This window comes from Littorina saxatilis, linkage group LG3 (genome assembly GCF_037325665.1).
Source record: "Littorina saxatilis isolate snail1 linkage group LG3, US_GU_Lsax_2.0, whole genome shotgun sequence".
Lineage (NCBI taxonomy): Eukaryota > Metazoa > Mollusca > Gastropoda > Littorinimorpha > Littorinidae > Littorina > Littorina saxatilis.
This window is the reverse complement of record NC_090247.1, coordinates 65,906,498-66,050,676: the sequence shown is the minus strand read 5'-3', so window position 1 is coordinate 66,050,676 and position 144,179 is coordinate 65,906,498. Positions and strand designations below refer to the sequence as shown.

The following is a 144,179-nucleotide window of genomic DNA, read 5'->3' as shown; positions in this document are numbered from 1 at the left end:
GTGTGTGTGGTCTACAGTCTTACGTGACTATTCAAATTATGTTATTGTCAAAGTTTGTCAGTGATGGTAACAATACCAACAAAACTCACATAGTGTGCACCGATATGCTTGCAGTTAGAATCGCTGCACGCGGTTCTTTCTCGTGGTTGTTTTCGTTTTACTGCTGTCGTCTTCGTCGTTGTTGTTCGACATCGTTTTTGTACTTTGACATTTGTAGGTATTCAAACTGAACATGTTTTATTTCAAGGCTCGTATTTAGGGCGCATATGTGACCCTCCACCACGAAATGAGTCGCATGTCACCTTTGCATGATTTTCATATTTTTACATTTTTCTAAAGAATTTTTTATGCTCTATCCAGTGGTGAAAACCGTTTTAGAATAGAACAAAAACTGTTTGAGTTACAAGCCTGTGACTAAGGTGACCCTCACACTGTTACCAGACACTCCCCGGACTTATATTAAGCCTAGCGCAGAACCGCGCGAGGTGACATGCGACTCATTTCGTGGTGGAGGGTCACATATTGCATCTAGATATAATAACTGACACTGTACAACAGTAAAAGTAATGGACACAACGTTTTATTTTCTCTTGCAGGAATGGGGAGGAAGTCATTGGATGACTCACGTGCATTGAACGCGACAGTAATATTCCAAGCTTTCATCCTATCACGTGTCCAACATCGGATAGTATTATTTTGTTTGATTTTGTTCGAGCTGTTCTGTGATTGTTCATAGGTTCATTGTCAACATGATTATTTTTGTCTTGTTTTGGTCTGTTCTCGTGACCGTTTGTCAAAACAAATAAAACAATGCCAAAACAAACAAACAAAACAACAATCTTTTGTGCTTAGCGGTGGCTTTGTGTATGTGTGCTGATATTTTGCACTTATCTTTGTGTATGATTGAACAACATTCGTAACCAACTTTGGCCAACGCAACACAATAGCGACGCCCACAAAAAAAACATACTTTATTTTGTTCAAACAAGGTGTTTGCAAAAATACCTTAGAATGCTAAAAAAAAACCACAATATCATCACAAGAGTGAAACACTTCTAAGCGTGTTCTTACGGACACGAGAAATATTGGTACTAGTCTGGAATTCAAGCTGATCGAAAGTTGAGGAAGCAGTCCTCCCCACTCTCGTGAAGGGAGTGTATGATTACAGACATGTTTACAGTCTTGTTTACCCTTGCACAAACCTACCTTTCTTGTTGTTTTTTTCTGAATTTTGGAACTTTGGCAGTCTCTTTGTTTTTGGATTTGCTCATCTTGCCTGACTGCAACCCTCTTGTTTGTCTTGTTCTTCTGTGTGCGTATACATCATGCCATCTTCATCCATTTTATCAAGATAACTGTTGTGTGAATATTTTTATCCTGCATACGTGAGAGAGACACCCGTGAGATAATAATCGTTAAAATCACACGTGTGTATATCATGTAAATGAGGTCATGTCAAGCAAGTCTGGCAGGGACCTGTTTTTCCACTGCTTATGATGCCAAAGTCACCGAGACAAACGTCATTATAGAAACACAAATTGCGCTCGCTAATTACCCTCGATGAATCTTTAGAACTAACACGTCACGCCAAACTTTCAGAGTGACGTTCCTTTGCTTTGACGTAACAGATTGCACGAGGCTTTAGAAGAGATCGAGGTTCCAAAACAAGCGTCTTCAATTTAGCTGCCTCGAGTGCAGGACAGTTTCAGTAAAATACACGTAAGTACAGTATGTAGGATAAACAGAATACTACATGGCTGGCTGTGTCGTAGGAGATTTACACTCGTTGCTTTTTCAAACAGTGAACAGCTCGCTTTCGCTCGCAGTTCAATATTTAAAAAAAAAAAACTCGTGTAAATCTGGTACGACACGGCAAGCCATGTAGTATTCTCTATGTTTGTCTGTTCACTTAAAAGACCGTTGGGTCGAAATATCTGTGAATGTATTGTTTAGTCAATAACAAACGTTCCAACAACCTACCTTTCTTGTTTTTTTATTCTGAATTTTGGAACGTTGGCAGTCTCTTTGTTTTTGGACTTGCACACACGTTTAAGACATATTTGCTCGTACCGTGTGCAGAAAAAAGCACGGTTTCTAACCTATTGAATTAGTTTTGTGGTACGGGTTAGCATTCTTATCTCTTAAAGTGCATTAGCACTTTCTTTCAAGAAGGTGAGGTGACTACAAAAATCATTTGCCGATTTTTGGTGACTTCAGAGTCGCTTGGTATCTGCAATGACTACTCTTCTTACGACTGCTTGTGTGCTTTTGCTGTTCTCTTGGCATCTTGGGGCGGGGATATAGCTCAGTTGGTAGCGCGCTGGATTTGTATTCAGTTGGCCGCTGTCAGCGTGAGTTCGATCCCAGGTTCGGCGGAAATTTATTTCAGAGTCAAATTTGTGTGCAGACTCTCTTCGGTGTCCGAACTCCCCCCCGTGTACACTACATTGGGTGTGCACGTTAAAGATCCCACGATTGACAAAAGGGTCTTTCCTGGCAAAAATTGCTTAGGCACAGTTAATAATTGTCTACCTATACCCGTGTGACTTGGAATAATAGGCCGTGAAAGGTAAATATGCGCCGAAATGGCTGCAATTACTGGCCGTATAAAATTTCATCTCACACAGCATCACTGCAGAGCGCCTAGAACTGTACCCACGGAATATGCGCGATATAAGCCTCATTGATTGATTGATTGATTGATCTTGGTGAGTATGTGTGTGTCGTCCTCTGGAACATGTAACCACCTGTATGACATTAATGAATTTTTCATAGTCGTCTTTATGTTTTTAAATTTAATAAAACATCATGTTCAGAACAAGAATATGTCGAAAAACAGTATCTGCTATTTGTACTACAATGACTGTGTTTTAAACGTAACGATGACCTGACTATGCATGGCATGAACACACGCACAACACCTGGGAAGCATCTATCTATAAATGGTCGTCAGCCCGTCTACAAGCGTTGACAGAATACGACACGAAGGCTACCTTCCTCCTTTGACAAAAGAGCGGGTTATGTTCCCCCCCCCCCCCCCCAATGCATTGTCCTGATTTGTTAGCTTGACGCAGCATGCGTCAAAAATATGGTCCATTCTATTCTCAAGCGGCGTGCCGTGTAGCCGAATGTTTTATTTCTTTATTCGCGCAACACCATGCCTGAAAAAGACCCAGGCCATGTACTCGTCATAAGCCGACGCACAGATGCAGCGACGCGGCTATGACGCTTCGTGGGCGAAGCCCTTTATGGGCAGAATATACCCGCGCAGAATTAGCGGCACAGACGACGCACTGCCTATCATATATGCCGCAATAGGGATTATGGCGAGTACTTGGCCTTTTTTCCTTTCATGCAACGTGTAGCGGGATGGGATAATCTGCAGTGCGTCGTCGGTCCTGCTGAAGCTACATATGTGAGCGGAGCCCCTGAGGGGAAAATTACATCTGCGCAGAATCAGCGGCACAGACGACGCACTGCAGCTTATCCCAGCCCGCTACGGTGACGTTGCGTGAAAAGAAAAACAGGCCAAGTACTCGTCATAATCCCTATCGCAGCATCAATAATATGCAGTGCGTCGTCTGTGCCGCTGACTTCTGCGCAGATATATTCTGCCCCTTATGAGAAACATATGTCAGTTGCGAGCACTGGAAACAAGTTTAAATTGCAGAACTCAATCAAAGTTCTACTCGGAATTAAAATTGCAGTTACCAGTCTGGCGTGGCCAGTCAGTGAACCCGCCCCGCCTATAGAAAATAACTGGTGCTTTCCGCATAATCGATGTTGCGGTCTTTCTGATAATGTCGAACGAACCAGGCGTTACCATGCAGTAATCAGTTTTGTGACAAACTCGCTCAATAATTACTGAGTCCCTGTCAAAAACAACAACAACAAAAACAAAAAAACAACAAATCAAAACAGAAAGAAACAAGTCGCGTAAGGCGAAAATACAACATTTAGTCAAGTAGCTGTCGAACTCACAGAATGAAACTGAACGCAATGCAACGCAGCAAGACCGTATACTCGTAGTCCACCGCTCACGGCATAGGCAGTGAAATTGACAAGAAGAGCGGGGTAGTAGTTGCGCTGGGAAGGATAGCACGCTTTTCTGTACCTCTCTTCGTTTTAACTTTCTGAGCGTGTTTTTAATCCAAACATATCATATCTATATGTTTTTGGAATCAGGAACCGACAAGGAATAAGATGAAAGTGTTTTTAAATTGATTTGGAAAATTTAATTTTGATAATAATTTTTATATATTTAATTTTCAGAGCTTGTTTTTAATCCGAATATAACATATTTATATGTTTTTGGAATCAAAAAATGATGGAGAATAAGATAAACGTAAATTTGGATCGTTTTATAAAAAAATTTTTTTTTACAATTTTCAGATTTTTAATGACCAAAGTCATTAATTAATTTTTAAGCCACCACGCTGAAATGCAAAACCGAAGTCCGGGCTTCGTCGAACATTACCCGACCAAAATTTCAACCAGTTTGGTTGAAAAATGAGGGCGTGACAGTGCCGCCTCAACTTTCACGAAAAGCCGGATATGACGTCATCAAAGACATTTATCAAAAAAATGAAAAAAACGTCTGAGGATATCATACCCAGGAACTCTCATGTCAAATTTCATAAAGATCGGTCCAGTAGTTTAGTCTGAATCGCTCTACACACACACACAGACAGACAGACAGACACACACACACACGCACATACACCACGACCCTCGTCTCGATTCCCCCCTCTACGTTAAAACATTTAGTCAAAACTTGACTAAATGTAAAAACAACAATAAAGAAACACAAAAGAACAGGGAATGTCTCAGTACGTACAGGACAATATAACTAACTACATCTCTGTTTTGCTTCATGTTTTAGACTCTGCTGCTCTCCCTAGCGGGAAAATTACGTATTGTGAAAATTGTGTTTGTTCGGCATGATGTACCGTTGTGAGACCATTTCAACATTAAATATTCATTCATCGCGTCTAGCTCGTCTCACAGAAGAAATAACAAAGTAAATGGGATTACAATCAGATAGGACCAGCAACAAAAGATGCCAATATCTCCGTCCCACTAACAAACGAGAGGCATAGGCTACCCTAAAAAACGAAATTCTTAATAATTACTGAAAACGGCCGTGTTTCAAGTGGGGATCACAGAGTGTATTTCTTATTGGACGCCTTGTTGCACTGCAGGTGTTTCTAAATTACAATACAGCGCATGTCCCTTGAACTTTTTAAACTCAAAGCGTCAGAAAACTGTCCAAAATGGAGCCTAAGGTTTCACAGACCATGCATACTCACCATGTTTGCCAAGCAAATCCTACAATGGGATTGTCATCGTCTACCTCAGCCTGATCATTTGTCTGAGAGTCGACCTCACTCGTATCCTAGCTGTAGCCATTCATTGGCCTGGCATGATGAATAATTAACGTTAAAATGGTCCACGTGCTAAATCAAGCTGAACAAACACCTGTGTTGCAACATTTTGGTATCAAAAGAAGCGAAATGAAAAGAGAGCGTGATATTATTTATAAACAAGTCGCGTAAGGCGAAAATACAACATTTAGTCAAGCTGTCAAACTCACAGAATGAAACTGAACGCACTGCAATTTTTCAGCAAGACCGTATACTCGTAGCATCGTCAGTCCACCGCTTGTGGCAAAGGCAGTGAAATTGACAAGAAGAGCGGGGTAGTAGTAGCGCTGAGAAGGATAGCAAGCTTTTCTGTGCCTCTCTTCGTTTTAACTTTCTGAGCCTGTTTTTAATCCAAACATATCATATCTATATGTTTTTGGAATCAGGAACCGACAAGGAATAAGATGAAAGTGTTTTTAAATTGATTTCAAAAATTTAATTTTGATCATAATTTTTATATTTTTAATTTTCAGAGCTTGTTTTTAATCCAAATATAACATATTTATATGTTTTTGGAATCAGAAAATGATGAAGAATAAGATCAACGTAAATTTGGATCGTTTTATAAAAAACATTTTTTTTACAATTTTCAGATTTTTAATGACCAAAGTCATTAATTAATTTTTAAGCCACCAAGCTGAAATGCAATACCGAAGTCCGGCCTTCGTCGAAGATTGCTTGGCCAAAATTTCAATCAATTTGATTGAAAAATGAGGGTGTGACAGTGCCGCCTCAACTTTTACAAAAAGCCGGATATGACGTCATCAAAGGTATTTATCGAAAAAAAGAAAAAAACGTCCGGGGATATCATTCCCAGGAACTCTCATGTCAAATTTCATAAAGATCGGTCCAGTAGTTTGGTCTGAATCGCTCTACACACACACACGCACAGACAGACACACACACACACACATACACCACGACCCTCGTCTCGATTCCCCCTCTATGTTAAAACATTTAGTCAAAACTTGAATAAATGTAAAAACGTTGGTCCATTGCAAGCTACGCAGTTCCCCTGGATTGTTCTTTTTGTGTAGCTCAGTTAAAGGGTTCGTTCGACAGTATTAGCAAGAATGTAGTACCGTTAAAGGCTTACTAACTTACTCCCGTGTTTACAAAGTATAGTTTGCTCACAATCGATGTCAAACGCACCATAAGACCATATAATGACGATATGTCGTCATGCGCGGACCATATACGTGCATTTCAGCTTGTTCTAGCCTCTGAAAAAGTGAGGATGTCAACAACGACACGGAGTTCTCTCCCTTGCGTCAACAGCGCATGTGTTGCCAAATCTATAAATAGGACGATCCAGATCAAAATTAAAATTAACATATCTCAACATTGAAGGGGTCCTAGACCACAATATTTTGCAGGGAACTTAATTTAGCATGTCTCCAGCTGTTGGTAAAGCAATTAGCGTGTATAGTCATCGAGTACATATGGCTTTAAGGCGCGGCGAAATATTTATTTTCTACGGTCGGACCACATCTTTCAACCAGCCTGCATGGTAACTACCATAACTTCCAAACACTTCGTTTTGATTGCACAGTTGAAATTTATTTCTAGAGCTCTGAACAGCCAAATTAGTGTCCACACTGTCCATTCGATTTCTGCGGAGTTTTTAGGTTTCAGTAAGCCACATGACAATATACTGACGTAGAACTGTTCTTGTGCTTTCTCTATACAATAATCCCACATCATAAAATCAATATCTGTCTGACGTCTTCACATTTCATCTTATCAGGTGCTTTGTGCTGGTGATTAAGAAACAACACAATGATAGGAAGTAGTAAAGAACCTTCTTCCTTCAATCTTGCGCTGATTTTGCCCACATTTTTCATGGTGTTTGGAGCGAACTCGTCGATGATCAATGTTGGGAAATTTGACCGTGTGTCAACGGAGAGTGGAAATATGATGACATCAGTACGTCAATCACGTTCTGTTTTCCAGTGTGCATTGACGTGTCTGTCAGAACGGTGTTTTCCGGTGCAGCCATGTTGCTCTGCCTTTTGCCAGAGCGTGACGTCATCGGTTTGCTATCTGAATATGACGTCAGAATCTCTTGAGCAGCCCCTGTCTGACACCTCTCATGGCTACAAGTGCTTTGTGCGAGGTAAGCCCTAGAACTGTCCACTCTTAAATGTACTTCTTTCAATGTTTGCCAAATAGCTGATTACTTACCTGTCTGTTCTAAAACGGCGAAGTGTTAAATGAATAGATAAATATATACAGAGAATGTATCACGTACTTGTCAGTATATTCTCATAGTGCAATATCATATTTGATTGTATCCCTTTTATGTTTTATGTTTTATGTGTGTCGTGGCAGGTTTCACAGTATTGTGTTCAGCAATTTACTATTTACACACTCAAATTCTACAAAATAAATGTTGGCACACAATTCAAAGGACATGTTTTTCCAACAAAGTGAGTTTGTTACAACTAAAAACAGTAATTTTTTTTATAGTCCTGGTCCTTATTTATATCTAAAAACCATGCGCAAAGCGGCATACCCTGAAAACCCTGGGGCGGGGATATAGCTCAGTTGGTAGCGCGCTGGATTTGTATTCAGTTGGCCGCTGTCAGCGTGAGTTCGATCCCAGGTTCGGCGGAAATTTATTTCACAGAGTCAACTTTGTGTGCAGACTCTCTTCGGTGTCCGAACCTCCCCCCGTGTACACTACATTGGGTGTGCACGTTAAAGATCCCACGATTGACAAAAGGGTCTTTCCTGGCAAAATTGCTTAGGCACAGTTAATAATTGTCTACCTATACCCGTGTGACTTGGAATAATAGGCCGTGAAAGGTAAATATGCGCCGAAATGGCTGCAATCTACTGGCCGTATAAAATTTCATCTCACACGGCATCACTGCAGAGCGCCTAGAACTGTACCCACGGAATATGCGCGATATAAGACTCATTGATTGATTGAAAACGCTAAAAAAGCAATACGGTCATCCTATGCATGCATATAGCTCATATAGCCAAAACCGTTGAAGATAGAAAGACATTTATTGAACAACAAATATGCAACACATCATTCTTACCAAGTTTTGTTCTTGTATGTGTATCAAAATATTGATCCTCAAATGAATGGTTTGAAAAAATACGACTTCCGGCAGACCTAGACCGTTTTGAAGGAAAAAACCGTCTTTTTTTTTCAAACCATTCCATGGCCATCAATATTTTCATATACATGTAAGAACAAAACGTGTTAAGACTGGTGTCGTGCATCTAGTTTGTTCAATAAATGTCTTTCTATCTTCAATGGTTTTGGCTAGATGAGGTAACAAGAGAAGGATATGGGCATTGGAATTACGTCAACATTTCGAGCATTGTCACAGATGAAACATTTACTGCAGGGTGCTCCTGATTAACAAACCGAGCAAAACTGAAAATTATTGAAGAGAAGACATGTCTGAACAGTTTATAAAGAGACAAGTTTGCAATCATTTGTAAACACCATTATTGTATGGAGGAGTAACTGTTCCCCTACCCCCTAAGAAGGTATTTCTGTCCGTCAACCACGTGAGCGATCGCCACAAATCGAGGCATCACTCGCATTTCAGTTTGGACACACCGGCTGATTGCAAATGCACAGTACGTGTTTCGACACTGAAACGTGACGATTGAGCGTCAAAATAGTTTCTTAAAACAGTCGAAAATGGAGTTAAATGTGACTTCAACACTCAGTGGCGATCGCTAGAGTGGCGATTGTTACTAGACGGACACTAGAAAACCTCAGAAAATGTAATTACTTTGCGATTTTTTTAACTGAAAAACTGTTGCGGTCTTTTTCTGTCGAGCGCGAGCGTCAACGTAAAACAACGTGAGGTCACTTCCTCCCCAAACGGTTAGTTTTTGAATGAAAAGAAAATGGTGGCGATCGCTACATTGTTTAGACGGACTGGATCGCAACTTTGAAACTCGGGTCACCGTGCGTCGATCAAGGGCAAATTGACCTCGGCAACATTATAACTCACTTCAAGGGTGCACAAACTTGTATTTACAGTATACAAAATTAGGTAAACTTGTGTTTTTGTCCTGTGAAATCACAATTAGTTTCGATGCTCTTGATATCGCTATGCGGACGGACAGATCCGAATCCCCATACATTTTTTTTGCGGAGCTAGTATAAGTTAGAATTTGTGTTATGGATATCGATTGTTGTTGAAAAACAATCATTTCAATGTGTTCTGGCACTCTCAACCACCACAGCATTGATACTTGTGCATGTGTGTGTTGGAATTTAGTTCTTTGTTTAGTGATGCTGTGGCAAAAGTAAATTCATCCGTCCGTATTTTGACGATCGCCACCATTCACACGCACATAAATAAACACATTATCAAAAATGTCAACTTTTATTTTCAAAAAAGTATTTAAACAACAACTAGTTTGCATGTTAATACAACAAATACAGCAGATTCTCACAGATATGGATTTAAAAGACTAAGCAAATCTGAGACTATCAAAATGGCCTAATACCATGAAACCTGCCTCGTCCTATACAATTGTTGTTATAATCGTTTACAGGCAGACAGGGTGTGCCGAAGAAAAATTTCCATTTTTATGTAATATTTTAATGGACAATAAAGTGCTGTTATTGTTATTGTTATTGTTATTGTTCCGTCGATGTGCCCGGGGAATGCGGAATATGATGCTGTGCCAGAACGCGGTCAGAGAAAAATTAAACCATCTCGGTTTGATCAACGTTGTCTGTGTCCGTCTCAATGTCTGACAATGAAAAATTGGCTTTGCATAAAAAAAGCAACTCAGAGATATAATGAATACAGTTATTCTGTATGAAGTAACTTCTGTGCGCAAATAAACAGAAAAAAATGACAAGCTTGTCGGCTTGAAGTGGTGTGTGTGGAAGTTGGACACTTTGGACGGCCCGGGAAATTCTTCGAGTTACCTGGGTTTTTGTTTGGTATTGTATGTTCTTGTCAGGGGAGGTTTACTCTGCAAACCTATCCTAAACTAAATACACAATTTTACATTGTTTTCGCGCAAATGGTTTGGAAATCGATGTAGTTCGAACGGTACACACGTTGTCTAATGTCTCCAATGTTCCCGTTAAACGGAAAGTTCGTCCGCTACCCCAAGGGGGGCTCTGGTTAACATTGATGTGAATGGGAGCTACGAACTGCCTTCTTTGAACTTTATTTAGGCCAACAAAAAAAATTTGTCTGTTTAGGGTAACCCGACCGACCCTATCGATTTGGCGCCGACCCAAAAACTTTTTTTTGATTTCAAAAAAAAAAAAAAAAAAAAAAGGTAAAAATGCTAAAAAGAGACATTTGGCGTTTCTTTCTCTCCCTTTCTCTCTGTTTTATTTATACGTTAGTTTTGAAACATGTATTCATCAAATATAAGAAGTGAATGTTCAGCCAACATAGCATTTACACCACAAAAAAAAAAAAAAAAAAAAAAAACTTTACCTACCTACCGACCCTACTTTTTTTGGTCATGTTACCCTAAACAGACAATTTTTTTTTTGGCCTTAACAATATTCAAGCTTAAACCCGTGTTTTAATCCGTGTTTTTTGTCAAAGCAAGTTGGCTACATTTGTTTTGTTAAACGGTAACGTTAGAACTTTTCTCAATGGATGCAAAGCCTTTGCGTTCTATTTTTTGTCCATTTGTCAATAACGCTGCTTTCAGTTATCTTTTTAAAATCTGAAACACATGCAGAACACCCTACCATTTCAAACTGCAACATTAAGGAACAACTATATTAAGTTTTATTTTTCCCCTACCCTTTCAAACTGGGTTTAACTGCAACATTAATGAACAACTATATTAAGTTTAAATTTTTTTCCCCTACCCTTTCAAACTGGGTTTAACTGCAACATTAAGGAACAACTATATTAAGTTTTATTTTTTCTTAAGTGTACCATTTGTGACCCTCCACCACGAAATGAGTCGCATGTCAGTCACCTCACGCGGTTCCGCGCTAGGCATAATATAAGTCCGCGGGGTGTCTAGTAACAGTGTGAGGGTCACCATAGTCACTGGCTTATAACTCAAAAAGTTTTCACTCTTTTCTAAAACGGTTTTCACCACTGGATAGAGAATAAAAAACTCTTTAAGAAAATGTAAAAATATGAAAATCATGAAAAGGTGACATGCGACTCATTCCGTGGTGGAGGGTCACATTTTTCAGAGGCAGGTTCTGGCACAGTATCATATGCAATGTGTCTTTATTTGTATCACTCTCCCTTCCGTCCCTTCTCCTTTCCCTCTTTCAATTTCATTCCCTTATTCAGCCAGCAACCTCGCGGAAATTGATGTACGAAGCATTAGCATGACAATTATTCAAATGGTACAAGGGAAGATTAAGGTGAGCGAGGAGAGAAAAATACGAAATAGTACAGTTTCAACAACAACGACAACAACAGTTTCAACAACAACAACAACAACAACACCAATAATAAAAACAAGGATATGTTAAGGCTAAAACCATACTGCAGTTGAAGCACATTACAACAGCTGAATAAACGACAACAGACAGAGGCCAGAAGTTGGTAACACGTCTGTGCCACGTTCACAATGCAGGCAGTAAGAGGGACTCATTCATTTCTAAACATACAACTCTGTCTTGCCAGAAAAGCTGTGTTTTCAAAGAATACCTGTGGTTTTCTGTCTGTTAAAGAAAAACCTGCCTGTCCTGTTGACTTGGGTTACCTGCTGGCCAGAGGTCAGTGTGTGAAAATGTACCAGGAGCTGAAGATACATGGAGAGGCGCGGTCACAATGCGAAGAGGACGGCGGTCATCTGTACTACTACAAGAACTTGACCACAGATGAACCGGTCATCAATGAGCTGCGAGATGTCATGAGTTGGTCATTTTAGTGAAGTCTCAATTCTTAGAAAAAGAGATTAGTTTTAGTGGGTGTTTTTTTAGGGCAATTCTTAATTCTTATTTAATGTGATGTAGTTTATATCTGTAAGGGTCTCCGCTCACATATGTAACTTCAGCAGGACCGACGACGCACTGCAGATTATCACAGCCCGCTACACGTTGCATGAGAGGAAAACAGGCCAAGTACTCGTCATAATCCCTATCGCGGCATAAATAATAGGCAGTGCGTCGTCTGTGCCGCTGAAACTGCGCAGGTATATTCTGCCCATAAGGGGCTCCGCTCACATATATATATGTAACTTCAGCAGGACCGACGACGCACTGCAGATTATCCCAGCCCGCTACACGTTGCATGAAAGGAAAACAGGCCAAGTACTCGACATAATCCCTATCGCGGCATAAATAATAGGCAGTGCGTCGTCTGTGCCGCTGAAACTGCGCAGGTATATTCTGCCCATAACCGCCCGACACTGCATACGGCAATTGTCCTTGTTTTTGTAAGGACAGTAAAATGCGGAGTTTTTGAGTCTTAACAAAATAGTGGTCAAAGAAGAAAAAGAAAAAACAAATAGAAGAAGCATGGATGATTGATGTAATAATAATAATTAAGTAGATGTGCAACGCCAAGGCACTGCATACCCCAGCGAAAGACAAACTTCTCTCTTACTCTCTCTCTTTCTCACTCACACGCACTCATTCACTCTCTCACACACACTTCATACACACAAAACACACCCCGGCCATACGCACATATAGACAGACGGACATAAACACCTTTACAAACAAACACACATACACACACACATACACTTACGCACACGCACATACACACACCCACCCACTCTCTCTCTCTCTTTCTCTCTTATACAAACAGACACACACCCACACACACACACACTGTACATACGCACGCACACACACACACACATTGACTCACACAAATCTCATACACACAAAACACACACTCATACGCACATAGACCGGCACGGTTGGCCTAGTGGTAAGGCGTCCGCCCCGTGATCGGGAGGTTGTGGGTTCAAACCCCGGCCGGGTCATACCTAAGACTTTAAAATTGGCAATCTAGTGGCTGCTCCGCCTGGCGTCTGGCATTATGGGGTTAGTGCTAGGACTGGTTGGTCCGGTGTCAGAATAATGTGACTGGGTGAGACATGAAGCCTGTGCTGCGACTTCTGTCTTGTGTGTGGCGCACGTTATATTTCAAAGCAGCACCGCCCTGATATGGCCCTTCGTGGTCGGCTGGGCGTTAAGCAAACAAACAAACAAATATGCACATAGATAGTCGGACACACACACCTTTACAAACAAACACATATACACACTCATACACACACAAACATACACACAAACTCATGCACACACACATTCACACACACACACACTCTCTCTCTCTCTCTCAAACACACACACACCCACGCACACACACACACACACACACACACACACCCAAGTCACACACACACACACATACACACACTCACTCACACGCACTCACTCACTCTCTCACAAAAAACTTCATACACACAAAACACACACCCATACGCACATATGGACAGACGGACATACCCACCTTTACAAACAAACACACACACATTGACTCACACAAATCTCATACACACAAAACACACACTCATACGCACATAGACCGGCACGGTTGGCCTAGTGGTAAGGCGTCCGCCCCGTGATCGGGAGGTTGTGGGTTCAAACCCAGGCCGGGTCATACCTAAGACTTTAAAATTGGCAATCTAGTGGCTGCTCCGCCTGGCGTCTGGCATTATGGGGTTAGTGCTGGGACTGGTTGGTCCGGTGTCAGAATAATGTGACTGGGTGAGACATGAAGCCTGTGCTGCGACTTCTGTCTTGTGTGTGGCGCACGTTATATTTCAAAGCAGCACCGCCCTGATATGGCCCTTCGTGGTGCACCTTTACAAACAAACACACATACACACACACACATATACGGCCTTGGGTGGCGTTTGCTGAAAAAATGGGGGCGACTATTGCACCCACCGTATTTTTGTTAGTATGGTCCCAATTTTTGGTGAACTTCCATCTCCAACTGTAGCACGTAGCCGGGCACAAAGAATCCTTCTTTATTCATGTATTATTCGGTATGCACATTTCTCAAATCGATTCAGCTTCGCTGGGATAAACGAGAATATATAACGCGCACATATCTCACCTCAAGGCGACCACAAGGCGACCACACCCTGATGTAGCTATAGATGTTTTGGTGAAGCGGTTATTTGCTGAAATATTATTCAGACACTACTGAAAGGGACTTACGCGTCATGCTGCTTTTCCAAATCAACCCTCAAAATTACTTTGTCCGGTTTTTGAGTTTGGATTACATGCTGTTTACCTAACATTTACGGAAACAATACTTTAACTGTGGAACAGTTAGTCCTAAAAAAGGTTTCCATTACTCCAGGGGCCCGGTAGCTCAGTTGGTAGAGCATTGGACTTGTGACCCATCATCGACATCGGAAGGTCGCAGGTTCGAATCCGGGCCGGGACGGACACGGGTCAACTTTATGTGCAGACCCAGAGACGGAAGCCATGTCCCACCCCCGTGTCACAATGGCACGTAAAAGACCTTGGTCATTCTGCCATAAGTCAGTGCAGGTGGCTGAATACACCTAAACACGCAGACACCTGGGTAGCGCGACTCCGTTGCTGCTAGCTTTCCACTGGGAGGAAGCGACCCGAATTTCCCAGCGATGGGACAAAAAAAGTAATGAACAAGTCGCGTAAGGCGAAAATACAATATTTAGTCAAGTAGCTGCCATTTTTCAGCAAGACCGTATACTCGTAGCATCGTCAGTCCACCGCTCATGGCAGCCAAAGGCAGTGAAATTGACAAGAAGAGCGGGGTAGTAGTTGCGCTAAGAAGGATAGCACGCTTTTCTGTACCTCTCTTTGTTTTAACTTTCTGAGCGTGTTTTTAATCCAAACATATCATATCTATATGTTTTTGGAATCAGGAACCGACAAGGAATAAGATGAAAGTGTTTTTAAATTGATTTGGACAATTTAATTTTGATAATAATTTTTATATATTTAATTTTCAGAGCTTGTTTTTAATCCAAATATAACATATTTATATGTTTTTGGAATCAGAAAATGATGGAGAATAAGATAAACGTAAATTTGGATCGTTTTATAAATTTTTATTTTTTTTTACAATTTTCAGATTTTTAATGACCAAAGTCATTAATTAATTTTTAAGCCACCAAGCTGAAATGCAATACCGAAGTCCGGGCTTCGTCGAAGATTACTTGACCAAAATTTCAACCAATTTGGTTGAAAAATGAGGGCGTGACAGTGCCGCCTCAACTTTCACGAAAAGCCGGATATGACGTCATCAAAGACATTTATCAAAAAAATGAAAAAAAAGTTCGGGGATTTCATACCCAGGAACTCTCATGTCAAATTTCATAAAGATCGGTCCAGTAGTTTAGTCTGAATCGCTCTACACACACACACACACACACACACACACACGCACAGACAGACAGACACACATACACCACGACCCTCGTTTCGATTCCCCCTCGATGTTAAAATATTTAGTCAAAACTTGACTAAATATAAAAACAAGTCGCGTAAGGCGAAAATACAATATTAATCAAGTAGCTGTCGAACTCACAGAATGAAACTGAACGCAATGCCATTTTTCAGCAAGACCGTATAATACTCGTAGCATCGTCAGTCCACCGCTCATGGCAAAGGCAGTGAAATTGACAAGAAGAGCGGGGTAGTAGTTGCGCTAAGAAGGATAGCACGCTTTTCTGTACCTCTCTTTGTTTTAACTTTCTGAGCGTGTTTTTAATCCAAACATATCATATCTATATGTTTTTGGAATCAGGAACCGACAAGGAATAAGATGAAAGTGTTTTTAAATTGATTTCGACAATTTAATTTTGATAATAATTTTTATATATTTAATTTTCAGAGCTTGTTTTTAATCCGAATATAACATATTTATATGTTTTTGGAATCAGCAAATGATGGAAAATAAGATAAACGTAAATTTGGATCGTTTTATAAATTTTTATTTTTTTTTTAAATTTTCAGATTTTTAATGACCAAAGTCATTAATTAATTTTTAAGCCACCAAGCTGAAATGCAATACCGAAGTCCGGGCTTCGTCGAAGATTACTTGACCAAAATTTCAACCAATTTGGTTGAAAAATGAGGGCGTGACAGTGCCGCCTCAACTTTCACGAAAAGCCGGATATGACGTCATCAAAGACATTTATCAAAAAAATGAAAAATATATTCGGGGATTTCATACCCAGGAACTCTCATGTCAAATTTCATAAAGATCGGTCCAGTAGTTTAGTCTGAATCGCTCTACACAAACACACAGACACAGACACGCACACACGCACATACACCACGACCCTCGTTTCGATTCCCCCTCGATGTTAAAATATTTAGTCAAAACTTGACTAAATATAAAAACACAAGTCGCGTAAGGCGAAAATACAATATTTAGTCAAGTAGCTGTCGAACTCACAGAATGAAACTGAACGCAATGCCATTTTTCAGCAAGACCGTATACTCGTAGCATCGTCAGTCCACCGCTCATGGCAAAGGCAGTGAAATTGACAAGAAGAACGGGGTAGTAGTTGCGCTAAGAAGGATAGCACGCTTTTCTGTACCTCTCTTTGTTTTAACTTTCTGAGCGTGTTTTTAATCCAAACATATCATATCTATATGTTTTTGGAATCAGGAACCGACAAGAAATAAGATGAAAGTATTTTTAAATTGATTTGGACAATTTAATATTGATAATAATTTTTATATATTTAATTTTCAGAGCTTGTTTTTAATCCGAATATAACATATTTATATGTTTTTGGAATCAGCAAATAATGGAGAATAAGATAAACGTAAATTTGGATCGTTTTATAAATTTTTATTTTTTTTTACAATTTTCAGATTTTTAATGACCAAAGTCATTAATTAATTTTTAAGCCACCAAGCTGAAATGCAATACCGAAGTCCGGGCTTCGTCGAAAATTACTTGACCAAAATTTCAACCAATTTGGTTGAAAAATGAGGGCGTGACAGTGCCGCCTCAACTTTCACGAAAAGCCGGATATGACGTCATCAAAGACATTTATCAAAAAAATGAAAAAAACGTTCGGGGATTTCATACCCAGGAACTCTCATGTCAAATTTCATAAAGATCGGTCCAGTAGTTTAGTCTGAATCGCTCTACACACACACACACACACACACACACACACACACACACACACACACACGCACATACACCACGACCCTCGTTTCGATTCCCCCTCGATGTTAAAATATTTAGTCAAAACTTGACTAAATATAATGAAATGAAAATGAAAATGAAAAATGAAATGATAAATAGCTACGTCGCTAAAACCTACATGACACTCCTCGATGCACGTCTTCGCCTTCCTCAGACAAAATGTCACCTCGTTTGCACTAGCTGATTCCGGATTCGATTTCCTAAAATCCTTCGGCACGGGTCCATCTATAGAGAGATATGTATAATTTTATGGTCAACAGAATTGACCCCTAAAAACTGGAACACGTCGATCCCAACCTACGCAATATGGAACAGAGCGCCTGGTTCCTTTATTCAGGAAAAGTATTTCGTTAAATGTCTATTTTTACATATAGTCAAGTTTTGACTAAATATTTTAACATCGAGGGGGAATCGAAACGAGGGTCGTGGTGTATGTGCGTGTGTGTGTCTGTGTGTGTGTGTGTGTAGAGCGATTCAGACTAAACTACTGGACCGATCTTTATGAAATTTGACATGAGAGTTCCTGGGTATGAAATCCCCGAACGTTTTTTTCATTTTTTTGATGACGTCATATCCGGCTTTTCGTGAAAGTTGAGGCGGCACTGTCACGCCCTCATTTTTCAACCAAATTGGTTGAAATTTTGGTCAAGTAATCTTCGACGAAGCCCGGGGTTCGGTATTGCATTTCAGCTTGGTGGCTTAAAAATTAATTAATGACTTTGGTCATTAAAAATCTGAAAATTGTAAAAAAAATAAAAATTTATAAAACGATCCAAATTTACGTTTATCTTATTCTCCATCATTTGCTGATTCCAAAAACATATAAATATGTTATATTCGGATTAAAAACAAGCTCTGAAAATTAAATATATAAAAATTATTATCAAAAATGTTTTTTCGAAATCAATTCAAAAACACTTTCATCTTATTCCTTGTCGGTTCCTGATTCCAAAAATATATAGATATGATATGTTTGGATTAAAAACACGCTCAGAAAGTTAAAACGAAGAGAGGTACAGAAAAGCGTGCTATCCTTCTTAGCGCAACGAATACCCCGCTCTTCTTGTCAATTCCACGTGCACTGCCTTTGCCACGGGCGGTGGAGTGACGATGCTACGAGTATACGGTCTTGCTGCGTTGCGTTGCGTTCAGTTTCATTCTGTGAGTTCGACAGCTACTTGACTAAATATTGTATTTTCGCCTTACGCGACTTGTTTTCTTTTTCTTTCTTTTTATATTTAGTCAAGTTTTGACTAAATATTTTAACATCGAGGGGGAATCGAAACGAGGGTCGTGGTGTATGTGCGTGTGTCTGTGTCTGTGTGTCTGTGTGTGTGTGTTTGTGTGTGTGTGTGTAGAGCGATTCAGACTAAACTACTGGACCGATCTTTATGAAATTTGACATGAGAGTTCCTGGGTATGATATCCCCATACGTTTTTTTTCATTTTTTTGATAAATGTCTTTGATGACGTCATATCCGGCTTTTCGTGAAAGTTGAGGCGGCACTGTCACGCCCTCATTTTTAAACCAAATTGGTTGAAATTTTGGTCAAGTAATCTTCGACGAAGCCCGGACTTCGGTATTGCATTTCAGCTTGGTGGCTTAAAAATTAATTAATGACTTTGGTCATTAAAAATCTGAAAATTGTAAAAAAAAAAATTAAAATTTATAAAACGATCCAAATTTACGTTTATCTTATTCTCCATCATTTGCTGATTCCAAAAACATATAAATATGTTATATTCGGATTAAAAACAAGCTCTGAAAATTAAATATATAAAAATTATTATCAAAATTAAATTGTCGAAATCAATTTAAAAACACTTTCATCTTATTCCTTGTCGGTTCCTGATTCCAAAAACATATAGATATGATATGTTTGAATTAAAAACACGCTCAGAAAGTTAAAACAAAGAGAGGTACAGAAAAGCGTGCTATCCTTCTTAGCGCAACTACTACCCCGCTCTTCTTGTCAATGTCACTGCCTTTGCCATGAGCGGTGGACTGACGATGCTACGAGTATACGGTCTTGCTGAAAAATGGCATTGCGTTCAGTTTCATTCTGTGAGTTCGACAGCTACTTGACTAAATATTGTATTTTCGCCTTACGCGACTTGTTCTCTTTTTTTAAGCACAGAACGTGAAACATTCATCATTTGAATGATTTGTACTTTTGTGTGGTCTCTTTCTCATTCTTTTTAATTGAAACTCGGTGGGCGAAGTGGCGCAGAGGTAAGACGTCGGCCTCCTAATCGGGAGGTTGTGAGTACGAATCCCGGTCGCTGCCGCCTGGTGGGTTAAGGGTGGAGATTTTTCCGATCTCCCAGGTCAACTTATGTGCAGACCTGCTAGTGACTTAAGCCCCTTCGTGTGTACACGCAAGCACAAGACCAAGTGCGCACGGAAAAGAGCCTGTAATCCATGTCGGAGTTCGGTGGGTTATGGAAACACGAAAATACCCAGCATGCCTCCCCAGAAATTGGCGTATGCTGCCTGAATGGCGGGGAAATACGGTCATACACGTAAAAATCCACTCGTGCTAAAAACGTGAGTGAACGTTGGAGTCTAAGCCCATGAACGAAGAAGAAGAAGAAGAAGAATGATTTGTACTCTGTGGTCTCTTTCTTATTCTTTTTTAATTACATTTAGTCAAGTTATGACTAAATGTTTTAACATCGAGGGGGGAATCGAGACGAGGGTCGTGGTGTATGTGTGTGTGTATGTGTGTGTGTGTGCACATGTGTGTGTGTGTGTGTGTGTGTGTGTGTGCGTGCGTGTAGAGCGATTCAGACCAAACTACTGGACCGATCTTTATGAAATTTGACATGAAAGTTCCTGGGTATGATATCCCCATACGTTTTTTTCATTTTTTTGATAAATGTCTTTGATGACGTCATATCCGGCTTTTCGTGAAAGTTGAGGCGGCACTGTCACGTCCTCATTTTTCAACCAAATTGGTTGAAATTTTCGTCAAGTAGTCTTCGACGAAGCCCGGACTTCGGTATTGCATTTTAGCGTGGTGGCTTAAAAATTAATTGATGACTTTGGTCATTAAAAATCTGAAAATTGTAAAAAAAAATATTTCTTTAATAAAACGATCCAAATTTACGTTCATCTTATTCTCCATCATTTGCTGATTCCAAAAACATATAAATATGTTATATTTGGATTAAAAACAAGCTCTGAAAATTAAATATATAAAAATTATTATCAAAATAAAATTGTCGAAATCAATTTAAAAATATATTCCTTGTCGGTTCCTGATTCCAAAAACATATAGATATGATATGTTTGGATTAAAAACACGCTCAGAAAGTTAAAACGAAGAGAGGTACAGATAAGCGTGCTATCGTTCTCAGCGCAACTACTACCCCGCTCTTTTTGTCAATTTCACTGCCTTTGCCGTGAGCGGTGGACTGACGATGTTACGAGTATACGGTCTTGCTGCGTTGCATTGCGTTTAGTTTCATTCTGTGAGTTCGACAGCTACTTGACTAAATGTTGTATTTTCGCCTTACGCGACTTGTTGAAACTCCGTTGGCTTACTGGCCTTTCTACATCAATTTAACGTAACTTTCTTTAATTTTCAACACATCTTAATTAATATTGTCGCTGTAATTCACAATCCTCGTATCTCAATTTATGCTGTTTTGATAAAAACGAAAAAAAAAACCGTTTTGAAAAATCACCACTTCAAATATATCTTTAATTCGTGGTTTAGTTTTTTTTAAACAGTGTAATACCATTCTTAATGTGTGTTTAATGTCAGTCATTAATGATATTCCATACAAGTGAGAGCATATTGAGATATAGGAGCTTTTTATATCCAATCGAGTCATCCAGAATTGGAATACGAGTTTTGTTACTATTGTTTTAGTTCCCAAACTTCAAAAATTGAGATGCGAGATTTGTGAATTACAGTGACGATATGCAAAATGCATTCATGTTTATTTCCCGGACCATTTCAACTTTGTTAATTTGGCGTACACGTACTTCATCGTTCGTTCATTATAACCAACGTTTTAAATCACCTGAGATCAAACGCTCTTGTGACTAATAACCTACTTCTTCTGCACAGAGGCCAGTTCCCTCTTTTTATGGGTGGGAGCGGACAGAATGACTACCAGTGACTTCCAGTGGCACGACGGGTGTCCTCTGCCGGACAGCGATCCTCTTTGGAATCCCGGCCAACCAAACGGTCACGACGAGAGATGCGTCTTAATTTATACTAGCGATATGCGTCTGCACGATTTTACCTGCAGCGATATGTACTATTTTGTTTGTCAAATCGACGTTTAAGAGAGACTGGAAAAGTTTAATTTAACCTGGATTTCGAGTCAAACCTGGCCGTACTGTGGCCTACATGGCGTTCTCCATGCATACTTTCACTTTGTGTTTCTTCTTTACCTTCCTGTTACTAAAGTGCAACTGTTGTGTTTTTGTTTTGTTTTTGTTTTGACCTCGGTTCCATGCAGGCTGCTTCAACCCTGACTTTTTTGCCCTTTTTAAATCTGATATATTTTCATTGGTCCTTTTACATAATCAACTCTGGGTTTGCTATTTGATCCAACAGGTCTTTTTCTACTACGTGGCGATGATCGTACGCTGATTTATGATTGCTTTGTTCTGCCGCTAGCACACATGTTTTAGGTTTTTCTGTTACACGAAAACCGTGTTGTATACCGCCTGACAAAAAAATCTGTCACAATCGCTCTCGAGCACTGAGTGCCAAATTTGAGATTTTGCACTAATGGACACATAATTTCCTAAAATCTCACAGTTATTAGGATCTAATTGAGGGAACGGGCTGGAATAGGTGCGGTCTACCGTTTTGTTGTCAGTTTGCTGCGCTGTATCCTAGGCACTGTTGTTTGCTGTTGCCTGCTGGTCTTTGCCGAGGGGCTCTTTGCCTCACGTGTCACACACGTGTTCGAACCTGCAGCGGGACCCGTAAAGGCACGTGCCTTTGTTTGTGTACTGCAGGCACACCTCCTTCCCACTGGGTCCCACAGGTCGTCGATTACCGCCGCTTCCCATCGTGGCCTTGCCGCTTTTGTTGCCGAGAACTTGTTGGGTTCGATCACGGAGGATCACTGTGGGTCCCCCATGCAAACCCGCTGGTAGCATGGCGCTTCCTGTATTCGTCATCGTACAGGAGCACCGATTGCCAGGAGTATCTTGCGCCGAGCTCCCCCACCATCTCCGTATATCCGAGGTAGGCTTCGTGGTCGAAGTCCGGTGTATCCATTAACTTTGCCATAATTCTTGAATTTGCCACGATCCAGTGGCAGGGGGAGACTTTGTCCAGCTTGGTTGTGTTGGCCAGCTTCAGAGTGACACCTCCCCCGAGTGTCACCTCTTCCTCAGTCCACCGCCAGAGAAACCGGCACTTCAAACTGTATTAAATTTAAAGGTAAATTGAAGCTTTCATTTTTCTAAATGCATGTTAATTTTAATTTTGTTCTGTTCAATCGGACAGGGTACATCTTTATTTTTAAAACTCTTTCTGGTATGTCGCATAACAGCAGAACTAATATCTCACATGACTTTGAGATTTCGTGTGTAGTTTACGACATGTGTTGGCACAAATCTCCGAAAGTGTGAAGGCAATGCGTTTGCGAGTTACTCAAATGCTAAAACGGCTTCAAAAACTGCCTTTTATGCCTGCTGAGAGGATTGACACCTACACCGCTCAGCATGCCATAGCGTCCATGTTAGACAAGATATGTGAACAAAACTGACTGATTTGGATGCAGATTTGATTGTTCTGTCTAAGGACATGCTCAGTTAACATGTTTCGATTGAGTTCAGATTTTTTGTGGACGGCGCCAAGTATAGTTCTAGTTGCATCAATTTAAAGGTGCAACTTTTCCAGTTCAGCTGCCAACATTGCAATACAAATATCTCAAATAACCTCTGAACTAATCAACATGAGGAAGAATAAAAGACTAATACATAATTTTTAATGCCTTGCGGCTGAATCAGTATTTGTACGAACGCCAACATGCAACTAAAACTACGCACTTTAACAACAATAAAGGTCGTTAAGCTTTTCATTCATTTCACGGAGCTTGCTGCACGAAGCTTTGGTACTGAGTTTCCGGTAAAAAGATTTCGGGAAGTCTCCATGAAGTCCACGTTGAGGTTCTTGTGAACGTGCTTTGTCCTGAATTAAACGTTCCAAAAATGTAACCTTTTTTTTTCCTGCTTCTTCTTCTTCTTGCGTTCGCCGTCACACCATCAGTTTAGTCTGCGAGACGAATGACGTCGTGGCTTCCAGGTCTTGTCTGCTCCCATAGAGTTTGGTGCGGAGAGGGACTGATGCTGGCCACACTTTGTCTCTGATTGGTTTGAGTTGGGGGCATGTCATTAAGACATGTTCTGGAGTCTGGTCTTCCAGACCACAGGGACAGGTTGGTGATGGGGTCAGCTCTGCAGCTTCCTGAACATGTGGGCGTTGAGGCGACAGTGACCAGTTCGTAGTCGCATGATCACTACTTGCTGCCATCGTTCTAGGAGATGATATGCGTCTCTCGTGGATTGTGGTCGCATTGCTGCCTTCACGAGGGTTTTCTTTTCAGCGAAGCTGACCGGGTTGTCTGGTTGTTCCTCCCTGGCTCCGAGTTTGGCGAGCTCATCAGCTGTTTCATTGCCTGGAATTCCGCAGTGTGCTGGAACCCATTGCAGGACTACTCGTCGAGTCTTGGCAAGCTCCTGGAGTTTCTCCATCAGACGAGGAAGTTTGTTTCCTGCAAGGGCTTCCAATGCAGACAGTGCATCAGAGAGGAAAACAACTTGGGAGCATTCGCTTTCCGAGTCATGAATCATGGAGGCTGCTTTCATGATGGTCTTCTTCTTGATTTAGAACGTTTGCAGTGTAACTGTTTCAGAATTCGTCTTCTCTCGTGATCTAGTTAAACATAACATGGCTTACTCAGACATATATTTTAAATACATCACTTATGGCTGATTTTGACGATTGTTTCCCCTACAGTTAGAGGTTTAAATATCAAGAAGCCCACACACACAAATTGTGTCGGAACTGTTTCCCAAAATATGAGATTATATGATAAGATAAAAGGTACCTTATAATCTCATATTTTCAGAAAAAGTTCCGAAACAATTGTTGTATACAATGTATGGATATATATTTAAATATATTTTGTACATAATTATATTAAACAGCATAATTGTTGTAGGCTTACCGTCTTATATTTTACCCAGGCGCATGTGGATTTTTATTGGCCGTAACTCGTGCAAGCTGTGTCCCCTGAATGCCGTAGAAAAGTATCTTTCCTTGTAAAGTCTGCAAAATCGAGTATTTTATTTCATTATTTTGATGAGTGTCAAAAATTTGGGGGTAAAAATAGAGTCGGTCGGGGAATGAGTGACACCGATTTTTTTAGGCCTGACTGAAAGTCTCGAAAGGACTGTCAAGAAACTGAATCGAAACTTTCTGTCTGGGATCTTGAAAAGTATATTTTCAGGTCATGTTCAAGCTGAAATCCAGATTTTATAACAAGGTATTTGAATATTTTAACGGTGAAGAATGTCTCTTTAAACATGAAAATTGTAAGCAGTGTTCGTCGGGTGCAGAGCCAAATCAATTATATAGGACTACAAAAGATATTGTGCATCGCCGGCAGCCCTGTATCTAGTCGCATTGAAGTAGAACATCGTGTAACAATGAATACAAATGTGGTTCAATAATGATCTTGATCTTGATCTTGATGAATACGCTGCTGGGTACCAGAAGACTGGCATAAATGCAGCGGGGGAGAGTGCGGCAGCCTAATGGTGGTGGGCGGCTGCTAGCTTGGCTTTAAAGATGCGATGCTTTTGGAGGTTACAATATTGTCCTCAAGTAGATTCCAGTCTTGTGCCGTCTTCACAAAAAATGAATAGATGCTACGGTGAATTCTCATTCATTGTGTGTCTGTGTGTATCTGTGTGTGTGTGTCTGTGTGTGTGTGTGTGTGTGTCTGTGTGTGTGTGTGTGTGTGTGTCTGTGTGTGTGTGTGTCTGTGGATAGGGGGGAGGCGGGACTGGGATGGCATATGGAGATACTCGGTTGGTTGCCATGCCGTTTGTTGCGGTCTTTGGTTTGTTGCATTTAAAATAAGTCGCGTGAAGCGATATAAATACATTTAGTCAGTCGTTACTGATCTAACAGTCATCGCCGAAACTACCTTCAGATAGTTACGATGCATTCCTCACTATTGAACATGAAGGCGCGTGCTCAGTTACTTGGAGATTTTAATGCAAGAACAGGATTACTTATAGATTATACTGAAGATTTATTTGATGTTGATTTTGATATGTCCTGTGAAACACAAGATATTTACAGAGAAATTGACAAAGGTGACAACAATTTTCATATCCCGAAGAGACATTCACAAGTTGTGTTTCGGGCATGATTTAGTGGATTTTTGTAAAATATCAGATATGGTTATTGTAAATGGTCGGGTTGGATCAGACAGAGGCACCGGGAAATTTACATGTAAAAATGTTAGTGTTGTTGATTATGTTTTGAATTCAGCCAACCTGTTTCATACCATCAAAGAATTTGTTGTATTGATTTTTGCGAAACCCCTTGTGAAATAGCATTGACAAGTTTTGATTGGTTTTTTTTCTTTCAAGCATAGCTAGTATCTCTCTCTCTCTCTCTCTGTTTGTTAGACAGTGAATAATAAAAAGCAGTAAAAACCATTCCAATGTATACGATTTCTCTCCCCATAGTATTTATCTCTCTCATTATTGTGCGTGCTGTGTGTGTGTGTGTGTGTGTGTGTGTGTGTGTGTGTGTGTGTGTGTTATGCATAAAAGCAACCGTACGGCAGCTTAACCGCACGGGTAAATGTAAGCTTCGAACTCGGCGCTACACTGATTTGCTTGTTTTCTTGAGTTTGTGTTTTTTTCCATTTGTTTACGATTAAGCAAAATTCTTTCGTTCTATCGGTCTCATTCATATATGACCCTCTGGGTTCTCGAGACAGGAAACTACACAACTAACCAACCTCTACTACTACTTCTAGTACCACATGTAGGCTTACATTTCCCGTCGCGATATAACCTTGAATGGTTGAAAACGACGTTAAACACCAAATAAAGAAAGGCTTACATTTCATCAATTATTATTGTCAGACAGTTATCAGGCATGGGAGTTGTCCGCCGAAAGGCAAATTTCCGCCGAATTTTTATTTTGTTCCGCCGTAAAAGCTAAATTGTCCGCCGAAAAAATAAATGGTGGAGGCAAAAATGGTTCTGAAAACTGAATTTAATGGCAAACTTGGAGCTCAGATGACACCAAATCGCACAATTTGGGTTCTATGGAGAACATTTTTACCGTGGGAGTATGCCCCCGGATCCCCTAGTAAGGCTAGGCGCTTTGTGCCGTCGACTTTTAGCTTACTTACAAATGTTCAGCCTTTTTTACTTTTTTCCATTCCCATGCCTGAGTTATGATCGACACATTATTTCTTAATCTGTTTCAAGTGTATCGATGTACTAGACATGTGTAACAATTAAACATTACAGTGCAGAAGCCCAGAACGTATCCCCGGACAATATTAATAACTTTTTAAAAAGGGTCACAATTTTGACCATGTTATAAATTACAAGAATCTGTGTTCTAAGGAACCTTCTATTTTCACTGTGATACGTTTAAATGCGAATATTGGAGTAGGTTGATACGAAACGGAGAACACGATCAATATTTAATCGGTATCTGATGATCCCTTATAGGTTCTCAAAAAAAACTAGAAACGCGTTGTCAGCAAAACTAAAGGGCATTTAATGTGTGTGTGTGTGTGTGTATTTGTTTATGTGTGTGTGTGTATTTGTGTGTGTGTGTGTATTGTGTGTGTGTGTGTATTTGTGTGTGTGTGTGTGTATTTGTGTGTGTTTTGTGTGTGTGTGCATGCATGCGTGCGTTCGGGTGCAAGTGAGGATGGAGGTGAATCCACTTCACTGCAAATCATACACAAACAGAACTAGGCACACATAAATTGACAGATTAAAACATGGACACACAACTAGTGTGAGAATTTTCATTTTTAATGATCTATCCAGATAATTTGCAGGATTTTAACACACTTTATATGAAGATGCATTATTAGCCTGCAACGAAAGTGCCGATACAAGCTTCTACCTTGTGTTCATCGTGGGTGCATTTAGTCCGGCTGAGGGGCCAGAATAAGAATTCTTGATATTAAACGTCTTTACCAACTCTTACTCTCAGAAAAAGTACCTTTTATTTTGTTTTAAAATCGTAAAAACAAAACAAAAACTGGCTCCTCAGTCAGACCAAACACAGTGCATCGTATGGTCAAAAACTTCATACTTCAACCTTCACCGTGTTTCCTGGGTCGTGGATGACCCAGAGCCTCACAAACGTGTCTGTATTTCTAAAACTATGGGTGTTTTGATTGACACTTCATGTAATCCTCAAACACCGTAAACATTTCTTAGCAAACGCTTTTTGGATTATCTTTGTAAACAAACAAATAAATGATGTCGTCATTTGAACTACACAGTCCGGATGTTGTTGGTCGTTGACGACCCATATATAGCATTAAAAAAGGTTTTACGGTAATAATTCCTATTCGGATGGTGTGGGTCGTGTACGACCCATACTCTGCAATGCAGTGGGATAAAGTGTATCCCTATTTGGATGGCACGACCCGTCATGTACAACCAATACTTTTTGATTTCTTCTTTAAAAAGTATGGGTCATACATGACCCACATTATCCGGACTGTGTAGTCCAAAGTGTGATCCGGTGAAGGTCAAATAGTTTGTGCCTTGTACTAATTTAAGCAATACCTATACGCTCAATCTGATAATCATCGGTCCACGCTATCGCTCATGTCTCTTTGACAGGATGAATAATTAATACGCGGATTAAAAGGAAAGAAGCGGAGCTGAAAGCCAAAATCTATCAAAACAAAAATACAAAGTTATCGCCCATATGTTTTTCGCTAAAGTTTCTGAGAAAAGACAAAAGTGAATGGCCGACTTCGGCAGTGATCTCCGTTCTGTTCTTCACAGTTAGGATAACGACATCGTTCTAAGGTCAAAACAAGTCAAAATTTTGAGACTGCTGTGGGAAGGAGACCGTGATATTGTTGCATCACTCCCAACTGGTTACGAAAAGTATCGTCCGCTCCGTAGCCATTTTGTTATGATCACGTGACAAAGTTGATTATCACGTGACACTTTTGACATATTTAGAGTTGTTTGCACAGTAAATACATCCGCGAAAGATAGCTCGCTTGAAACTGTCGTACATAACAATTCCTTTGTAATTTAAAAATTACACAACACTATGAAAAATCATTATCGATGATCGCGAATCTGCTTGTAGATCAATATGAAAAGCTCTAAATATGTAAAAAAAAAAAAAAAAAAATCGATTTCCTCTCCAGAGAAGGAAAACAAAGCCATCCTGTCAGGGATAAATGAGACCCGAAGGGAAGTAACTCATTTTGACCCGAGTTCAGGATGCTATATTCTTTCTTGATTTGGTGTTTTGCGTCGTTTTCAACCACGAAGGTTATATCGCGACGGGGGAAGGGGGGAGATGGGATAGAGCCACTTGTCAATCAATGTTTCTTATTCACAAAAGCACTAATCAAAAATTTGCTCTAGGGGCTTGCAACGTAGTACAATGTATTACCTTACTCGGAGAATGCAAGTTTCCAGTACAAAACATTTCTTACATACTGCTTGACTAAAATCTGTTCAAAAATTGACTATATTCTATACAAGAAACACTTAACAAGGGTAAAAGGAGAAACAGAATCCGTTAGTCGCCTCTTACCACATGCTGGGGAGAATCGGGTAAATTCTTTCTCGTCCCAACCAATATGGGACTCCCCCTAACCTGCGGGGGGTGGATGCTATATGCTACCGTGAGTTAGCAATATAGATAAAAACATCAAAACCTACGAAGCTGTAGCCCATCCTAGTTCTATTAAAATGATTTACATTGACTGTATATAACCACTATGGTTCCACATACAGACATGGTGATCTTTGTTAAATTAATCACAGTCCCATAATTGTTTACATACTGAACACTATTGCAACGACAACAAAAGTTTATAACATTGTATGGGTGTGCGACAAAAGGTCGAGTTTTACAATGTCGAGTCACAAAAGGTCGAGGACATTTGGTCAAGATTCAAAAGGTCGAGGGCGACAAGAGGTGGAAGGTGACAAAAGGTCAACAGCAAAACGTCTAAGGGACAAAAGGTCGAGGATTGAAAAAGGCCGAGGATTAAAAAAAAGTCGAGGATTAAAAAACTGTCGACATCATTTTCTGTTTACGTGTGTGTTAAATTCATTATTTTGTATTGCTTGGAGAAAACGCTGCTTTGTGTGCATTTATAAATGTTTTGTTATTTGTTTAGTTATTCAAAACAGTGTTCGTATAAAGAGTGCCTTGAGTGACGGGTGTTTGTGTTCACGGACCCACAAATGAAGCGTAGTGTGGTCAACGGTGAACACAGCTCGACACTCAATAGATTATTGTTGGTGAACCATGTCACTAATACGCCAAAAGCTTGAGTTTTTGTTCCTTCTTTTTTCTCTGCCATATTTAAACTTTAAAAGCATTTGCAAACGAAGAGAGAGGTACATTCGGACAGACACAGAATTGAGCTCGTCAAATCACAGAAAGGAAACGACAAACAAGGCAGTACACAAAGGTTACTGCTGTCATTTTGTCTTACATCCAAAATTGTGAAAACATATCACTAAGAATGGGTCTGTGCGTGTGCGCGCGTTCGAGCGTTAGTGTGTGTGTGTGTGTGTGCGTGTGTTTGTGTGTGTGTGTGTGTGTGTGTGTGTGTGTGTGTGTGTGTGTGTGTGTGTGTGTGTGTGTGTGTGTGTGTGTGTGTGTGTGTGTGTGTGTGATCATAATCACAAATCACCCCTGTGATACGCACAATACTGAGCGAACAGACACAGAAAATTAAATTGAAATTTGTAATCCTCGACCTTTTTTTTTTAATCTTTGACCTTTTTAAATCCTCGACCTTTTGTCCCTGGACGATTTGCTGTTGTCCTTTTGTCACCCTCGACCTTTTGTCGCACTCGACCTTTTGACTCTTGACCAAATGTCCTCAACCTTTTGTCCTCAACCTTTTGTGCCTCGACCTTTAGGCTCTCACCCACATCTTCCAGGAAAAAACCGTTCTAAAATAATGCATTTGAGGTCCATATTAAAACAAAACCCATCCCAGTAAGTGACTGTATAAGCAATAAAAAAAACTGCCTTTCAACAGATTTTGTGTTAAATGACAAGAATCTTATCAAAAGCAAATATGTCCTGTTCTGCTTAAATATGCATTTAAATGCTCACAAGAATACATAAAAGGAAAAAGTGTCTATGATATCAAAAAACCAATTCTCAACATGAAGTGAGAAAAGGAATCCACTTGTATAAAAAAGCTATGATTAATAAAATGATGAAAATAACAATAACAGCAAACCGCTAAAACAGAATGCATACATTAATGAGCAATCACAGACCGTCAAAACACATTGCCAAACAACAACAACAACAACACTGCAAAAACAACAACAACAACAACAACAAAAGCTTGATCAATCAAGGCAAAACCTTGGTCATCACTAAACCACACAAATAGAAAACACTACATCATAAACGCAAAATAAAACACGTGTAGGTCAGAATGAACGTTTCTCATCAGCAGTTGGATTTAAACAAATATGTGTGAACACTTAAACATGGATAAATATAAATTTAAAGGCTGCAAAACACTAGTAGCCAAAGTTGAAATAATATCTTGAAAGCTTATAACCGTTTCACAGTGAGCGTTAGTTGATGATTATAGATTCTTCATATCCCAGCCGACCTCACCTCAATTCTTGTGTCAATCAAACAAAATCATATGTGCATAAAACGTTAAATACAAATAGTATATGCATTAAAATGCATTTTACACATAGTAAATCAAACCAAAATCAAGCTATACAAACACGAAAAAAATGTATCAAAGTATCTGTTAAAAGAAGCAAGCAATCTAAACAAAACAAGGCTAAGGACAGAACCAAAAGATACACATCAACTAAAGAGTATGAGAAGGATATACAAACAGCAAACCCACAATGTCCAAAAGAAACTTCAAGAGTGATCAAACTGTGAATTGAAAACAGTATTTTGTCATCCCAATACAAAGACGTGAGTACGCAAATAACAGCACCTGCTTCTGAAAAGTAAGCAATCAAAATGAAAACAAAGAAAAAGAGAATTGAACAATAAGAAAATGAAAATAAAAATAATTCCAAAGAATCTTCATGCAAGTAACAAAACATCCAAAACAAAATAAAATCAAACAAGTAAAAGCAAAGAAGACGAACAGATACAACATGTTTTGTGTGTTTGTGTTTTTGTAAAATCAAGCAAGATCTGCATACACCTGGTATAAGATAACAAAACAACAACAGCAATATCACAAGCATGTGCAAATTTTGTATTTTAACAACACTGTAACAATAAAAATAAGAATAAGAATAATAACACTTTATTATCCATTAAGATGAATACATTTAAATGAAAAATTGTCTTCGAAATGTCTAGCATGGTTACCAAAAAATACCTTCTAAAGAGAACAACAAGACCAAATGAAAACAAAAATCAAGAGCGCTAAGCAACAATAAAGCTATCACTGCATCACCAGAATGAACACTCCCTTAACAGGCAAGTCCCAAAACCTTGCAGCAAAACGCTGGCCAATCGGAAGCCAGCTCCATAGTGCAACATGCAAGGGGATGTCTAGCATCAAACTCCCTGCACCATTTCATCGCGCTGTCAATGGGGTCGTGAAATTCCAACGGCAAGCCTGAGCTCTCAAGCAGCGCCAGGTTCTCCTTTCTGTTTAGAAGCTTGCGCAGGAGCTGAGTAGCCTCCCTGACATGTTCTTCATCTGAGCTCCAAGAATACTTGGCATTGCTCGTAAGCACAACGGACAGAACCACCAGCAGGGTTGCCACCAACTTTTCAAGTTCTTTAGTAGCAGTAAGGCCTGGAAAAAGTGAACAAACAAAAAACTAGCATGGCCAGGAACTAAGAAGAAGATGAAGGCTGAAGGCATTTTAAAATCAGGCCAACCCGTACACGAAAAAAGCCGTCAAAAGCGGTCACTTGGTTAAATGGCAACCAATTATGCAGTAACAATAGCAGTACATTTTATCTGACACAAAATACTATCCGATGAAGTTAAAACTAACAGAACTGATTGGTTGACAATGTTTTTCAATGTAGCAAAGTTACATAACAACCACTTAATGTGCAAGATTTTTTCAGTTAACAGAAATTTAGTTAAATTATGCACATTATCGCTTCTAACAAACAATCTTACCTAGTACCTAGGAATCCAAAATCAGATGGACTGCTAACTTTCTGAAGCAAGTTTCATCGACAATGTTGAGATAAGTTCATTATTTGTTCTTTCTTTCTTTATTTGGTGTTTAACGTCGTTTTTAACCATTCAAGGTTATATCGCGACGGGGAAAGGGGGGCGATGGGATAGGGGAAAGGGGGGAGATGGGATAGAGCCACTTGTTAATTGTCTCTTGTTCACAAAAGCACTAATAAAAAAATTGCTCCAGGGGCTTGCAACGTAGTACAATATATGACCTTACTGGGAGAATGCAAGTTTCCAGTACAAAGGACTTAACATTTCTTACATACTGCTTGACTAAAATCTTTACAAACATTGACTATATTCTATACAAGAAACACTTAACAAGGGTAAAAGGAGAAACAAAACCGTTAGTCGCCTCTTACGACATGCTGGGTAGCATCGGGTAAATTCTTTCTCGTCCCAACCAATATGGGACTCCCCCTAACACGCGGGGGTTTCATTATTTGTACCATGCGTGTTTGTCTGCATGCCTACTTCAAAGACCGGCACGGTGGCCTAGTGGTAAGGCGTCTGCCCCGTGATCGGGAGGTCGTGGGTTCGAACCCAGGCCAGGTCATACCTAAGACTTTAAAATTGGCAATCTAGTGGCTGCTCCGCCTGGCGTCTGGCATTATGGGGTTAGTGCTAGGACTGGTTGGTCCGGTGTCAGAATAATGTGACTGGGTGAGACATGAAGCCTGTGCTGCGACTTCTGTCTTGTGTGTGGCGCACGTTAAATGTCAAAGCAGCACCGCCCTGATATGGCCCTTCGTGGTCGGCTGGGCGTTAAGCAAACAAACAAAACAAAAACAAAACAAAACAAAAACTACTTCAAAGACCACCGTGTCGACGTACTGTAAATGTAACGTTTTGTTTTCTCAAACGTTCCAATAACCTAGAATTCCTGTTTTGATTATAAAACAATCTTACCTAAAGATTTGAGGCCTCCGGCGATCATCATTTGCTTGCACTTGTCCACGTCAAACCATAGGAGTTCTTGTAGGTTATCATTTAGTTGGCAGCAGGAGTTGAGGAACGTAACCTTTTTCGTCCATAAAGATCAGAAATAGTTTTTTTTATACACAGAAACTCATAGGAGTAACGCTCACGAAAGTTCGTTAGATACGGGACAAAACGGGCTGATAGTTAAAATGCTGAGGGTGACCAAAATTAAAGGGTACAGTGTACTATAAGGTCATAAGGGTTAAAACAATCAAGCACTGTGGTTTCAAAACACAGACAGACAGACAGACAGACAGACAGGACAAACAGACATACACACCGACAGACATACACACCGACAGACAGACACACCGACAGACAGACAGACAAACCAACAGACAGACAGACAGACAAACCAACAGACAAACAGACAAACAGACAGACACACAGACAGTCAAACAGACACACACAGAGACACACACATCCACACTCACACACACACACACACACACACACGTGTGAATGCACGCATACCATGGAGTGTAAGTTTCTAGGGACAGTTAAGACGGCCTTAATTCTTGACAATGTAGAAAGAAGGTTAAAAGATTGTCAATTGATGTAACAATGCGGACGTATGGGAATGGATTGTTGGTTAGCCTTTATATTTGACAAATAAACTATACACGGCACTCTTTACGAGCAAGAGAGAAAACAACAAAAGACAAGGATTATACAAACACTAACAGATACACGGACAACAACAACAGAAAATAAGAGAAACAGACAGAAATAGCAAGCATTATTATAGTTTTAATGAAACATGTGATTCATCCAACCCGGATTGATTTTAGTCGATCTGCTCAATGTTTAAGCGGGCAAACTGAGACATTTTAATTAAAAAAAATGATCACTCCAAATATAAACAAGACAATCCTCAATACAAAAAAATCACGATGAACTAATTTTTTCAATGAATTACTTCAGTAGTTTTTGGCTCACGTAAGTGTAGCCTATGCGATGCTAACTTTTGTCTGTCTGTGCGTGCGTGCGTGCGTGCGTGCGTATGTATGTATGTATGTATGTATGTCTGTGGTAGAAACTTTAACATTTGAAGACGTCATATTACATTGACGTCACATTATGACGTACGAGGGTTAGACGTCACGCGATGGAATTACTGAAAGTCTCGGTGATTGTTATTTTGAGCGGGCCGAGACTATTTGGCAGTCGTGTCCATGTAAGTAGGCTACATGCAGACAGACAGATCTAGATCTAGTGTCTCGCTTTCTTGCACAGTTTCACCTATGCTCTGTCTGTCTGTCTGTCTGTCTGTCTGGTCTGGTCTGTCTGGTCTGGTCTGGTCTGGTCTGGTCTGGTCTGGTCTGGTCTGTCTGGTCTGTGTGTGTGTGTGTGTGTGTGTGTGTGTGTGTGTGTGTGTGTGTGTGTGTGTGTGTGTGTGTGTGTGACGGAGTGATTGAGTTTGTGTTACTGTTTGTCGATTTCTTACGTGAGCCTTGAAGGCTTCGCCTCTTGTTATTAATACACTTTTCTGTGTCTGAGTACTCACAGCATTAAAAGACAAACACAGACAGCAATAACAGACAGTGAGAGTCACCTATGACTAAGGACGTCAATGTCCATATTCAGTGTTGCTCCCAGGTCTCAGTCTTTTCATCATTTACGCATAATTTTCTTGGTCTGATGCATTGTTCTGACCCCAGAAGCACAAGACAGTTACCACCCAAATGGGAGCTTTCTTTCTTTCTTTATTTGGTGTTTAACGTCGTTTTCAACCACGAAGGTTATATCGCAACGGGGAAAGGGGGGAGATGGGACAGAGCCACTTGTCAATTGTTTCTTGTTCACAAAAGCACTAATCAAAAATTTGCTCCTTGGGCTTGCAACGTAGTACAATATATTACCTTACTGGGAGAATGCAAGTTTCCAGTACAAAGGACTTAACATTTCTTACATACTGCTTGACTAAAATCTTTACAAAAATTGACTATATTCTATACAAGAAACACTTAACAAGGGTAAAAGGAGAAACAGAATCCGTTAGTCGCCTCTTACGACATGCTGAGGAGCATCGGGTAAATTCTTCCCCCTAACCCGCTTGGGGTCCAAATGGGAGCTACCCGCAGTGTTGGATTAGTTGACATTAAGATTTGTTGTGATTTCAACGAATCAAACACCACAGTTTGTACTCTCCCGTTTGGATGGCACCCACTTTTGGTTCGTGCATCCCAGTCCAGGTCGCTGGAATGTCTGGGTTTGTGACACACACGCTTTTTTAATATTTATTGTTGTTGCCGCCAGGTTATTTTAATTGGACTGTCTGGGAACAACACTGCATGTCACTGCTTGCATTACTTTACCTTCAGCATCAGCACAAGAGCCTCCAGGTTGTCCTTCACTGCATTCTTCCACTCATCCAGGTCCAAAAGGCGACAATTGGTCTCCTTTAGGCCGGTCTCTCCGCCGTAGTCCACGTGTTGTTCCAGCTCATCCACTCGTCTCTGCTGCTCCTCAATGCCTTGCTTCCTCAGCAGGAACTCCTCTTTCGATTCCCAGCGTGAGACAGCTTCCATCTCGTGAACCACAGAGGATCTCTTCTTCTTCTTACTCTTCTTGAATGGCGCTGCCGGCCGCAGCAGAGGCTCCTCTTCCTCCTGCTGCAGGAGTTCTTGCATATTGGACTCTGGATCGAAGAAAGCATCTGGTGCAGTTGTCAGCATCTGAGGCCTCTCTTCCTTCTCCTGTAGCAGCTCCTTCATGGCTATACGTATTGGTTGACGTAAATTTGAACGTCTCTGTGGTAGCTTGGCAGCTAGTGATGATTGACAAACTATTTGAGCTGATCTTGATTGCCAACACTGTTCCAGTCCACCACTTCTAGGAGGACGGGGAGGGGCGGGTGTAGAAGCCTTCAAAGCTGCCATGGTTGGTGGTGGTGGGTGTGGTATCTGCCGTGCTTGCGGTGGTGGAGGTGGTGGTTTTAAAAGAGGGGGTGGGGGAAAGATTAGGCCTTCTGGTATTTCATGAGGTTTTGGAGCTCCAAAACCAAAGGTAGGATCTGCAAAACCTAAATTAGATTGCGCACTAGAACCATGCATTTGTGCTGCAACAAGAGATTGACTTGCAGGGGGCTTTGCTGCTGCACCAAAAGAGAATCCTGCAGAACCACCATCAGGCCTTGGTGCTCCTTGGCCGAAAACGGCCAATGTAGGAACACCATCAGGCATTGAGGCTCCAAAACCAGATACACTTGCAGGGACTGCAGATGCTTGACCGAAGAGAGATTGACTTGCAGGGGGCTTTGCTGCTGCACCGAAGGAGAACCCTGCAGAATCACCATCAGGCATTGGTGCTCCAAAACCAGGTTGATTTGCAGGGGCTGCAGGTTCTCCGGCGAAGGATATCGGTTTACATTGACCAAAGAGTCCTCCAGACCCAACAGGCATTGGTGCTCCAAAACCAGATTCACCAGCAGGGGGCTTCGCTGCTGTGCTAAGTAAGCTTCCCGCAGAACCACCAAAAGACATTGATTGTCTAAAACCGGCCTTCGGTGCCCCAAGCAGTGACGAACCTCGCAAAAAAGCCATTGATGCTGATGTCAGCTGTTGCCGCTGCTGCTGCTGCTGTTGATGCTGCAGTTGCTGCTGCTGCTGTTGATGCGGCAGTTGATGCTGCAGTTGATTCAGCGGGTGCTGCTGCAGTTGATTCTGCAGTTGATGTTGTGCAGATGCCATAAAAGGGTACGTTGACTTGTTCCTGGCGAAAGACATTTGAACCATTGGCTCTAAACTACTAGACTCAACCTCCATCATGTCAGGAGAGAGCTCTGTTCCTCTTTCCGTCAACATGCTCAGGTCGTCTCTTTCCGTCAAGTTCGCCGTGGCTGCCCTGTCAAAATCAAGGGATGTAGCCTCAACCCCGTCATCTCTTACAACCTTCCTGTGTCGAACTGCTCCTCTCGGCTTCTCCGACAGGAACATGCAATTACTGTACGTTTGAGGTAAGCTGGCCTTCTGTCTTTCTTTTGTTTCTCGCACTTGTTCTTTGGGTGCTGGGCCTCCTGAAAGTAAGGAAAGGCACAAATCGCATGATAAACGCATCAAACAAACCCAAAACGTATGGCACAAGAAATATGTACGGGTATGACACATGCATGCATATCAGCAACGTTTATTTAGCAATTGGTGAAAGTATACATAAACACACTATTATGTTTCTCCGGAAAATGAATAGACATTGCTATTCTCATAGAAACGTGGGGGGAATTCAGGGGTCGTGATTGGATAGTCTCACACTGTCCTCTTTTCAATCATCGTTCTATATTTCTATGGAATTTGTCGAATATCCTTTATATTTACATCAATAACCAATTAAAGCATGCTTCCGGTTTAACCATCTCTACCAAACAATGTTTTAATCGCTAGCACACCCGGAAAATTCCACTCAGCACTCTTTCCAAGCTCTAAAGATGTCGATAAAATACCCTTATCTGATTATTTCCTGATAAAACAGGACTAAAAATGTAATTTCTGTCCCTTAACAGCCGCGTTGTCAAATCGAAATCAAATGCACTTGGTGTTGTTGCTGAAACAGTGTGAGAGTGTGCAGCGGTGTGGATGCACAAAAATGATGCGCGTGAGGATTTTGTCTGCTACCGTACCCGAGATCAACGCAACGAAGACAACACTTTCATTCCGCAAGTTTGTAACCATGAAGGTCACATTAGCAATATAAACACTATCGACTCAGCATATATTATACTTGTTCTCGTCAAAATATCAGCCCCTATCTGTACGCTAAAAACACATTAGCTGTTTATATATACAACTAATATTTTATGCATACTTTGCAATGCTCTAACAGACAGGTTAGACATACATCCATCCATCCAAAAACACACATGCACACACACATTGGTACACGCGAACAGAGAGGGGTAAGAGAGAATACAGAAGAGATGGAAATGGGGTATGTAACACAGACAGGACTGTTCTTGAGTAAATCACACTTAATAACTCACAAAGAAAGAGCAGTATTGAAAAAATAAAACTTATGCAATTACCATGAACTTTCTTGCTAGTGCTAGCAAAAAAACTTTCTCTCTCAGGTGTTGGGCTCTCTGCAAAAGAATTTGAAATGAAGTCATTCCATTTTCTGCAGTCAACTAAAGCACATGTATGAAACAGTCCTCCAACAATTATTGAGAACTAGCAGTCAGGCCCGGCTTCGCCCGGGTGTTTCTGCTCTCCCCTCTCTCAGAAACCTCTCGAATCTTATTCCAATGTGGATAAGAAAAATGACAGTGTGAGCTCATACATTTGGATGTATAGGCAAGGCAAGTTTCTATTTGGTTCAACGTGTTCTTCGTGATTTGTTTACCCCTTCTCACACCCACTGTAGTTCAACCGTCTGATCAAAGCACGCATACCTCATGAGTGAGCGCGTCATACCTTTTTGAACAGGGGAGAGAAATCTGTAAATTCTCGTGATCTTGCACTGAGGCGATCGTTTCGTAAACATTATTCGCGATGATCTGGAAGGCAAGGAGGGGGAGCAGGGGGCAGGGTGTGTGTGTGTGTGTGGGGGGGGGGGGGGGGGGGCGGCGGGATGATAGCGGGCGGGGGGTAACCCTTGAGAATGACACGGTATACTGGTTTGATGAGTTACCTCCCTTCCGTGGGTAACAAAGCATGACTTACCTCCCTTGCACTATATAGACCGTATTGATAGATGGGGAGGGTAATTATCCGAGGAAGCAAACAATGTCTGGAGAAACTAAAACCCAAGTGCACATTTATGGGTCCAGGGCAGTGTGCATGCAAAATATCTTGTGCTTATCTTTTGCCATCTCTGAGGTATGGCGACCACAGACAGACAGACACACACACACACACACAGACAGACAGACACTCTCTTTTATTTATATGTATAGATGTTGTCTAGGTTTAAAATACATTTTGTAAAAAAACCCAGAGTATTGAGTTTGACTTTTTTTTCTTTAAACACTAAAATTCACCTTGAGATCCAGAACTTGCTCTGTCACTTGAGAGAACATGCCTTCCATGAGGCAGCCGAGCTGTACCCGTAGCTGGCTCTGGAAAGTAGCAAATAAATTTGTCATCATTTTCACGAGTTTTTATTCCCAAACACCTGGGAAATAAATCTCATGTTCCCCATGCAATAAATCCCCGGTTACCATAGTTGCAGGAAGCAGGTTATACATGGATAATCAAAAGCAAACCCAATAGAAACGCTCGGGGATTCTTCGGCTCTTTTCATTGGCGTTTCAGACCTAAACAGACGACACTGCTTTGCAAAGTTCCAAAAACGAACTGGCAAACTGGCAAAAGTAAACAAAAAACAAAACTACTTCATGAAAGGTCATAAATTCATCACAAACAAATGAAACCTAGCGATATGTTTTGTCTTTTTACAAAGTCATAGAGTGCGTGTATCTGTGTTTTGATACACAGACGTTCGCAGAAACACGAACGTCAAGTTCAAGTCAAACCAATTGACCCCTGACACACAAATTTTGACCCGTGCACAAGACGTTGTATCGATAAACGAAGCGCAAATAAGAAATAATAATAAAAGCAAAGAAAATAGCAACAAGATATGCAAATACCTAAAGCCGAGCAAGCAGAATGACAGGTCTAATGAAAAACAAAGAGGCAATGAGTCGAAAGGTTAGGTAGGTTTTGCCTTTCACGCCTGGTGGCGTGTAGGGCAGCGACAATGAGTCGGAAACAAGATCACAATTCTTTCCTTCGCTGCACGACGCAAATCTGCTATGACATTTGACCCAACGTAACTTCCACATTCGATCACTAATATTTACAACGGAAAACTGAGGGGGTGGAATACTGACAGGAACCAACAGAACTGTGCATCCTCAAACCTGACATATTTATCCCAACATTTTATGAACTCAAAACACAGAAAGTTGCTTTCACACGCCAGCTTTGTTGCAACAACGTGCTGGGGCCCCGAACCATGTATCATCAAAACGGAACTCGTGTTTCAAAGCATGGCTCCCTGTGTTGATTTGGCACTTACTTTCTCACTACCAAAATGATGACAAAAACGATGTTTGGTGGTTTGTTGTCAGACCAGCTTTTTTGTTGGTCCTCGGGGGGCATATCGACTTTTGTTTCATATTTATTGACCAAGGCCGACAGCCTTGGTCAATAAATATGAAACAAAAGACGATATGCTCCCCCTCGGAGCGACAAAAAAGGTGGTCTGTCAACAACCCATCAAACATCTTATAATGTAATATGCAATTTAGGACACAAAAGACACACGCACTCACACTATAATTTCTCTCCCCTTAGGCTTAGGCATTCAGTGCTGAAGCTCTCAGACCACAAGACAAACTTACATATTGTTGGGGCTAACATAACTTTTGATTTTTAAAAACACATTGTAAACTCATTTACCATTCGCCGGATGATAGTTTAGACTACACAGTCCGGATGATATGAGTCATATACGACCCATACTTTTTAAAGAAGGAATCAACATAACAAGTATGTGTCGTACATGACCCACGCCATCCGAAGAAGAATAAACACTTCAACGTCTCTTTGCAGTGTATTGGTCCCACGAAACACGCCATTTGAATAGGAATTAACACTGTAACATTTGTTCTCAAACCCCATTGACAAATCTCATACACGACCTACATCATTCAGTCTGTGAAGTTCAAATTATGTCATTGTTTATTTGTTTGTTTACAAACGTAATCATTTGAAACTTAGCCGGAAGTGTGGTGCTTGAAGATGACATGAAATCTCAAGCCAAAACTGAGCCCACCGTTTCAGAGATGCAGTTACATGTACTTTTATGTGTATCTGGGTTGTCTACGACCCAGTAAGCATGGTAAAGTCAAATCTTGGAAAAGTGTTAAATTTTAAAGAAACTTCTCAAAAACGATTGAAAAATAGGTAATTTTTAAATTGTGTTTATCTAAACATGACCCCTGGCACCAGTACATTTCTGAGGATCAATCAAACTTGGGTCGTATCTGGAAGCAATCAAATGTTGGAGTGTGTGAAGAGATTTCTTCAAAGTTCCATAAAACCTCAAGGTTAAGTTTTTGCGGGAGGGACAATCTAACACTGCTCATGACAATGACTCTCAAGATTACTCAGGTGAGTCAATAAAAATAATGTAAAAAGTACTTGACTGCAAAACAAAAAAGTTAAATAAGCATTCTAAGTACATATCAAATCAAAAGAGTACACATTAATACACACCAAAGTATCGAGTTTGACTCATTTTTTTAAACGCTAAAATTCACCTTCAGATCCAGAACTGACTGTGTCTTTGACTTTTTTGAGAAGACGTACTCTTCCTTGAGGTGCAGATTTTTCTCTGTCCCTTGAGCGAGAACGCCTTCGTCGAGGCGGCAGGGCTGTAGCTAATTGCTCTGGAAAGTAGCAAACAATATACAATTTACAATTTGGGACACAAAGAACACATCCACTCACACTATCCATCTGTTTCCCTCCCTTTAGGCTGCAATTTTGTTTGTTTGTTTGTTTGCTTAACGCCCAGCCGACCACGAAGGGCCATATCAGGGCGGTGCTGCTTTGACATTTAACGTGCGCCACACACAAGACAGAAGTCGCAGCACAGGCTTCATTGTCTCACCCAGTCACATTATTCTGACACCGGACCAACCAGTCCTAGCACTAACCCCATCATGCCAGACGCCATGCGGAGCAGCCACTAGATTGCCAATTTTAAAGTCTTAGGTATGACCCGGCCGGGGTTCGAACCCACGACCTCCCGATCACGGGGCGGACGCCTTACCACTAGGCCAACCGTGCCAGTTTAGGCTGCAAGCAACGACATCTTTAGATGTCGTTGGCTGCAAGGCATTCAGTGCTAAAGCTCTCAGAACACAAGACAAACTTTAATACACATTGTTTGCACTACAATAACTTTTGATTTTTAAAAAGCACATGCGGTAAAACCATTAAAAACTATAAATGGATCGTGTCTTATTTTAAACATAAACTTTATTGAATATGTACAGTTTCCTTCTTTTTATCATATTAATTGCCTCCCTACAATGGTCTTTGGGCAGTTGGTGATTTGTTTTTTTTGTCAGGGTAGATCCTTTTATATAATCAATCTGACTATGTGATTGAAAGTTTGTCTTTTTTCTATAAACAGTAAAGCCTACCTTTAAAGGAAAACTCATAGCACTTTTCATTGATGTCAGCGCCAAGCTTTGAGTACAGAAAATCAGCTTCCTCTTTGTTTACGTTCCTTTCCTGTTTTGCTGAAGATACATGTACAGGGATTTCTGTTTCAGGTGCACATGAGCACATATCTGGTTTGAGAAACACAAATATTTCTGTTTAAATTATAATGGAATAAGAAAAACAAATTCATTTTTATTTCAGTCATAGATGCTAGTTTAGGTGTAGCGTCCAAATGACATATTTAAAAATGAATTAGTACGGTTGTGATCAATTTTGCTCTTTGTATAAATATCACCTGGCCTGGCAGGGGGAGGTGAAACATGTACAGTACAGGAGTGGATAAAATGTGTGCTTTTTACTTGTGCCTATTGCTTTAAGCAATTAAGTGAGCGGTACTATCTAACTTGAATACATAAAGCTGCCTTTTGACTTTCACAATGTGTGTGTGTGCGTATACGTGTGTGTTACTGGTGTAACAAGCGTGTGTGCATCGATCTCTTTGCATACACAAATATTGCTCTTGGTTCTCTTTCTAAAATAAAGTCTTGCAAAACACAACTCAATCAATCAATATGACGCTTATATCGCGCGTATTCCGTGGGTACAATTCTAAGCGCAGGGATTTGTTTATGCCGTGTGAGATGGAATTTTTACACAATACATCACGCATTCACATCGGCCAGCAGATCGCAGCCATTTCGGCGCATATCCTACTTTTCACGGCCTATTATTCCAAGTCACACGGGTATTTGGTGGACATTTTTAGCTATGCCTATACAATTTTGCCAGGAAAAACCCTTTTGTCAATCGTGGGATCTTTAACGTGCACCCCCAATGTAGTGTACACGAAGGGACCTCGGTTTTTCGTCTCATCCGAAAGACTAGCACTTGAACCCACCACCTAGGTTAGGAAAGGGGGGAGAAAATAGCGGCCTGACCCAGGGTCGAACACGCAACCTCTCGATTCCGAGCGCAAGTGCGTTACCACTCGGCCACCCAAAAGTTAGAAGATCTCTCGCAAATCATTTGTATTTGCTGTTACAAAATATTAAAGGTAACTTAAAATATAATTAGTCCCTCATGCATTCTGTAAAATCCACCAAAGATCTTTGCCTGGGTTAAGATCACCCTTCCACTTATAAAAAGGTAAAGGAAAAATAAGTCGATATCCATTTTTGGTCGTACTGGGGAGCTAGATGTTAGAGATCTCATCTACACTCGGGCCAGCTTTGTGAGGATGAAGCCCATCCCCTCTCCATCGCTGCCTTTGCCTTCCCCGGCTCTAAACAGGGTCAGGTACCCATTTCCAGCAGGGTAGACTGCTGAGCGCTGACTCTTCCACTTATACACGAACCAAAGACCTAAAGTCTGCCTGCTAGTGCTTTTAATTCTGTGCAGGATGAATATATTTTCCTGAATTCATGTTCTAACTGATACCAATGTAATTCTGCGAAGTTAATTCAGAAAAAAAGAATTTCAATTTGCACAGTTGAAAACGATCTTTGCTCAGTTTTAAGTATGGCCTACCTGTGTTGGTGTGTCATACATGTACCGTCATTCGTGTTGGAGTTCAGGTTTCTTGAACGGCACAGTTCTTCCCGTGAAAACGGTTCGTCTTCAATACTGTCTCAGATCTGGCCCGGCTTTTACACGTGATCAGACGTTCATGCCCAAAATAAACATCCTGCCTGCTCGCTGTGCTAAGTGGGATTTGTGTATGATTACCTTGCAGATTGACACGTAACTCTCAATTAAGCAAATTACATGTACAAATTACTTCCTTAAAAACATTATAATTCTACAAGGAAAACATCTAGTTTTTGTTGATTTGTGATATGTGTCTGCAAACGCAAAGAAGATCTTAGCTAAGGCTCAAGTCTGGATAGATCTGTGTTAGTGTAAACTATTGTTATTTGCTTAGTCAGCAAGATCTCTGTAAGGTGTCCCCTATCTTAACGCTCACCTTCATCATCAAACGTCAGACCGAATCCCATGTCATCTTCTTCCTCCTCCGCTGTGTCCTGTATCCTCCGACGCATTAATGCAGCACTTTGGGGTCCCCATTCTTTTTGCAGCATACCTGCTTTGCTTTCAACGAGACAATCCAGCAGATCTGCAAATATTCCATGGAGTAGTGGTTGATCGAACTCAAAGAAGAGCAACAGTTTAGGTTTGATAAGTTGTCGTAAATGTTGCATCAGCATTAAATTGCCTATAAACTCCTTTTGTTTAACATTTTACATTCAACCCATAGATTACCTGTGAGTTAAAAGTGTACATGGTACACCAAGGGCGGATCAATTCACTTTGGAGGGGGGGGGGTTACAAAATGACTGCGAAGATACAAGTTGACGGCGCCGAAGGCGCCTATAAGCCTCTAGGAAGGTCCGGGGGCATGCCCCCTCCCCCGGAAATTTTTTTTATCCAAAGAAGCAAAATAGAGCTATCTGGTGCATCCTGAGCCAATAAATTACCTCTTTTTTTTTGGGGGGGGGGGGGTTACGTAACCCGTGTAACCCCCCCCAGATCCGCCCTTGTACACTCTAAAAACAAACACTATACTATCCTGATAATCTGCACCAATCCACCCCTTTCACCTTCACCAAAACCCGTTTCACGGCATGCAGCCGAGAAGAGGGCGCGCCTCTTGATGACACCTGAGGAATGGGTGGGATGGGGCAATGTATGGTTCATGAACATTTTTTATAACATTCCGTGGGACAAAAGGGTATATAAGTTGTGAGATAGGAGATAAATTTAATAATTTCTTTAATTTTCAAGATATTAGTTTTGTGCAGGAACAAAAAAGGCGTATTGGTAATTCTTTAAAATTCATGTAAATGCCATGCAAAAATTAACGTGTCAAATACATAAATCGGTTGGTTAAGATCGCCATGTTTCCATTCCACTGAAGTGTTAAAAAAACAAAGCAAACATGTCATTAATCTCCTTGTTTTGACCTTAACTTTTCTGGCGTGAACTTGTGGTACAGTGGGTGTGCTCCCGGTTGAACGTTTCCCCGTTTCCTATTTCAACGTACTCATTCAGTGGAACGTACTAGAAGTGTCGTTTCACCGTTTCCTATTTCAACGTACTCATTCAGTGGAACGTACTAGAAGTGTCGTTTCACCGTTTCCTATTTCAACGTACTCATTCAGTGGAACGTACTAGAAGTGTCGTTTCCCCGTTTCCTATTTCAACGTACTCATTCAGTGGAACGTACTAGAAGTGTCGTTTCACTGTTTCCTATTTCAACGTACTCATTCAGTGGAACGTACTAGAAGTGTCGTTTCACTGTTTCCTATTTCAACGTACTCATTCAGTGGAACGTACTAGAAGTGTCGTTTCCCCGTTTCCTATTTCAACGTACTCATTCAGTGGAACGTACTAGAAGTGTCGTTTCACCGTAAAAGTTTTTACACGAAAGTGCAAGGGGGTTTGTGTGGTTGGATGGGCCTCGGTCTGTAGCAGACGAATTTTGCTGCGGTATAGACACATCGCTCTTGGTAGGTAGAATATGCACCAATCAGGAGCGTACAGCAATTTTGGGTCATACTGCGCATGCGCAATAGCCGTTATTTACATTACCAACCCAACTGGAAAGAATTATTATTTGTGTGTATCAGAATGTCTGTTGTTATATTTCTTTCTCCTGTCTGTCCATTCACCCACACAAAGTCAGTTATACATACGCTCATGTTTGTTTGTATTCGAAAATTTTATAAGTAAATTTTGATTTGATTAATATACTTACCCGACTCACATTTAGCATTAACTTCAGATTAATAGCTTGGACACTGAACTACGCTTCACCCCTAAAGGGGAAGCAACCCCTTAAAAAAGAACGGCCTTGACCCAAACCAAGTTAACAAGAGTCAAGGTCATACCGCTCTCGCGACCTATCACGCGAGACCCACCCGGCGCCATGTTAGAACGTCACTCCTACTGAAATGATCTGTTCTTTTTTATGGAAACCCTAAGCGGGGTAGGCGGGAGGGTATTAACGATGTGAGTCGGGTAAGTATATTAATCAAATCAAAATTTACTTATAAAATTTTCGATTAAATTACATATCTTAACCCGACTCACATTTAGCAGATTGCTAATGTAGGTGGCGGGTACTTACTCTATGATCTTGGAAGAACCTGTCCTGCGGCTACCACAGCCGGTAAGGAGTTGGTCCCATCTTGCCGCGTACTTGCAATGTCACGCAAGTAAAAATTTATGAAGACGTCTTCAGACGCCCAATACGCAGAGTCAAGTACTTCAGACAGCCTTCCTGACTGTAGTACGGCCAAAGACGAGGCCCAGGCTCTCGCCTCATGAGTACGTGCAGACGACATGGGGAGAACGGACTGCCCCCCCCCCCTTTTCCTTTCTGCCACCACTCATATGCTTGTTTTATGAGTGTGGCGATCCACCTAGCCAAAGTCACCCGTGACAGGTCCCTGTTCCGAGCAGTATTGAGTGAGATAAACAGAAGTCTCTGTTCCTTAGCTCTTAACGGAGCAGTCCTAGACAAATAGCTGCTAAGTGTTCGCACTGGACAATTTGTCATGTCAGGGTCACCTGGTGCTAGTATAGTGGACAAAGACGGAATCCTGATAACGGGAGCAGGATGGTGAGGCTTTTGATTTTTTGCTAAGAAATCGGGTCTAAAACGAAGTGAGATAGAACCATCACTCTCAACAGAGATGTCTTTTGGAAGGCCTGAGAGCGCGTGTACTTCGCTGCTCCGTCTAGCTGTAGCCAGTAAAGTGAGCAGAAGAGCTTTACGTGTAAGATTATGGAGACTTGCCAAATGTAAAGGTTCAAAATCCGAAGATCTCAAGAAGTTCAAAACTAAAAACAGATCCCAGGCTGGGACTGGAGTCTTTGTCTTAACAAAATCCAATGCAGCGCCTCTTAACACGCTTGCAATAACTCCACCCAGGGAAATAGTGCGACCTAATTGCTTTAAGGTGGACGAAATCGCTGATCTCCTGACCTTAAGAGATGATGGGGACTTGCCTTGGGAGGCCAACCAAGACAAATGATTAGCTACCTGCATTGACCGAGGGGATGTAGCTTCGACCCCATTATCTGCGCACCATGCTACCCATGCAGACCAGTGTGATGTGTAAACAGAACTAGTAGACTGCCTGTGAGCCTTTTGAACCAGATCCAAAGTCCCTTCGGAAGCACCTGAGCGACGCAAAGATTTTCTCACAGTCTCCACGCGTGAAGCCGCAGAGCCTGCGGATTCTCGTGAAGAACGCCCGTGCGTGGTTGTAGCAGATCTCCCCTCTCTAGGTTTAGCGGAATAGGAGGACCTACTGTGAGACGAAGCAGGTCCGGAAACCAATGTTGGCTTGTCCACATTGGAGCCACCAGAATGAGAGACGGGCGTTCCATCTCGGCCTTTCTGAGTACCCTGCCCAGCAGTTGAAACGGAGGGAAGGCGTACGCCGTGAGATCCGACCAGTTGATCTCCAGAGCGTTTGTCTTCCAAGCTTCCGGATCGGGAAACGGGGAGACAAATACCGGTAGTCTCCGGGAAAACCTCGTAGCGAACAGATCGACTACAGGCTTTTCGACCTGAACCCACAATCTCTGAAGTGCATGGTGGGTGATCGTCCACTCCGTGTGCAACACACTGGACGAACGGCTGAGAGCATCGGCCAGAACATTGAGCCGACCTGGCAAGAACTTCGCCGACAGAGTGATCCGATGTTGAGCACACCACCGCAGGATCTGACAAGTTCTGACTGAGAGTGTTTGCGACCGTGAACCGCCCTGCTTGTTCACATAAGCCGCTACCGTGGTGTTGTCGGTATGTAGCCGAACATGCTTTCCGACAACGGCAGGGAAGAAGCTCCGAAGCCCCAAAAAGGCTGCCTCCAACTCCAACACATTTATGTGAGACTGGGCTTGACTCTCGGGCCAAGTCCCCGAGGCCGTGAGATGTGCAAGATGAGCACCCCAGCCTAACAGAGACGCATCCGTGAACATGTCGACATCCGGAGGAGGAAGCACAATCGGAACCCCCAGAAACAAGTCTGCTTGCAACCACTGATTTGTGGTCTGTCGAAACCAGCTGTGTATCTGAACAGATACATCCCAGCCCTGGCAAGCTGGATTCCACTCCGAGTTGAGTGCAGCCTGAAACGGCCTTTTGCATACTCTCCCCAGCGGAATGAGAGTGGCCATCGATTCCATCTGTCCTAGAGCCGACGCCAAGACCCTGGCCTTGGCCTGTTTCTGTGACCTGAGAGACCTGAGTAGGTCTTGAAGCTTGTTGACTCTTCTCAGGGAGGGACGAACTGACCATGCCACCGTATCGAAGGTCATCCCTAGGTACGTGAAGTTTTGAGACGGTATCAGCTCTGATTTGCTCTGGTTGATCTGAAAACCCAGATCGTTTGCCTGATTCAACACTGCCTGCGTGTGAAGACTGCAAGACTGCTGGTTCTGATGTAGGACGAGCCAATCGTCTAAATATGCACGCAGGCGAATGCCTTTTTGCCTGACCAGGGAACAAAGTTGTCGTGTCACCATTGTGAAGACCCAAGGGGCCAGAGACAAGCCGAAGGGGAGGGCCCTGAACTGGTAAATCTCTGTTGCCCACCGAAATCTGAGCCACTTTCGATCTGACGGATGCATGAGTATATGAAAATACGCATCCGTCAGATCTATTGATGTTGCCCAATCCCCTGGTCTGAGTGCCTCCCGAACTGAAAAGGGAGTCTCCATGGTAAACCGAATCTCCCTGAGGAATTTGTTCAACGGGGACAGGTCTAAGACTGGACGCCACCCTCCCGAACTCTTTGGGACTACAAATATCCTCCCGTAAAAGCCCGGGGAGTTGTGGTCTGAAACAACTTCCACTGCTTCCTTTTGAAGAAGAGCAGCGATTTCCGACTGAATTGTGGCCTTTGCCTCTGGTTTTGTCGGAAATTTGAACGCAGGAGGTGTTCTGGTAAGAGGCGCTTTCTCCTCTTTCCAGAGCAGCCTGAACCCCGAACGTACTATCCCCACTATCCACTGACTGTTTACATGCTGTACCCAGTAGGGAAGGGCCCGGGAGGGGCCGCCCGCCACCAAAAGGGTGGGGGCTGCGGGGATGAGTAGCTCGGGGCCTCGTCATTGGGGGTTAGGCTTTCGCCCCGACCCCCTAGCATTGCCGAAAGACGGCTTCTTCTTGGGGTAAGGCGCGCCCCTGCCTCTGCCCCTAAAAGAGGATTGTGAATGCTGAGAGCCGCGTCCTCGATTAGCAGAAGTGAAAGACGCTTTAGGGGGACCCTGTTGTTTGGCCTGAGGCTTAGCGAAACCGTGTTGGGCGAGCTTGGCGATCGCTAAGTCCTTAGCGTTTTGTGTTTGTTTGTCAAGCGCGTCAAGTGAAGGTTGACCAAGCAAAGAACCCTCTGTGAAAGGAGAGACCTTGAGCAAGTCCAAAGTAGACTTATCTTGAATTCTAGAGCCAGACAAGAAAGCGTCCCTGCGCGTGTAAACCGCATGTGCGTACAACCGTGCCGCGACTGACATTTGTTCGGCTGAAACCTTAGCCAAAGAGGCCAGGAGTATGGGGACGTCTTTCACGCTAGCGTCGTTTCGAAATTCGAAAGGATCCAACGACACCGCGATCGACCGAGAAAGGGATCTAAGAAGTGTCTCTGAAAGAGACGCAAGTTCCAACGAGTATCTTCCCGTCTCCTCCAAACCAATCAATGCGCCTTCAGAGTAAGCACAAGTTTTGTCCAAACGATAGACATCCTCTCTGAGATTAGCCAACTCCGTAGTGACCGGAAGCGGTGCACTCGGCAAAGCGTAAGTCTCAATAAGGCTGTGGTGACGACGGGAGAGAGCAAACTTGCGTGAATGAACAGAAGTGCTCGACTTCCGTAACTGGCCTGAGGCAAGCCATGGCTGAGCAGCATCAGGCGCCTGACCGTGTGCAGCCAGTAAAGGCACAGTATCCACAGGCAAGCTATTCTCAGAACCCGAAGTTCTAGCCAGCACCTTGGAAAGTTCGTAAGCAACAGAAGGAGACTCGCTAAAGCGATATCCCTGAACTTCCGTTAAGGCAGGGCGGAAATCACCCACCGCTGAGGGTGGTGGTGCCGCAGAGCTCGTCATAGCTGTCACCCCTTCAGCGAAGTACTTGGCAGACACCTGAGCTGCAGTAACCATAGCTGGTTTAAGTCTGAGTGACAACTTGACATCGACTTCCTCCTCAGAAAGCGAGTGAGAATCGTCGAACTCCGAATCTGCTGTGGCTGGACCGTGAAAGTCACTGTGACTAGCTGCGTCACTAAAACGATCGACCACAGGCGAGGCTGATTGCAAAACGGAAGGACCGTGCAAAGCCTGCCCAAAAGCAGCATCCTGCCCAGAGGGAGGAAGTTGAGACTTGTACACATTCACCGGAGACATAACAGTCTGCCTGTGAGTACCACTGTCTCGTTGTCCGGTGTCGACCCCCCGTGAGTTCCGCTTACTAAGAGCGATAGCCTCCGGGAGAGTCGAACTTTCACTCCCCAGCCTCGGCGGGGGAGCTACTAGTTCCGGCCCAACTTGTTGTCCGGTGTTGACCCCCCATGAGTTCCGCCTCTTAGAAAGAGCGATAGCCTCCGGGAAAGAAACTTTCACCCCCCAGCCGCGGCGGGGGGGCTACTAGTTCCGGCCCAACTTGAACACTTTCACCAGAGAACCTGGCTACCGGTGAACTTGACAAACCTGAAGAGCGTGAAACCGCCCCTTGAGTGAAGAAATCACCCTGCTCTGCGTGCACGTCGGCCGACGTGATAGTGCATGAAGGCGGAACCTTAGGCTTAACGTAAGCCAGCGAAGCCACTCCGCCCACTCCCGCTGGGAGCGAGTGCAACTCCTTACGAGTAGCATGCAAATCAGCTGCAAACTGCTGTTGTTGTGCAAACATGTTATTCATATTGACAGAAAACTTCTCAAAAAGGGAGGAAAAATCATCTTTCGCACGAGTCTTGTCTTTACCACTACGTCTCTTCTTGGCTGAAGGAGCCTTACTTTTAGCTTCTTTCAGTACAGGCATGACTGGGCTATCGGGGTCCGAAATATTAACGGACATGGTAGTTTGCGAAACTGGGTCATGAACCGAGACGGTAGTACTTTTGCCTGTCTCTTTATGTGCGACCTTACTAGGCGAACACTCAGCAGCCATTTGCCTAGTCTGAGGCTTCTTTCTCTCTTTGTCAGCCATTGCTGACGAAAACAAACAGTCTAAGAAACGTAAACACGAAACAGACTGCAAAACGGAGAAAGACACAAACGAACAGGAGCCGAACAAATTAGAAAGAGCTCACCCAATCTTGCTTAGGCAGGGACCTGTAGAACGGGGTGAAAAAACTGCTTGAAAAACAGTAGTAGGCTGAAAGCCTGTAGCGTAGCTGTGAAAACACGTCCGAGCTGATCGGAGGCTGAAGTAGGAGTGACGTTCTAACATGGCGCCGGGTGGGTCTCGCGTGATAGGTCGCGAGAGCGGTATGACCTTGACTCTTGTTAACTTGGTTTGGGTCAAGGCCGTTCTTTTTTAAGGGGTTGCTTCCCCTTTAGGGGTGAAGCGTAGTTCAGTGTCCAAGCTATTAATCTGAAGTTAATGCTAAATGTGAGTCGGGTTAAGATATGTAATTTAATCCATGTTCGCATGCGGATTATTGTAACCCCCCCCCCCCACACACACACACACACATAAATACATACACATACCTTAAAAAAAACTACTCAAAAACACTTTTCTTACTTTCGTTAATTAGTTGGTGTATTCACTATTAACAAATCATACATGTTATGCGATTGTCTACACACACACACAAACACACACACACACACACACACACACACACACACACACACACACACACACACACTGTGTTTGCCAATTAAGAAGAGCCATATGAAAGTACTTCTTCACCTTTATGCAATGCTATGCAATGTCACAAACATGAATTAAAACAGAAACGTTCAAATAATAATGAAAATATAAAAGTTGTTCTTTAGAGATTACTCTGAACAGCAGTCGAGATGTGAACCTGACACAGAGTGAAATTCTTAGGCGTTCGATTACCTCATGCTCACAACGGCTGCACAGGCATCCATATAGCTTTTAACATATCTGTTTTCTGTGTCTAGTTCTTGTTTCAGACGTTAAGTCGCTTTGATGCGCCCACGCATCTTCTTTTGCGCAGCTGTGGTGGCTGGTCAGCTGTCAAAAGGCCGAGCGTTGCCTCATTTTTTGTATTGCTCTTTCCTAAGTATAGACAACTGTGCGCACAAACAAACGCACAATCGGGTAAAAGCATACGGTGAAACGACACTTTCCAATACGGTGAAACGATACTACGCTGCGGCTACCCTCATGATTAACTGGACGGCAGCTACATCAATAGTACGGAGAAACGAGATACGGTATCGTAACAAATAATTGCTTCATCCCCCTGTGACCATTGCTTTATTAGACCAGAGATTGTGTTGGATTCAAAGACAAAAGTAGCATAATTATGCTGTTTTGTTTAAAAATAAGCAGAAGAGGATAATTTAAAATCATTTTTAGAGTTTGAAAACAGTGGTTAACAGATTTGTATGATAGTGATGGAAAGACCGTCTGCCAGAGTTGATTTTCGAAGGGCTGAAAAAGGAAGCATGTGTACATGGTTGTAAATAAATTCCATATTGTTACTGTAGCAATAAAGTCCCATGGCTGGAATAGGGTGGACTGTGACTATCCAATGAGATTTACTGGAATTTCCCCCATGTGTCTTATCAGAATACCACTAGCAATAATATAAACATAATGTATTTATGATTATAAAAGATAAACAAGAGTATGTAGGAGGATGTATGTGAGGGTGCGGGTATGGATATGTGTGGTTTGGGTTATATGTGTATTGATATAGCTGATATGCAATGCAGCGTTGACATGTTCTCCAGTGCTTGCACAAACTTTGGTCTGACGATCAGCACTAAGAAGACTGAAGTCCTCCATCAGCCATGCGCCTGGAAAACCTTATGTCGAGCCCGACATCACAGTCAATGGCCAGAGACTCAACAAGGTGAACCGCTTCACCTACCTGGGCAGCACACTGTCGCAAAATGTCACCATCGACGACGAAGTGAACGTCAGAATAGCGAGAGCCAGCTCCACTTTTAGCAGACTGTACCCAAATGTCTGGAACAGAAGAGGCATCACCACCCAGACCAAGCTGAAAGTGTACAGGGCAGTGGTGCTCCCAACGCTGCTCTACGCTTGCGAGACATGGACAGTGTACCAACGACATGCCAGGAAACTGAACCATTTCCACACAACAAGTCTCAGAAAGATCCTGGGCATAAAGTGGCAGGACAAAGTCCCAGATACAGAAGTGCTAGCCAGAGCAGATCTCCCCAGCATCACTACCATCCTGATGCAGTCCCAGCTTCGCTGGGCTGGGCACGTAGCCCGTATGCCAGACGAAAGACTGCCCAAAAGACTGTTCTATGGCGAGCTGCAACAGGGCCAGCGGTCCCACGGAGGACAGAAGAAACGCTTCAAAGACACTCTCAAAGCCTCACTGAAAGCGTTTTCCATCAACTCTGACACGTGGGAGAAATCTGCACTGGATCGTGCCACCTGGTGCTCCTCCGTCCACAAAGGCGCCAAGATGTGCGAGGCCAGCAGAACCACCGCCGCTGAGTTGATGAGACAGACCCGAAAAGCCCGTGCCATCAACCCTCCTGGAGACGTCCCACTCGTCCCTTGTCCCTTTTGTATCTGAACCTTCCGTGCCAGGATCGGCCTTGTCAGCCATCTACGCACGCACAGAAATAGCCAGCCCCAGCAATCCCCGGACGACTAGAGTGGTCCTCGTCGAATCGACGGATGAACAACAGTGTTGATGTGTACTTTTATATGTCTATAATTATGTTCTGAGAGTGTGTTTTTATGTGAATTTGTATCTCGTACACGAGCCAAAAGAAAATTTCTGTTTGTTGCATTCAGACAATAAAGTTTTATTGAATTGAATTGAATTGAATTGAATTGACTAATAAGAATGTCCATACACCGGAAAAAATGTCATCTCAAAATTACTCACCTCCAATCTCCCCAACATCATCGGCAATGAGGTCATAGCCCATTTTCACATCATTCTCGATATCTTCATAATCAGGCATCACACACCATGAGTCAACCACTGAAAAAAAACCCACTCAAACGTAAATGACGATGTCCAGAAATAACTCTGTCAGGATGTATCAAGCGCTCTTGCAGAGTATACTCAGAGCCCCTTTTACTGATGCATTTCAAAGCAAGGCTGATACTGAGGCTGAACTTTATTTTACAAGGAAAAATATTTAAGGCTGGGCCTTTTTTTACTGTCTGTCTTTGGGTAAAGCAACTAGCACGCTGATGAACAGCTTTAACCTTCCATCGTGAAGAACACAACTTACTCTGACGTGTATGTTATGCAGTGTGGGCTTTATACGATACCCTTTCCTTTTAAAAATATACTCATCAGAGTTCCTTGCAGAAAATTTACTCGATGGCCTGCACTTATCAATGTCATCATTTTTTGACCGAGGTGACCTGGGTATGGGCTAAGGTCATGTGAGTTTAGGAAAACACATGTGCTTCGCAATTACTGCCCGTGATCAGCAAGCAATCAGCAACGGATCATGGCTCCGATTCGCATAATTTCTCATGAGAAGGATTAGTATCCGGCTCTGATTTGCATATTTTGTAATTGGAAGGCACACCCTCGGCGTCATGCTGCCCGGCCTGTTGCACGATAACAACAGGTGTGGCATGCTAAACTATCAACATACAATATGTGACCATGCACGCACGACAGTAAAAAGCTCACAGACATGGCAAATCATCCCTTCGCCGTTACGTAACAAATACGCTTTATCCCCCTGTGTGACTGACACCTGTCTAGTTCAGACATTTTGTCAGATTCAAGGAAAGAAATAGCATCATTTCCTTTGTTTTGTCAGAAAATAAGCAGAATAAGATAATTCAAAATCATCTTTAGACGTTGCAATTAGCCGTCAGGTTAGTATGATAGTGACCGCGTCTGTTAGTTGATTTTCAAAGTGCTGAAAATGGAAGCAATTCCGAAGCAATTAAGCCCCATGGCTGGAATAGGGTGGCGTGAGACTCTCCAATGTGATTTCCTTATTCCCCCACGTGTTTATCAGAATAACAATATTGACTGATAAGATTAGGTCTATACACCGGTACCGGACAAAATATCATCTTAAAATACATATGAGTGATATTACACACCTGCACTCTTGGAAACAGTATCGGCTGAGGGTTCATAGCTGTCCATTTCCTCTTCATCCGCAACATAATGAGACAAATCCGAAGCTGAAAAAAACCCACTCAAATGTATTATAGACGATGGCCGGAAATAACTGAGATCAGTTAGTGAGGATTTTAAAGCGCTGTTGCAGAGTTACTAGGAGCCCCTTTTAATGATGCAGCATTTCAAAGCAAGGCAAAGCAACTATAGCACTCTGATGAACAGCTTTAATTAAACCTGCATCACAAAGAACAACTTACTCTGACGTGTATGTTATGCAGTGTGGGCTTTATACGATACCCTTTCCTTTTGAAAATATACTCATCAGAGTTCAAGATTTGTTGCAGCAATTGCTAGCTGGCCAACACTCGTCAATCACATCATGTTTTTATCAAGGTCGCGTGGATATGGGCTAAGTTTACATGAATTTAGGAAAACACACGTGCTTAGCAATCACTGCCAGTGATCAGCAAGCAATCAGCAGAGAATCATGGCTCCAATTTGCATATTTAATTGAAAGGGTACCCTATGATAATTGATATTGAGCGCACACTGCATAACGCACATATCTGAGTTAGTTGTTCATGACAATGGCTGGTTACAGGCGGACATCAGTGTGCTGGTTACTTCGTCACATTTTGAAAAGCTTCCAACAGTAAACGGGGCTCTTACTCTGCCACAACTCTTAAAAATTCTGACCGAGTTATTTCCGAAAAATGTCTATTGCCGCAAAATGAAGAAGAAGAAGACCAAAAAAAGACAAGACAAAGTAAGGAGGAAAGAACGAAGAAGGAGCAAGGATCAAGGTGGAGGCCTGTATGTTTATCATGAGATAATTATGACAATGTGTGTTCAAGCACTGTTTGTATTCTGTCTGTTTTATCTGTGAGTAATAAATTACCAATGCCTCAAATAACAGGTGGCTCAGCCAGATCAACTCAGATAAAATGTCGTTCCTTTTGCAAAATCTTGTCTGGGTTACATAAGAGAGGATGGGCATGTCTACACACACACACACACACACACACACACACACACACACACACGAACGCACGCACACACACATACACTCACACACACACTCACACACACCGAGACACACACACACACATACACGAGCTCGCACGCACGCACACACACACACACACACACACACACACACACACACACACACACACACACACACACACACTAACCTCCCATCATTCCAGGCATTGCCATTTGCATTTGCATTGGCATTTGCATTTGCTTTGCCATTTGCATTCGCGCGGGGGCCTTTCCGCCAGTAGACATACGAGCAGTCTGGTTGGTTCGACCTTCAACAAAATCCAAATCCATCTCAGCTCAAAAGTGCGACAAAATAGAGCATTTCGCAGAGAAAAAAAGAAAAGCAGAACCTAAAAACGATATTTCTCAAGGGGTCTCCTACAGGCAATAGGAAAGAAGAAAAAAAAGAGAGAAAAAAAAACACATTGGAAAGATTTTAGTATTTATAAGCAAGTAACCAGCAACAAGAACAATTAATGGCAACAACAAGTACAAAATAAACAACAAACCAAGAACAATGAAAACGTGGAACACAAGGGAATACAAAATTCAACAATTTTAGGGGGATAATGAATTGAAATTACCTCAGAAATGACCCTTTAACTTATGCATTTTAAAATATGCTAAGTGATCAGGTGCAGAAAATAAAAAAATTGCGGATGAAAGTATCTGTTAATTAATTTATCTACTTTTACTTGCTTGTGATGACTAATCAGGAAAGGAAATATGCTGTTCTGCAGGGGAGGTAAAAGTAGGGGGGTAGTTTGACTAGGTAGTGTCTTGAATAGTGATTTAATGGGCAAAATAGCCTGGTGGTTAATATGCGGGCCTTCGAAAGTTTGAGGTCTGAATCCTGGCTGCACATGGTGAGATTGTTTCCATCGTCCAGGTCAACTTATGAGCTAGCTATAGTGCCTAGAAGACCAAACAGCGGAACACATCTTACAGCGATGTCTCTTACTAGATGAGGAACGAAAAGAAGTGTGGCCGTCACCAACTCCCTTGCAGACCAAACTATATGGCAGTCGACAGGAGTTAGAGAAAACGACAACATTTATCACCAGTGCCGGACTGATCGTGTAACCTCTGCGAACGCCAAGAAGAAGAACAAGTCGCGTAAGGCGAAAATACAATATTTAGTCAAGTAGCTGTCAAACTCACAGGATGAAACTGAACGCAATGCCATTTTTCAGCAAGACCGTATACTCGTAGCATCGTCAGTCCACCGCTCATGGCAATGGCAGTGAAATTGACAAGAAGAGCGGGGTAGTAGTTGCGCTAAGAAGGATAGCACGCTTTTCTGTACCTCTCTTTGTTTTAACTTTATGAGCGTGTTTTTAATCCAAACATATCATATCTATATGTTTTTGGAATCAGGAACCGACAAGGAATAAGATGAAAGTGTTTTTAAATTGATTAGGACAATTTAATTTTGATAATAATTTTTATATATTTAATTTTCAGAGCTTGTTTTTAATCCGAATATAACATATTTATATGTTTTTGGAATCAGCAAATGATGGAAAATAAGATAAACGTAAATTTGGATCGTTTTATAAATTTTTATTTTTTTTTACAATTTTCAGATTTTTAATGACCAAAGTCATCAATTAATTTTTAAGCCACCAAGCTGAAATGCAATACCGAAGTCCGGGCTTCGTCGAAGATTACTTGACCAAAATTTCAACCAATTTGGTTGAAAAATGAGGGCGTGACAGTGCCGCCTCAACTTTCACGAAAAGCCGGATATGACGTCATCAAAGACATTTATCAAAAAAATGAAAAAAACGTTCGGGGATTTCATACCCAGGAACTCTCATGTCAAATTTCATAAAGATCGGTCCAGTAGTTTAGTCTGAATCGCTCTACACACACACACACACAGACACACAGACACACGCACATACACCACGACCCTCGTTTCGATTCCCCCTCGATGTTAAAATATTTAGTCAAAACTTGACTAAATATAAAAAGCTATAGTGCCTTAACCCCTTTGTGAATACACATTAGCACACAAGACCAAATAGGCATGGCAAAGATCCTCTCATCCACGTCAGAGTTCAATGGCTTATAGAAACACAAAAATCCAGCATGCATCCCCAAATATGTAGTATGACAGCCTACATGGTGAGAAAAAAACAGCCATAAGGTCAAACACCACAATTATGCAAAACACATGGTTATGTGGAAATCGCAGTCCACAAACGTATAAAAAGTAGAAGAATAAACAGTGATAGGCTTTATGCTTGCTTGCTCATTCACTCACAAGCAATCCTTCCCCAAGTTAACTTACCCCTAGATCGGCTTGACATTGCCTTTTCGACCTCAGTTGATGGACCGCCTGAAAAGAACACAGACAATTGTTGAACAGTACAACACCAACAGATCTAGAGGCCAAGTTTGTTGGAGCAGTAGTGGGTATATATGCTTCAAGGTTTGTCAATTCTGTAGAAAGAATCAAATTCCATGTTTAATATAGTGGCAGGGTGGGGGTGGGCATGACAAATTCCATGTTTATTATAGTGGCAGGGTGGGGGTGGGCATGACAAATTCCATGTTTAATATAGTGGCAGGATGGGGGTGGGCATGACAAATTCCATGTTTAATATAGTGGCAGGGTGGGGGTGGGCATGACAAATTCCATGTTTAATATAGTGGCAGGGTGGGGGTGGGCATGACAAATTCCATGTTTAATATAGTGGCAGGGTGGGGGTGGGCATGACAAATTCCATGTTTAATAATTTATAGTGGCAGGATGGGGGTGGGCATGACAAAAGAAGAAGAAAATGGGGAAGGGAAGGGGAATAAGAGATTAAGGGTAACGTGGGCTCGTCAGATAAAACAAAGGAAGACAACAGGAGACAACAATTGGTTCCCCTTGAATTCTCCGAAGGATTGGAAAGGAGAAGCATGCCCTTCAACGTTTGACATTTGGGAGAAATAGAGTTAGATCCATTGAAAGCTTCAATATCCCTCAAACAAGTGCTTTTGTTTTTGTCTTTCTGTTTTGTTTGTTTGCCCCCCCCCCCCCCCCCCCACCACCACCACCATGACCCAACCCCCATCACCCACACTTGCATGCCAAATTTATGTTCCCTTCCCCTCCTCACAAGAAAAACAACACCCAAACACCCTCTTCATGCTCCCAAACCTCCTCCCACCCTCTTCATGCTCCCAAACCTCCTCCCACCCTCTTCATGCTCCCAAACCTCCTCCCACCCTCTTCATGCTCCCAAACCTCCTCCCACCCTCTTCATGCTCCCAAACCTCCTCCCACCCTCTTCATGCTCCCAAACCTCCTCCCACCCTCTTCATGCTCCCAAACCTCCTCCCACCCTCTTCATGCTCCCAAACCTCCTCCCACCCTCTTCATGCTCCCAAACCTCCTCCCACCCTCTTCATGCTCCCAAACCTCCTCCCACCCTCTTCATGCTCCCAAACCTCCTCCCACCCTCTTCATGCTCCCAAACCTCCTCCCCCCAACCGCGCCCACACAACCCCAGAAAAAAAAACATTTGTACATTCACCAAACTCACCCCTCAGTCTCAGAACCAGGTGCAGATCGCTTTCATCAGTGATGTTGTAGTCTGACAACAATAGCTCATCATCGTCCAGCTGCTTTCCCGCAAAGACGATACGCTGCTGATCGGGAGGGATGCCCTCCTTGTCCTGGATCTGGTGCTTTAGCTCGGCCACCGTCTGACTTACTGCAGAGTTCAGCGTCACAGTTTTCCCCGTCAGTGTCTTCACAAATAGGCTGACTTTAGGCTCTTCTTGCTGAAAGGTGAAGTAGAGTGACTGTGTGATTTGAATGTATATATATATACTGACCTCGGCATTGGACTGGGGTGTACAAAGCTGAAACTGGACCCCCCCCCCCCCCTCTTCAACAACCCCCACTTCCAAAACTTGTTTGTGATTTCCACCTCAGCTGGCTTCCACCCAGTAACATAATCAAGATTTCTCATTTCTGCTTCTTAAGAATGTATATATATGCCACCTCCTCATGTCTTTCTAATGTGCTTTTGTTAGTTCTGCTTCTCATTTTCTGTGTCTATCCCAGACTTCAACATCTCTCTCTCAGTCTCTCTCCCTCCCGCCCCAGTCTATCTCTCTCTCTCTCTCTCTGTCTCTCTCTGTGTCTCTCTCCCTCCCGCCCCAGTCTTTGTCTCTGTCTCTCCCTCACGCAAACATGCACACCAAAACATATTCAAACACACTAGCACAGAGACATTTTTGTCTCTCTCTCTCTCTCTCTCTCTCTCTCTCTCTCTCTCTCTCTATCCCCTTACACGCCAATCCCGCCCTGCCACCCACTGCCTTAACCTCTCACCCCTTGACAGACCATCAACACATTCTTTCAAATTCAAATCAATGCTGCCAGTTTCCACACCTCTTTATCCTGTGCAGACCAACCGATGTAGTCCAGAATGTCAACGGCCTCTGCCTTCACCAGTTCAGCGATGGAGGGTCCCTTCCTCTGGCTCATGTCTTCATCCTGTTTAGAGAGACAACAACTTCACAACTCAAGCGTCAGTCAGACTTTTGGGGTACAGTCGAACCCCCATTTTAAGACCTTAAAAAATCTGAGAAAATCAGGTCTTATAAAGGAGAGAGTCTTAAAATGGGGGAAAACTTAATCTGAACAAGAGGCGAAGCCTTCAAGGCTCACGTAAGAAATCGACAAACAGTAACACAAACTCAATCACTCCGTCACACATACAAACACACACACACAGTAAGCATAGGTGAAACTGTGCAAGAAAGCGAGACACTAGATCTGCCAACTAGTCTCGGCCCGCTCACAATAACAATGACCGAGACTTTCAGTAATTCCTTCGCGTGACGTCTAACCCTCTTACGTCATAATGTGACGTCTTCAAATGTTAAAGTTTCTATCACACACGTCAAACACTTTTGACCGAGACGTAATCTTCTTATGCGAGCTTTATCCATAGACTCGGAAATGTTAAAGTTTCTATCACACACACACACACACACACACGCACGCACAGACAGACAAAAGTTAGCGTCGCAAAGGTTACACTTACGTGAGCCAAAAATGAAGGTCGGGGGATTCGACTGTATTTTGGAGTGGAAGTCTTTTTCTTCTTCTTAACCCTGAGGCTGGTTGTCACGACATATGTCGACCTACTTTACGTATACTGTCACGTGGTTGTCACGACATATGTCGACCTACTTTACGTATACTGTCACCTGGTTGTCACGACATATGTCGACCTACTTTACGTATACTGTCACCTGGTTGTCACGACATATGTCGACCTACTTTACGTATACTGTCACCTGGTTGTCACGACATATGTCGCGCTACTGGCTCAGTCTGTTTGGTCGGTTTCGATTACCTCCCATGGATGCGAAAACCTACATGACCGTTTTTCTTTATTTTTCTCTCTGTTAATTCACCAGTGGCTATGTAACATGTGTTACAGAATTGCACCAGTGTAAGGGTTAACTTCTTTTTCTAAAACAAGATGACAATGAAAATGAACTCATCAGATACAACATGGAAGAAAAAAAATAGGAGCCGTTTTGAGGGGAGTCTTTGTCTTTGGGAGAAAAAATAGGAGCCGTTTTGAGGGGAGTCTTTGTCTTTGGAAGAAAAAAATAGGAGCCGTTTTGAGGGGAGTCTGTCTTTGGAAGAAAAAAATAGGAGCCGTTTTGAGGGGAGTCTGTCTTTGGGAGAAAAAATTAGGAGCCGTTTTGAGGGGAGTTTTTGTCTTTGGGAGAAAAAATCAGGAGCCGTTTTGAGGGGAGTCTTTGTCTTTGGGAGAAAAAATAGGAGCCGTTTTGAAGGGAGTCTTTGTCTTTGGGAGAAAAAATTAGGAGCCGTTTTGAGGGGAGTTTTTGTCTTTGGGAGAAAAAATCAGGAGCCGTTTTGAGGGGAGTCTTTGTCTTTGGGAGAAAAAATAGGAGCTGTTTTGAGGGGAGTCTTCATCTTTGGAAGAAAAAAATAGGAGCCGTTTTGAGGGGAGTCTTTGTCTTTGGAAGAAAAAAATAGGAGCCGTTTTGAGGGGAGTCTTTGTCTTTGGAAGAAAAAAATAAGTAAAAAGAAGGTGATAAAGAGAGAGAATAAAGAAAATAAATTGTTAGCGGTACTTAGTTCCTTAGACCTTCTTTTTTAGTGTAATGTCATCTTCTTAACTTATTTTCTTCTTACTCTCTGTCAACTCTCGATCCTTTTTACGTCAATTTCCATCATTTCTTGGCTAACAAAGACTTCCATTAAAACCGGTCCTATTTTTGTTCCGTGTTTGTATCTGCAGGTGAGTAAATTTTTTATTGTTATCTTGTTTGAGTTCTTCTTTTTCTGTTTTATTGCTGATGTTTGTTCCTTTGTTTGTTGTTTGTTTCTGTTTCAGGAGCATAGCACATGTATTTGTATTGAACAAATTTAACTTGGTGTGAGGTTTGTCTCAATTCATCTCAAGTTTTCATTGTTCTTTCAGTATGTGATGTCACTTTCCCATGGTTAAAAACAATGACCAAGCAACACACCTTGTCTCGTTTCTCGATGGCGACAAAGGAAGTGAACGGGGTCACGATGGAATATTGCTTGCTGAGCTCAATCACATCCTGTTTCTCGTTCATTTTTGCAATCTGTAAACAAAAAAAAGTCAGTATGTCATTATTTATGTTAACATGCAGCCAAAATGGCTAATATCATAACATACTCCAGACTGGCGTGTAGCCTAGCGGCTAGGACGTCAACCTTTCGAGTAGAAGGTTTTGGGGTTTTCTCTTCTTCTTTTTTGTTCATGGGCTAAACTTGCACGTTCACTCATGTTTTCGCATGAGTGGGTTGTTACGTGTATGACCATTTTTACCTTGTCATTCAGGCAGCCATACGCCGCTTTCAGGGGAAACATGCTTGGTATTTTCGTTTTCCTATAACCCACCGAACTCTGACATGGGTTACAGGATCTTTGCTGTCCGCACTTGGTCTTGTGCTTGCGTGTACACACGAAGGGGGATAAGCCACTAGCAGGTCTGCACTTAAGTCGACCTGGGAGATCAGACAAATCTCCAGACTTAACCCACAAGGCTGCCGCGGCTGGGATTTGAACTCACGACCTTCCCATTAGGAGGCCGATGTCTTATCCACTAGGCCACTGTGCCCGTCGTTTTAGGGTTTGAATCCAGCTTGCTCCTGGTGGGTCGAGATTTATCCAGTCTCCCAGGTCAACTAATGTGCTGACCTGCTAGTGCCTTTTCCTCCTTAGAGTGTGCATGCAAGCACAAGACTAGTACACACAAAAAAGGATCATGTAATTTATGTCAGATTTTTGTGGGTCTTAGAAACATCCAAACTCCCAGCATGCAGCCCCAACAATTGGAATACGGCTTTCAGAAAGCGGGCTAAACGGATTTCATGAGAAGGACATACTGTACACATAAGCAAACATTTCCGCAGGACAGAGCAGAAAACCGTAGTTACCTCATGATGAGTGCGATCGTCCGAGAGAAGCCCGGCCTCCCAGTCTTGAATGATTGCTCGTGCCGTCAAGCGGTGAACAATCTGCATTTGCACAAAAAAGACTGTAAATGTAAGAGAAAAAAACATATATTCACACTTACTAGTCTCTCTCTCCTTCTCTCTCTCTCTGATACAGAGACAAACACACAGGCACATAAGTACGCACACACACACACAAACACACACATGCAAGCACGCACGCACACACACACACACACACACACACGCAAGCACGCACGCACACACACACACACACACACACATACACACACACACATGCACACATGCACGCACGCATGCACTCACACACACTAACACACGCACTGAAGCTGACCTGTCCAGTGGTAATGGCCAGATCAGACGTGGACACCACCGTCGACACTTCCTGACCTCCGACAACTGCGGATAAGAATGCCTGAAACACAGCACACAAAAGTTGACCTATTTCAGGTCAAAGTTGCAGTGTGTAGAATGCACACATTGCGTAAACAAATTCAAAGCTGTATCTCTGGTGCTTATCAATTCATCTTTGTAAAATGTTGCATAATATGTAAATAATACCTAAGATGAGCTTTCATGTACCGTATTTGACGGACTACAAGCCGCGACTTTTTTTTTTTTAAATCGCATTGCGGCTTATAAAAAGATGCGGCTAAAACGTTACCTAAACTTGAATAGCATTCACTAATGGAAGTCGCCGCGGATTTTCATTTCACTCGATTAGCGATTACCGGTACTTTATTAGCTCTCTACTCAAGACTCGGCGCTTTTCTCTTTCTTTCGCGAATCTTCATTTGTCAACAAGTCGTCGTGACAAGATAGCGTACAGAGAAACACCGGATGTATCAGGATCTCGCGCGCGCAAGATTTCGGTTTTTTGTGTCTCGCGATAGTTGGAGGAGCGAGAGCCGCCATGTTGTGTTTTCGTCTGCTCCTAATGTGTGCTAAAGTCGTAAATCATCCCAAAAAAGCTTATTCCGGGCGGAACTGCATGTGTGTGTTGGTTACAAATTGTGTGTGTGATATTTTTCTTCAAACTTTATCACTTTTCTTCTTTGATTCACTTGTTTATTCTCGGAGCTGATTTCGCAAAATACCGTACTTTCGTTTGCCTGGTTGTTTTGATTGATTGACACGATCTGATTATATTTTTTTCAACGGCGGCTAATATATATGACGCGGCCTATACGTGGCTCGTCCCAATTTTTTTTTTAAAGTCGGGGGTGCGGCTAATAAAACGGTGCGTCTTGTAATCCGTCAAATACGGTACAGATTTTGCATAAAATGTTTGTTCTAAATCAATAAATGTTTAATTAATCTTCTTCTTGTCATTCGCTGTTAGATCGTCAGTCCGGACTGCAGGGATGTTTAATTATTGACACCAACAAAAAAGTTCAAGTGATATTCAAATGATACAAATAATGAACTTATCTTTAAATCGTGGGGTGAAACTCGCTTGCAAGATGCCGGCGAGGTAATGAATGAAACGTTTTGTTTTGTCAATAATTAAACGTTCCGATAACGAATAATTCTTGTTTTTTATTCTGAATTTTGGAACGTTAGCAGTCCAGACCTGTTTACCCCCATAAGTGTTTTGGAGTAATGCTCAGGCCCAAAAATAGTAATCCTGGCACAAAAATAGTAATCATCCAGCATTCGTCGCCAATTACAACGCACAGGACAACTGTGTCTGCGAAACGCAATCATGCACATATATCCATCATTCACAAACAAAACACATCAGTCAGCTTTTGTAGTCATCATAATTTCAAAGAAGATCACATCAAAAGCACATGCATCACTGATTCTTTTTCTTTTGCTCGTAGTAGGCCTCTTTCAGTGTGTCAAGCGCTTCTCTACTGTACTTGCGCTTGCCGAATGAGTGAGGGCGAGACTTCACCACTAGAAGGCTCTCCAGCGTCTCATCAGACAGACATGATCTCTGGTCAGTCCTGTGCTTTTTCACCCCATTTTGCCATTGAAAAAAAAACAATGCCAAATTAATTTAAATTTTTTTTTTTTTTTTAAACTTTTTATTTATTTATGAAAATCGTAGTCTTGACACAGATAGCGGAATGGCGTATTTTTTGCAGAAAATCGTAATAAATTACGCCAAAATCGTAAGGGTAAACAGGTCTGGCAGTCTATCTGTTTTTGGATTCCTGAACTACTGACAAAATACATACCATGGTGCAGTTTGGATTCCTGAACTACTGACAAAATACCTACCATGGTGCAGTTTGGATTCCTGAACTACTGACAAAATACCTACCATGGTGCAGTTTGGATTCCTGAACTACTGACAAAATACATACCATGGTGCAGTTTGGCACAAAACCATAGATGACCTGTCGTGTGCCGTTGAACAAGGCAGTGATGCATCGTGGGGCTTGCACGGGTGGGGTAGCATTGTCGTCATACTGTCGCCACTCCACCGCGACAGACGTCAGTCCTGGTTCACTGGCTTTCCCCAACTGACGTTTGACCTTCTCCTCCCATTTGGACTTGACCTTGGCGTCAAAGAATTCAAACGATCCGGCAGAGACACGAGCGAGTGCTTTCAGCGTGTAGACGTTGCAAGTAGAGCTAGAACAGACAGACATTGGTGTGCTGTTACAGGTGCACTTTGAGAGGCGAGAGAAAGGGTGCGAGAGGGAGAAAGAGGGAGAGAGAGAGAAAGAGAGAGATATGGAGAGAGAGAAAAAGAGTGTGCGCGCGCAGGCATGTGGGTTTGAATGTGTGACGGGCGCAGTGACCGGGTGGTAAGACGTCAGCCTTCTAATCGGGAGGTCGTGAGTTCGAATCCCGGTCGCTGTCGCCTGGTGGGTTAAGAGTGGAGATTTTTCCGATCTCCCAGGTCAACTTATGTGCAGACCTGCTAGTGACTTTACCCCCTTTATGTGTACATGCAAGCACAAGACCAAGTGCGCACAGAAAAGATCCTGTAATCCATGTCAGAGTTCGGTGGGTTATGGAAACACGAAAATACCCAGCATGCCTACTCCACGAAAGCAGAGTGAAGCTGACTATGCTCTCAGAGTATAGTTTGGGGAACCCAAATGGGCAAACAAGCTTACACGTAACCAGAAAATTCTGGAACGCTGAAGAAGAAAAAGAATGTGTGTGAAAATGGGAACAATAGCTCAACATGACTCCAAAAGTAAAGACACAGGTGTGCTGAAAGTTCCTTCTGGCGTCAAGAAGCAAGTATAATGCATACTTGGGGCGGGGATATAGCTCAGTTGGTAGCGCGCTGGATTTGTATTCAGTTGGCCGCTGTCAGCGTGAGTTCGATCCCAGGTTCGGCGGAAATTTATTTCAGAGTCAAATTTGTGTGCAGACTCTCTTCGGTGTCCGAACTCCCCCCCGTGTACACTACATTGGGTGTGCACGTTAAAGATCCCACGATTGACAAAAGGGTCTTTCCTGGCAAAAATTGCTTAGGCACAGTTAATAATTGTCTACCTATACCCGTGTGACTTGGAATAATAGGCCGTGAAAGGTAAATATGCGCCGAAATGGCTGCAATCTACTGGCCGTATATAATTTCATCTAACACGGCATCACTGCAGAGCGCCTAGAACTGTACCCACGGAATATGCGCGATATAAGCGTCATTGATTGATTGATTGATACTTCAATGTTAAAGATTTAAATAAAAAGAAAACACACCAGTAACCAGGTTAGGTATGTTCATATCTCTAATCAATATTTCGGCACGTTACTGCCTTCTTTGGGATGGTAAGCTTATGGAAAGAATGGAATGACGGCATTTAATGTTAAAGGTGTATGAGAGAGAGAAAACAAATATACAAAAGATACAAAAAAGCGGTCAAACACTAACCTGATGCCTATAAATTGAAGTCACAACTGTACTGATAGTTCAAGAAGCAAGTATAAGGCATGCTTTAATTTTAAAGAAATGAGAGAAAAAAATCCCAAAATTGAAAAGATGCAAAAAAACACGCTCAAACGTCACTAACCTGACTCCAAAAGTGAAGACGCGAGTGTGCTGATTGTTCTTCCTGGCATCAGTCAGCACAGACGTCTCGTTGTTCAGGTGGCCGTCCGACACGAGGAGAACGTTTCTCGTGGCACCCTCTGCTGGGGGCAGCAAGAAGTATGCGTGCAGGGGACGAAACACCTCTGTGTTCCCCATGTCTGCTGGCGCCATCTGCACAGGTAAAAATGGTTAACGAGGAACCAAGACCATCTTCATGAATGAATGTTGCACAACTTTTGAACAAGTTCTTGAAATTCTCTGAAAGTGCACTTTGAGTAACTTTAGTATGTGGTCACAATATTCTAAAAGTTTGAAAGCAGCCCATGCATTCATTGCTTTAAGATGGCAATTTTTTGTGTGTGTAAACGCTTTCCATGCGAATGACACATCAAAAATAAGCAAATATATAGTCACACCAAAAGAACCTGCACTGGACTGGTAATTGAAAGGTCGTTCTTCTGGTATGTGAAAACAACCCTTATTTTTGACAAATACAGGTATATATCAACAGATCATGCTGATAATTACCTGAATGAACTTTTGAGCCTTGGTAAGGTTGTCCTCAGATCTCACTTGGCTGCTTGGGAACAACTCTGTGTAACCTGCACATCAGAGATGCTTTATCAGTATATAGCTGTTACAAAGACACACAGCAATGTGTTTGCCTAGTACAGAGGAAACCTAAAAAAAATCGTGAGAAAACAGGGTCTTAAAATGGAGGAAGTCTTAAATTGTGGGTAAAATTAGAGGTTGTGAACAGAAGATCTGAGAAAACAGGGTCTTAAAATGGAGGAAGTCTTAAATTGGGGGTCTTAAAAAGCAGGCCCCACTGTAATAGTGCCCCACCCAACCTTTCATGGGGAAGGTAAGGCAAAAAAAAAAAAAATTGTCTGTTTCTGGTCACCCGACCGACCCTAAATTTCGGCGCCGACCCTAAACTTTTTTTTTTCCAAACTCAAAAAAATTTGGGTGAGAAAATGAACAACAAAAACGTGTGAAAACGAAAGTCCGCTGACGATTTGTAAATGTGTTGAGTGTCTTGTCTCTATGTATAGTGAATCCAGTCTGTTTGCGCGATTTTTAAAGTTAGTTTTATTGGTCTACATTTGGGGTAAAAAAAAATTATAAAAAAATATAAAAAAATCCCTACCTACCGACCCTATTTTTTTTAGCCATGTTACCAGAAACAGAAATTTTTTTTTTTTGGGCCTAAGAGGTTCCAATCCTGCTGGATGGTGGGTGAAGGACACTTGCCCAAACCACAGGAAGGTCATGAGTGCTCTATCTAACTTTTAAATATTTAAGCTTCATATAGGTCATGTATTCATGGAGGCCATGCAGCTTCGGTTTATATCTTTCTTGACCTCATTTTCCCCGTTTTCATTTGATTGTTTGTTTTTCACATAGCAACTAAGAGTCAGGGAAAAAGTTAAGATTAAGTCAGAAAAAGATGAGGTGGAGAGAGGAGGAAGATGGGGACGTCTGCATGAACGCTCACCCACAAACAAAAGATTTATCCCCGAAAAATGTAGACTGAATGGCAGACGAAATGCTGCCATAAATGTAAAAAAAACACCTGCTCATGCTAAACACGAGCTTTCATGGCAATCGCGGCCAACAAATCAGAAAACAAGTTGCGTAAAGCAAATTTACTACATTTAGTCAATCTGTCGAACTCACCGAATGAAATTGAACGCACTGCATTGTTTTCACCAAGTCAATATAGCTTTGTCGATTCCCTGCAGCAAGGAAATCGATCGCTATCACTTTCATGTGACAAGAAAGAAAAGGAAGAAAAAGAAACAAAAAGTTTTAACAAATAATTCTCATAGAAACTCTGGACTTACGAGTGCCGAACAGCACGACGTTAAAGGTCCAGGCTGGGTCCATGTTGAGCAGAGTGAGTAACGCAACTTTCTTTGCACTCTGCAGCGTCGCCCCCTGCATGGAGTTGGACACGTCCAGCAAGACGATGACCTCCGTCGTGGCCTCTGACCCCACCTCAAACTCTGGGTAAAAGGTCAGCATGCAAGCCTAAAACAAAACATGAAAAACTTTGAGTTAAGATCAGCGTGAGAGCCTGAAAACCAATGCATACACGTGCACATGCATGCTCGCGGGCACACACACACAAACACACACACACGCACGCACGCACCCACCCACACACACACACACACACGCACACACACACACACACACACACACACGCACACACACACACACACACACACACACACACACACACACACACACACACACACACACACACACACACACAAGAAAATCGATAACCACAGTCCCTTGGGTGGTCGTTACAGACAAGTTCTGCTGTCCTATGGTGAGACAATTCTGTCTGATTCTAAGAGTATCTTAAAGCTAACTATGCATGAGTACCGCTACACTGGCTCAACCCCCTCCCCTTGCCCTCCCCTCCCCTCCCCTCCCCTCCCTCCTGCAGGTGGTAAACTTCAACTTTGCTGCAAATTGTACTTCTTTGTATATTATCTCTCACCCCCTCCCCCTCCTGAGCCATTGTATGGATGGTGCTTCGAGCTGTGGAGAAGCACTATATAGATGTTCTATTATTATTAAACTTCCACTCACTTGATGGTCTGGTATTTTCGGATCTTTCTCCACCCACATGCGGGGAACGTGGATCTCGGCCAATCCGATCAGCAGCTGAAATCCGTCACCGATGTCCTGGCCATCTCGCAGTTCCACCACAGCTTTGGATGCTGTTTGCTGAAATGTGACATCAAACTGTGCAGTGAATCTGTACTTGTATAACCAAATTACTAAAACAAATCCAGCGATGGAAAAGCTACCAAGTCCTGAAGAGCTTTCATCATTACAATGGATGCGGTTTGCTGAAATGTCACATCAAAGTGCAGTGAATCTGTACTTGTATAACCAAATTACTAAAACAAATCCAGCGATGGAAAAGCTACCAAGTCCTGAAGAGCTTTCATCATTACAATGGATGCGGTTTGCTGAAATGTCACATCAAAGTGCAGTGAATCTGCATTTTGTTTGTTTGTTTGTTTGCTTAACGCCCAGCCGACCACGAAGGGCCATATCAGGGCGGTGCTGCTTTGACATATAACGTGCGCCACACACAAGACACAAGTCGCAGCACAGGCTTCATGTCTCACCCAGTCACATTATTCTGACACCGGACCAACCAGTCCTAGCACTAACCCCATAATGCCAGACGCCAGGCCGAGCAGCCACTAGATTGCCAATTTTAAAGTCTTAGGTATGACCCGGCCGGGGTTCGAACCCACGACCTCCCGATCACGGGGCGGACGCCTTACCACTAGGCCAACCGTGCCGGTTGTGAATCTGCATGTACACATGTTGTTTAAGAAAGAAGAAAGCAATGACAGAATGCCTCCTCAGTCCTCACTACAGTGGCACCCGGCTTTTACGACCTACAAAAATCTGCGAAAATTAGGTCTTAAAAAGGGGGGAGTCACACAAAGCAATGAGCTACAGGACAGCATTTTTCTTCTTAAAGTACTTAAATCTAAATTTAGAATGAGAAGTAACCGTCATTAAAAAATCATTCCGATGAAATAGCCCTTGCTTCCCTGATGATATTTATTTGATCAAACCAGACTAATTAGTACTAATTCCATTCAACATTACTTGGGACACAAACTTAATCCAAGTCAACAAAAAAAAGTTATCAAATCAAAACAAATTAAATAAATATATGTTACCTTGACCTTGACAGGGTGTGAAGGACACTCAAGGCTCTTGATGTCAAAGGGCATCTCCACAGCAACCTGAAGACTAGTTTGTCCACTCTTCACTTTGTGAGTCTCCAGATTGTCCTAGGTGATAGAAAGGCATAACAGATAGAAGTACGTATCTCTTTGGGTAGACAATTATGAAAAACTAACTGCAGAATTACAGACACACATTCACACAGACTTTACTCTCATAAATCCCACCACCACCACCACCCCCCCCCCCCCCCAAAAAAAAAAAAAAAAAAAAAAAAAAAACACAAAGAAACAACATGTCGCTGTCCACAGACAACATAAAACACATTGATTCTGCGGCACCTGCGGGCTTTCACGGGTCACCTGTCTGACCCACTCCAGTTTGCTTACCAAGCCAACAGGTCCGTCGATGATGCCGTCGCCATGGGTCTTCATTTTGTCTTGCAGCACCTTGAGAACCCTCGCACCTACGCTAGAATGTTGTTCATTGATTATTCCTCCGCATTCAACACGATCATCCCTCACAAGCTCCTCCACAAACTGATTGGTCTCGATGTCCCTCTCTCTCTCTGCCACTGGCTTCTAGACTTCTTGCTTGACCGTCCTCAGGTCGTCCGACTCAACAACTCACTCTCTGCCTCACTCACTCTAAACACTGGTGCCCCGCAGGGCTGTGTTCTGTCCCCTCTACTCTTCACCCTTTTCACCAACGACTGCACCTCCGCTCACCCATCCACATACATAATCAAATTCTCAGACGACACCACCATTGAAGGCCTGATTTCTGACTCCAATGAGGACGCTTACCGGGGGGAGGTTCAAAGAGTGGTTGAGTGGTGCTCTGAAAATGATCTCGAGCTAAACGTTCTTAAAACAAAAGAAGTCGTTATCGACCCTCGACGAAAGAAAGACCCCATCTTGCCCCTTGAAATAAATGGGGAAGCTGTAGAACAGGTCTCTTCATTCAAATTTCTCGGCACACTGATCTCTGAAGACCTGAAATGGGACGGGAACACCACGTCCATCATTAAGAAGTGCCAGCAGCGGCTGCACTTCCTGAGACAGTTGCGCAAGTTCCGTATGTCACAGCAAATCATGGCGCAGTTCTATCGCGCAGTCGTTGAGAGCACCCTGTGTTTTTCTATCACGGTCTGGTATGGCAGCACCACTGAGAAAGAGAAACAGCTACTGGAGAGCATTGTGCGGACAGCCTCCAAAATCGCGGGCTGTGACTTCCCTTCCGTTGCCTCTATCTTTGAGTTGCGCTCAGGTCGAAAAGCAGGAAAGATTGTTCGCGACCCCTCCCACCCGGCAAACCACTTCTTCGAGCCTCTTCCATCTGGTAGGCGCTACAGAGCTTTGAAAGCCAGAACTAGTCGCTTTCGCTCTAGCTTCATCCCCCATGCTGTACTGACAACTCCTGTAGTGAAGACGTTGTAATATACTGTAGTTATAGGATTGGGGGGGGGGGGGGGGGGGTTCTTTTGTTACTTAGTCCTTTCACTGCATTCCATTACTGTTCTCATAACTTGTGATAGTGGAAATATGTGCAATGTGGAATGGTCCTTATTTTTTAGGTGCTGGAGTAGTTCTGTGATGGTAGTAGTTTTGTGCAATGCGACTCTAAGTTCAGGTGCTTAAGTGGATCTGTGATAGTCTGTTAATACTGTTGTTTTAAACTGTCTAGATCATGATTATATAATTTTATGTGATGATCTGACTAAATGATAATAATTACATGTACTACTTACTTTTAAATGGATTATAAATTTTAGGTATTGTTCTAGTATTCACTAATGTTGTATTGATATTACTGGCACCCCTTTTAAACTGATATGGTTTTTACGTTTACAAGGCGACGATGTGAATTTGTGATGTAGATATGTGGCTGGTTATGTGTGAGAATGTAAATAATTGTGTGTGTGTGTGTGTGTGTGTGTGTGTGTTGGGTTTGTTTGTGTGTGTGTGTGTGTGTGTGTGTGTGTGTGTGTGTGTGAGTTGTGTCTGTGTGTGCATGACAGTGCAATGTACGTATGTATGCATGCATGGTGATGTGTGTCTGCATATGTGTCTGGTTGGTTTTTATTTTATTTTTACCGTGCCGTGCCAAGATGAAATCCTTTTGCAAAATTGGTGAATAAATATCTTGTATCTTGTATCTTGTACTACAGACACTTTTTTTGTAAACCAACATAATCAACTTTAGAGAACAAATTCCCTGAAAAGCGGCGTATGGCTGCCTGAATGGCGGGGTAAAAACAGTCATACACGTAAAAACCCACTCGAGCAAAAACATGAGTGAACGTGGAAGTTTCAGCCCATGAACGAAGACGAAGAAGAGAAAAAATAATGTCAAGGTCAAAGAGGTCAAGGTCACCAACCTGTGTCTTTTCATTGGCCGCCGAGTCCTCTTTCCATGGCGCCACGCTCCCAGGCAAGCGGAAACTGATGAGCTCTGCGTCGACGTGCAGCTCGGCCACGTAGGTGATCTTGATGAGCACTGTGGCTTTGGGAGGCAGGTTGCCCACGCTCACCGTAAACACATCCTGCAAGCAGGCACACGGTCAACGTTGGCACACACGCACTCCTTTTTTTAAGACTACTGAAAATCTTCGATAGTCAGGTCTTAACAAGAGGGAGTTTTAACAAAGGAATTAAATTCACAAACCTTAATAACAAAATATCTGAAGAAAACAATCAAGAAACAGTCCATGAATTATTTCCTTTTTTTGAGACTTGATTCTAGATCATTAGCTATTTCTCTGTTCGAGATTTTGTAAGAAAAAACAAGTCGCGTAAGGCGAAAATACAACATTTAGTCAAGCTGTCGAACTCACAGAATGAAGCTGAACGCACTGCAATTTTTCAGCAAGACCGTATACTCGTAGTATCGTCAGTCCATCGCTTGTGGCAAAGGCAGTGAAATTGACAAGAAGAGCGGGGTAGTAGCACGCTTTTCTGTACCTCTCTTCGTTTTAACTTTCTGAGCGTGTTTTTAATCCAAACATATCATATCTATATGTTTTTGGAATCAGGAACCGACAAGGAATAAGATGAAAGTGTTTTTAAATTGATTTCGAAAATTTAATTTTGATCATAATTTTTATATTTTTAATTTTCAGAGCTTGTTTTTAATCCAAATATAACATATTTATATGTTTTTGGAATCAGGAAATGATGAAGAATAAGATGAACGTAAATTTGGATCGTTTTATAATTATTTGTTTTTTTTTACAATTTTCAGATTCTTAATGACCAAAGTCATTAATTAATTTTTAAGCCACCAAGCTGAAATGCAATACTGAAGTCCGGCCTTCGTCGAAGATTGCTTGGCCAAAATTTCAATCAATTTGATTGAAAAATGAGGGTGTGACAGTGCCGCCTCAACTTTTACAAAAAGCCGGATATGACGTCATGAAAGACATTTATCGAAAAAATGAAAAAAACGTCCGGGGATATCATTCCCAGGAACTCTCATGTAAAATTTCATAAAGATCGGTCCAGTAGTTTAGTCTGAATCGCTCTACACACACACACGCACAGACAGACAGACAGACAGACAGACACACACACACACACACACACACATACACCACGACCCTCGTCTCGATTCCCCCTCTATGTTAAAACATTTAGTCAAAACTTGACTAAATGTAAAAAGAAGAAGTTAATGTGCAAACAAACCTAGGGACAACCTAAAAAGCTTTTGAAAATAATTAACCAACAAACTAACCAACTCAACAACCCAACGTGCAACCAAAAGGTGCTTATCCCTCTAGAGAGACTTACAACTTACAATACAATGCTCGCTTTTTTGCCTGTGCTGCAAGCAGCTTGGCTAGTCAGCGGTGAAGGCTGAAAGCGAGGGGTGACAAGCACATGCATTCTGCCAACATGCTACAGATGCATCACACAACCATTTGTTGGGCAGATTCAGACTGTACTTACAGGCGTCTCTTCATCCTGATCCATAAGGTACGCCCCGTGGCCCCGACTGATTCAGACTATACTTATAGGCCCTGACTGATTCAGACTATGCTTATAGGCCCCGACTGATTCAGACTATACTTATAGGCCCTGACTGATTCAGACTATGCTTATAGGCCCCGACTGATTCAGACTATACTTATAGGCCCTGACTGATTCAGACTATATACTTACAGGCCCTGACTGATTCAGACTATATACTTACAGGCCCTGACTGATTCAGACTATACGTATAGGCCCTGACTGATTCAGACTATATACTTACAGGCCCTGACATATTCAGGCTATACTTACAGGCCCTGACTGATTCAGACTGTACTTACAGGCGTCTCTTCATCCTGATCCATAAGGTACGCCCCGTGGCCCCTACTGATTCAGACTATACTTATAGGCGTCTCTTCATCCTGATCCATAAGGTACGTCCCGTGGCCCTGACTGATTCAGACTGTACTTACAGGCGTCTCTTCATCCTGATCCATAAGGTACGCCCCGTGGCCCTGACTGATTCAGACTGTACTTACAGGCGTCTCTTCATCCTGATCCATAAGGTATGCCCCGTGGCCCTGACTGATTCAGACTGTACTTACAGGCGTCTCTTCATCCTGATCCATAAGGTACGTCCCGTGGCCCTGACTGATTCAGACTGTACTTACAGGCGTCTCTTCATCCTGATCCATAAGGTACGCCCCGTGGCCCTGACTGATTCAGACTGTACTTACAGGCGTCTCTTCATCCTGATCCATAAGGTATGCCCCATGGCACTGACCGATTCAGACTGTACTAATATGCCCTGACTGATTCAGACTGTACTTACAGGCCCTGACTGATTCAGACTGTACTTACAGGCGTCTCTTCATCCTGATCCATAAGGTACGCCCCGTGGCCCTGGCTGATGGCCTCCTTGTATTCCTTGTGGGCCGTTTCTTTCTCCTTCACCTCCCCCACAATGTGCTTGTCGTTGATGAACGCTTCGAAGCCGCACACAGCCGCCCCGTCGCCCAGTGGGAACACGTATTTTGCCTCGATTGCTGACGAGCTGTTGTTGTAGTACTCTTGCAACACTACCACCTGAAAAAAGGGGATGCTGTAGGGACCATACTAACTAAAATGTCCAGTACTTTACCAGTAAAAAGTCTCATTAAATATCAGAAATGAGGTCAGCAACCAGAAAGTTTGATATTTCGCTTGACCTTTTTTCCCCAGACAATTATAACGCAATCCCTGTGTTTAAGACTTTGTTTTTCTGGTTGGTGTAACAGAGTGACCAGTTTTAGCAAGAGCAAGAACTTATACTTGAAATAAAATACTGTTTTGAAAAATGGCTGTCGTGATCACTGATTGGGTCAATAAATGTGTGGATTTTGCAGTTTGGCTAGCCATCTTCCAAATGGGAATAGGTGATTAATCTCAGATGGCAAACCGATGGTCAACCGATTGCTGCTTGTCCTTGTTTCCCTAAGCTGACCACAGGAAAACTAGGCATGCATGTTCAGACCTATTCTTACTCTCTCTTTTCAATTATGTGTACACACACACACACACACACACACACACACACACACACACACACACACACACTACAAACACACACACACACACACACACACACACACACACTACAAACACACACACACACACTACAAACACACAAACACACACACACACACACACACACACTACAAACACACACAAACACACACACACACACTACAAACACACAAACACACACACACACACACACACACACACTACAAACACACACAATGCTCTCTTTCTCCCCTCTCTCACTCTCTTCCCCCCTCTCTCTCTCTCTCTCGCTCTCTCTCAAGTGTCTGACCTGAGCAGCGAGATCGACCAGTTTGGCCCTGACGTGGACAGCTTTCAGTTGCACCATCCCCTCTGCTTTGTCGGCCACCAGCCCTGACTTGACACGGCTCAGTGGATCCGTCACACCCTGGACGTCACACAGATCTGACGGAAAAGTGAAACTTCATTCAGCTCAGAGAGAATGTGCGCTGCTGAAAAGGACAAATCTATACCCATCATCCCACCCAACCCTATCCCCTCAATTCCTATACAAACACATACAGATAGTGTACCGTATACAAACACATACAGATAGCTCACTTCTAAAGACATCTAAAGCTGACACGCACCTACACTGACTGATCACACACCTTAACCCTTACACTGGTGCAATTCTGTAACACATGTTACATAGCCACTGGTGAATTAACAATAACAGAGAGAAAAATAACAAAAAACGGTCATATAGGTTTTCGCAGCCGTGGGAGGTAATCGGAACCGACCAAACAGACTGAGCCAGTAGCGCGACATATGTTGTGACAACCAGGTGACATGACAACCAGGTGACAGTATACGTAAAGTAGCGCAACATATGTCGCGACAACCAGCCTAAGGGTTAATACAGACACAAAGACACATACACATGCAGACACACAGACAAAGACGCATAGACACAGACACATACACACGTACAGACACTGACGCAGACACACACACTGTTGTTTCTTTTCTTTCATTCCTCCACTCCTCTCTCTTTTTTCGGTAATGGGTAAAGCTATGCAAAAATGAGGTAGAACTATAGTCAGATACCGGCACGGTTGGCCTTGTGGTAAGGCGTCCGCCCCGTGATCGGGAGGTCGTGGGTTCGAACCCCGGCCGGGTCATACCTAAGACTCAGTTTAAAATTGGCAATCTAGTGGCTGCTCCGCCTGGCGTCTGGCATTATGGGGTTAGTGCTAGGACTGGTTGGTCCGGTGTCAGAATAATGTGACTGGGTGAGACATGAAGCCTGTGCTGCGACTTCTGTCTTGTGTGTGGCGCACGTTATATGTCAAAGCAGCACCGCCCTGATATGGCCCTTCGTGGTCGGCTGGGCGTTAAGCAAACAAAACAAAAAATTTTAAAAATAAAAAAATATAGTCAGATCTGACAAAGGGAAGTAAGCGGTCTAAACGCATACGACATGTGTAATAGAATGAGAGTTATGCGGAACCATTCTCCTGGCACCTGAGAGAATAACAAGCATTGAAATGAACAAGCGACTTTCATCCTCATTTCTTTTTTGTACTATAGTAATACTCACACTCTTAACCCTTTTTCCCTTTAAATGAATTGACCTTACCTACATCAGTGAGCTGCAAGGACTGGCAGGCATCCATTAGGCAATCCTCATCAGCCACCTCCAGGTGGGCACCTGGCAGTTCATTGTTTATTGTGAACTCAACCAGGTATCGCAACCTCTGCTGACTGACGTCGTACACAACATACTCATCGTCCTGCGGAGTAGAAGATAAAATCTGCATCCAAGTATCATTTCAGAGGAAAAAATGAAAAAAATCATGACTGCAACTTGTTTGTTTTCTTAAGATTGATGCACACTATTTAAAAAAAACAAAAAGTTAATGTATCTGAAGTTTGTATTTTTTTCACTAATATACAAATTTAATTGTCTTTGTTGTTTACTTCTTTTTTTAATTTTTTAATTTTAATTTTTTTCTGTTGTTGTTTTTGTTTGTTTTTGTTTTTTGTTGTTTGATTTCTGGGGTGGTTTTTGTTTTGTTTTGTTTAAGAGGGGTCAAATGTATTTTCTACAATCAATGTCACCACAGCACTTATAGATTTCAAGAAGTCTACCACCGATGTAACGAGGAAAAATACTGACAAAATCTTTATTGAATTTAGTAAAACTAATATCCGGAAACATTCCTTTTTTAACAGAGTTGCACCATCATGGAACACACTGTCTGATGTTAAAAATGCACAAACTATCAACACTTTCAAAAATCTGCTGGACATACAAAAACTTATGACCAAGTCACGTTATTTGTACGATAATTGATATTGAGTAAATACGACTTTGAGCATGTTAATATGATTGACCTGCAACAAATTTGATAATGAGATGGGATGCGAAAAAAGCCGTGAGGCTTACGTATACCAATCCAGTCGCTAACCACTACTACTACTTATCTGCGCTCACTTCAAACAAGGAAGTGTTGTCGTGCTTTCTGGCGATGCCATGCGCACTGTGGTAGCCGTCAAGGGGCTTGGTGAGGGTGTGGTCTGTGGTGGTGAACTCGCAGCATTCACCCAGCGCCACCTCGTTCACTACCATCAAGCGAGTGCCGCGCGTCTTGCTCGGTGTCGAGTACAGAGCGCTTGTGCTAAAAAGAGACAGGGGAAATAATTCTCACTGACATTTACTTGTGTACAGAATAATTTATCATTACTTGACAATTTCAGAGAAAATGCATGTGACAAACATGATTACAGTTGAACCCCCTTTTCAGACCCCCCCCCCCCCCCCCCATGTGTTTCTATGGAAACAAGGGAAAGCAACTCTTCCACAACCCACACAAACTTGACAGAGCAGTCCATCAAATTGAAGAAATCGTTTTCAAGCTTCTCAAAATTTACTAGCCAGAGAGCAAATTTTACTCGCAAAAACCCACCATTTGTTTCAGCAACTTTACTCGCATTTGGTGAGTTGATGTACATTTCTATTCCCCAGTTACATGTTTCTACTCGCCATGGCCAGTAAAATACTCGCCACTTTCAGGGCTGCAGAGTTATTTCTGAACATCGTCTATTCATTAACTCATTGTCTCCCAGGTACAGATATATCAGTACCCACTCAAATGGTTCTATCTGACCAGGTACGGATATATCCGCTCAGACGGTTAGCTTCAGTCGCTTCCTGCAACGTCCATCCAACGCCTGCATTCCAGCGTATTGATACACAGTTACTACACAGTTACTACAATATATATGTGAGTTGACATAAGAATATGTTATTTAATTCTGAGTGACCTGCTGCAGCACAGCTGGTCTCGGCTAAAAAAAACTTGGTCAACATAGGTGGTGTAAAAAGTGTTAATGCCCTTGCTTTATTTAATTACATGTACTACGTAACATCGTGTACTCACCTGGCAGCACTGGCAAAGTATATGCCACTCCCCAGTTTTCCTGCATCATATCGTGTGCCGCCATGGTCATCCACCACCACTTTCGGCAGCAACAGTCCTCTGAACATATCATAAGAAGAAATACATTGAGTCGGTTATATTTACTATAAAAATCTTATTATTAGGAGTGAACATAACAAAGGTCTTATCTAGACAATGCGTAAGAATACAAGAAGCCAGACAAATTTGGCCCAAAAGACTGCATATAAGGCATCCAAATAAAAATCTTATTATTAGGAGTGAACATATAAAAGGTCTAATCTAGAAGATAAAAAAGGGTCAAGAAAATGTGCGGCTGCAAATACTAAGAAGATGAGCCTTTGTTGAAGCAAGCTAGAGGCAAAAGCGCACTGGAGTTTATCCTGCTCATGTACTTCAGGGGGGGTGATGGGCCTGAGTTAAGTAAGTTACACGATCTGGTGTTGTCAATACAGCGAACGACAAGAAGAAGTTGTCAATACAAGTAATATTAATTAGGTTCATAAAAATCCGCCCTCTCTGCAGTCCGAAGAAAATATACTACCTTGACAAAATCCCCAGGTAGTTTTCCACCTTGGAAGAGTGGAATAGTTGGCGCTTGTTGTGCAAATCATGACGGAAGTTTGTATCTTCAATTGGACGCTGAACGGCATAGACGTTGGTGATGTTCACTTCCACATCTCTGAAAACACACATCCTCCCAATTGGAAAATACACAGATCACGACAGAAGCCTCATCAGTAGTTGGCAAATGAAACATAGCTGCCAACCTTCTGAAGTCAAAATCCAAGAGCCAGGGGGACCGTTTAGTCTTGAATATGAGCAGGGAGAAGTTGTAAAATTAGGGAGATTCCCGGAAAACCCGGGAGGGTTGGCAGCTATGATGAAATCAAAACTAGATAAGGCTACCAAAACTACAAAAATATAAGACTCTAACACAGGATAAAGGGTAATGTCTCGACATGTATTTCTCTCTCTCGACTGTATACAGAAATAAGAACAGCCTCGCTTTCACCTAGATCCTGCCTAAAAACAATGTTCAGACCTCATGTTCAGACTCGGCGTAATGATTCCGAAAGGACTAATTTTTAGCGGTCAAGTTCAGTCGTCCGCATACTCGAAAGTGAAAAAAAGATGAAACGTTTTGCTACAGTATCGGAGGATGAACTGTCGAAGAAGAAAAAGAATCTCGTGCCAACCACTACGCGGAAGACCATCCGAGTTGTCCAGAAGAAGTTCTGAAACACGTCACGTTCCAAATCAAAAGACGACATTCTATTCTCTTACGTCACTATTCTTGGTTTACGGTACCATTCGGCGGCTTTGCTACGAGTATGCCATAGTCTTGGTTGGCCGAGACCTTGAGGTGGAATGCGAGTGATTAGGTTTGTTGATTTTGCTCGGAGAAGTGGTCCGTGTTCAAGCAAGTTTCTTTCTTCTTTGAAAACAAAAACCCTAAGACCAGTGAATGTCGAGATATATATATGTTAATTGGATCTGTGATCCAATTAACGTATATTATGTATGAAACATCCAATTCAAACGAAAATGTGTGAACTGCATTTCCAATGAATTGCCATTTCTTGTCTATGAGTATTGAAGTTGATACATATAATTTCAATGTCAGTCTATGTCTATGTAAATTACTTAACAGAGTGCATTGAATATGTTCTTTGATATATCTGCAATGTACCCAGCTAAAATAGAACGAGGAAGGGACAACGCTATACACATTTGAGACAGGTTTAGCAGGGCTTCTTCTTCTTCTTCTTTATGGGCTGAAACTCCCATGTTCACTCATGTTTTTGCACGAGTGGATTTTTACATGTATGACCGTTTTTACCCCCGCCATTCTGGCAGCATACGCCGATTTTGAGGTAAGCATGCTGGGTATTTTTCTATAACCCACCGAACTCTGACATGGCCGGATTACAGGATCTTTTCTTGCCTAAGAGGCTGAAGCGAACAAGTCAAACAATCAAGTCAAAGCGTTCACCTGTCAACAGAAGACAGAAGGTCCTCAGAAATGTTTTTGTACTGGGTTGAGCCTGGTTCAATGTGAGAGATGTTACAGCGGAGTGCACGATACTTTGCCTGCGTTCCGGGTCGCATCGACCAATTGGTGGCCTCGCTGACCGACAACATGTCTTTGATCAGCTGCACAACAAACAGAAAAACTTAAAAGCTTAAAACACATGACAATGCGGAATGCAAAACATCTCACTCAGACACATATGACACTTCTACTTCCTATGACACATAATACAGAATAACCATCACAACAAACAAACAAACTTAAAAACTTAAAACACATGACAATGCAGAATGCAAAACATCTCACTCAGATACACAGGACACTTCCTCTCCTCTCCTGTGAGCGAACATGACTATCCAAATTGAAGGTGGAGTATGAATAGTAAAGCAGCAACAAAAACAATTGGAGTCTTCTTTTCCAGTCCAAAATACTGTGCTAAAACATTGCAAGATGCTGTCAATTCTCTCTTTCGCACACAGACACACACATAGAAACTAATACTCACAGTCACACATACACACACATATGCACGCAACAACAACAACATTAGAGTCTTTCTATTCCAAAACACTGCTCTCACACCTTTCAAAATGCAGCCAATCCTCTCTTTCACACACGACACAGACACACACACAGACACACACACACACACACACACACACACACACACACACACACCTGACAGAGGTCCTGTTTTCTGGAGATCCAAGCGGTCGACCTTTTGACGCCATCTGCCGTTTCCGAGATGTGTGGTAGTGTCTCATAAAACTCCTTGACGATGTCCTGCATGTCCCGCTCCTCTTTCCGCGCATCACGGATTTTCACCAAGAGCGCCTCTGCTTTCACCACCTGAAAATGACAAGATACATAAACAAGAAGAGCAAACGCTCGATCGAGTCACTTTCGCAGTTCTGAATATTATATGAGGCATCAGATGGACAGGAAGAAATTGCTATTCACAACACAATGAGTCACGTTCACATAAAATTTGAGCCCGGTCATTTTTATAGTTTCCGAGAAAAGCCCAACGTTAAGTTGTGTGTTGCCGAACAGAAAAGGCTAGTTATCTCCCTTGTTTTTCTGATAACGTTCGTAAAAGGCTACAGATGTAAATACTTTGATGTAAAGAATAATCCTACAAAGTTTCAATCACATCCGATGAACTTTGTCAAAGATATAAAATGTCTAATTTTTCCTTTGACGCTGACCTGTGACCTTGAAAAAGGTCAAAGGTCAACGAAACCATCGTTAAAGTGTAGAGGTCATTGGAGGTCACGACTAAACAAAATATGAGCCCGATCGCTTTGATAGTTTCCGAGAAAAGTCCAACGTTAAGGTGGTGTCTACGGACGGCCGGCCGGACAGACTAACACTGACCGATTACATAGAGTCACTTTTTCTCAAGTGACTCAACAAGAGGTGTCAAAGAACGTCTTTAACTGAGCACAAAATGTCAGTGCCAGAGCACTGTACAGCCAGCTTTGTGAAGTAGACTTCGCGAAGTCAACTCCGCCCAATCAACCTGTTCGCTGCCAGGAAATATTTGTATTCAAAGCAATACCAGTGTTTACCTGAATTGACAACTTACAGTGTACCCTTGATGTATAAATGAATACGCCCCACACGCAGACATTGTTTGTTTGTTGTTTTTCTGTTGTTGTTTATTATTGTTTTTGGTTTTTTGCCCGTTAAAGCTAGTTAACCAAGACATCAGCTGACGTCCCAGAGGCAGCGAAAGGGTTAATATCAGGCTATATGTTGGTGGTCTTCTGGGCTTAACTGTTGCTGTAGCGCTGCGGAATTTGCGGTGCCGCCTTTTTTTCCACACTGGCTCTGAGGCTGTTTTCGAAGAGTGAAGTGTAGTGTGGGAATGGTTAAGTTTTATCAGATGATAAATTAACTCCTAAATGTCTTGCATTGCCTCTAAAGTTTACAGTTAATTTGTAGTTGGTTGGAAAAGACAAACATATGCAAGCAGCAAGTAAACGGGACATGCCAATCACACATAAACAGTAATAGCAAATTACGGCAAGCATCTGTCCGCATAAATAACTGTTGCAATAAATGATATACCTGATCCACTTTGATAGAAGAGACAGGTGCACGCAGAATGCTCTCCACCTCTCCGATGGCCTCTCTCCAGATGTGCTCCACAATCTCCGACACTGCTGGAGAGGCTGTTCCTGTTTCGCTCTCCAACACAGACAGAATCTGAAACAAGCAACCATGTATCATGAAATGAAATATAACATAACAAATATCAAACCTATTATATTGATTAATGAAGGTCCATTTTTTTCAGATATTTGGTGGTCTATAAAATGGGGTTCACTACACTTATAAATATCTGTTCAAAACATGTATTAAACCCATTAACGCTTACTTTTCACACTACATTGTGTTCTGATAACATATTATACAATGCATACATAAGAACTGTGCGTGCGTGTTTGTGCATGTGCGTGTGTGTTGATAGGGGCAGTGAGATTGGGTGGTGGGTTATATAATCATTATCATGACTAGTTTCAGTCTTGATATGAACGCTGGTAGTCTACTTGTTTCAGATTTATTAGTACAGCAGTTAACCGTACCCAGACAAAATTCTCACCTGTTGTAGTTTCTTGGATCCCACATTTCGGAGAGCCCTTCCCTCGACCACTTGCATCTTGTGGATGGAGATCTGTTCCCTGTAGAGGGCGCTGTATCCGCTGAGAGCCTGGTCCGCTGTGTTGACGTAACGCACTTCTTTGTGGCACTCCTTTCCAACCTGTATTGAAAACAAGGACACGAATAAGAATAACTTATCATATATAGTCCTGTGCGGTTATTTTACCCTCACAAAAATTCAGGTTGATCTCTCCCTGGGGAAAGCGATGTGCCATACAGTATAGCAGCATCCATTTTTGTTTCCCTATTCATGTTTTCAAGCTCAGACACTTTTGATGTGAACTTGGGATCTTTATTATACGTATGTGTGAGTGCACACCGGGGTTTTCAAAGTTCTGCACAAAGTTGACTCTGGGAAATAAATCACTCTTTTTTTTTTTAATCAGCAGAAGACAGTTCTTTGTACCACTCAGCTTTAATCCGGCCTACCTCAAAATGTCCACCAATATATGCTCACACGGACATGTCACAGTCAATATTTACTGACATATACAGTGACTATAACAAACACATACTAACCAAGGCGTCCTGCAGAATTCCCTGGTGGGAGAAGAGGCGGTATCTTGGTGCAGCGTTGTTGTTGCTGTCAGCTGCTGCATCTCTCCCCGCAACATGGATCTCCAGGGTGTGGAAAGTGTACTGGTCATGTTTCTTCTGCATGCCCTGGTCAAAGCAAGAAACCGTCACATTTTGTATTTTTTTGATGAGACGAAAGACCGAAAAGGAACTCCACAAAATCCATGCCCTGATTAAAACAGGAAACATCAAGTTTTTTTCAGTGTCAGACAAAAGATGGAAAATGAATTCCACAAAATCTATGCCCTGATTGAAACAGGAAACATCAAGTTTTTTTCAGTGTCAGACAAAAGATGGAAAAGGAACTCCACAAAATCCATGCCCTGATTAAAACAGGAAACATCAAGTTTTTTTCAGTGTCAGACAAAAGATGGAAAATGAATTCCACAAAATCTATGCCCTGATTGAAACAGGAAATAACAGGTGATTTCAGTGTATGACAATTGACATAAGATTGAAAGGCAATAGCCGTTTTCCGGAAATTTAACTCTGTCAGGATTTTAAGCGGAGTGGGAGAGTTAGCCCCCCAGAATGTGAGGCGGAAGTGCACGATTCTGACTGCAGTGATCACGACAAAGAACTAGCTCTGATGTCTATGTCATGCTGTGTGAGCTAATATGACACCCTTTCCTTTCAAAAATATGCACATCGTAGCCCCGATTTGCTGCGGATTGTCGTTAAGGCAATAATCGATGGCCTGCAGCATTTGCTGACAACATGTCTTGGTTGAGGCCACGTGCAAAAAACACAAATGCTTTAGCGACCGCCAACAAGCAATCAGCAGCAAATCGTGGCTCCGATCTGCGTAACTATGTTCAAAAGAAAAGGGTGTCATACAAAGCACACGCTGCACAACATACACATCAGAGTTAGTTGCTCCTTGCAATCGCAGGTAAATGCCGCAGTCAGCATGGGGCACTTTCGCCTCACATTTTGGGGAGTAAGGAAGTAACTCTGGCAGGATTTTCAAATCTAATGTTTTTGAGATCTTTTCAACTTACCTCAAACACAGCATATTTCGCAACTTCGTAGTTCTCCTCATCAAACACTGGTGCTTCAATCTCTCCTGGCCGGTAGACACGAACGCTACGAACGTTGAAGACAGGTTTTGCTTTGTAGCGGCTAGAACTTGTCTGGGTTTTGTTGTCTGGAGCTGAGAGAAAAAGATCAAGGCTGATTAGAATAAATAATAGTGATTTAAGTACCGTATTTGACGGATTACAAGACGCACCGTTTTATAAGCCGCAGCCCCGACTTTTAACAAAAAAAATGGGACGAGCCACGTATAGGCCGCGTCACTATATTAGCCGCCGTCGAAAAAAATATAATCAGATCGTGTCAATCAATCAAAACAACCAGGCAAACGAAAGTACGGTATTTGGCGAAATCGGCTCCGAGAATAAACAAGTGAAACAAAGAAGAAAAGTGAAAAAGTTTGAAGAAAAATATCACACACACAATTTGTAACCAACACACACATGTAGTCCCGCCTGGAATAAGCTTTTTTGGGATGATTTACGACTTTTGCGCACATTTCGAGCAGACGAAAACACAACATGGCGGCTCTCGCTCCTCCAACTATCGCGAGACACAAAAAAACGAAATCTCGCGCGCGCGAGATCCTGATACATCCGGTGTTTCTCTGTACGCTATCTTGTCACGACGACTTGTTGACAAACGAAGATTCGCGAAAGAAAGAGAAAAGCGCCGAGTCTTGAGTAGAGAGCTAATAAAGTACCGGTAATCGCTAATCGAGCGAAATGAAAATCCGCGGCGACTTCCATTAGGTGAATGCTATTCAAGTTTAGGTAACGTTTTAGCCGCATCTTTTTATAAGCCGCAATGCGATTTTTTTTTTTTTTAAAGTCGCGGCTTGTAGTCCGTCAAATACGGTAGATCAACATTTGTTGAAAATGTGGATGTGATATCAGAATCAGGACAGAGTAAAGGACAGTCAAAATCGCACACAAAAACAGCACGACAAACGCTTCTCAGTAAAGTGTATTTTCCTCCCTTTTTTTCTGAAACCGATTTCTTCTTCTTCTTGCGTTCGCCGTGAAACCGATTTCAAGCCTGCCCTTTTAACTCATTCGCTGCGCGTCGGAACTGGAATTCCGACACCTGTGTTTAGCGTTGGCTGCGTGCCGGCACTTGAGTTCCGACGGATATCACGAATTTTTAACGGTGTAAACGGTCCTGCTGACCAAGGGAAACAACCCCTGCAATGAACTTCTATCTGTCTACAGTGGTACCATTCACTGTAAACAGTTCCTTCCCTTAAATTGTTGGGATTAATAAAAATTTTGTTGACGGTGTGCGACCCACGTGTTTTGACTTTTCCAAGATGGCGGATCGTTCTGCTGAGACGTAGTAACTTGAAAAGAGTGCTAGAACGTGTTATTCAGTACGGTTCTGATCTTGACCTCAGTGATGATGATAGTGGAGATGATATTTTAGATTCTGGTGACGATTTTGTGCCAATGGACGATCATTTGGGTGATGATTCGGGCAATGCAAGTGTCGATCATGACATTGTGTATGATGAACCCATGACGTAGAAAGTTTTTTTGTTTTGCTTCAAATTGGATATTTTGCGTGGATATGAAGACAACAAAAGGTATGTACTTTCAAATGTTTCATATATTTTCTAAAAGAGTAAGTTTCAAACTTTGCAAAAACATAAGGTATGTAAGGTTATCTTGTGTTGTTGATTTTTAATATTTTTTCAAAATGGCTCTAAATCGCGCGTTGGCAGGGAACACAGGGGAAATTTAGCTGCGCAGCGAATGAGTTAAGTTCGGTTGTGGTTAACAACTATACCAACAGAAAGTTAAAAAAAAAATTAAAAACTCAATAGCTAAATTGAAATACTTAAATGATGGCGCAATCTGGTGACACATAACACTCGATATTATTGCAACAATGCTTTTAATACAGTGGAACCTCCCTTTTCCGACCTCCACAAATATGAAAAAATTCGGTCTTAAAAAGGAGGGAGCCTGAAAATGGGGGCAAATTTCCAGAGGTTCTGAACAAAAAGTGTGAGAAAACAGGATCTTATAACTTTCATAATGGAGAAAGTCTTAAAAGGGTGGTTCCACAGTCGTGCACTTCTCACCAGAAATTTTTCCAGATCGGAAATCCAAAGATTTAGTTTTGCCGCCAATGGTGTATTGGTCAATGGGGAGCCTCTTGCTGGCGCGAACGCAGTCCCAGATGTAGTCCAGGCTGACCACAGGAAGGCCGTACTTGACCGCCATTCGACATTTTGATGAAATGTCGCACTTCTCTGGGTCACTCGCCACAACAAAAGAACACTGCACAAGGAAGTCAAAAACGAAAAAGTGCAGAGAACAGGTGGGGTTTTTTTCCATTGCAGCTGACAGATCCTGCATACACAAGAAGAACATCACATATGTTTCTCAGATGAAAAAATAAAAAAATCTAAACAATATCAATCAATCAATCAATCAATGAGTCTTATATCGCGCATATTCCGTGGGTACAGTTCTAGGCGCTCTGCAGTGATGCCGTGTGGGATGAAATTTTATACGACCAGTAGATTGCAGCCATTTCGGCGCATATTTACCTTTCACGGCCTATTATTCCAAGTCACACGGGTATAGGTAGACAATTATTAACTGTGCCTAAGCAATTTTGCCAGGAAAGACCCTTTTGTCAATCGTGGGATCTTTAACGTGCACACCCAATGTAGTGTACACGGGGGGAGGTTCGGACACCGAAGAGAGTCTGCACACAAAGTTGACTCTGTGAAATAAATTTCCGCCGAGCCTGGGATCGAACTCACGCTGACAGCGGCCAACTGAATACAAATCCAGCGCGCTACCAACTGAGCTATATCCCCGCCCCAATACGCACAAACCAATCATAAAAAAAGACCAAAACCAAACGACATGCAAGCAACTGATCTATCCTAACTGCAATAAAATGACAGCATTTAGACAACAAGGTTAAAACATTCTAAGTGCTAAGAATAAGAGTAAGGGAATTAATGTACATGAAAAACGTTGACAAACTTGAAATCAAATAACAAGTGACATTAAGCATCTCCGATCAAATGATATATATGCCACATCACACCCCTCTTCAACCTCCCTTAAGCAATACACCCCTCCCCTCTGATTCGGCAGCCATCTGCAAAAGTGCAATTTCGGGAGATTAACTTTAAGATTCATAAAATAGCAGTTTCCAGTGATAATGTCCTTGGATCAGAACCACTTTTTATCTTATTGATGATTTTCTTGGCCCATCGTAGTTGTCTTTAATTGTCCCTTAAACTTTAAGGGAAATTTAAACTAAAGACAGCTAATTTTCTGGGTTAAAAAAAAAGTCATGATAAAATTGCTAAGTTAAAGCAGTAAGCACTTTTATCATGACTTTTTTTTTACCCAGAACATTAGCTGTCTTAAGTTTAAACTGCGAAAGCAAACAAATTTCTAAAATTCATGGCGTGCTTTCCCAGTGAACGTTGCTTTGTATAATATTTAGTTAAATAGCTCACCTTCTTAGTGACAATGTAGGACACAATTCCACCATGTTCGATGATTGTTTTGCGCAGCTCAACTTTCTTCTTGAAGCCAACGCTTATGCCAAGGTCAAGGGCAATCTGACAGTCGTTAAACAGTGACATCCTCATTTTCAACTTGGGCACAAATTCCGGCACACTGTACGTTGTCTCAGGGCTGTGAGTTTCAGCACATCAAGAGCAGTGATGCAAATTCACCTGGTAAAAAATAAAAAATAAATGAAGAACTCCAAACAAATATATCTCAAACACAATATAGTGTACAACTAAGAAGTCAACTGATGTCACCAGTTACAACAAATCTCATGTAATATTATTGCTAGTATACATGCATGTACTGCAGTTTTCTGTTATAAGAAATTAAATCTCATTTTGGCATGTTCAATATATATATATAGATCTATACTACCAAAACATTCTACTTTTCTAGCAAGGAAATATAACGAAAAGTCATATGACGGTTGGCTACAGAAGAGAGAGGAGCTCATTGCCGTCTTATACAGATATGACTATGAACAGACAATCTGAAAAAAGCCTTACAATGGTACAATGGGGATTCCACTGTATACATACTGCCAAAGGGTGCAATAATACACGTTTATCTTACTCTTCTTAGGTTGTCTCCGAACTAACTCGAGGAATTAAATACACCGCGTAATTAATCCGCCACTAAACTGTCTTATTCTTATTTTTCACTTCCTTGATCGGAACACTAGCAATCACTGATCCGGTCGCAACATGTGTACGATTATGAAGCGCCTCAAAGTCTTGTTTACAAACACTGCAAGTTGCAACCTTTCTACTCCAATTATAAAATGCTTAGCAGGGTGACAGACTGCCAGTTAAGTTAAATGCTATGCGTAAACAATGCTTGCACACATGCTCGCACTCTTTCTGGTTCCACATACGATGGTCTCACGGTCCATGATGTTGCATTTTGATCACACCGTATTTTTCCCATTGAAGTTTTCTATATTTAGAAGTTTACTAAGAATAAGAGAGATAGAGTGAAGTCCCCTGCAGAACACCCACTTCTTGTATCGTCCGAAATCGATAAACCTAAGCTGGTATAAAGATTAACCTAAACTGGTATTAAATCACAACAGCAATCTCGAGTCAAGATCGCCGCCTTGAATGAAAAACAAGTCGCGTAAGGCGAAATTACAACATTTAGTCAAGCTGTCGAACTAACAGAATGAAACTGAACTCACTGCATTTTTACAGCAAGAGCGTATACTCGTAGCATCGTCAGTCCATCGCTCGATGCACAGGCAGTGACATTGACAAGAAGAGCGGGGTAGTAGTTGCGCTGAGAAGGATAGCACGCTTTTCTTTATCTCATTCTCTATTCTTTTTAACTTTCTGATCGTGTTTTTAATCCAAACATATCACATCTATATGTTTTTGGAATCAGGAATCCACAAGGAATAAGATGTTTTTAAATCGATTTCGGAAATTTTATTTTAATAATAATTTTTATATTTTTAATTTTCAGAGCTTGTTTTTAATCCGAATATAACATATTTATATGTTTTTGGAATCAGAAAATGATGAAGAATAAGATAAACGTAAATTTGGATCGTTTTAAAAAATTTTGGTTTTTTTTACAATTTTCAGATTTTTAATGACCAAAGTCATTAATTAATTTTTAAGCCACCAAGCTGAAATGCAATACCGAAGTCCGGCCTTTGTTGAAGATTGCTTGGCCAAAATTTCAATCAATTTGATTGAAAAATGAGGGTGTGACAGTGCCGCCTCAACTTTTACAAAAAGCCGGATATGACGTCATCAAAGGTATTTATTGAAAAAAAGAAGAAAACGTCCGGGGATATCATTCCCAGGAACTCTCATGTCAAATTTCATAAAGATCGGTTCAGTAGTTTGGTCTGAATCGCTCTGCACACACACACACAGACAGACAGACAGACACACACACACACACACACCACGACCCTCGTCTCGATTCCCCCCTCTACGTTAAAACATTTAGTCAAAACTTGACTAAATGTAAACAAGTCGCGTAAGGCGAAATTACTACATTTAGTCAAGCTGTGGAACTCACAGAATGAAACTGAACGTAGTCTGCCGCTAGTGCAAAAGGCAGTGAAAGTGACGAGCCTGTTTGGCGCGGCAGCGATTGCGCTGTGCTTCATAGCACGCTTTACTGTACCTCTCTTCGTTTTAACTTTCTGAGCGTGTTTTTAATCCAAACATATCATATCTATTATGTTTTTGGAATCAGTAACCGACAAGGAATAAGATGAAATAGTTTTTAAAACGATTTCGGAAATTTAATTTTGATCATAATTTTTATATTTTTAATTTTCAGAGCTTGTTTTTAATCCAAATATAACATATGTATATGTTTTTGGAATCAGAAAATGACGCAGAATAAGATGAAATTGTTTTTGGATCGTTTAATAAAAAATTAATTTTAATTACAAGTTTCCGATTTTTAATGACCAAACTCACTCATTAGTTTTTAAGCCACCAAGCTGAAATGCAATACCAAACCCCGGCCTTCGTCGAAGATTGCTTTGCCAAAATTTCAATCAATTTAATGGAAAAATGAGGGTGTGACAGTGCCGCCTCAACTTTTACAAAAAGCCGGATATGACGTCATCAAAGGTATTTATCGAAAAAAAGAAAAAAACGTCCGGGGATATCATTCCCAGGAACTCTCATGTCAAATTTCATAAAGATCGGCCCAGTAGTTTAGTCTGAATCGCTCTACACACACACACACACAGACAGACAGACACACATACACACACACACATACACCACGACCCTCGTCTCGATTCCCCCCTCTATGTTAAAACATTTAGTCAAAACTTGACTAAATGTAAAAACCAAGTCGCATAAGGCGAAATTACTACATTTAGTCAAGCTGTGGAACTCACAGAATGAAACTGAACGCACTGCATTTTTTTTCAAAATGACCGTAGTCCGCCGCTTGTGCAAAACGGAGTGAAACTGACGAGCCTGTTTAGCGCGGTAGTGGTTTCGCTGTGCTGCACAACACGCTTTTCTGTGCCTCTCTTCGTTTTAACTTTCTGAGCGTGTTTTTAATCCAAACATCATATTTATGTTTTTTTGAATCAGGAACCGACAAGGAATAAGATGAAATTGTTTTTAAATCGATTTCACAAATTTATTTTTGATCATAATTTTTATATTTTTAATTTTCAGAGATTGTTTTTAATCCAAATATAGCATATTTATATGTTTTTGGAATCAGGAAATGATGTAGAATAAGATAAACGTAAATTTGGATCGTTTTATATAAATGTTATTACAATTTTCAGATTTTTAATGACCAAAGTCATTAATTAATTTTTAAGACACCAAGCTGAAATGCAATACCGAAGTCCGGCCTTCGTCGAAGATTGCTTTACAAAATTTTCAATCAATTTGATTGAAAAATGAGGGTGTGACAGTGCCGCCTCAACTTTTACAAAAAGCCGGATATGACGTCATCAAAGACATTTATCGAAAAAATGAAAAAAAGTCTGGGGATACCATACCCAGGAACTCTCATGTAAAATGTCATAAAGATCGGTCCAGTAGTTTACTCTGAATCGCTCTACACACACACACACACACACACACAGACACACATACACCACGACCCTCGTCTCGATTCCCCCTCTATGTTAAAACATTTAGTCAAAACTTGACTAAATGTAATTAACAACAAAAACACACACACTGCAGTTAATGCAAATTTGAACTGGCACTTATCAGAACACGTAAATCCCCCCCGGCCCCCCCCCCCCCCCCCCCCCCCCCCCCCACTAATAATTTTTTTTTTTAAAAACAACAACAACACAAAAGCATGAAAACCATTCAGTAGTTTGCTCTCGAAATGCGATAGATAGAGAATACTACATGGCTTGCTGTGTCGTACCAGATTTACACGAGTTGTTTTTTAAAATATTGAACTGCGAGCGAAAGCGAGCTGTTCACTTTTTGAAAAAGCAACGAGTGTAAATCTGGTACGACACAGCAAGCCATGTAGTATTCTGTTTATCCTACATACTGTACTTACGTGTATTTTACTGAAAATGTCCTGCAGTCGAGGCAGCTAAATTGAAGACGCTTGTTTTGGAACCTCGATCTCTTCTGAAGCCTCGTGCAATCTATTACCACTAGGCCAACCGTGCCGGTTCAATCTATTACGTCAAAGCAAAGAAACGTCACTCTGAAAGTGTGGCGTGACGTGTTAGTGTAAAGCCGAGCGGTGGTAGCTTTACGGAAACTGTCTGCGTCTAAGATGTTACCGTGCGTGTGTTTTTAAAGGACATTTGTCAGGATGGCATTCAAACCACACGCACCAGACGAACAGACGAACAAACGAACAAAATACTTCCGACACCAAATATAAAGCCGACAAGGGTGCGATAGGGTTCCAAATTGTATTCAAACCAAAACAACAATCATAAAACATACATGGGCTACGTGAGTTCTTCCATAGAAAATATATCTATACAAAATCTAGGTTGGCTTTAATACAGTCTAAACACTACACTAACAAATAAAATCTGAGTCTTTAAAATGCTGGAAAATCGGGCATGACCCGTAGGTACCCTAGCGATCTAACTTACTCTTTGAAAACAAAACCTAAGTCCTAATCTAGATGAAAAATCGGGCAGGGGTTCGGGGCCTGGACAAAATCGAGTAACGCCACTCGATCACTGCTTGTGGGTAACCCTTAGAGTAGCGCGCACTACTCTAATAAGCCTCGTGGTAACCAAGTGAACAGCGCGCACTGCTCACTATTGCTAGTGGGACAAGAGTTGCGTATCGAGGACGTGGTCTGTCAGGTCAGGCACTAAGGCACACATACCATCCAAACCACACGCAAATCTGAGGAGAAACACCAAGCATAAGGAAAGGTTCCCACACCTTTAACCCGACTCAATGCAACTCCTCCGTGGTAGTTTTGATGACCCTGACTCTAAAACAGGGGAGACGCATGTTTCAGGCACTTATTAGGCACCCTACTCTCTCACACGTCTCTCGACCTCACGGGGACAGGGGTCTTTTATAGCTAACGGGGTTTCCTCCTACGTCACCCTAGCAGGACCAATGAGAATCCCGCTCTGGCAGCGCGGGAGCAAAAAGGGAGGGGAGGTGGAGGGCTCCGAGCCTGCTGCCAGCCTCCTTACAAACTGAAGTTAAACTCCTCAAACATACACCAAAGTTCTTCTACTAAGAAAACCCACATAAAAATGATGTACACACATATGTCATTAAACAACAAACCTTACAACGTATCTGTAGATACCAAACACTTGTAGGTAGACAAAAACGCAGACGAACTGCAAAACTTCCAGTTACACTCTGTCTCTCAAAGACTGAGCAATTATGTTCACGCAAAAATGCTTCCTCTCTAACATACAAAACGTCTGCTAGACGTTCATATCAAACGGCAAATCCATGCCCATAAAAACCCCACAAAACGCTGCGTGCTCAAAACAATAATGGCCATTGCCGTAACAAAACATCGGCATACCCCGGTTTCATCCGTCTTTATACATTTGCATCAGCCACATATATGATTAACATAGCGCCTACATTCTACTGAATAAAAGAATACATGTAGTGAATATACGAATAAAAGGAATGCCGAGAAAAAGAACGGCCAAATAACATAGGGAGAGAGAGTGTACGTGTTTAGGAGTGTAACAGCAGAACACGTCAAGCATAATAATCAACAAACGAAAGAGAGGGTAAAAAGAACATGCCTCTCTTCATAAAAACCTTCCTAAAAACTGATCGTCAAACTTAACAAAGATGGTCCTAAAACAAAAAGGGACTTTATGTGTTATGTTCAAAAACGGCCCTGTAATCAAAACATTGCAAGAAAGGCGGGGCAAAGAAGACTCTAAAATCTCCAAGTCGAATCATTTCCTACGGCTATAGGGAAAAGGGGGGGGGGGGGGGGGGTGTAAAGTCCAGTTGCGGGAGGGGGATGGGGGGACTAGAGCGACAGCTCGGTTTCCCAGGGCCAGACCCGCTCGCCTTACCAACACATGTGAAAGCAATTAAATCGCTCGGTACCGGAGTTTTGCTAAGGAATAGAGCAAAACTCAGATCTGGCAGCATAAAAGTGGTCAGCTTAAAATGACCTACTTTCTCTGCTCAAGACACGGGCTATCCGTACTGTATCCCCTCTTGTACACACTTGGTTTACTCTCTTTGTACATCATCAATATTATATGATTAACGTAAAAATACATGTATCTTACATGTATCGAATATATGAATATCAAGGAAAAGGGTGCAGAATAAAAGAAAGGAGCAAGAGAGAGAGAGAGAGTGTGCGTGCATGCGCACGTATGTGTGCAGAGGCAAAAAGAACACTAACTCCATTCTTAGCAACCTAAAGGAAGGGGAGAAAGAATGTGTTGCATCCGAAAGCGAGATGATTAAAACGTCATTAGAATATTCCAAAACTCAAATGTTTGTCACTCTGTACCGTACAACTAGGAGAGTTGCCAGCTCAGCCATTTCGGTCCTTTATCTTGGGGAGGGGCGGAAAGAGGGGGGGGGGGGGGGGAAGGCTGGAACAAAGACCATGCCGTGGTCAGTCCGCTATCTGCCGACCCCGCTGTGCACCGACAGAGAGTCTAAGAGCAAAAGAAAAGGGGGGAGGGGGGGTGTGCTTGGGGCCCAGAGCAACTGCCTCTCGGGGTCAGCTTGCCCTGTTCAAGTCCGGTCAGGTCGGGGCCAGTGCTACAGATGCAAGCGATTAACCGCTTGGCACCAAAGTCTTGCTAAGAGAAAGAGGAAAAACCCAATTCTGGTGCACACAAGTTGTCGGGTTAAAGTGACCTATTTATGCACTGGCGATTTGTACTGGATGCCCTTTTGTACTATTACGCTTTACAGGACTTTCATTTGGGGAAATAAGAAATACGGAAAAAAGAACCATAGGTGTACTGCACTTTTCTCCACATTAGTTCTATAGATTCATCGAGGGTAATTAGCGAGCGCAATTTTTGTTTAAATATAATGACGTTTGTCTCGGTGACTTTGGCATCATAAGCAGTGAAAAAAACAGGTCCCTGCCAGACTTGCTCGACATGACCTCATTTACATGATATACACACGTGTGATTTGAATGATTATTATCTCACGGGTGTTTCTCTCACGTATAAATATACCCACTACTTACGCAGGCACAAACACATACACACAACTATGCACGCCGGGCTCGCACGCACGTACGCAGTGACGCACGCAGTGGTCGTTGTGGACAGGTTCGATTGTACCACTATGACGTTCTGCAAAGCGTTTCCAACCCAGTATGGTTGTGTTTCCACATTGGGTTCTGCAAAGCGTATACCCATTTCGGGATTCTGTTTTAACCAAGACTAGTTTAGTTGAATTTCCAAACCAGGATGGGAAGAGACAGTCCAAATGTTAAAAGAGACTTTGATGCGTTTGCTTTACTTTCTGATATTTTGTTATGCCTACTAGATTATTTTTAAGAATTCGAAAGAAAAGGAGCCAGAAAAGAAAGCCAAGTAACATTATTATATGTACCTTTATAAAACTCCTACTTACATATTCTAATTAATCGTAAAAAGTGGCCTTTGGGTGTGGTCGTCTGCTTTGCCAAGATTTAATTAGAGTACGCTCCCTTCCTCCTGTGGAAGAAGCGGACTATGTGACACCTGTTTGTTTTTATGATTTCTCCTAAAATACGACTGCATAACCATTCTCATCTTGTCAAAAGTTTATAGTTAATATGGATTTTATAGTTAATATACACTTTTAAACATTCATAAATTTGGCGTGTTTTGATGTTGATATTGATAGAGAACTACATTTCCTTTCCAGGTGGGCGCGGATTAATCCATCACCACCCTCAGCCGGACGTTCCACCGGCTCTCATACACAGGTGTGAATCACTGCTTCTCTGGAACGACAAGGAAATTACCTCGTCATCGTGAAGTTGAAAGACTGAGGGTATGGTATTTTCGTTGTTTAAATGTTTGGTCAACTCTTCCACACCATTTCTATGCTTTCTGGTCGTGATTAACAGACGATTAGTGTTTTTTTGCACCCACCCTTCGCTTTGATGATGGTCGTCTGATTCGTGCAGACGATCTAAGAGTAAGAAAACACCCTTGACGGCGACTGTATGCTAACTGTTACAGAAGTCTAACGAGACGATAAATGCATCGTCTTGACCACGTTTTTAAAAGATCCGCTTTTCCACTGATCTTTTGTTGTAGCCTAATCGAATGACTTTCTCGACCTCTTCCAGTTTGTGTGGTCTTGCAATATCGTCGGGAGTTAGTAACTTAGTAGTACTAGAAATATTAGATTTTGGATTGGCGTTATCGCCTAGGCCTCCCGGTGTTCATGAACATGTCCTCCCCAGTCTCAGTGTCTTTTCTCACTCAGGATCTACTAGCTGTCAAACTTAATTAGAGACAAGTTATTTGTAAGTTCTGTAAATCGTTCAAACTCAAAGGGGGGTGCAGCCCCCCCCCCCCCCCCCCCCTATACATCTGTACATGCACATGGGCTGTCAGAAACGCTTCAGGCATAGATATACATTTATCCATTTAGAAATTTCAATCACTTTCTTGCTTGGAGTCGAACACAGGTATTTTGTGACAGAAACATATCATTGTCCTTGCAACTATGCAAGTCAGTGCAAGATTGAAAAGACCAAAGGAAGCAAGGCAAAAGTCCCCGATCAGGTCCCGCACATGAACTGTATTAAAATGTAATTATAATTACATGTACGTCAAAACTTTTAAAAAAAAAGTACAGTCTTGGCAAGAGTTCTTTCTGTCTTGGGTATTTTACATAATAATAATAATACGAGAATTTATAACGCGCGCATATGTCACCACAAGGCGACTCAAGGCACACTCATACACATTCGCATTAACAACTCATGCACACTCATATATATATATATATATATCACTTACGCATAAATTACATGAAGATGACAAAGCAACAACACAGAGACACGGCACTCAAAAGTAAGCATGACAAATAAAATAAAATTCCAAATAATAATTATGTACATGGCTACATCAAGACACCGTGCTTGGTTTCATTAGAACATTGTAAAGCATAGTCTTGGTTCCATTTTGGCATGTCACAGAAAGTATTTAGTCCCACAGATAGGGCGGGGATGTAGCTCAGTCGGTAGCGCGCTGGATTTGTATCCAGTTGGCCGCTGTCAGCGTGAGTTCGTCCCCACGTTCGACGAGAGATTTATTTCTCAGAGTCAACTTTGTGTGCAGACTCTCCTCGGTGTCCGAACACCCCCGTGTGTACACGCAAGCACAAGACCAAGTGCGCACGAAAAAGATCCTGTAATCCATGTCAGAGTTCGGTGGGTTATAGAAACACGAAAATACCCAGCATGCTTCCTCCGAAAGCGGCGTATGGCTGCCTAAATGGCGGGGTAAAAACGGTCATACACGTAAAGTTCCACTCGTGCAAAAAACACGAGTGTAGGTGGGAGTTTCAGCCCCCGAACACAGAAGAAGAAGAAGAATAGTGATTGCGGGAAATGTCGATCACCTATTCAGTATTGTGTGGGGGATGCAAACTAACATTAGTAACAAAACACAATTAGTTTTGTTTAGCTGGCAATTAATACTAAAGGTATGTGTTGTCACCGATGGGATGGTTGCGCCAATGTGTGAATTTGTTTACTGTTTTATTCTTATCTGCGACAAAAAGACAAATCGTTGCTTCAATGGCGCTCTAAGGGGCACGCCATCGTTGAGTCGGCACTTGCCCCGGTCACAAAAGAAAAGAAATAAAATATCCCAGTTATTTTTGATGATTTCTTGCTCAGTTAGTTTTGTTTAACTGTTGTACTATAGGAGCTAGATGGTTGTATTGTAATTGTATGATAACTTTAAGTCACATGCGCATTTTAAACAAATAAGGAAAAAATATCCAAAACATGCCTTCACGTTTTCACCAATATTTCGGCCTCGTGGCCTTCGTCAGGGTGTATATGTACTGTTTATCTTATTAGACCTCTGTTAACAACCACCTGCCCATAATGACAATCCGAAAAGATCCCTGGAAACAAGCGTTTTTTTCTTCTTTATTTTATTTTAGATAACTCACCTATTCGGTAGTACTACAAGTACAACCACTATTAATCGGCCCCTTGGGTGGTGGTTATTAACAAATTCTACTGTATTAACACAGAAGGGGTCTAAGTCATATTTAAATAGTAAACCAAAGCAGCTGGTGCTTTTCCTGTAGGTAATTTTCCTGCATACAGGTATTGCTCCAGGGTGCAGTTCCTGTAGGAAAACATTTCACACTCAATTCCGTGTCCTACACAGAACTGCTGTAAAGTGCCGAGTACAGTTTTACTTTGATAAGACTGAAGTACTGATACACGACTTTGAGAAAATGTACTCTTTACTTAACATAACATGTGTTAAACAGCTGAGAGCACAGGGATACCGCGGAGTGCTGAATGGTCATATCATCGTGGCGTAGCACGTTGCGCTACGCTGATATATAATGTAAATATAACTAAATATCAACAAACTTTGGGTAAAACATCATTTGTGAGAGTTCAGTATATCATTATCAAGTTGTCACATGACCTCCAACAAGACTCAAGAAAACCTACAGGTAATACAGCCAGGTGCTTTGTCTGTATACAGGAAAAACACAGGTCTACACAAATTTATCCTACAGGGAATGCACCCGCTTTTGAGATTGAGGGCTTAAAATTAAATATAAATCTAGTCTGCAACTACAAGAGTTTGCCTGCATTGATTATTGATCCTAAAACTTTCAGCATTTTTGGTGTTTGAACAGCCAGATGAATTGCTACCTGATCTCCATACTGGGACAGTTAAGGAGTAACTGAAGTAACATTAACAATTCAGTTTTGTCCAACAAATAAAAGAAAGATGGGACTGTTGCTGATGTCGAAGTCATAATTGAATTCCATTGACTTTCAGAGGCAGAAGAAAAGTGCGTGGCGATGCGTGTGTGGAAATGTGTCAGTGTTAAAATGAATTATAATCAACGGACTCCGTGCTACTATTGCTAGTTTAGAGAATGTGTGTGTGTGTACAGTCACTGCATGTGTGTGCATGTGCAAGAGTGTGTGTGTGATTGAAGTCAGAATCAAGTATATGTATGAATTATACATGTATCATTTCCAACAAAGAAAGGGCAGTTTTTGGAGTGACATGAAATTGAAAGTGAAGTAAAGGTGTGAAGGATGAGACGTTATACCTGTGGCAGGTTAAGCTCCATGTCAGAAGGTCTGTGTGCAACAGGTGTTTGCCGAGGTCTCCTCAAGTTTGTCAAGGTGGCACCCTTCGGATGAACTGTGAGCTTTAAACATGCAGTGTGTTTTGGCTGGGCTCCTTCCGTAAAACTCACTGTTTTCTGCTGCCCGGGCATTCCTGCTTTCTTTGCTTTTCTTTCGTCCTTTTTCAATTTCATCCCTTGTTTTTGAAATTTTCCAGACCCAGTTTCTCAGTGCTGCCTGTTTTATGTTCATGTCTGCACATGTAACGTAAATAAGACTCTTCTGACACTAGTCTAACACATGTCTTTAGATGTAGTGCATGCAGCATTTAGTTTCCACATTTAGTCAGATATAATGCAAATTTTCATTAAAATAAATATGAAGAATACTCTCACCCCATCAACACTTTTTTTGTTGCGTTATTAACTTAGATTCTCCCTCTTAGGTTGTTTGTTTTCTCGTGCAGTATATAAACAAAATTATATAGATCTTTATCTGCCCACATGATAAATAAGTTGCTTACTTTAATTTTAATTTGTGTGATACTGATACACTGTAGTTTCACAATAACTTAAAACTAACTATGTCAGGGTCAGTTGACTGGGTTTATTGTTGAAGTTGAAAAGATCGTTTTCCCCATAGTCCAGTTTTATTGTTGAAGTTGTAAGGATCGTTTTCCCAATAGTCCAGTTTTATTGTTGAAGTTGTATTAGGATTGTTTTCCCCATAGTCCAGTTTTATTGTTGAAGTTTGTTAGGATCGTTTTCCCAATAGTGACTTTAGTCCAAAAAATAAGGAAGCGGTGTTTCGATCACTACACATCTAATACTCTAGCTTAAAAAATCAAAGAGAAGGGTATGTGCTGACTACTGCTGACTGAACAGAACACTAAACATTTCATTATGGCTGAATCAGTGAATGGGTCGAACTCCTACTCTTTGTTTGCACAAGTTTACAGACCTGTATGGAGTTGGAGGCTGTGCCAAAACAGGTTTCACCAGACACCAGGGTTAAAAATAAATGCCTCTGTTCAACGATTTTTAATGTCCATTTTCTTGTGCCAGTGATACGCCAGAAGTTTCTAAACTTGTATTCAATCACTTTTTGATTGTTCAGTGAGCAAGGCATAGCAAAGGCTCTGGATCACTGGATAATACTCTGCAATAATTGATTGTAGAGGTACTAAGAAATGATATATTTTCCTTTTTGTGGTATTGGTAATATAATTGCATAATTTTATTGTGCCTTCCACTCTGTATGTAATAGTATGTGTCATGTTACTTTGTTAGTGTTGCTGTCTTTGTAATGGAAGTTGCTCTGTTTTCAATGACACGCAATTATTGAATTAGCAAAGACACATGAAAATGTAGTCTTTCCATACATGTATGAAATGTTTAATATAAGCCTCATGGCCTGGGAGCTTGAAATCTATCATTAGATTTTGGGTCTGTCACTTATCTGATGTAAAATGATAGGAAGAGGCCAAAAAAGTTATCATGCACGTAATTCTTAGAAAAAGCTGTGGCTCATGGGTGCAGCTATTTGGATACTCTATTTTTAGTCCTTAACTTTTTGCATCAGTACCCCTGAATGCGAGTTCAGGGGAGACTCTGTCGCTCCTTTGCTCAGTTTATCCCATTTGTTACTGTGATCCTTTTTGGGGTACGCTAATGCTCCTTTCAATGTGTATCTATTTGAGGCGGATGCTTGCTTGCCTAAATGCTTCATTGTGTTGCTCAGTTTCATCTCATTTAACCCGTGATCTTGTCAAACCACCCTTTAGAAAAAGTTCAGTCGCGCGTCTGAGTAAACAAAGTCAAACTCAAAGACGGTTGCATCGAAATGTCTTTAATATTTTAACTCCATTTCAGTATCTATAGCTGTTACAAAAATAAGGCACTGAAAATAAGTTTGAATTACAGATAGTACAAGAAACTACCTCTTGAAATACAATATTACAATTTACACATAGTAGTAACCTGAGTTAAGCGTTGTTTCCTAGAGATTTTGAATGGAGAGATAGAGGTCTCAGGCTCCTGAAAGTGACAGTACCACAACATTGATTGTGTGAAGATTGAAACAAAGTTGGGACACATTATTCAGATACTCAAATGGGTCTCTGATTTTGTGTGTGTGTGTGCATGTGTGTGTCTCTGAACTTCTCTCCCCCTCTCTATTTCCCTCTCTCTTCTGTCTCTGGGTGCAAAGTGAATTGAAATTAAAATAGACCAGATTTGAGGCAGAATTATGTGTATGCATGCTTTAACAACACAACTTGAATGTAACCCTAACTCCTCCTCAAGTTTATCATGACACTAGCCATTATCAGCATCCAAAGGGGGCGGGGATTATTAGCTCAGTCGGTAGCGCACTGGATTTGTATCCAGTTGGCCGCTGTCAGCGTGAGTTCGTGAGTTCGTCCCCACGTTCGGCGAGAGATTTATTTCTCAGAGTCAACTTTGTGTGCAGACTCTCCTCGGTGTCCGAACACCCCTGTGTGTACACGCAAGCACAAGACCAAGTGCGCACGAAAAAGATCCTGTTATCCATGTCAGAGTTCGGTGGGTTATAGAAACACGAAAATACCCAGCATGCTTCCTCCGAAAACGGCGTATGGCTGCCTAAATGGCGGGGTAAAAAACGGTCATACACGTAAAATTCCACTCGTGCAAAAAACACGAGTGTACGTGGGAGTTTCAGCCCACGAACGCAGAAGAAGAAGAAGCATCAAAAGGTGTGTCATTCAGCAGGGTCAGAAAGGGGGAGGGGTGGGGAGATAGTGTATTGGAGGTGGTGGTCAGCCTTGGCTGTTGCAATTGCCCAAGGAAGGAACAGGTGGTTCTCAGCAAATATGGCGATCGTGGAATGCAACAATTGCTGACTGTGTGAACATGAAACCAAGGTGTGTGGGATGCTTGCTGTACATGCATGTTTCCAGCTTTGTCAACATTTTCTGCTTGTATTTTTTCATGTTTCGTTTTTGTACAGGTTCCACTTGTTTTGCCCCTCTCATTAAAGCTCTTTTATTTATTTCATTTTTGGGGGGGGGGGGGGGGGGGGGGAATTCCTCTTGCTTGGTCTTGTTGAAGAAACACTTCAGTAGGTGTCACCCCCCTCTCCCCCCCCCCCCTGTTTTTGTTCAATCACAAGGCAGGGCAGGTGTGTTAAAATGTTTTGGGGTGGGGGGGGGGGGGGGGGGTGGGGGGCAATTCCTCTTGCTTGGTCTTGTTGAAGAAACACTTCAGTAGGTGTCACCCCCCTCCCCCCCCCTGTTTTTGTTCAATCACAAGGCAGAGCAGGTGTGTTAAAATGTTTTGTGTAGGTGTAGTACTTGCACTGTATCATTCTGCTGAGAAAATTGTATTCACTGTTTAAATAATGACTCACTGAAAGATGCTTCAGGTCCCCTGACAGATTTATCATTGAAGGACAGCAAACACACATTTTTGATATTTTGTGAGTGTGTGTTTGTTTTTTGTTTTTGTCAAACGTTGTTAAAGTTCTTGCAAACCGCTGTCTTTATGAAGATCAACTGCCGCACCTGCTAGAATCAATTAACCTCATATCTGTTCCCAGGCACTTCACACAAGTTAACACCACAACCTAATACATTATGTACGACAGGCAGTGAAATTCAACATGCTGATATGTTCATGTGTTGCTGGATGAGAATGGTTGCATTATCCTTTATCGTCTGACTTTTTGTATTAATTATGTTCCCCCTTTTCTCTCTCCTTTTTGGTGTGTTTTCCTTTCTTTCTTTTAATTTTTTTTACATTTTTTTTTATCTCTCTAAATCTAATAACTAATAAGACAAATTGAGAAAAATTATTTTTTTCCTATGAAAAACTGTGGGTGTGTTCAGAATTCCAATACCGCAGTGAGTATCATTACTATCCTGCGACAGTTAGCACATGCAGTTTATTTTGCTAAATCTCTTCTTTGTACTTCACTTATTTAAGTTATTGTGAAGCACTAATCTATAACCTTGAAAGTTGTCGTCCACTCTGGAGAGAGTAGAATGGAGAACAATCTTTTTTAATTATTTAAGATGCACATTGATCAATTGAAACCAGTAATAAGTCTACATCGTTTGAGTCCTATTCTCACAGACTTGCGTTCATGGTTACAAAGTTAAACTATTAGTATTACATGTTGCTAAACCTCTTGTGATGTGAACATAAAAATGCATACATGCATGAATTTTTAATGGCTGATAAATTGTCCTCTATTGATCACAGCTTGAAAAGCAAATTGAATCCCCACAGGGCTGTCATAAATCACCATACCTTTTTTTAAATTTTTTTAAATTTTTATACATGTCCGGAAAGGGATTCAGAATTGATAAATATGTTTGCAGCTCAGAAACCACCTACACTTAGAAAGCAGTATAAGAACAGAGGGAGAGTGTGTGTCAGTGTTGATGTAAGGTGTGTGCAACCATTGTACAGTGGAACCCCCATTTTAAGACCTCCAATAATCCTAGAAAAAATCAGACCTGTCTTATAAGGGAGGTTCCCCTGTATTAAAAGCAGCATGAGAACAGAGAGAGGGAGACAGTGTTGATGCAAGGTCACATACAGTACAATCATTGTACATGTATTAAAAGCAGAGAGAGAGTGTGGGGAGACAGTGTGTCAGTGTTGATGCAAGGTGTGTACAATCTTTGTACAGGGCTTTCGTAAATCACGGTATATAAAAAAATAAAAAAATGTATATCCGGAAAGGGATTCAGAATTGATAATTTATGTTTGCAGCTCAGAAACCACCTACACTAGTCTATAAAAAGCAGTATTAGAAGTAGAACAGCGAGGGGGGGGGGGGGGGGGGGGACTCAGTGTGTCAGTGTTGATGCAAGGTGTGTACAATCATTGTACATGTATGTATTATATGCAGTGGGAGAACAATGAGAGAGAGAAAGTCGGAGACTGTGTGTCAATGTTGATGCAAGGCGTGTACAATCATTGTACATGTATTAAAATCAGTATGAGAACAGAGTGAGAGTGTAGGGAGACAGTGTGTCAGTGTTGATGCAAGGTGGGTACAATCATTGTACAGTCAGCGTCTACAGCCCCTTCCTGATGTGGAGTGTTCCTGTCTGAATCCTTGAGGCAGGGTTTGATTACAGTGAAGGGCTGGTTATCATCGGGCAGTTATCTCTGTTTCCTGATCCCAGTGCAGGTTGTGTTGACAGTCCGCGTGGTTTGGATGGAGGGCTGTTTGCCTGGGCGTGTTGATGTCCCAGTGTCTGTCCCTCTTTCTCTCTCTCTAGATAAGTTTGCCTCCATTCAGACAGGTGACAGTGTATCACTTGTGTCTTTTCTCAATTTCTGTCACTGTTGCGAATGAACTTAAGTGGGTCTTGTTATGTGACTTGGGTGATTTTAGACCTTAAAAAAAGCCAGTCTGCAGAAGTTGTCTTTTTTTGGACTTTTGTAGGTTACAGTATTAACTTCAAGGTTCTTGTTTTAGACTGCTGATGTTGGACTAAGAATAGGCCTACTCTAGCACTGGCTGCAGGTCTATTGTGTATTGGATAATTGTGGCTTTTCTGACCATTGGCTGAGTGGTGTGAAGAAAATGTAGGGTCGTTTGCCTGTGTGACAACAGTACAGGCATTACTGACCGAACTGATAAAACATTGGACTAACACTGCTGTGTTAATGGAGTGTTTGTGTGATTTGCATTCAGTTTATGAATCGGCGGATTACTCTGAAGTGCAGGTGCTGTTGAAATAAGGTAAATTATATTACTCTAAAAACAGTTGTGATTTTGTTGTATTCTAGCACTAAAACTCAGTAAAGGGTGCAGGGGTGGGATTTGTTTGCATAAATAAGCTTTTTCTGTCAATAGATAAAAGTTGAGTGAGCTGGTGTTTAAAACACACAAAACAGCCCAACTTTTTAATACAAATTATAGACATATTTCTGCTACAGTGGACCTAGTCTGACCCCCATTCTTAGGGGCACACCAACTTCTTGCACCAGTCGACCATGTACACTGATTAGCTCTTTTCGTTGTACATCTGTTGGCAATTAATGGCCATGCAGTAGGCCTACTCCTTATAATCCCTGGAGGTATAACCAATGGGTCTGTCTCACTGGAGACTGCTCACTTAATTGTGGGTTGCTTTATGTCGTGTTATATAAATATGGTATTTATATAATTATATAAGTCACATTTGGAAACGTTTTGTTTGACTGAGTGAGACAATTAGGGACTTGGTCCTTTAGAGTTTAAAGTTCGATGTTAATGACAACATGAAATGCTGGCTAATGAATTCATGCTGATGGAATCTTGTGCCTATCAAATACTTGTATGGATACATGTATGCTATGTAGATAGGTGTATTTATATAATGTTGTGCTTCGCTCATCATATGTATTCTATGTGCATTTAGCTGCCAGGTTTGTGGTCTAAATTCAGGTTAGTTGGGTTGATTATTGGGTACAATAACCAGCCACTGAGTCAGCATGGGCAGAACTCTGTCACAGCAAATCTCACTTGACTGTTAGTGCTGTGTCAACTGCCCTGACTGAAGGCTAAGTCACTATGCATACACTTCTGAAGGATTTAGACCTTTGGCATTTTTGCTGTGGTTGTAAGTTTATAGAAACAGTCCCTGCCTTTTTTGAGTTTCGTTCAGGACAGAACTCGGTGGAAGAAAACCAGCTCTAAACAGTCACAACAGCTTTTAAGTTAACTGAATAGAATAAAAATTAGTGGGGGAGACAAATTTCCATTCATGAATTTACCGTAATGATCAAACAATATAATTACTGTTTTACTTTTTGAAAAAAACCTGTAGGTACTGATCTGCACTGCAGAGAAATTAAATGAGAACATTATTTAGGTAAAGATTACTGGGGTGAATAATAATTAAGTAACACATGTTAGAACTTTGACCTAGAATCCCGACATTTGACTGAGTTGTTGAGCCACGTTTTTATGTTCTTTGGCTGCATTTGGAATTTACATACAATGATATTGATAAGGTGACTTTTTTTTCTCCCTTTTTATATTTAGTCAAGTTTTGACTAAATATTTTAACATCGAGGGGGAATCGAAACGAGGGTCGTGGTGTATGTGCGTATGTGTGTGCGTGCGTGTGTGTGTGTGTGTGTGTGTGTGTAGAGCGATTCAGACTAAACTACTGGACCGATCTTCATGAAATTTGACATGAGAGTTCCTGGGTATGAAATCCCCGAACGTTTTTTTCATTTTTTTGATAAATGTCTTTGATGACGTCATATCCGGCTTTTCGTGAAAGTTGAGGCGGCACTGTCACGCCCTCATTTTTCAACCAAATTGGTTCAAATTTTGGTCAAGTAATCTTCGACGAAGCCCGGGGTTCGGTATTGCATTTCAGCTTGGTGGCTTAAAAATTAATTAATGACTTTGGTCATTAAAAATCGGAAAATTGTAAAAAAAAATAAAAATTTATAAAACGATCCAAATTTACGTTTATCTTATTCTCCATCATTTGCTGATTCCAAAAACATATAAATATGTTATATTCGGATTAAAAACAAGCTCTGAAAATTAAATATATAAAAATTATTATCAAAATTAAATTGTCCAAATCAATTTAAAAACACTTTCATCTTATTCCTTGTCGGTTCCTGATTCCAAAAACATATAGATATGATATGTTTGGATTAAAAACACGCTCAGAAAGTTAAAACAAAGAGAGGTACAGAAAAGCGTGCTATCCTTCTTAGCGCAACTACTACCCCGCTCTTCTTGTCAATTTCACTGCCTTTGCCATGAGCGGTGGACTGACGATGCTACGAGTATACGGTCTTGCTGAAAAATGGCAGCTACTTGACTAAATATTGTATTTTCGCCTTACGCGACTTGTTTGCTTTGTTTTCAACCGAAATAGTCATACTCATAGCCGTTTTATGTACATGTATGTATGTGTTTAACTTAAAGTTCAACTGCTATTGGGGCTATCAGTGTATAAGTGCTCGAATGCTTTGTTTTACATATTTTTTTTCCTGGTTAAAAAACGTTTCCCTGATTAAAGTCTCGGCTTGTTTGAACTCGAATGTCTGGTTTCCTTGAATTGATCAACTCAAATGAAACTTAACATAGATCTATAGTAACTGTTAACAGTTGTAATGTACATTGTGCAGTTTTGTAGAGCTTGCAGTTTTCCAGAAAACTTATCTGATGACCTGGATTTGGATTAGATTCTTGCAAACTTGCTTGTCTGAACTCAGGGATGTTGTGAGGACTTAATAATTCTTTGGCAAATTTGCCAAAATATTTATGGCTTATGAACATTTTGATGGCAAAGTTTTCCGCAACTTGAAAGAAGTTTTGATGTTTGACTGAAAGTGAGACACCTTATTAAGCCAAACAAGTTTAGTTCACCCTTGGAACTGCATGCCATATAATCCTTTATCTTATCTGAAAGCTCACAGAAAGAATAAAACAATTACATCTAAGCATAGGAATGCGTCATTACAAATACTTGTAACTTTGGGTACAGAGGAATATGTTCTGAATGTTGTAGTTTGAAGAATCAATTCACATTGATGCAAAATTATGTACAGTATGCATGGTAATTCTATTCTCCATTAATGGGTCAAAAACATGACGATTCTTCTTTCCTCTGTCCTTGTAAAATAAAGTTCCATCATCATCATCATCTTTCATGAAACATTGGCCATTATCTTTTTGATTTAATCACCAATCTTGTACTAATCTTGTTCTGAATACTTCAATGTGTTAATTTAAATTTCATTGTCGACTGTTTCAGGGGTCTTACTCCTAGCGTGCCGCAATCAATGTTTCAGTGGTTTAATTTGAATGTCATTGTCCCGGCTGTGTCACTGTCAGGGGTCCTAGCGTGTGGTCATGGATGTTTGAGTGTGTCATATTTTGAAGTTCATTGAGGGCTGTGTCAGCTGGTCCTTATGCCACCGTGGATGTTTCATTTTCAGTGTGTCATAATATGATTGTCATTGTGGGCAGTTTCACTTTCAGGGGTGGTAGTTTTTGAGATGTTTCAATACATGTGTAACAATGTGAATGTCATTGTGGGCTGTTGCATTGGTCCTAGCTTGTTGCCATAGATGTGCCAGTGGCAGTGTGTTACTTTTACTTTCACTGTGGGCTGTTTCAGGGGTGGTAGCGGGCGGCCAATGAGATCAAATAGATGTTTCAGTGTATTAATGTGAATGTCATTGTTGGGTGTTTCAGGGGTGGTGTAACAGGTAGCATGGTGCCATGAAGGTGTGGGTGCCCCACCCCACTGAAGGCTTCAAGCTGTGGCCATGAGATGTTTCAATGTGTAATAATGTGAATGTCACTGTGGGCTGTTTCAGGAGTGGTACTGGTAGCGTGTGGTTATGGACGGGGGTAAGAAGGTGTGGGTGCCCCACCCCACTGATGGCTTCAAGCTGGGGCGCATCGTTGACATTGGTGCCGACAGCATCAGTGTCGAGCCCTTTGATGCTCCTGGAACAGTAAGTCAAGAGTGTGTGTGTGTGTGTGTGTGTCACAGCGTATTGTCTTTTTCTGTAAAACTATAATCAGGGATCGCGCTAGCTTTTTAAAAAAACGCGTAAGTCATACGCAACGAAACGAAAAAAACGCGTCACGGACCAATATTTTTGCGTACTACGAAAACACGTACAGACACAAACAAAACACGCACGAAAGACTTAAAGACACTCCTTACCTAAATACGGCGAGTTTTCCTGTCGAAATCCGCGCACGCCTGTCGAATAACACCCCTGCTGTCTCCAACCTTCGGGCCTTGCATGCTGAGTTTGTTTCCCGCTCTAATACGACTAGACACACTTTCCGCCTTTTGGAAGCGCGAGATGGGAGAGCAGCTAATGTCTGTTTCATTATCCGACAAGACATTATCTGGTAATACCCTCGTTACGTTCGTTTGCGATACTTCCATGCAAAAAGAAACGGACTTTAGTTTTGACGCGCAGATTTCATGTGTGCATATGTCGTCACTTCTCGAGCCCTATAGTCAGTTTCAGGATCGGGTGATTATTAAGTCAGAGCAAAAGCGCTGCGTGAAGACAAGAAAAAGTTACAATATTTTTGCGTATGGCTTACGCGGCGCGGCAAAAAAAACGCGTCAGCGACTTTTAAAATGCGTCAAATACGCAAAATTCGTGCGTAAACACGATCCCTGTATAATGTCTGTGCGTGACATGTTTTTGTGTGTCTGTGGGTGCATGAAAGAGAGTAGAGAGAGAGCTGAGGAAGCTATGATCGTAAGAACAAATAAACTTGTGGAGGAAATGTTTCTATCTCATCTACTTTTTCTTTTGATTGTTGTGCTTGCACAATGCAATTGTCATAGTCGTGATAGCTGCAACAGCACATTAAAGCAAATTATTTGAATTGCAAAATACACCCTAAGATCATGATTTGCATGTGGGTTAAGCATCATATTTCTATTAAGAAAACTGATACAGTGTCAGAAACTGATATAGTTTTAACAATTGCACCAATACACATAACATGCATGCATGCATACACATGCACACACACGCACAAACAAACACACACACACACACACACACACACACACACACACACACACACACACACACACACACACACACACACACGCACGCATGCATGCATGTGATGCACATACACACACACGCGCGTTCTGCCTTAACTGCAAAACACCAGATGTACACATAGAATTATAATTCTGATTACAATGAATATATTAATCTATGATACATAAAACCTGTCGCGATATAACCTTCGTGGTTGAAAACGACGTTAAACACCAAATAAATAAAGAAAGAAAGAAAAATATACATAAAACAATTAATTCATCCTTGAAGGGTTGGGACTGCTTATTATAATACTGTATGAGGAATGCAGTCAAGGGCTTCCATTCAGATCCCTTGAGATCTTAAATTGTTTCTAATGGGTTGTTTAGGGATTACATAAACCAGACATTACTGGTCTTTTGCCGATAGAAAAAAAATTCCCAAAACAAATTGACTGCTAACGTTCCAAGTTTCAAAATAAAAAAAAGTAAGTTTGAGCGTTTCATTTGACAAAACAAAACAAAACGTTCACAAATATATCGACCCAACGGTCTTTTAAATGCACAGACACACAATAAGCAGACAAAACTTAGCTTGACGGAATGTGCGGCCCCTTGCTTAGGAAGTCGCAAGCAAATGAATCCCTTGAAAACAAGATTCATTCGCTTGAAGTACAGATGATATTGGTTAAAACCTAAACCCCAATAGTTCTGTAACAATTTACAAATTTACAATCTAAACTGCTTTGACTATATTTTAGTCACCCCATTATGATTGTGATTCTGTGTGGTGTAACGTGTGTACAGTGGAAACCCCCTTTTAAGACCTCCAAAAATCTGAGAAAATCTGGTCTTAAACAGGAGGGAGTCTTAAATTGGGGGTAAATTTACAGAGGTTATGAAAAGAAAGTCTAAGAAAACAGGGTCTTAAAAAGGGGGAAGTCTTAAATTGGGGGGTCTTAAAAGGGGGGTTCCACTGTGTAACTAATAGTTTTGAATTGCATGTAACTGCATGTGGTCTACCTGTTGCAGACAATCAACTCCCTGTATGACAGAACGTTTCCAGCGGAGGAGTATGACAACAAGGATGTAGAGGACAACTGTAAGCGTTAGGTCTTAATTAGTCACACACACACACACACAGACAGACAGACAGATGTAGGATGTAGAGGACAACTGTAAGCGTTAGGTCTTAATTAGTCACACACAGGGACAGGCAGACAGACAGACAGACAGATGTAGGATGTAGAGGACAACTGTAAGCGTTAGGTCTTAATTAGTCACACACACACACACACACACAGACAGACAGACAGATGTAGGATGTAGAGGACAACTGTATGCGTTAGGTCTTAATTAGTCATAGGTCTTAATTAGTCACACAGAGACAGACAGATGTAGGATGTAGAGGACAACTGTATGCGTTAGGTCTTAATTAGTCACACTCACACACAGAGACAGACAGACAGACAGATGTAGGATGTAGAGGACAACTGTAAGCGTTAGGTCTTAATTAGTCGCACACAGAGACAGACAGACAGATGGACATCTGTAGGATGTAGGGGACAACTGTAAGCGTTAGGTCTTAATTAGTCACACACAGAGACAGACAGACAGATGGACATCTGTAGGATGTAGGGGACAACTGTAAGCATTAGGTCTTAATTAGTCACACACAGAGACAGACAATTAATTAGAAAAAAACACAGTAAACACCAAGTTCCAAAGACTTTCGGGCCACGCCCTTCTTCAGTGAAATGAATGAGAATGTAAGTAAACAATGACCAATGACGTAAAATTCTTGATTTACACAGAGACAGACAGACAGATGTAGGATGTAGGGGACAACTGTAAGCATTAGGTCTTAATTAGTCACACACAGAGACAGACAGACAGATGTAGGATGTAGGGGACAACTGTAAGCATTAGGTCTTAATTAGTCACACACAGAGACAGACAGACAGATGTAGGATGTAGGGGACAACTGTAAGCATTAGGTCTTAATTAGTCACACACAGAGACAGACAGACAGATGTAGGATGTAGAGGACAACTGTAAGCATTAGGTCTTAATTAGTCACACACAGAGACAGACAGATAGAGTAGTAGAGAGAAAAAGGGAGAGAGAGAGAGAGACACACACACACAGATAGAGAAATTGATGGAGGGAGAGACAGAAAGAGAGAGCAGGTGAGAGAGGGAGAGAGAAAGAAAGTGTGTGAGTGTGTGCGCATGTGTGAGTGTACATGTGTGTGTGTGTGTGTGCATGTGTGTGTTTCACCTGAGAGAGAGAATGAAAGTGTCAGTGTGTGTGTGTGTGTGCGCATGCATACATGTGCCTGTGCGCACGCATACATGTGTGTGTTTCATTAGAGAGAAAGATTTAGAAGGGGTAATCAAGCTGTGCGCACCAATCCATTCAGATTCTTAATTTCCAGACTGTGACTGTTTTATAATTGCATGTGTACAGGTGCGCTGATGTATCTGAATGAAGCGACACTGTTGAACAATATCCGCATCCGCTACATGAAGAATCAGATCTATGTAAGTATATATATATAAATAGAGAATACTACATGGTTTGCTGTGTCGTACCAGATTTACACCAGTTGTTTTTTTTAAATATTGAACTGCGAGTGAAAGCAAGCTATTCACTATTTGAAAAAGCAACGAGTGTAAATCTGGTACGACACAGCAAGCCATGTAGTATTCTGTTTATCCTACATACTGTACTAACGTGTATTTTACTGAAAATGTCTTGCAGACGAGGCAGCTAAATTGAAGACGCTTGTTTTAGAACCTCGATCTCTTCTAAAGTCTCCTGCAATCTATTACGTCAAAGCAAAGAAACGTCACTCTGAAAGTGTGGCGTGACGTGTTAGTTCTAAAGATTCATGGAGGGTTATTAGCGAGCGCAATTTTTGTTTCTATAATGACGTTAGTTTCGGTGACTTTGGCATCATAAGCAGTGGAAAAACAGGTCCCTGCCAGACTTGCTTGACATGACCTCATTTACATGATACACACACGTGTGATTTGAACGATTATTATCTCACGGGTGTCTCTCTCACGTATGTAGGATAAACACCAGTCAATCTTACTTTCAGACACTGAGTAAAACCATAAACATGTTGATAATCCCATGGGTGTGTCTCCATCCTCTTTTCTTGCATGCAGATGATACCTGCCTGCGTTTTGCTGTGCATGGTTTTGATTCATGCCCCTGCCACCGCTGTGCTTGTTTCTGTTTTATTGATTTTTCGGGGAAAGCGAAACCTGGTTGAGCAGCAGTTATGCTAGCATAGGGGGCTGAAGGAGGCCGGTATGCATTATGCAGTAAATATGTTCATACCTTGGGAATCAATACACAATCTTGTCGCTGCAATATTTGGGGGGATAATGTGGTGAGGTGACACACAGCCCTTTGAAAAAAACCGTCATGGATTATTGAGTCCTAAAAAGCATGTTGTAGACACCAACTGAATAGAACTTAGAAGACTTATGAAGTCTATGTATGCCTACTAGAGATGGATATCATGTTTACTGCATTAAAAAAAAGAGAGAGAAAAAAGTCGAAGAAAAAGTCTGCTGATAAAACAGAATTGGGAAGGGAGCGCACTGGGCAGATGGGGGGGGGGGGGGGGTTGTTCTTTCTTCTAGATAAGTTTGCGCTTGTGTAACTGTCTGATATGTATATGAAAACCTTTTCCTGTGTACTTGTAACTTTTGAATTTACATGTAGTAAACACAGCAGCAAAATGATGGCATTTTGATTCAGATCCAATGTATCTCATAAGCTTCAAGTTTAATCCATTTCAGCTGCTGTTTTATACTTTTACTTATATTTTTGGTTTGTTTGTTTCAGTTCACTAATTCACTCCTTTGCTTATTTAATGTGTCTTTTATTATCAGTTGCATACAAGATTACAAGATGTGTATGAGGAATGCGTGGCATGGAGCTGAAACAGGCAAAACCTTTGACTTTGTGTGGGCTGTAATTAGCAAACGTGTGACACTCGGTTGAATGCAAAGTTGCAAGCAGAACTAACTTGAAGTGAGCCTATGTGTGTCAAAACAAAAAGAAAACAGAAAGGGGTAGTTTGGGTAAATTCTTCATCAAATTTCCGTCAGCCTGTCGCTGATTTCTTCAGGATCGTAATAAACAAGGGAACCTATGTGGAATAATTTATGTTCAAAGTTCCGAATTTAAAGTTAACATAAGTGACGTGTATACCTGCCATGCAAATATGAGCCTAATTTTTTCTCCTTCATTTTCTGAACTAACAGTGATTTTGCTATTGTGCATGATCAGTGACAGTTTGTATACCTGCCATGCAAATGTAAGCCTGGTTTTTTTTTTTAACTAACACTGTTTTTGCTATGGTGCATGATCAGAGCTTAACGGCCAACATTCTGATTGCCATCAACCCCTACTTTGAGATCCCTGACCTGTACACCTCGGCCACCATCAAAAAGTACCGGGGGAAGTCACTCGGCACTCTCCCTCCGCATGTCTATGCCATTGGTAAGTTGCCCTGCGGTTGAGGTGTGTGATACGTTGTGTGGTGCATTGGGCATTTAACACTTTCTACCCCACCTATGTTGACCACGTTTTTTTTTAGCCGAGACCAGCTGTGCTGCAGCAGGTCACTCAGAATTGTAGTAACTGTGTAGTAACTGTATCAACACGCTGGAATGCAGGCGTTAGATCGACGTTACAGGAAGCCACTGAAGCTAACAGTCTGAGCAGATATATCCGTACTGGTAAGATAGAGCCATATGAGTGGTTACGGATATGTCCGTACCTGGGAGACAATGAGTTAACTGGTGTCATTTTGGTGAGCTGCCTGTAACTGATGTACAGTGGAACCCCCCTTTTAAGACCTCCAAAAATCTGAGAAAATCAGGGTAAATTTACAGAGGTTATGAACAGAAAATGTGAAAAAGCAAGGTTTTCAAAAGGAGGAATTCTTAAATTGGGGGTCTTACTCTTAAAAGGGGGGGGGGAGAGGGGGGAGGGGGTTTCCACAGTACAGGAGTACCTACGATGTCAGGCAGGCCCCTCTCATAAGAGGACACCTCCCAATTATACAGATACCTATCTAGACAAAAAAGATACATGTCGTGAGAGACAACCTGCAGTGGTCCCAAGGTTGTTCTATTTTGCCGCAGGTATTGCTGTATTTGTGTATATATACATATATATTTTAACAAATCTTGGAAGAAAGTCTCTGCTGACTTTCAATTGTTTCTTTCACAATTTCTGATGTTGTATATATATCAACCCATGGTATCCAACTAAGAAGCAAACCACTCTCTGAATGGTAGCTTCTGTTGGCATGGGAAACTACCCTCATCTGACAACCCCAAGGGGATATCTGTGAAGGGAAACACTTTGATTATATATTATATATTGGCTGTTACATGTAGTAGGTTTTGCAAGACCAGCTTCTGCTGCATGATACCTTCTTACGATGATTGACATTGGAGTTTTTGTTGGTTCAATGGTCTTTTCTGAAATTGTTAACTACTATGAACCCTTGCATGACGAGAAAACTAATTTTATTTCACCTTGTGTTATTCCGCTTGGGGAAACCTTGGATTTTAATACCCCTTTCATATCTCTCTCAATTGTCTTCTTTTGTTCTTTCTTCCTTTGTTTTCCATCGTTTGTTCACACAAGCATCACAGGATATTAAAACAAGTATTGATTCAGACCTGCAGGTGTCAGCAGAACTTGCTAACTTCTAAGTGTACATGTGGCTACTTCTAAGTGCTGTGGCTACTTCGAAGTGCTGTGGCTACTTCGAAGTGCTGTGGCTACTTTTAAGTGCTGTGGCTACTTCGATGTGCTGTGGCTACTTCTAAGTGCTGTAGCTACTTCGATGTGCTGTGGCTACTTCGAAGTGCTGTGGCTACTTCGAAGTGCTGTGGCTACTTCGAAGTGCTGTGGCTACTTCGAAGTGCTGTGGTTACTTCAAAGTGCTGTGGCTACTTCTAAGTGCTGTGGCTACTTCGAAGTGCTGTGGCTACTTCGAAGTGCTGTGGCTACTTCGAAGTGCTATCACTATAATTTCCGGATCCCTCTGTAGTTGATAATGATAGTATGCATTGATTTTTGTTTAGCCATTGTACTTTGAAGCAGCTGTAAAGCTTTGCTATCATGTTTCTAAATGCAGTTGTGTGTGATTGGGAAATACATTGTGGGCATGATTCATACAACTAAAAATATTTGTGGCTTGCCCTTTGAAATCATGGTCCTGGGTTAATCTGGGTGTCATGAAATGAACATGAATGTACATGTATTTTGTAAATTGTCTGTACAGTGGAACCCCCTTTTAAGTTTTCCAAATATCTGATCAAATCAGGTCTTCAAAAGGAGGAGGTCTTAAAATGGGGATTATATTTGAAGAGGTTTTGAACAGAAAATCTGAAAAAAACAAAGTCATAAAAGGGGGGGGGGGGGGGGGGGTTCTGTTATTTACGCATACTTTTTTGATAAGACACATTGTTCTGACCCCTGGCCGGTAATATCTTATAGTTTTGACATGCGGCAACAATATTTTGCGACAAGGACATTTTGACTGATTTATATATTTTAAATCCGGGCCAACTGACCGATTGCCCTCTGTGTCTAGGAACAACACTGGCCAAGATAGTATAAGTATTGTGCAAGTACTTGACATGAAACCATCCCCGTTGCAGCTGACAAAGCGTTCCGTGACATGAAGGTGACCAAAGCCAGCCAGTCCATCATCGTCAGCGGGGAGTCTGGAGCCGGGAAGACGGAGAGTACCAAGTACATCCTTCGCTATTTGACCGAGAACTGGGGCAGCAACAGCGGGCCCATTGAGCAGCGTATTCTCGAGTGTGAGTCCTGACAAATGTCTTTCTTTTGAGCCCAGTATCTGTGCATTTGTTTTTGAGTCACTTGAGAAAAAGTGACTCTATGTAATCGGTCAGTGTTAGTCTGTCCGGCCGGCCGTCCGGCCGGCCGTCCGGCCGTAGACACCACCTTAACGTTGGACTTTTCTCGGAAACTATCAAAGCGATCGGGCTCATATTTTGTTTAGTCGTGACCTCCAATGACCTCTACACTTTAACGATGGTTTCGTTGACCTTTGACCTTTTTCAAGGTCACAGGTCAGCGTCAAAGGAAAAATTAGACATTTTATATCTTTGACAAAGTTCATCGGATGTGATTGAAACTTTGTAGGATTATTCTTTACATCAAAGTATTTACATCTGTAGCCTTTTACGAACGTTATCAGAAAAACAAGGGAGATAACTAGCCTTTTCTGTTCGGCAACACACAACTTAACGTTGGGCTTTTCTCGGAAACTATAAAAGTGACCGGGCTCAAATTTTATGTGAACGTGACTCATTGTGTTGTGAATAGCAATTTCTTCCTGTCCATCTGATGCCTCATATAATATTCAGAACTGCGAAAGTGACTCGATCGAGCGTTTGCTCTTCTTGTTTATCTGAGTTTTATTCTAGTGTTTGAGTTAACCAGAAACGTCTGGTAGAGTCGAATATGTCTGTAACGACCACCTGAGGAACCGACCAAAAGTGGTCGTTTTAGAAAGGGGGGATTATAGAGATAAAAACAACAACTCGTCAGCCATCCTATGGGGTAGCCGTAATACTGGGCAGGTGGCTGTTGTCGCCAATGCAGGTTTGACTCTACATTTATTCTATCCATTAAAATCTGAAATTATATTTTGAATCTATCAATCTAACCAGTTTTGATTACATGTATGTTCTTGTGTTATGAGTGTTTAAAAGTAAGGCTGTTTGGTGTAACTATGTTGGAGCAGCGCTGGGTTTTATGGAAGCCATTCTTTCCATATTGGTTCTCAAAATTCCCAGCACAATCACGTATGTACTGATCTTTCTTGTCTTCTATTTTACGCAGGCAGAGTTATTTCTTTTGGCTTGTTATCTTGACAAATATTGCTGGAGCTTGACATCTTTATATTTGTTGTTTGTGAACAGCCAATCCTTTGCTAGAGGCCTTTGGAAATGCCAAGACTGTGAGGAACAACAACAGCAGTCGCTTTGGCAAATTTGTGGAGATCCATTTTGACAACAAGGTGAGTCGGAAAGAACTGCAGGGATGTAATTAGGGAAGCTGTTCTTTTTTCCATATACATGTACAGTGGAATCCAGCTATAACGAACCTGGGTATAAAGAAATCCCTCTTTTAACAAACTGCCATTGATTTCCCGGCAGACAGCCTTCTATTTCTTACTTGTTACTTTCCGGCTACATCGAACCTTTTGAACTCATTTGCATAACGAACCCCTCTTTTTACAAACATGTTTTCATCGCCCCAGAGCCGTTTTGTCTCTAAAAGTCACAAGGCTACAACGAACTGATGTCAATAATTGTCTCCAAAGACAAAAATACACAAACACAAGTGCACATCGCGTGATGAGCGAACTCTGAACAAACAGCGGGAGGTGCACGGAACAGCCACCGCCGCTGTGTTTTCACTATTTCAATCAGCTGCTGAGCTATGACTGTACTGAGCTATGACTGCCACAGAAGCACGTGTGGCTGCCAATACCCTACGTCGCTACTTGCAGGCAAAGTGCAGCGATGTCTGTGACTTGGATATGATCTCCAAATTGGAGTGTACAGTGGAGAAGTGTGCCAGTTCTGAGCAGTGTAACTTATATTTGCAACTTTCACCGTTCATGGCTTTATTTTCGTGTTTGTGCGAGGATTTACGAAGGAGCGGAAGCACTAATCACATGACGTCATCAATACTTGTGCTTTCGAGTAACAAGAGTTACCTCCCTTGCACTGAAATTGTTGCATCGATTTCGGCGAAAATCCGGCTCTCAACACAAATATAAGGGTGCATGTAGCATGAATCAGGCTTACTTCACAGGCATGTCCAATACTTCACTTTGAAGATAGATTTAGTTAGTCTAGATGGGGTTTTCAGGGGTTTTCGGAGGTTTTTTTTGACGGACACGGAGATTGATCAGAATGTACATGTACATGCTTTTACACGACTTTTTAAATTTTACTTTTAAAATTGTGACAGTAAAGTGAACATTTGAACTATGCCTCTCTCTATGGATTATATTATCAAGCTGTTGAAAACATGCAGAGATTGTACTCTCCAAGGAAAGATCGATGGGACGATCATTTGAAGGTGAGTGGGAAAACTTGTCTTAAGGCCATTTAGGGTGGAAAACTCTACAGGGAATTGCTGATAGAACAAACTAAAATGTATCTACCTTTAGATTCGTTGTACCCGAACTCCACTGTAGTAGTACTGTATTGTGTCAGGCTTCAATAAATCTGTTTTATTTTTGATTTGTCTGCTTGGTTCCCACCAAGTTGGTAACTGTTTGATGCACACTGGTCACTTGTAACTTTCAATGTTGCCAGATTTATTTGTCTGCAATATTCCAATGTTATTTGGCAGTCCATGGCCACACTTTTCACATCCAATTTGAGAAAAGTTTGGCAAAGTTTTGAGGGATTTGAAATACGTTTTGGTGTTTCGCAGATGCCAAAGGATATCCTTGCATAATTGCAGGGGTGGGATTTCTTCCGTCCCTGACGGATTTCCGTCCCAGGAAGAATGGCATTTTTTTTTTTATACCTTTTTTTGTTAATCCCTGGCAGCTGCTGTTTACACTCCGTTCTGTGAACAGGTCAACTACCTTTCACCAGTGACATGTGGGGACCAGCAATGACATGTCATCCTGGCGAATGTGGCATCTTAGTTGCTATCTATTTGAAAACTCTGCTCACCCACAACTTTATATACCTCTCTTGCAGGGATTCAGAGACCTTCAGTGGTGTGGTAGAAAAAAATTGCATTCCTGATCTGTGAACCAATGGTATTTACCTTCTGATGCATCGAGTCCTTTATGTGACAGGGAGACTACCGTCGCCCTTCACAGCAGACTCTGCAGAGTTGTTTGCCTTAGAAGTTGCAAGCAAATAGCTCGCAAGGCAACGCCTGTGGATTGTAGAGTTCTGTTTGTGATGAGGTCTGGCGGCTTTTGTCTCTCTGTATGTTCATGGATTCCTTTGCGAATGCATAACAGTTTTTATAGGGCTTAGAAATAAGCTCTAAAATTCTCAATCCTGTTTGATTGGACTTCGCCTCCAAAGGTGATTGTGGTGTTTCGGCACTCGGTTACATTTAGAAAGCTTGCAAGTGAAACACACTTAATTTAAACATATTTCTCTTTTAATTCAAGCTATGATTCAACAATAATGTTTGAATATAACTCCTGAAATGATGAATTGAAAAGCAGCATCAGAAGACTTAGCAAGGCATATAACTCTGGCGGTTTCTGTTTTTGCTATGCTATGCTAAATTTCTATTTTTGTCCCCAGAATAAGAATCCATTTGGGACATGAGGTGGTTGTACGCTAAGAGCTCTGTTTTTGTCTAAACCTTCTTCTTTTATAACCTGAGCAGTTAGCCCTTTTGAAGGAGTTTAATTGGAAGGTTTCCGCCAGTTATCTCTCTGAGGTTTTGGGTGCTTAGAGAGTACCGTGCCCCTTGCGGGGGCATAAAACATCGAGGTCACAAGCAGGGTCAAGGGGAAGGTCGGCTGGGCGGACAGGAGTATGACGGCTTACTAGTGCCAAAACCTGGTGTTACCCATTATCACGTGATAATTACTAATTAACGCTGTCAGTTACTCATTTTCACGGGAAAATTACTAATTTTTAGTTTGGCACCAGCAATCTGTCAGGAAGTGAGCCAAAACTAAAAATTAGTAATTAACAGGTGAAAGTTAGTAATTTTTCCGGGAAAATTAGTAATTTAAATTGTGAAACTGAAAACTTTTCATATAAACTGCTATATTATTGTGGTGTGAATTTTGTTACAGAACATGGTGTGCGGAGGCTTCATCTCTCACTACCTGCTGGAGAAATCTCGTATCTGCACCCAGAGCAAGGATGAGCGTAACTACCACATCTTCTACCGGCTGTGCGCCGGTGCTCCCGAGGAACTCAGGAAGAAGCTCAAACTGGCCCCTCCTGACCAGTTCCAAGTTAGGATCCACCTTTCTTTTTCTTTTTTTAAAGCAGTTATTTGACTGATCCAACTTTTTTTTCTTAAGTACAAATTCTATTTTTTGGAAACAAAAACTTTTTGTTTCCTTTCTACTTGATGTCTCTTTTTCTGAAGAAAAAAACACAAAACAGGGAGAATATGAAAAGTTAAAGACAAATAAGAAGGAAATGTTACACTGTCAGAAGAAAGTGTTGTAGTATTGTTGTTGATGTTAAAAAAAGTCCTTCTTTTTGTAATGGTGGAACGATGTTGTATTGATGTTCATGTTGTTTCTAATCTCCCTCAAATGGACTCACTTTTCTCTTGTTAAAATTTAACAGTGGAGACTTCTATAGGAGTATAAATGTTACATGTATCATCTTTTTCGTTACAAAAGAGTTGCGTTAATGGTTTATGTGAAAATTTTGTTCAGATTTTTCTTTCTTTAGCTCCTTTGGTTTTGATTTGTTTGATATTTGATATTTGAGTTGTTTCTTTTTATTTTGATTTGACAATAAGTATAGATAGAAAGGGAGAGAAATTCAAGTAAAAAAGAAAGGTGGAAGGAGGCCAAGATCATGGTTAAGAATTGAAGAAAAAACATGAAATGTCTGCAAAATGTTAATTGTATTTCAACTAAGAGGGAATATATGCCTGCAATCAAACTTCTGTTGTTTAATGAGATCTTCGTTATGTAATTATTGGTGTGCTCGATGGTTGCACAGTGCTTGCTTTTTGTGTTTGGGCTTTTGCTGTTTTGTTTCTTTCAATTTTGCTCATTTTACTTTAACTTTTTACATTACTTTGTTTGCAGCAGTTGGTTTGAATTCTGTTCTGTTGCGAAAAGGTTTCAACAAGCATAAAAATCGTATCGATTTTCTTTCTTTTAATTTTTCATATTTTGAGATGAACAGAATGCTTTGTATATATTTTAAGATTATGAGAAAACTGAACAGAAATTTCTGAAAGAAGTAGTAGCTTAAAGTTAGAGCTGTATTCTAGCTTGAGTTTCTTTTCAATTACAAGCTGGAATTGTTTAGTCACTAGTGTGAAATGTGTAAGTGAATTTCATCTTTCACAGCTGTGCAGGTGTTGATTCATGGTTTCATTCCAGGTGCTGGAGCATGAAGACTGACTTTGTCAGGCTGTCATTACGCCTAAACATCTCTTGAGTGGCCGCTTCAAAATTTGATCTGACCTTAAAATCTTCTCCATCCATACCCCTACTCTCTCTCCCAGGGTCCTATGCTGCGTGAATCTCCTTGAATCTCTTTAACCCAGAAACAAATAAACTGCCAACGTTCCAAAATTCAGAATTAAAAAAAAAGAAAGCTATGTAATTGGAATGTTACATTTATAACAAAATAAAACGTTACGTTCACCGATCTTCGACCCAGCGGTCTTTCAAGTGGACAGACAGACAAACAATCTTGAATCTCTTTAAAGGTCCTTGTCTACATTTTTATACCGAAATCGCCATTTGACCATTAAAATACAGAGTCTATTATCTACAAATATCAACAATACACTCCCCTTCGATCAGGAAGGACGAAGCCAGTGTAGCCGTTTGAAAATTCATTGTTGTATTCCAGCATGGTACTCATAGTAGGATATCCTTATTTGGAAAATGCCAAGCGCAAAACTCCTCTCTAATCCCGTGCATTTTGTGCGATTAAAAAAAGCGTGGACAGCGCTCCAGTGTCAAACTGTTGCTGCACTTGTTTGGGCGTGGCTATAAGCATAGTGACATGAATTTGATTGGTCAGTATTTTTAGGCAAAGCACATGTTCTCAGCAAACAGAAAACAAAATATTGGAAGCGTGAGTCACGCTACCCAAAAATAAAATCTTTTTTTTTTCTATAACTTTTTTCCCCATGGTTCATTCATCATCTGACATAACTTTTTAGCGAAATCTAACCATAAGCTAATTGAAAAAAAGCAAAAATGTAGACGACCACCTTTAAATTCCCAAGAGTCATTTGCGAGACCCTTGAATCTCCTTTGATGTCTGTAAAACTGTCACTGCCATTTCCACTTTCTTGAAAGCTCTTCAAAAAAATAAATCAGAAGAAACAGCTATGGTTCTTTGTGTGGAGAAAAGGTGCTCTGAGTGTGATTATGTTTCTGGATGTGTTCAAAATTGATTGTAAGTCACAGACACCAGAATGAAGGGACCTTGTATGATTTAAGCCAAAGCTTTGTAGTTGGGTGATAAGTCACGTCAAGTTTTCCTCGAAATGAGGGAAACACTCGCTGAAATCTCCTTGAAATTTATTTTAAATTTTGGTGTATGAACCCTCCCCTCTCAGTCAGCAATCACTCTTACTGTTTGGCCACTCAGGTGTGTTCAGGTGTGATGAAGACAGAGCAAGTCTGAAAGGGCTGGGGATGATTGTACATGTCATTCTTAGAGTGGTGGTTGTGTACGTGTTGTGTTGTGTTCTCTTGTGTGTAGTATTTGCGGAAGGGCAACACACAGTTCTTTTGCTCTCGCCAAACGGAGAAAGCGCTGAACCAAAATAGGAAAAGCCAACAGGTGAGTGCATCTGCTTGAGTGCTCGGCTTGCATAGTTTGCATGTGTTTTTTGTCTCCCTTGAAATCCCCCCCAAAACCCCTCACCACCCACAAAACAGATTATCCAGAATGATCAAAACAAAACAAAAACACAACAGAAAGCAGTTTTGGTAAATTCTTCATCACATTTTTGGCAGCCTGTCGCTGACTTGTTCAGGATGGTTATATATAAGACAAGTAAGGAATGACGGTACGTGATGTACTGTGTATAATGTCATGATGGAACGTACATCATTATCCAGAATGAATCAGATTTGATCAGAAGAGTGCCATTTTTCTTTGTACAATGTGTGAAAGAAATTTTAGAAATACGAGAGTATGTGATTTAATTTCTGACAAACAAGTTGGCATGTTTTGTATTTCAGCTTTAACTGAAAATTCACCCCAACTCACCCCATCTATTCTGCCCAAAAACCATATAAAAAAATCTGTTATAAAAAAAAACCAGTTTTGAAAATGTGTGTGCCGTTTTAGCAAATTTTAAGACTCATGGTAAAAACAGTTCCAATGTTTTCAAATAAGTAAATGTCAATAAAGCTATTTGTCACCATTTTGCATGAAGAAATTGGGGTGTTAACCTGCCTGCTGGCACAACCTTCCTTGACAATTTGTAAAAAAAACATGTTAAAAAGCATGTGAATGTGATATGACGTTCTGTTCAAATTAATTGTTTGAAAGTTGCACTGCATGGATATTAACAATTCTTTAGCTTAAAACAAGAAAGAAAAAAAAAGAGAAGAAACCAACGACAAGAAATACACATGCAGTTGGATTGAGCAAACAGTAAGGCCAAAAAAAAAAAATTGTCTGTTTAGGGTAACCCGACCGACCCTATCGATTTGGCGCCGACCCAAAAACTTTTTTTTGATTTCAAAAAAAAAAAAGAAAAAAAAAGAGGTAAAAATGCTAAAAAGAGACATTTGGCGTTTCTTTCTCTCCCTTTCTCTCTGTTTTATTTATACGTTAGTTTTGAAACATGTATTCATCAAATATAAGAAGTGAATGTTCAGCCAACATAGCATTTACACACACACACAAAAAAAAAAAAAAAAAAAAAAACCCTACCTACCCTACTTTTTTTGGTCATGTTACCCTAAACAGACAATTTTTTTTGGGGGGCCTAATCCTTAAAACAAAATGTTCGACAGTTTTTCTTTTGGATTTAAACATGTTTTTCCTTTTCCCAAAACTATGTGGCTGTGATTTGGTGAGTTGTTTATTTATGACTGCCGTTTTGCTTTGTCTGTACATTTTTATTGAGAAGTTTTCTGTAGAATGAGAATTTTTGAACTACTAAGTCTGCCGCTGGTTGTGGGTTGTGTGTGTGTGTGTGTGTGTGTGTGTGTGTGTGTGTGTGTGTGTGGGTGGGTGGGTGTGTGTGTGGGTGTGTGTGTGTGTGTGTGTGTGTGTGCGTGGGTGTGTGTGTGTGTGTGTGGGTGGGTGGGTGGGTGGGTGTGTGTGTGTGTCTGTGTGTGTGGGTGTGTGTGCGTGGGTGTGTGCGTGCATGCGTGCGTGTGTTTTGCACATACATTTTGCTAATAGTTTTCTTCCTCTATGGTCACAAAGGTCAACAATGAAAATTTATCTTGGCAAAGGGAAACACTAACATCTTTTTTCCCCCTAAAAAGAAAAGAAGAAAGAGTACCGGTAATGCCGGTAGAATTCATACCGTGTTCTTGTACGTTTTCCTTCCAACTCTTGGTTTCTTGATGAAAAAATTATGTGTTTTTTTTTAACAGAAACGCTTTTGCACCTAGATTCTACCCTTTAAAATTAGAAAATCAACAAATAAAAAGTTGAAAAATAATTAGATACAAATAATAATGAAACAAGAATCTCATCCGAGTCCACTGTGATTCACCCCAATTTTTATCTTTACGTTATAGCCCCTGGAGTGACCCCATACTAAAAATGGTCCCCAGGAAAACCCAGAGGCATAAAATCAAGATTGTTGTTGTCCTGTCTATTGTACAGAAGTGTTGTCTACTTTGCATGTCACTGAGTCGATGTTTGTTTGTGTTCACTTTTTTCTATTACTTGCACTTTGCTGTTGTGGGTGAAAGTTTAGCTGTAAATTATGCTGTGGAATGTTGTGAATGTACTGTGCTGCGTAGACACTGCATGTTCAGAACACGCTTTGAATTCTGTACTGTGATCAGGTGTTAAAGGAATGAGGGCAAAGCGCCTGCATGGAGTTCGTAATTTATGCAAAAGTTTGATGTTCAAATGTTCTTCATGCTTCAGTAAAGCAGCATGGAAGCAGCGGCAAAGGTATCGCCTTGGCAACCAATTTTATCACAGAAGCAAGGACACGTTTTTTTCAACACTGGAATTAAAAGTTTTACTAAAACTCTTGTTTCTCTTACTCAGAAAAAAGACTCGTTCACAATGGAATGAAAGAGGGATTTAAGGACAATAAACTCTAAACAAAATAGACACCTGAAGTAGAAAATGTGTGTGTTGAAAACTAAAATCAAACCAAAGTTACTGGTATTTATCAACACAAGACGTAACTTACAAGTAAATAGATACATCCGCATAGATTCTCAGTCATAGTTTCTTCAATATGTTTTAGTTACGAGACTGCCAACGTTCCAAAATTAAGATGAAAAAAACAAGCATGGTAGGTTATAAGAACGTTTAATTTTGACAAAACATAATATATGTACAGTGATACCTGCGATGAAAGGCACCCCCCGCGGGTTAGGGGGAAGAATTTACCCGATGCTCCCCAGCATGTCGTAAGAGGCGACTAACGGATTCTGTTTCTCCTTTTACCCTTGTTAAGTGTTTCTTGTATAGAATATAGTCAATGTTTGTAAAGATTTTAGTCAAGCAGTATGTAAGAAATGTTAAGTCCTTTGTACTGGAAACTTGCATTCTCCCAGTAAGGTAATACATTGTACTACGTTGCAAGCCCCTGGAGCAATTTTTTGAGTCACTTGAGAAAAAGTGACTCTATGTAATCGGTCAGTGTTAGTCTGTCCGTCCGGCCGGCCGGCCGTCCGGCCGGCCGTCTGTAGACACCACCTTAACGTTGGACTTTTCTCGGAAACTATCAAAGCGATCGGGCTCATATTTTGTTTAGTCGTGACCTCCAATGACCTCTACACTTTAACGATGGTTTCGTTGACCTTTGACCTTTTTCAAGGTCACAGGTCAGCGTCAAAGGAAAAATTAGACATTTTATATCTTTGACAAAGTTCATCGGATGTGATTGAAACTTTGTAGGATTATTCTTTACATCAAAGTATTTACATCTGTAGCCTTTTACGAACGTTATCAGAAAAACAAGGGAGATAACTACCCTTTTCTGTTCGGCAACACACAACTTAACGTTGGGCTTTTCTCGGAAACTATAAAAGTGACCGGGCTCAAATTTTATGTGAACGTGACTCCCAGTGACCTCTACACTTTGACGTCTGCTTTGGTGACCTTTGACCTTTTTCAAGGTCACAGGTATGTCTTGAAGGAAAAAAATTGAAATATCATATCTCTGAAACTATTCATCGGATTTGATTCAAACTTTATAGGATTATTCTTTACATCAAATTATTTACATCTGTATTGTGTTGTGAATAGCAATTTCTTCCTGTCCATCTGATGCCTCATATAATATTCAGAACTGCGAAAGTGACTCGATCGAGCGTTTGCTCTTCTTGTTGATTAGTGCTTTTGTGAACAAGAAACAATTGACAAGTGGCTCTATCCCCTCTTCCCCCTTTCCCCGTCGCGATATAACCCTTCGTGGTTGAAAACGCCGTTAAACACCAAATAAAGAAAAAGAAATATATGTACAGTGATACCTGCGATGAAAGGACACCCTTTGGACCAGTTAAACGTGTCCCTACATTGCAGGTGGCCTGTCATGACAGGTATATTTTGGTAGAGATAATAGACAAAGGGACGCCAGAAGGTGTCCTTTTAAGCAAGGTGTCCTCTCATTGGAGGGGCCACACATCGCAGGTACCACTGTATTATATATATCGTATTGTTTTGTCAGAATTAAACGTTCCTATAATAAACCTTGCTTGTTTTGTGGTTCACAACTTCAGCATGTTCTCCCACTGTCCCTCGCAGTACCTGAAGCTGGGCAGCCTGAACGACCCTGTGCTGGACGATGTGCGTGACTTCAGAGTGTGCGATGAAGCCATGACTAAGATGGGGATCAGCGACGCTGACAAGTCCGGCATTTTCATGTTGGTCGCCGCTGTCCTCCATCTTGGAAACATCACCTTTGAGGAGAACACTGAGGACACCAAAGGTCAGCTTGGAGATACTGTGAAACCTCTCTTTTTACACCTTCAACAATCTGAGGAAATCAGGTCTTAAAAAGGAGGGAGTTTTAAATCTTAAAAAGGAGGGAGTTTTAAAATGGGGGTACATTAACACAGGTTAAGAACAGAAGATCTGAAAAATCAAGGTCTTAAAATGGGGGAAGTCTTATTTTGGATTGTCTTAAAAGCGGGTTTCTACTGTACAGCGATACCTCTCTTTCAAGACCAACTAAAATCTCAGAAATGTAGGTCTTGATGATAGGCGATACCGGTACATGCACAGCCTGACGATCACCTTGTGATTGATTTTCAATTACCCAACTCTCGTCTATACGATTCTTGGCATGTCATCATATTATTCAAAATTCTATATCATAAAGTCAATACGATTGATTTCTCCCAATTGTTTATCTAATTTGTTCACATTTGTTTCAACACACTCAGAAAATATCAGAGGCAAAATATTAGCAAAATCTATTTTTGGGGGTCAATCAGTGTCTGATGTCTTTCAATAGGCAATTGATATAAGCCTTCGGTTGAGTTTGTGTCTCTATTGTTTTTCCTGTTTATTGTATCATGTTCAAATTGAATAAAATCTTGTTTAATTAGTTAAATCATACACCTGCTGCATGTGTGTCCAGGTGGGTGCAAGGTGCTGCCATCTGCGGAGGACTCGCTGTCAGCATCGGCAGGTTTGCTGGGCGTGGATCGCGAAGAACTACGCGACTCGCTCGTCTCTCGCGTCATGCAGGCTACACGTGGCGGTGTCAAGGGAACTGCTATCAAGTAGGTCTTCTCTGCATGTCGTCCCTGCCTTTCACAGACCTCGTATCTTAATTTTTGAGGTTTTGGAACTAAAACAATAGTTAGCTCCCTTATATGTTTGCCCATGTGGTGAGAAAAGCTCCAACTGCTTTCTAAATTGAGGAAAAGCTCTTGCGAAAAACTTTTTATTTTTCACTTAGTTTCAAGGGAGCCCAAAAAAACAATGCTTTAGTTAAACATACGAGGTTTTCGTGCCACACATGAACGGAAACTATGTCATGACATGAAAGATACAATGTTGCCGCTGTTGTATTAGCTTACAAATATTTCAACCCATGAATTGAAGTTATATTTTCAAATGTGATCTCCCATCTGTGTTGCAGAGTTTCTCTGAGGCAGCCAGCGCATGTATGACCATTTTTACACTGCCATTCAGGCAGCCATATGCCGCTTTCAGGGGCTTTTTTCTATTGTTATCTCCCATGTGTGTTGCAGAGTTCCCCTGAAACCCTCTGAGGCAGCCAGCGCGAGAGACGCCTTGGCCAAGGCGGTGTACGGCCGCATGTTTGACTTCATCGTGGAGTCCGTCAACAAGGGCATTCCCTTCAACGCCTCCACATCCTTCATCGGCATCCTGGATATTGCTGGATTCGGTGAGTTGTCTGTCACAAGTGTAACATGGAACTTTCAAAAATTATCTCTTAAAATGGAGTTTTTACAACTGTAAGTTGCAAACCCCCCCAAAATCGGATCTTAAAATGGAGTTTTTGAGTCACTTGAGAAAAAGTGACTCTATGTAATCAGTCAGTGTTAGTCTGTCCGGCCGGCCGTCCGGCCGGCCGTCCGTAGACACCACCTTAACGTTGGACTTTTCTCGGAAACTATCAAAGCGATCGGGCTCATATTTTGTTTAGTCGTGACCTCCAATGACCTCTACACTTTAACGATGGTTTCGTTGACCTTTGACCTTTTTCAAGGTCACAGGTCAGCGTCAAAGGAAAAATTAGACATTTTATATCTTTGACAAAGTTCATCGGATGTGATTGAAACTTTGTAGGATTATTCTTTACATCAAAGTATTTACATCTGTAGCCTTTTACGAACGTTATCAGAAAAACAAGGGAGATAACTAGCCTTTTCTGTTCGGCAACACACAACTTAACGTTGGGCTTTTCTCGGAAACTATAAAAGTGACCGGGCTCAAATTTTATGTGAACGTGACTCATTGTGTTGTGAATAGCAATTTCTTCCTGTCCATCTGATGCCTCATATAATATTCAGAACTGCGAAAGTGACTCGATCGAGCGTTTGCTCTTCTTGTTACAACTGTAAGTTGGAACCCCCTAAAAATCGGATCTTAAAATGGAGTTTTTACAACTGTAAGTTGGAACCCCTAAAAATTGGATCTTAAAATGGAGTTTTTACAACTGTAAGTTGCAAACCCCCCCAAAATCGGATCTTAAAATGGAGTTTTTACAACTCTAAGGTGGATCCCCCCAAAAATCGGATCTTAAAAGAGAGCGACGTCTTAAGTCAGAGGTACATTTACAGATGTTATGAACAGGAAATCTGAGAAAACAGGGTAAAAAGAGGGAGTCTTAAATTGGGGGGGCCTCCACTGTATCAGGGATAAGATGAAAATTCAAATAATTTAAAAAAATTCCTTATCTTCCGTCCATTTCAAAATCCGCTAGGTGGACATACTACTAAAAATCACAACTTTTGACAGAAAGTGCCATGAAATTGATTCTGTGCTGTTAGATGTGTGTGTATTTAGTGCAGTGTTATTCCTGTGTGTCTGTGTTTGGGTGGCTCATATTTTTGAAGTAAAGGATGTTTTGCATCGGGTGTTTGTGCAGAATACTTCCAGGTGAACAGCTTTGAGCAGTTCTGCATCAACTACTGCAACGAAAAACTCCAGCAGTTCTTCAACGAGCGCATCCTGAAGGAGGTATGTCGTTTGTCTGTCTGTGTGTCCGTTGGTTTGTCCAATTCTATGTCTGAGTGGTTGCCTCTTTGTCTGCCTGTCTGTGTGTCCGTTGGTTTGTCCAATTCTATGTTTGAGTGGTTGCCTCTTTGTCTGCCTGTCTGTGTGTCCGTTGGTTTGTCCAATTCTATGTTTGAGTGGTTGCCTCTTTCAGACCTGTTTACACTACACATTGAGCGTAGTAAACTACGATTTTGGTCCCCAAACTACGCAACTACGCATGCTTGTCTTATACTACGCAAACGTTTCGTTTCGACTACACATTTTGACATTTTGAATACGCAAAAACGCGAGCGAGTTCCGATCCATAATTTGTACTAACCGGTTGTGTACTGCGTGCAAAACATGCCCGGCGCCCGCGAGAGTAGCGTAGTCAGTTGGTCTTGCTGCTGTTATTACAACTATCGCGGGCGTTTCAGCACATACTTTTCTGAACGCGGTCACTTCGTAGCTCATTCTTTCTGGAGGGAAAAAAATGGCTACAGCGACGAACACGGATTCAGAAGACTTTGGCGATCAACTGCCACGGAGCAAAAAAAAGAAGCTTGGTCAAACTCCCAGCAAGGCTTTTCTGCCAAAGTACTATGAGGAGCATCCATGCCTATATAGTTTCGTGGAGAAAAGGGAAGCATTTTGCCCACTGCACTGGTGCAACACGGCTTTTTCAGAGAAGCACAGTGGGCTTTACGACCGTGTAACCGCCACAAGAAAAGCACTTCTCATGAGGAATTCGAGAAATCCCGACCAAAGCAGAGGAAAATTTGGACTGTTTTGTGAATAAACCCGTGCCAGGGAAAGAAGACCAAGACAAGCTCACTTTTGAGAGATCGGTAACCAGAGCAGAGGCAATGACCTGCCATATTATTATTATTGCCGACGCAAACCTGTTCTGTTTATATCATATGCAAATTTGCCTTCATGTTCATACACATACTCCCACTGTCCCAGTCCCTACTTCTTGTGACTTGATGTTCTCAGATTGTCACAGGTCTTGAATAGGGGGTCCCACTGTATATGAACTGCATACCCCTCAACATAGCTTTTTTTTAACAAATGCATGGGTGAAACTTTTCCGCCTTAGGGCGGAAATCCGCCAAATGAAATTGGTCAAATAAAGAATTCCTTATATTTTAAAAATCTGTAAAAAAAAAAAAAACATTTCGCCGGCGATCCGATCTGTATTTTCTCTAACACAGTGACCGGACATCGCTGAATCTTTGTTTCCCTGAGCGCGCGAATTATCGGACTACAGCTTGGCATTTGTTATCATTGTTTACTGTGCAAATTTGTGTGTTTGAGATACCAGGAAAGGCCTACTTTTACCCTTAAAAAGCCTGATTTTTCGTTTTCTTCCGGGGGGGCTTCGCCCCCCTGGGCCCCCTAAGAGGGCGTTGCCCCTGCACTCCACCAGGGCGTGGGCGGCCCCTGGACCCCGGCCTCATTTTCCTTATTTTTAATTCTGATCAGTTTCACCCAAGCAAATGCTCCAAACTAGTTAATAATTTTTTTCTTAACAAATAAACTTAATGCTTGGCTTGTATTTTTGTGGGGGCTTTGTTTGTATTTGTATGAGGAGTATTGTTCACATTGTAATAGTTTTGTTTGGAGTGTTGAGTGTTTGTTTTAGTACGGTATAAGTAACTGTTCTGTTTTGCGGTTTGGGTTGATCAAATTGAAATACTACACATTCACCTGCCAAACTACACATTTGCCTTATTTTCACACCCAAAACTACACATGGTACATTTCAGGGGTAGGCAGGTCTGCTCTTTGTCTGCCTGTCTGTGTGTCCGTTGGTTTGTCCAATTCTATGTCTGAGTGGTTGCCTCTTTGTCTGCCTGTCTGTGTGTCCAAGTGTGTGTGTGTGTGTGTGTGTGGTGGTAGTTTGTGTGTGTCTGTGTGTCCAAGTGTGTGTGTGTGTGTGTGTGTGGTGGTAGTTTGTGTGTGTGTGTGTGTGTGTGTGTGTGTGTGTGTGGTGGTAGTTTGTGTATGTCTGTTTTTGTCTGTGCATATCTGTCTGGCTGTGTAAGTCTGCGTTTTCGTTAATTCTTTGCCACGTAAACATTTTGTATCGCAAAGTACGACATGACGAAAAAAGACCTAAACCTCTAGTAATTGCTTTTCAGTGCGTACGTTTTCAGAGAGACAGCACTCTATGTTGAATATGCCCTTAGTGGTTAACATTTAGTTTATTGAAGTCAAGGAGATTCTTTAAACAGTTGAGCATATTGCATTAACACTTTTCACCCCACCTATGTTGACCAAGGTTTTTTTTAGCCGAGACCAGCTGTGCTGCAGCAGGTCACTAAGAATTGTAGTAACTGTGTAGTAACTGTGCATAAACACGCTGGAATGCAGGCGTTAGATTGACTTTACAGGAAGCGACTGAAGCTAACAGTCTGAGCGGATATGGACCGTACCTGGTCAGATAGAGCCATATGAGTGGGTACGGATATCCGTACCTGGGAGACAATGAGTTAAAGACATAAAGGATGATATTTACACAAGAGCTGTCAAGGAAGTTACTACTGGTTGCCTTATTTTCAGGAACAAGCACTGTATGAGAAGGAAGGACTGAACGTCAAACGCATTGAGTGGGTGGACAACCAGGACTGCATTGGTGAGTTCTCTTCTTCACATTTACCGCCTTGAATAAATCTTGTTGACCTTTTGAAAAGAAAAGAGCGTCAGGGAACATCTTTTTTACTCCTTGAAAAGAAATGAGCGCCAGTTTTTTTTCTATTTGAAGAGTTCTTCAAGACTAACCAAGAAAAACAAAACAAAGAACAAGACATTGGAAATGTATATGCTAACATCAAACATAATAAGCTTCACGTTGTAATTGTTCTGTGCGTCTAATTCTTACAGAGCTGGTGGAAGCGAAAGGAAACGGAATCTTCTCCCTTCTTGACGAGGAGAGCAAGCTGCCGACGCCCAAGCCGGAACACTTCACCAGCGAAGTACACGGTCGCAACAAGAACCACTTCAGGCTCAGCGTAAGCAACCTACTCCTGATATAGCCCTGTGGAAATGACATCACAGACTGAAAGAAGAGTGTGATGACAAAGATTATGTGGGGCTAAACCTGTATATTTCAGCCTTGTGGAAGTGACGTCACATATTGAAAGGAGAGTAAAAGTGTTGAGATTGATTCAGTGTGACGACTAGGCTAAACATCTGCAGGAGGGAGGACGGAAAGAGAGCAAAAGTGTTGAGATTGATTCAATGTGACGACTAGACTAAACATCTGCAGGAGGAAGGACGGAAAGGGAGTGGGTGTGAGAGGAAGACAGGCTGAGGAATTCTCCTTGGATCCGTGAATTTTAGACGAAACCTCTAGCCTGTAAAAGGGATGGATTGGAAAAGTGTGTGAAAGAAAGTAACTAAAAGCCTGCTGACTTCAAAAGTATGTACATGCCCACGTCGTTGCTTTTGGCCTGTGAGATCTGAAGAGATGCCATGTAGACTTTGTTTTTGTTATTCTTCTGAATTTGTCTAAACCATCCCATATCTTCCTTTCAAGGGCATCTTTTTGTCTTTTTCTGTGTGTTGATATTTGATGTCTCTTTTAAAGCTGAGAAGAAAAAAATAAACTATAAAGGAATTACGGAAAAATACGACAAGCAGTGGATGCAAGGATTGTGAACTGAAGTTGATAATGCATGCTAGTATTGCACTGTCATTAGTTTCGGTAAGCTGCAGAAGGAGATATGTTCTTTCGACATTTTTCTTACCTTGAAAATGTTTGTGTGTACAGCATCCTCGCAAGTCCAAACTGAAGACTCACCGAGATGTGAGAGATGACGAGGGATTCCTCATCAGGCATTTTGCTGGTGCCGTCTGCTATCACACAGTGAGTTTTTCTCTTTTCCTTTCTTGCTGAGTCGTCAGGTTATCTTCAGAAACAAAGTTTCTTGTCTTGGTCCCTAATTCTTTTAGAGTTTTATTTATCTGTGCATGTTACAATAATGAGTGAAAATTATGAATATTATCCAGTTATAGTTGCAATTAATTATTTGGGCATGTTTCCGTTCTAACATAAATCTCTTGTATCACATGCTTTCAGGGTTTCTCTGTTACTTTTCTATTTTTTCATCCCTGTTTTTTAATATTTTTATTTTGTCGTGTGCATGTGGTTTTTTTTACTCATTTACAGACTTTTAGTATCTGAATTCTGATGCATGTTTTGAATCAGCAGCAAAACCTGTTATTTCCACAGCCAAAGATAGTGAAGTTGTTCCTGAACTATGATAATGACGATAATAATAAAGATATTTATAAGAAGCAAATCCTTATTTATGTGTAAGCACTTTACAGTACTGAAAGAACAAAATACACTCACAAAAAAACGTACACAAATTAAAAATTGTGTACGCAAGGCAAATTCAATGTACATCGAAAATTCTTCTGCTCCTATCAGGTCCAGTTCCTGGAGAAGAACAACGACGCGCTGCACGCCTCGCTGGAGTTCCTGATCCAGGACAGCAAGAACCCGCTGCTGCAGCGGCTCTTCACGGGCGAGAAGGCCCCCACCGCCAAGACGGCCGGCAAACTCATCTTCATCAGCGTTGGATCCAAGTTCCGCAAGCAGCTTGACGTTCTGATGGAGAAACTTGCAGCCACTGTAAGTCACCTTTCTTCTCTTTGGGATGATGATTATGTTTGCAGCAATAGAACTACACGAGCGCGAGAGAGAGAGGGAGAGAAAAAAAATTGTATTCCAGAGTAATTTTAGCGTGACTTCTCAGTGTCATCGATGCCCCTTAGGGAGCCTGCAAAATTAGGCTTGTTGGCTTTTTTTTGTTTTTGTTTTTGCATTGGATGAAACAAACAGCAAAAGGAGAGTGTTGTATTTGATGATAAAGGTGTTGTCCTTAATTCAGAGAGCAGTAACACACACAAAATGCGCACAGTTGCAGTGATTGTTTACATTGATGTAGCTAAAAGGTACACTTTGAAATAGAATATAAAAGATCAGTTACCATCTGTTTCTTTCTTGGACTGTAAACTTTCCCCCGATCTTTCTTCAGCATATTGGGTAGCAGCACACCTATCTTTCCTGGCAAATTCTATGGCTCACTGTATGATTGATACATTGAAATGTTACAGGGCACCAACTTCATTCGCTGCATCAAGCCCAACTTGAAGATGGTGGACCATCTGTTCGAAGGTGCCAACATCCTCAGCCAGCTCCAGTGTGCAGGTGTGTGTTAATTAAAAAAGATATAATTATGCAAGGTGTGGTTAACAATTGCAATTGCCACAGCGAGCATGGGAAAGTGTAAATTTGTTCAATCTTGTAACAGGGTTGGGCTCATTGCTTCTTCTTCTTCAGCGTTCGATGATGGTTGTGTCTATATATTCGTTGGCCTGTGTTGTTCACAAAGTGGGCTGTGTTTTGGGCTCAATGCAAAGTGTGGGTAATGAACCGTCGTTGTATTCATTTGTGTTGAACAGGTATGGTGTCTGTGCTGGAGTTGATGCAGCAAGGCTACTCGTCGCGCCCCCAGTTCTCCGAGCTCTAATGATAAAGTATACTTGTGATTGTGTTGAACAGGTATGGTGTCTGTGCTGGAGTTGATGCAGCAGGGCTACCCGTCTCGCACCCAGTTCTCCGAGCTCTAATGATAAAGTATACTTGTGATTGTGTTGAACAGGTATGGTGTCTGTGCTGGAGTTGATGCAGCAAGGCTACCCGTCGCGCACCCAGTTCTCCGAGCTCTACAACATGTACAAGAGGTACCTGCCTCCAGAGCTCTCCCGTCTCGACCCGCGGCTTTTCTGCAAGGTGACCTTGATAGTACCGTGGGATGCCCTCTTTTTCAGACATCCCGTGCATTCACTCACATTGCAAATCATCACTTTAGTGACAAAAATGGGATAAATTTCACAAAATAAACATCATGCAGATATTCTGGGGTGTTCAAAGTACCTAAATATGCTGAAAACCCAAATCACGTCATGGGACGATTTTGGATCTCCCCTTAAGAATCTGTTTTTTTTGTCAGATTTTTTCTTCATAACATCTGTAAATTTACCACTGGTTTAAACTTAGACTTGGACCGGCACGGTTGGCCTAGTGGTAAGGCGTCCGCCCCGTGATCGGCCGGTCGTGGGTTCGAACCCCGGCCGGGTCATACCTAAGACTTTAAAATTGGCAATCTAGTGGCTGCTCCGCCTGGCGTCTGGCATTATGGGGTTAGTGCTAGGACTGGTTGGTCCGGTGTCAGAATAATGTGACTGGGTGAGACACGAAGCCTGTGCTGCGACTTCTGTCTTGTGTGGCGCACGTTAAATGTCAAAGCAGCACCACCCTGATATGGCCCTTCGTGGTCTGCTGGGCGTTAAGCAAACAAACAAACAAACAAACAAACAAAAAACTTAGACTTTCTCTTTTTTTAAGACCTCCTGATTTCAGACTTCTCCCGTTTAAGACCCTGACTTCTCAGAATTTCTGTTCATAACATCTGTACATTTACCTTTGGGTAAAATTATAGTTCTTAGATCTTTTGGAATGATGTTTGCCAAAAGAGAAACTCTGGAAATATCTGTGTCAGGTGTGTATGGGTTGTGAAAGAGTGAATACTCTTGATATAGGCAAACTTCTCCATGTGACTTTATAGGGGTGTATCTGAAACACATGGACAAGGAGTATGTGTGGAAAGTTTGCCTCAATAAAGGAAGATTAAATTACATATTCCTACTCCGAATCACATGTAGCATTGACACAATCGGAGATGCTAGGTTCTGTACAGGCTAACCGTCTAAGGGAAGCAACCCCAACCACAAAAGTGTAAACGTAGCCATGGTAATGCCCATACACCCGGGGAGTTACCTCCCCTCGTGCATGCCACGTCACCACTGCTACTGAACACGTGGTTCCTATCATTCGACCTTACAGCTTTCGAGGGAGCAGGTTGTTGTATTTTTTTGGGCTCCCCTGTGGCTGCGCTGTTGGTGTTGTTTTGACACCCACCGGCCACGTTACCGTCTATCTTGCCTCCTGCTTCGTAGTTGGTGAGCTCTTTCCATTTTGGTCATTATTTTGACAGGGAATTTGTTGTAGTTGCTGATTTTCGTCCGTGTTTGGACCTGTGATATTTCAGTGACTACTGTTGGCCGCCATTTTTGTTGTCAGCATGAGTTGACAGATTTTTGTGGCTAGGCCATGTATTTTGGAGGTAAACGTAATTTTACCTTCTTACTTGCTTTCTGCTTTGTTTAGCTGGTAAGCTTGTTCCTTCTTGTCTTTAGTTTGACAGGAATTTACCTATAGTTGCTGACTTTTTTGTCCGTTTGGACTCCTAAATGCGTTTCAGTAACTTATCTTGTGGCCGCCACGTTCGGTTGCTCAGCTTTCCTGACAGCTTATTTATGTGGCTAGGCCTATGTTATGGTGAGGTTCTCCTTACTTTACCTGCGTTTTTGCCTTCTGCTTTGTTAGTTGGTAAGCCATTTCATATTTCGTCATTTCTTTGACAGGAATTTTTGTTATTGCTTAATTTTCGTCCGTTTTGGACTTCTAAATTTTGTCCAGTAACTTATCGCTTGGCCGCCATTTTGTGTATCAGCGTCGCTGACAGTGGTTTACTTGGCTAGGCTTTAGCAGGTATCTACCAGTCCGTAGGACTTGTCGTGGTTTCGGATTTAACATGTTTTTTATGTTTTGTTCGTTACTCTTTCTGCCTCGAACAAACACTTTGTGGGGCAGTCATATACTGTTGTACGTCCTGTTTCTTCTCCTCGCCTTCTCTGCCGTTAGCAGATCAGGTGTTGCAGGTGTCTGCGTTATCTTTGTGAAGAAATTGTCGCGTGCCAAGCCTGCGTCTTCCGTTGGTCCCGCTGTCTGTGGGCGACGTCACCTTGTTGGCTTCTTTGACGCTTCCGGCCGAGACGTTGTCTAGGGCGGATGTTTTGCTTCTTCGTCTTCTACCGCTGTGGTTGGCGATTCAAGTAAGTCGAGCTGGTCCACAGGCCCTCGTGAGGCCGTCGGACAGTCCCTGCTGGGACACAGCTCTTTTCGGCGGGTTCACGACCCGCAAACCCCTGTTCAGTCGCACCCTGGCTTCACTGATGACCATTGTGTGGCTGAGCAATGGCGGCAGTTGGTTCCGGCTACTTCTCCGACGTACGCACCCGCTGGGGTCGTTTCCGGAGTTGTCTAGCCGTTTCCGACTGCTGCGCTTCCGGCACTCGCCGGAAGCATAGGTCCCCCGATGTACGCACCCGCTGTGGTCGTTTCCGGGGTTGACCAGGTCCCCCGATGTGCGCACCCGCTGTGGTCGTTTCCGGGGTTGACCGGACGTTGCCCCCCGGGCATTCGTCCTCTGTTCAGTCGCACCCTGGCTTCCTCGAAGACCATTGTGTGGCGGAGCAGTGGCGGTAGCCGTTTCCGGCGCTGCGCTTCCGGCACTCGCTGGAAGCATAGGTCCTCTGACGTACGCACCCGCTGTGGTCGTTTCCGGGGTTGACCGGACGTTGCCCCCCGGGCATTCGTCCTCTGTTCAGTCACACCCTGGCTTCCTCGAAGACCATTGTGTGGCGGAGCAATGGCGGTAGCCGTTTCTGGCGCTGCGCTTCCGGCACTCGCTGGAAGCATAGGTCCTCTGACGTACGCACCCGCTGTGGTCGTTTCCGGGGTTGACCGGACGTTGCCTTTAGGGCATTCGGGCTTCCGGCCTCCGTCCTCGCATTCGGCGCTTCCGCTTTTCGCGGTCTCGTCTGGTGCTTTCCGGCTCCGCCCGGATTTACTGCTCCTTTCGCTTCCACTTCCTTCAGGATGTCGGTAGCTGAGGAGCAACGCCAGCCCTTCGGGCAGGTGTTGTCTTAGCCCTGGCCGATGTAGTCAGCGTTTCAACCTTCGGTTGTCGCGTCGACTGCCGTTCCGGTGCCGGCGGCTGCAGACTTGCCGTCTTCTCTCTCTTAGCCTGGTCAAGGCATGAGTTAGGACGACGTCGGGGGGGGGACGGATTTCCGGTTTTCCGGTTATGCCGTTTCACCGGCCTTCCACCAGTACGTGGACTTCGGGTTTTTTCGCTGGTTGTGTCGGACATTCAGTCTGTCGTCAGCGATTCCACACGTGCTGGTTATCGGGAAAAAGGCTTAACGCTGTCCTCTTAGCTGCGGCAGAGGTCACGTCGAAGTTTTTTCCCGGACGGGGCTTCGGCCTCCTACACTTCCTGTCTGGAAGCATAGGTTCTCCATCACAAGCGCACGTTGTGGCTTGTCTGGGGTTGATCGAGGACTGGCCTACGGGCGTTCGGGTTCCGGCCCCAGTCCTCTTCTGTTCTGTCTCACTCTTGTTCCGTCGTGGGCATTTGTGTTTCACAGGGCGGCAGCCGTTGTCGGCGTGGCGTTTCCGGTTTTACTGGAAGCATAAGTCCTCCATTTCAAGTACACTTTGCGGTTTTGACTGGAGTTGACAGAGGACTGGCCTACGGGCGTTTGGGCTTCCGGCCTCAGTCTACTCTATGCAACTTTCGCTTCCGTTTTTTGCGGTTTTGTCTGCTGCATTTCCGGCTCTGTTCGGATACACTTCTCCTCTTCCTGACACTCCTTCGGAGGTCGGGGGGTGAGGAACAGCGGCTGGCCTACGGGCATTTAGGCTTTCAGCCTCAGCCGGGGCAGTCTTCACTTTACCTGTTGGGTGTTGAGTTTACTGCCTATTCAGTTCGGGTGGCCCTGGACGTTTCCCCTATTCACGACCGTCATTAGGGGGATGAGTCAGGTCTTTTTCCGGTTGGATGGTTTTCCGGTTTCCGGTCATCTCATTCATCAGTTTACCACCAGCAACTGTGACTTCGGTTGCGTTCGTAGCTGAGCTATTCTGGTTTTCAGTCTTTGGTCAGCAATCGAACACGTTCTGGATTTCCGTCGAAGCTCGGAGCTTCGGCTCAGGATTTCCCGTTGGGTGCATCGACATTGGTGGCTTCCTTGTTGGTTGACTTTGTTGTCGATGTCGGACTTCCGTTCCGTGAAGATAGGATGTTTTCCTACTTCCGGTTCCTTAGTCACCTCTTGTAGGTACCACGGTTTGCAGGTTTTGGCTAGGCCATCTCCTCCCGAAAGTGGTATCTCTAGTGTTTTGGTTCTGCCGCTGTTTCTACTATGGTTCAGTTCCGGAACATGCTCAGCCTTGAC

General features: G+C 41.8%; 6 protein-coding genes across 12 annotated transcripts in view; 2 read left to right on the top strand and 4 right to left on the bottom strand.

Annotated features, from left to right (window-relative positions):
- The window catches only part of LOC138961023 (lectin BRA-3-like), a 2,729-nt gene extending 1,042 nt beyond the window's left edge, over window positions 1-1,687 (top strand). The window contains exon 3 of the mRNA XM_070332626.1: window positions 597-1,687. Within this exon, the coding sequence (XP_070188727.1) occupies window positions 597-736 (140 nt within the window). The 3' untranslated portion in view covers window positions 737-1,687. The remainder of the gene's footprint in view (window positions 1-596) is intronic.
- Window positions 1,688-24,026: 22,339 nt separating this feature from the next.
- Window positions 24,027-24,443, bottom strand: LOC138961289 (uncharacterized). Its single transcript, XM_070332890.1, has one exon. It carries the CDS (start codon window positions 24,441-24,443, stop codon window positions 24,027-24,029), a length of 417 nt encoding a protein of 138 aa, XP_070188991.1.
- A 6,739-nt stretch (window positions 24,444-31,182) lies between these two features.
- LOC138962970 (uncharacterized) lies at window positions 31,183-42,997 on the bottom strand. Of its 3 annotated transcripts, XM_070334940.1 has the most exons (6): window positions 42,300-42,994; window positions 40,011-40,088; window positions 39,057-39,113; window positions 36,355-38,054; window positions 33,965-34,076; window positions 31,183-32,653 (listed from the first exon to the last, which is right to left on the bottom strand). In XM_070334940.1, exons 1-6 carry the CDS (start codon window positions 42,496-42,498, stop codon window positions 32,322-32,324), a joined length of 2,478 nt encoding a protein of 825 aa, XP_070191041.1. In that variant the 5' UTR covers window positions 42,499-42,994; the 3' UTR covers window positions 31,183-32,321. The 3 variants fall into 3 exon arrangements, with proteins under 3 accessions (XP_070191041.1, XP_070191042.1, XP_070191043.1); XM_070334941.1 differs by lacking the exon at window positions 39,057-39,113 and having other exon boundaries at window positions 42,300-42,997; XM_070334942.1 differs by lacking the exons at window positions 39,057-39,113; window positions 40,011-40,088 and having other exon boundaries at window positions 42,300-42,995.
- Window positions 42,998-43,135: 138 nt separating this feature from the next.
- On the bottom strand, window positions 43,136-56,567 carry LOC138962971 (uncharacterized). Its single transcript, XM_070334944.1, has 4 exons — window positions 56,489-56,567; window positions 55,296-55,394; window positions 45,176-45,325; window positions 43,136-43,340 (listed from the first exon to the last, which is right to left on the bottom strand). Exons 1-4 carry the CDS (start codon window positions 56,532-56,534, stop codon window positions 43,171-43,173), a joined length of 465 nt encoding a protein of 154 aa, XP_070191045.1. The 5' UTR covers window positions 56,535-56,567; the 3' UTR covers window positions 43,136-43,170.
- A 1,125-nt stretch (window positions 56,568-57,692) lies between these two features.
- LOC138963012 (protein mono-ADP-ribosyltransferase PARP4-like) lies at window positions 57,693-92,556 on the bottom strand. The gene is made up of 29 exons (XM_070334985.1): window positions 92,479-92,556; window positions 91,547-91,768; window positions 90,143-90,341; window positions 88,026-88,177; window positions 86,968-87,111; window positions 86,390-86,548; window positions 85,855-85,992; window positions 84,460-84,630; window positions 83,743-83,903; window positions 82,291-82,428; window positions 81,729-81,827; window positions 80,783-80,966; window positions 79,925-80,078; window positions 78,614-78,747; window positions 77,620-77,844; window positions 75,171-75,335; window positions 72,784-72,897; window positions 71,666-71,803; window positions 70,906-71,092; window positions 69,587-69,660; window positions 69,039-69,229; window positions 67,371-67,641; window positions 65,390-65,470; window positions 65,017-65,097; window positions 64,077-64,178; window positions 61,951-62,055; window positions 61,094-61,334; window positions 59,851-59,898; window positions 57,693-57,823 (listed from the first exon to the last, which is right to left on the bottom strand). The coding sequence occupies exons 2-29, from the start codon at window positions 91,679-91,681 to the stop codon at window positions 57,699-57,701; spliced, it is 4,116 nt and encodes a 1,371-aa protein (XP_070191086.1). The 5' UTR covers window positions 91,682-91,768; window positions 92,479-92,556; the 3' UTR covers window positions 57,693-57,698.
- Window positions 92,557-99,427: 6,871 nt separating this feature from the next.
- The window catches only part of LOC138962969 (unconventional myosin-VI-like), a 69,729-nt gene continuing 24,977 nt past the window's right edge, over window positions 99,428-144,179 (top strand). For 2 of the 5 annotated variants that reach the window (XM_070334938.1, XM_070334935.1), the window contains exons 1-19: window positions 99,428-99,550; window positions 112,187-112,327; window positions 114,427-114,496; window positions 115,864-115,937; window positions 117,789-117,918; window positions 120,099-120,263; window positions 121,392-121,489; window positions 124,268-124,432; window positions 126,891-126,971; window positions 131,091-131,274; window positions 131,929-132,073; window positions 132,548-132,705; window positions 133,912-134,003; window positions 136,587-136,659; window positions 136,908-137,035; window positions 137,797-137,892; window positions 138,460-138,663; window positions 139,149-139,242; window positions 139,697-139,827. In XM_070334938.1, the coding sequence (XP_070191039.1) occupies window positions 112,211-112,327; window positions 114,427-114,496; window positions 115,864-115,937; window positions 117,789-117,918; window positions 120,099-120,263; window positions 121,392-121,489; window positions 124,268-124,432; window positions 126,891-126,971; window positions 131,091-131,274; window positions 131,929-132,073; window positions 132,548-132,705; window positions 133,912-134,003; window positions 136,587-136,659; window positions 136,908-137,035; window positions 137,797-137,892; window positions 138,460-138,663; window positions 139,149-139,242; window positions 139,697-139,827 (2,205 nt within the window). In that variant the 5' untranslated portion in view covers window positions 99,428-99,550; window positions 112,187-112,210. Of the gene's footprint in view, window positions 99,551-108,490; window positions 108,591-112,186; window positions 112,328-114,426; window positions 114,497-115,429; window positions 115,449-115,863; window positions 115,938-117,788; window positions 117,919-120,098; window positions 120,264-121,391; window positions 121,490-124,267; window positions 124,433-126,890; window positions 126,972-131,090; window positions 131,275-131,928; window positions 132,074-132,547; window positions 132,706-133,911; window positions 134,004-136,586; window positions 136,660-136,907; window positions 137,036-137,796; window positions 137,893-138,459; window positions 138,664-139,148; window positions 139,243-139,696; window positions 139,828-144,179 lie in introns of those variants that run through there. The other 3 variants (XM_070334937.1, XM_070334936.1, XM_070334939.1) reach the window with 3 other exon arrangements.

Bases quoted from the DNA above. Each gene is read 5' to 3' on its own strand.
- LOC138961289 (XM_070332890.1), bottom strand. From the start codon at position 24,443: ATGAAAGCAGCCTCCATGATTCATGACTCGGAAAGCGAATGCTCCCAA.
- LOC138962970 (XM_070334940.1), bottom strand. From the start codon at position 42,498: ATGGATAGTGTGAGTGGATGTGTTCTTTGTGTCCCAAATTGTAAATTG. The intron at 39,114-40,010 runs GTGAATTTTAGT...ATTCTTTTGCAG, and splicing joins AGCAAGTTCTGGATCTCAAG to AGAGCCCAACACCTGAGAGA. The intron at 34,077-36,354 runs GTAAAGTAATGC...TGGACGAAAAAG, and splicing joins CTCTTGTGCTGATGCTGAAG to GTTACGTTCCTCAACTCCTG.
- LOC138962971 (XM_070334944.1), bottom strand. From the start codon at position 56,534: ATGGACAGCTATGAACCCTCAGCCGATACTGTTTCCAAGAGTGCAG. The intron at 55,395-56,488 runs GTGTGTAATATC...GTTTTTTTTCAG, and splicing joins TACTGTTTCCAAGAGTGCAG to TGGTTGACTCATGGTGTGTG. The intron at 45,326-55,295 runs GTGAGTAATTTT...GAATATTTGCAG, and splicing joins TGATGTTGGGGAGATTGGAG to ATCTGCTGGATTGTCTCGTT.
- LOC138963012 (XM_070334985.1), bottom strand. From the start codon at position 91,681: ATGAGGATGTCACTGTTTAACGACTGTCAGATTGCCCTTGACCTTGGC. The intron at 75,336-77,619 runs GTAAGTACAGTC...GCCTGCTTGCAG, and splicing joins ATCAGGATGAAGAGACGCCT to GATGTGTTTACGGTGAGCGT. The intron at 64,179-65,016 runs GTAACTACGGTT...TTTTGTTTACAG, and splicing joins ACGATCGCACTCATCATGAG to ATTGCAAAAATGAACGAGAA.